Source organism: Agelaius phoeniceus, chromosome 2, assembly GCF_051311805.1.
Source record: "Agelaius phoeniceus isolate bAgePho1 chromosome 2, bAgePho1.hap1, whole genome shotgun sequence".
Lineage (NCBI taxonomy): Eukaryota > Metazoa > Chordata > Aves > Passeriformes > Icteridae > Agelaius > Agelaius phoeniceus.
The window spans coordinates 81,976,367-82,120,545 of NC_135266.1; the positions used below are offsets into that span (position 1 = coordinate 81,976,367).

General features: G+C 38.4%; 3 protein-coding genes across 7 annotated transcripts; 1 reads left to right on the plus strand and 2 right to left on the minus strand.

Moving 5' to 3' along the window:
- The first annotated feature begins 19,465 nt into the window (after positions 1-19,465).
- CHORDC1 (cysteine and histidine rich domain containing 1) lies at positions 19,466-35,802 on the plus strand. Its single transcript, XM_054654072.2, has 11 exons — positions 19,466-19,675; positions 23,012-23,061; positions 25,079-25,135; positions 25,624-25,784; positions 26,353-26,453; positions 27,383-27,441; positions 28,451-28,521; positions 28,797-28,902; positions 29,957-30,076; positions 30,718-30,780; positions 31,306-35,802. Exons 1-11 carry the CDS (start codon positions 19,612-19,614, stop codon positions 31,447-31,449), a joined length of 996 nt encoding a protein of 331 aa, XP_054510047.1. The 5' UTR covers positions 19,466-19,611; the 3' UTR covers positions 31,450-35,802.
- Positions 35,803-42,984: 7,182 nt separating this feature from the next.
- Positions 42,985-72,927, minus strand: LOC129135032 (N-acetylated-alpha-linked acidic dipeptidase 2). 4 transcript variants are annotated; one of them, XM_054654886.2, is made up of 19 exons: positions 72,803-72,927; positions 71,208-71,319; positions 68,087-68,273; positions 66,425-66,526; positions 65,498-65,623; positions 64,640-64,826; positions 63,480-63,573; positions 63,052-63,150; positions 61,285-61,370; positions 60,542-60,661; positions 60,052-60,134; positions 57,143-57,206; positions 55,151-55,218; positions 52,078-52,169; positions 50,575-50,665; positions 49,657-49,921; positions 46,363-46,444; positions 45,069-45,161; positions 42,985-43,741 (listed from the first exon to the last, which is right to left on the minus strand). In XM_054654886.2, the coding sequence occupies exons 1-19, from the start codon at positions 72,888-72,890 to the stop codon at positions 43,552-43,554; spliced, it is 2,229 nt and encodes a 742-aa protein (XP_054510861.2). In that variant the 5' UTR covers positions 72,891-72,927; the 3' UTR covers positions 42,985-43,551. The 4 variants fall into 4 exon arrangements, 3 of the variants coding, with proteins under 3 accessions (XP_054510861.2, XP_077030117.1, XP_077030118.1); XR_013180984.1 differs by lacking the exon at positions 46,363-46,444 and having other exon boundaries at positions 43,606-43,741; XM_077174003.1 differs by lacking the exons at positions 42,985-43,741; positions 45,069-45,161; positions 46,363-46,444 and adding an exon at positions 46,512-48,548.
- A 5,820-nt stretch (positions 72,928-78,747) lies between these two features.
- LOC129135031 (glutamate carboxypeptidase 2-like) lies at positions 78,748-104,498 on the minus strand. Of its 2 annotated transcripts, XM_054654885.2 has the most exons (19): positions 104,312-104,498; positions 102,862-102,970; positions 99,706-99,892; positions 98,808-98,909; positions 97,128-97,253; positions 95,048-95,234; positions 93,811-93,904; positions 92,388-92,486; positions 90,648-90,733; positions 89,529-89,648; positions 88,064-88,146; positions 87,722-87,785; positions 87,128-87,195; positions 85,063-85,154; positions 84,137-84,227; positions 83,064-83,328; positions 82,158-82,239; positions 80,787-80,879; positions 78,748-80,097 (listed from the first exon to the last, which is right to left on the minus strand). In XM_054654885.2, the coding sequence occupies exons 1-19, from the start codon at positions 104,427-104,429 to the stop codon at positions 79,908-79,910; spliced, it is 2,256 nt and encodes a 751-aa protein (XP_054510860.2). In that variant the 5' UTR covers positions 104,430-104,498; the 3' UTR covers positions 78,748-79,907. The 2 variants fall into 2 exon arrangements, with proteins under 2 accessions (XP_054510860.2, XP_077030119.1); XM_077174004.1 differs by lacking the exon at positions 102,862-102,970 and having other exon boundaries at positions 104,312-104,444.
- Positions 104,499-144,179: the final 39,681 nt, after the last annotated feature.

The following is a 144,179-nucleotide window of genomic DNA, read 5'->3' on the forward strand; positions in this document are numbered from 1 at the left end:
GAACAGAGGCCTAAATCAGCACCAAAAAAAGTCCATCAATTTTAGTGTAAATTAGAAGAAGAGAGTCAACATGATGGGAAGCATTATTGAGAATGTTGGTTCAAGGACCTTCTTCTTCCCCATTTTTGTTTCTCATTTTTTGTCCAGGCTTTCACTCAGCAGATACAGCAAATTTTTGCTGTAAAGAGAGATGAGTGAAGAGTGGCAGTAGGCCTTCCTGACAAGAAAGTTAAACCATGTTTTTTCATCTACACACAGAGATGTGTTACTCATTTGGAATGCTGGGTCATAAGAGGAGCAGTGCCATAGCATATGCTCATCCTTTTACAGAAAGGCTGTAAGCCATCATCAAACCTCTGTGATGCAGTGGCATTAGTAACTCTTCCTACAAACAGCTTTCCCCAGTAACTGAGTAGTCCTTGCTGGGCTTCCCTTTCAAATACACTGTTCACACTGCCACCAACTAAGGGCATTGCACTTGAACATCTGTTCTGTTGTCCATTGTCACTTCCTAGGGGTGGATTCTGCAGCAGAATTCTGTGACTGAGCCTGCTTCCAGCAGCTTCATCTTAGGGATAATCTTAACTCTTCTTACATGTTTTCTCTCCATTTCCAATAGCAAAATCCATTTCCACGGTACAGTCACTCCTTTTGCTGTCAACTCTTATTTTAAAAGAGCACTTGTTTCTGAACCTGTCTCTTATTTATCTGCTTTGACAGGACCTGTTAGAACAGAGGAAAGGCTCAAGGACTTATTGTAGTTCTGTGAAATACTCTGATTTTCATGTTGCTGTGCAACTGATCATTATTTAGCTTAGATTGTTATTATTTTACTATTATCTACAGTTGTAAGCCAGTAAATATAGCCAATGTTCCTGATCCTCCATGCTTTTTCAAAGAACTCAAGTCTTTCCTGTAGGAAAGCTCTTTGAACATCACAAGTGCATGACTTCCTAAGGTCTTTTGTACAAAGAAATTAACATTAAAAATATAAGAAATTAAAAAAAGAAAGAATCAGGCTTGGTTTGCTAATGTGGGCTGCAGTCAGAAACTGAAAAATGCTTCAGCACTTGCAATGCAGTGTTGGACACTTCACATTTGTGACCATCTTCCATTATGGAAATGTTTCCACTAGCTTTTAATAGCAGTTTGTTATTTCTTAACATCTGGATCAGATTTAATAGCAATTACACATATTGAAAAGAGCTTGGGGTTTGGGGCTTGAGAGGGCAGGAAAGGTGGCTTTCAGTAGAAGAACAAGCCTTGAGTCATTCAAAGGGAATCCCATTCAGGACAAATTATTTACTTTTTCCTTTACCTTACTGAAATGCGGCTCAAAAAACCCCCTGTCCAGCATTTTAGTCCAAGAATTTCAAAACCAGATGGAGCAGGGTTCAAATGCCTAAACCTAAGCATAAAGCACTGTTTTGGATCCACTGGGATATTCAAACATCAGTATGGAGCTGTCAGCCATGTCATCAGGAAGACCCATGCCACTCTGGCTGGATTCAAGTATTCCTGAGGGAGCGCTGAAAATTAGTAGCCACATTTGTAACCCTTGACTATAATGGTAGAACAGGAGTTGCACAGACATTGAACTTACCAGAAGTGATAACAGAGAGTCATTGGACATGTGGAAAAGTTGAAATCTGAGGCTTTAAACTAGCAAGAGCAGCAGTAGGTCAGAATCACTGAAAACCAAAATATTAAAGATACAGCAGCTTGAAGGCAGTTGCCTTGGATGGTTGTGTTGGGTGCTGATCTTTACCTACCAGAGGAGCTAAATAGGTTATCAACTCAATTATCAGTAAGAAGAAAATGGAATACAAAATGCTGTCATGTGCAGGAGACATTTGATTGACTTTTATCATGTGCCAGGTGAAAAACTGTGATTCTGGATCAGATTCTTCCCTTGTATAAAAACAGATTTTGTCCCCACTCAATAAATGAAAATACATTCAATTACATAACAAAAGAAGTCAATCCCTCCATTCTATACACATGGAAAAGATATTTTAATTCAAATTCTTTATATTCCAGAAGTATTTCCATCACTGATTTGATTCTTTGGAGGACAGCAGGCACATTTTATTTTGTCCACATGTGGTCACAATAATAGTTAAGGGGCCATTATTACAGAAAGTAGACATCTGGGGTGGTATTTACTAACTAAATGCAGATTTCTATATTTGAACTACTCTCTATAGGCTTCCTTCAAAATTGGGAAGAGAGGGGAAAATAAACATATGTAGCTGTTATTTTTGTTATGCTAAAGTAGGTATCTAAAACAAATCAAAAAAAAACTGCATCTTAGTTAGAAGTGTACATTTCTCTTCACCAGTAACCCAGAACTTAGGGTATCTGAGAAGTAAATGTCAGCACTGCAGATAGTTAGATGAGATTAATTCAGTTCCAAGAATAAAATATGCAGATTATGTTAACAACTCTTAACAGCAATTACCTGTATTATGAGGTATACTCAGCTGTGGATTAAACGAAAAACAAGCTTAATGTTCCTTTGCTTTCAAGCCTATAATACTCCTGCTACTGCAACATTCCTTCTAGTGGGAAGTAATACACCAGTGATGATATACTTCTATTTAATATGACAAGAGTTCACTATCAGTTCTGTAATGCACCTATTAACATATTTTTCAGCATCACAGTTCATCATGAATTTCTACATCAAATATTAGGAGAACAGCATCTGTCTTGCGTAGAGAATTGGAGCAGAGGTGTTTAAACTGGAATAGACAAAAATGTACAGGTGTGGAAGCACCACGACGGATCACGTGGCAGGAGGAGGGCTAGAAGAATGATGGCACTTAGATCAGGAGGTCATCAAGATCCCAGCACATCTCCATGTTTCTTCTCAGGATACCCAAACTGGGAAAGAAAAGACAGTGTAAAAATCGTGAGGGGCCACAGGTGGAACAGGATGCAGAGTAATCCCCAGTTTATATGTGGAACAAAAAAGCCATATCCAAAATCATCAACCTAAGCCGAATCCAAAAGACTTGAAGAGAACCTGGCCTATTTCTCTCATCCTCTGTGTCATAGAATTATAGAATCATTAAGGTTGGAAAAGACCTCTAAGATCAATGAGTCAAACCATTAACCCAGCACTGCTGAGTCCACCAATAAACCATGTCTATAAGCACCACATCTACATCTTTTTTTGAATACTTTTAGAGACTGTGACTCCAGCACTTCCTTGGGCAGCCTGTTACAATGCTTGACCACCCTTTCAGTGAAGGAATTTTTCCTAATGTTGAATCTAAACCTCCCCTAGCACAACTTGAGCCCATTTCTGTTTGTCCTTTTGTCTCTTACGTGAGGGAGTGATATACAACTCTGTCCCTGTAGCACCACTGGGAATCTCAGTCTGCCTGCCTGCACATGGTGCTGCAAGGGAAGACAGAATATTTGAACATACACGATTTGGTGCTGTGCGTGCTTGTGGAAATGTGTGAATTAATGAATGAAATCAGCTCTGTTTCAAAATTTAATCACTCTTGCCTCTCTAAAATCTCCTGCTGAGATCTCCTATGCTGTTGCTACAATGCTGCAGCATTGTTTCTGACAAAATACCTCTGCATCTCTGTCAAAAAACAGCTCCTCATCAGCCTAGACCCACTGTTTTCTTTCCTGTCAGTAAATATCCAAGAGCAGGAAATATTTGACACTACTGTAACACTGATGACTTCATGAGTATTACACCAGATTTTTGGAGACACAGTTAAGAAGAAATTACAGTCCTGTTCAACTTTTAATTTCAGACTAGAAGCATGACTAAACTCACAATTACATTATTTCACCTGGCTGACACTAAAGAGAAAAATGTACAGTGACAAACCCTATCCTCAAAAGCACTGAATTACGGGAGACAGGGTAGTTTACAACTGATTATGTTCCACAGCTTTGTGAATGAACAGGTTGATATCTGGCACTTAACTATAAGAAAGAAAAATTATTGCTTGGGTATATTATTCATTCAGAAGAAAAAGAGCCAAGCCCTTTGCTGGCATAAACTGCCACAGCTCAATATTTATTTCAAACAAGAGCTTATTTGCATCAGATGAACATCCAAGCCATATTTTATAATGTGCTCAATTTTGATTAATTATTACAGTCCTAAAAAGAATTTTTCACTCCTCAATTATTTTAACACTATACATAAAAAGAAAACAAAAAGCCCTGCCACTGAATATGCCAATAAATATTCTTTAGCCATAAGACAATTAATAATTCTTTTCATAATTTGAAGAACATTAGACTTGATGTTCACAGTTGACTTGTCTTGAAAAGTGAGTAGCTACATCTCCTACACTCATTCAGATGGACTCAACAATGTTGCTTGTGTTCAGTTTTCTGTTTTTCCTTCTACCAAGGAGTTAGGTCATCAGGAACACCTCCTGAACAGAAATCCCCAAATGGACGCTTTAAATGTCTGGACAAAACTGGATGTGGTTTTCTATGTAACCAGTGTAAAGGTGCCTGTATGAGCCATCTGAAAAACTCTTATCCTCATTGTTCAGAACTACAGAAGTATTATTCATGCAGCAGTCTGGGCCTTCCATTCTTCTGCCTTTAATTTACATATCATTACAATTCTTCCTTAGAAATAAAAACCCCCGCATTATTCTGAGTCCTGTGCTCCCATGTGATACAAACCAGATTTTTCCTTGATCTGCCAATGATTTTATGGTTCATTCCCTTTCCTTCTGTATTATTATAGTAGTAACATACTGGATATTTAGGAAAATGCCTATAGGCTGTAAGCCTCCAGATGTGTGAGACATGGGGAAAGGAAGGCGAACAGAGAGAGAAAAAGCAGGAGTGAAGTAAAAGAGAATTGAGAGGCAGAAGCAGGCAAGAGAGGGAGGAAGGGAGGAAAATGGGCAGCTACCCCATGGCTACAGGAATCAACATCTGATTGCATTGGGATATGCTGAGTGAATTCTTGATGTCAAAGAACAAGTCATGAGGTGTTTTCTTCAGTCAGATCTCTTTGGAAGCACTTGTGCAAAACAAGAATGTTTACATCTACTTTTTTTTTCTCTGATAAATCTGCCTTATTTGTGTTTATTTAATATGTTGTTTTTTTTTTCCCAGTGGCTTCATACTAAATACACCAATATCCTTCACCTCATTCAGCCATGGTGTAATACCCAATGCGGGTAAATACTTGACCTCTCCTTAATTTAAAGCACATTTAGAATTATGTCACAAACCTGACCTGTGCTGTCTAGTGTCATGATCTTCTCTGACTTCATATGCCAAGCAACCTTGGACTAAATTTATACTTAGATGTAAAACCTTCTGAAGAATATATCTATAAAAATAATAATAAAAATCCCCATTTTGGTAGTTCAGAACACAAGATTCTGTGAGCAGGCATTCTGAACATTTACAGAAAGATGCTATAAAAGGTTATAAATTATATAAGATGTTATCTATATATAGATTATAAAAGGTTATAAGACTTTAAAGCAGATTGGAAGATTCTTTAATTGGGAGTCTATATACAGTTAAATTTTAAGGTCCTGACCCTTTCACAGTGACAAATCATGATTGATTAAAATGGCCACATAAAAGGCTATTTGCTTCAGCAAACTGCTTATAAAATATACTGCGGTTCCAAAATCAGGGTCTATTGTCAAACATAAATATCTACAGATGTTTGTAAACTTGATTCTGCCACCTTGAAGATATGACCAGAAAATATTCTGTAGTGTGTATTTTGGGAGCAATTGGCTAATCCCAACTGTTAAAGAAATGAAAATATGTTCTTTCTTGAGGTTGTTCAAATCTAATATAGTAAGAACAATGGAAGGAAGATCAGTAAACACTGATTTACTCCTGTGGGTTGTTAATATTGTCTCATACATCATCATTCTTTTCCATGGGATCATAGGGAAATTCAGGTTGGAAGGAACTTTGGGAGGTCTCTAGTCCAATCTTCTGCCCAAAGGAGGGCCACATCTGAGATCACTCTCCACTGTGCCCAGCTTTATCCAGTCTGCTCTTGGAAACCTCCAGACACAGAAGCTGCACAATGCCTCTGTGCAGGTTGTGAATCTGCTGTATCCATGTATTCCCACTGTCCCTTATCCTCCAACCATGCATCACTTCCTTAGCTAAGGCTTTGGTTTGTTTTGTTGTCATAGCTATGTTTTAATCCCTAAACTGGATTTATATTGGTGTACCTTACTGCCTGTAGAAAGTCCTGGTGATACTAATTAGATCATGCCCAAGTGCAAAGGCATCCATTCCCAGGGCAGAACTGCAGACTCTGCAGACCTCCTGTGCAAGCAAAGGAGAACAAATATCATGTTCAAAAAATATTTCCTAGAATTTCAAGCTGCCTTTTAAACAAACACATTTACTGAAGATCTCATTTGCTGAACAAAACTAAACCCAAACACCAAAATCAACAACAAAACAATAAAACAAACAAACAAACAAGAAAACCCACAACAAAAACCCCCAACAACAACAAAGTTTAAACAACCCCCTAAAATCCCTTCCGTTAGATATAGTTTAACATCCCTAATTTATCAATTAAAGCTGGTATATAAAAGAAGCTGGAACAGTAGATATATTTAAGTCTAAGTCAATTCCTGAGAAGCTTTGTATAATGCAGTAATGATCTAACTACAATTATAAGAAATTTTCTATTCAGTATGCTAGCTTATCCCACATATTTAAGGATAGAAACAGGCAAATAAATGAAGACAAGATTTGAGACTGAGACGCAAAAATTAGAGAAAACAGGAGTCTAATATATACTGTCAGATAAAAGAAGCCTGAAGGGAGATGATAACACAGTTTAAATACCCTAAAGGAAGCAATATCAAGGAATGTAGAGAGTTATTCACACTGTGTAGTAGAGCTACACCAATTTGTGTTTAACAGGACCTGCAAATTAAAAAAAAAAAAAAAAATTAACTACTTCATCAAGAGAATATGAACATTTCAGGGGATCAGTACTGCATAACTAGGACTCCAGCAGGGAGACCGCCACATTCTTCAAGTTTCTTAAAACCTTTGTTCCCTTGCTGGTCAGCCAGGTAGGCCCTCTGGCCCAGACAGCTGTCCCCTCTCTCAGTGGGGTGCCCACCCTCCACCCACAAAAATCACCTTGGCCAGCCAGAGAAGGCTGCTTTGAAAGCATGAAGACTGTGGAGCATCTCCATGTGAAGACTGGCCCACAGCCTCACCGTGGTCAATGGTAGAATCCGACTGCACACCACCCAAGCACCAAGCTGCACCATCCTTAGCACTCAGCAGTGACCAGCATCAGCAGAACAAAAACCCTGTCATCAAGGGCTTTCATATGATTCTTATCATATGATGCCTGCACTACACAATTTCAGGAGGTTTCTTTCAGGTTACTGGACTAGACTACATCTAGTCTATTCCTGTCTCCTGAACGCTCATTGCCAACAACTAAAATGGACCAGGTGTGCTCCTGGAGTCCCTCTTCCATCCTGATTTCACCTGGGATGTTTCTAGTTTAGGCGTTCTGAGAACACTCTGAATGAAAGCAGAGAAAATGTGGACGGTGGGAGTTCAATTCAAAAGCCAACTCTTGATCCAGATTTAAATGCTAATGGAAATTAATCCAATTACTCAAAGTTTCCAGGCAATTTTCTTCTCAGTCCTCTTCACCTGGGTATGGAAAAATCCAGGCTTTATTCCCAGCACAAATCTCTTTTGTTTCTGCATTTTTGCTTTTGCATTCCTCACCCTCATGTGCCCAGTTTCTGCAGGGACCATCATTTATATTGATGACTTCAAAGTCTCCTACTTTGTCTTTTTCCTACTTTGTCCCTGTTATATTTATTTTTCTCATTGGAAATGGCAGTCCCTGTAGATCACATTTAAGAAATACGCTTGTGTTTTTCTCAAACCTTCTCTAAGACCAAGGACCTAAAGGAAGTGGCCCAAAGATTTCCAGAGATTCAAAGGCCACAAGAGGGAAACCACTGTTTTACAGAGGAAAGCACAGAGGCAATAATCAGCCTACAACAGTAGCACAGAACTTACAGAGGATGACCTACTTCTGGAGAGGCAACAATTCCTCTTCAAATGCTCTACTTCTCTATTCCACTGCATCTCTTCCTTACAGTTCATGATTAAATCAGAGTAATCATACAAGGGAAAGAAAATTCCACATATGTTACAATTAGATTTAAAAAATGCCCTTTCAAAGCTCAGCGTCACAGATCATCTCTGATTTTAGAGACATTTTATTAGTCATGATGACTCCATATAGGCCTGAATCCATTGTAATAATATTGAAGATGACAGCATAACCAAAAAATAAGAGAAAATGAAGGCAGGCATTTTATTTATTATTCCTTTATATTGCAATATCTTCTGCAGGATAAATCAAGTGGATTTTACAAGCTGGGTGTTAAAGCACAGATTCATTTTTCATAGCTTTCATACACATTTTTCTGCATTAAGCAAACAACTGCCAAATAAAGGCTAAACTGTGCTTTTGGAGTCAAGCCATCCCTCAAGCAGTTCTACATGAATCACACTGTGTTTATTGGTAGCCTCAGACAAACAAGCAGTAGCCCTGACTAATGACAACAAACGCAATAAAATAGCTATGCCTCATTGCTTCTAGAAAAGAGAAGCAGCATAACCACATTCCTGCTTGTTCTGATGTTACAGTGACTTTTCTGTCAGTGCCAGACATGACAGACATCCTTTCTCAAATTATTTCTTAAGGAAGGAGCAGCTGACCAACAGCAAATAAATTAGGTATGACACAAGTTACCTGGATTTTATTCCTTGTCATGATAAAGACTTCCCACATGACTCAGACAAGCCATTCTTAATATATCCCTCTCTGTTCCCAAGCATTGAATGAAATGTATGAAAATAATTACTTCAGTTTGTATTAAGAAAATGTTCATTGCATATTACTTGACACTATGGGCAAGCAGAGTCAGACAGCCCAAGATCTTGCACATGTGGGATGAGTCTAATTGTTTTGAGAGATGTTATATACAAGCACAATAACATGGTTACAATAAAAGAGCCTGATTCATTATTGTAATTATCTTCCCAGGAATACATAGAAAAGATTATACCTGAGTAATATTTCATAGTATTTTTCTTCAGAGCCTGAGAAATCACTGGAATGTTGAAACACAAGTGCCAGCATTCCTTTTTCAAGACAAGACTGAACAGAGAGGATTTAGAGCGGCAGCACCACCTATCGGTAAATTTGTCACCAAATTACCTAAAAAGCAAATAGAAAATTACCAAAGCAGATCATGAAATGAATTGCAAGTTATAACCTGCAAACTTTCAACTGTATCATCCTTACTGCCAAGATCCATGTGAAACTAGGATCCACATCAAGGGGTACCAGCATTATTAGTGCCACAGAACTCTTCTTCCACATGAGCCTGTTCTTTTATTATAGGCACTGTTTCCTTGAGCCACAACTTCACTTTTTTTACTCTGGATAATTTTGCAGGAGCAAAGGCTGCCTAATTTGTGCAGAGGCTTCAGATAAAAATCGAGGTGGTTTTTCAAAGTGAGTATACACAGGAAAGAATGTTCCTGGAAGAGGCAAAGCCATCCTAAGTGGCAAACAGTTTATCAAGCTGTCGGCAGTGTCAGCTCTGGCTGTGAAATCTGAAAGAGCAACAAATGCAAGGTTAGTGAGTGATTATTACTTGAGGAAGGGTGGGATTCACGTAACTGTGAAAACAGGGAAATCTCACAGTTCTTACTGATGAGAATGTTTTTTCCAATGTGGAACAGCAATGCAAATACCTAGAAGATCATAAGGAAAATACCAATCTCCTCACCTTAAGCTCTGAAACAGGCTCCAGTGTGCAGATAAATATTTTGCTTGCTAATAGCGTTTTTCTATGGAGATGTTAAGCAAAGATTATGGCCCCCTGTAATAATGGCAAAATTACATAGAAAGGAAATTGCTATCAACTGTAGAGATCTGAGCAACAATATGGGGGGGGAACCCAACAAAAAACCAAAGCAGACAATTTTGCCAAATAAGCTCAAAACTAGTAAAATCTGTGGTCAGTCTAGTATCACATAATGTCATACTTTTTTCATTGAGAGTGTCAGCCTTTCTAGACCAAGAACCCATCCTCTGGCAGGTGCTGTTGAGCTGAAACCACACTGTGTAGTTTACACATCCCCATTGCCCATACGCTTATCTGCCACTAGGTATTACTGCAAGGCACTGTTCCTGTGGAGGGCTTTGATCTAAGACAGACCTGGCCATCACATCCCTTGTTTTGCAGCTGAGCATCCTCTCAGAATGCTCCAAAGACTCAGTGCTCTTCTACTGCCAGCACAAGTTCAGCGTGCAAAGCACTTGCATCCACTGGGATCTAGTCTACAACCACAGAAGTCTGGATACAAGGACCTCCAGCTTCCCTTGCACAACTAATATGGATTTTTTTTTGTTAAGACCTCTAGTAACTAAGTGCCTGCTCACATATCTTTTGAAATAATTTAGTTTTACCATGGATTTAGGCTAAAATAGCTGATCACACAGCTATTTACATGCTACTTTGGAGAGTTCTGAGACCAGCCCAGCAGCTGAAGTGACAAATGCATACCCTGGTTTTGCTGGTTCTACTTCTAATTACTCATTCCTGAGAACATGATCAGTGTCAGCAGTTTCAGCATTTAAGTTTCTCCTAGTGGTTATGTATGATCAAATGCACAGTTTTCCTATTTTTGAAATTTCTCACTGACTGACAGTTCCATTTATTTACAGCTTAATAGACAGGCTGCAGGCTTCACTTACATCATTGCAATAGGATAAAGGGAAATACAAGCTGTGTGAAGAACATGTGGCAGTTGGGTGTCCTTATTCCTCACTTAGTCTCAATGGAAAATTTCAAAGGGGTCAACATAGGACACCCTACAGAATGTGAGCTTTTCCACTTTTTACTGCTATAGGGTTTTAATTTCAGTTCTAGGAAAGTGACTCTCCAGAAGTTTTGCAGAATTCAAGCTCTTTGCAAGAACTGTGGAGGCAATTGCTCTCCAGATGGAAGCATTACCCGCAAATAACTGCACTGACATTTTCTCCTTTGCTCTTTTCCTCTCCTGTCACAGCCACATTAATAAGTCACTAAGAGCAGGAAATGGAGACCAAGTTGTTTCAGATGACTAATAGAGTTCAGATAACCCAATTAATTTAGTGTCCAACCTAAGGCACCTTAAAAGAACCTCAATTTTTCAGCAGATAGTCATTCAGCATTATATGAAGTTAAAATAACATTCAATAATCTCAAAGGAGATGCAAAATACCAATTTAAAGTAAATGGGAACATCTTTGGGTTTCATTAAGGCTGCTCAGACTTTGAGATTAAAAAAATCATATATTATTTCTAAAAGATTCACTTATGCCTATCTAGAAATTACACTTTTTTTACCCTGCACATTTGAAATTGCAGTCACTGTGCACTTCAGAACTGTGCTGAACTCCATATCTGCAAATAATTTCTGAATAATGTGGTCCTTTTTCCCCCATTTTTCAACAAAACAGAAGGATAATGCATTTTTTTAAACAGTACTGACAAAATATCAAAGCTCTCCACTAAAAGCATCTTCTTCTTCATCAGCTCCCTTTGATTCATATCATTATTTTGGTTCCACAAAATAAACATTTTGTGTCCTTTTTTTTGAGATGAAACAGTTAAATACAGACAAAGAACTGGTAAGCATTACAGCACTGATCTCTAAATACAATTTTAGGAAATTTATTATATAAACATTTGAATTTTCATTGGATAAGTTCATTTTGAGTTAACCCTCTCCTAAAGAGAAAACAGGGCTGTTGGCAAAACTTGGGTTTTTCAAATGCCCAGCTGTTGAAAGGTATTCTACAATCTTACCTCTGGCATCTTTATTACATGTTTGCCTAAAAGAGACCTTTCCTATGAATATGCTTTCCCAGCATATGTGCAAAATGGATGTTTGAATTTTGTGATTATCTCAGTATCTTGGCATTTTTTTCACACAGTATATACTCCCTGGTTTTTGCCATGTTTTGTATACCTGTATTCTAATATTTATATATCTATTGATATCCATGCCTACTTATAATTTGTATTTCCTGCTATCTTTTGCTGTGTTCTAAACCAGCTCATTTCATATCTTCATCACTGTCATTGCTGAGGCTCCACTAGAAATTCTGCACACAATGTCCCAAACAACTTCATATTTGTACTGTAAAAACAGTGAAAGGGGAGAGAAGCACATATGATAAAATAGTCTGTAGTAATCTTCTAGGTGAATGTTTTTCTAAATCAAAACTTCAGTAAGAGGAGACTGCTGCAGTCACTGTAAAAAGCCAATTTTAAAAAGACCATCAGGTGCAAAATTGTAAGAGTGGCAGAGCTTGCTATGGGCTTTCTCTTTTTTTTTTTTTTTTCCTGCACAGCTCCAGCAGCTCCAGCCTGCTTGCTTATAAGCCAGGCAGCTTATAAGTAAGAGACTGATGCTCTTTTGAACTGCTGTTTCAGGTTACTGGTAGCTAGATCAAGCACAGAATGTTTATTTCTCTGGGTTATTTTATTGCGCTGACTCTTCCCAATGTCACACTAAAGCCTTGCTCCCTCTATTTCCAAACTATCCAGTAAGTTAAAAAAAAAATTAAAAAAACCAAAAACCCCAAGAAACCACAAAAATCATAGTTACCATAGAAACTATCTCTTAGGTACAGAACAATTTCTTAAAGAAGTCTGCAGAGGAGTACTGTGTATCATCGGAGCTGTGACACAATGATTAAGAAAAAATGAGGGACAGGCTGTGCTCCAGAGCCTGAATTTCTTGCAAGTTTCTTGCAGTGATGAAGAGTGTCTCTGTTGAAATAGGAATGGCTATGTGCACAGAGCCATTGTGATGGACAAAATCCATCACAAAACAATAAAACAGAGTAATAAAAACCAAACCCTTTGCATCTTCAAGTTGTTACACTTGATAAGAGTATGACTGGGGTGTTGCATCAGTCCCAGCCGATGGATATCACTCTTTGCATTTGTGTTTACATCTGTGAAAGAATGACAGAGTTCCTCTGGATGGAAAGACTGTGTTATCTGGGCTTCTCATGGTACTGACATCTTCTAGTCTTGTGATACTATGAGGAAAATAAATCTCTTGTCATTCCAGCCCATAAATGGCTCCCTTTGGCATTAAAAAGTCTGTAAAAGCCATGATTACAATTGCAAAAAAAAACAGAGACAAAACTCAAGTAACAGATCCTACATGCATTCCCAATGCGTGACATCTCAGGCATAAGTGCAGACACTTTTCTACTCAAAGATGCTGCCAAATGAAAAAAAAGTCAGTGCTATTTGTTCCTGCTACTAAAAAAAATATGTTTTCTGAACTGCATTTCAAAATCACTTTGTATTGAGAATGCCTTCTGGAACACAATCCAGAGCTGTTACAGGAGAATTCTGCTACCACCTTCTGGCTGACAGAAATACTTAGCACTTATTTAACCAGCACACACTGAGTTCATAATGCATTTGCTGTTTTTCAGTCTGCACTCTTCACATGTTACTGCCCCATCTTCTTTAATACATAAATAGGAGTTACACACAAAAACTCAAACTGTCATTTTGCAAACCCTTCTGTTTTGTATTTTTCATAACCAAAATTAAACTTCTTGGCATAAAACTAAGTGGGCTTTTTCCACGTCTTATCCCTCTCAAAAAAGGGTTGCGATTCAATCCAATTTATTTCATTATCAATGAACAGAGAAATCCATTGTTAACACCACTATGAAAAATATTTCACACAAAGTGATCTTGTAAATTCTTTTGCACACTTCTCCCACTGCATGTTCAATTAGTCCCACTAACTTCACAGCATCAGAAACAAATGTAATCAGTATGCTGAAAAGCTGTTTTTACTTGAATATACTTGTTTGCAGTAAATTGAATGAAAAAAAAAAAAAGAGCATAACCAGATCATAGCCTCCTTAGCTGTTATGACCTTTTCTACCGTTGCCACAATTTATTCTTAAAACTTCTGTAGCTCCCAAACAAAATTAGCACTTTTTTTCTTTTGCTCTTCAGTAAGTAGCCAGACATTAGCTCCAGAAAAGCCTGAAGCTGTCAGATTCAAGTTTCAGAATCCTTATGACAAACAAATTTACACTGTGTATTTAGGCATTTAAAATACCCTTCTTTTGAAAACAACATCAGATGTGGGGAACTGTCCAAGAGAGCACCTTGAATGAGTTTGGTAATACTGACCAAGTGAGAGTACTCATGAGGAAAGTGTAGAAGAGCAAAGTAAAGATCATCTTTATTTACCAGAACTAAGGCCAGGTCACTTCTAATGTAAGCCCTTTCTGTTGCTGAAACTGGTGCTCAGAACTTCAACCAGATTTCAACCACCTCCAAGGAAAAGAAGAAAAAACGACAAAAAGCTGGAAATAGAAGCTCAAACACTCCATGAAAATATCCACCAAGTTAAAGTGAACATGTTACTATACTGTAACTTTTATATATCTGATCAAGGGACTCACAGAACCATTAAGCTGCATGAGGGACTCCAAACATCTCCCAGTCCCGTGCCATGGGAAGCGATGCTACCCACTAGAAAAAGCTGCTCAAAGCCCCATCCAACCCGGCCTCTCACACTTCCATTCTCTGAGCAACCTGTTCCAGTGCCTCACCACCCTCACAGAAAAGAACTCCCTAATACCTAATCTAAACCTGACCTCTTTCCCTTTAAAGCTATTATCCCTTGTCCCATCACTACGTGTCTGTGTAGAAAGTCCCTCTCCAGCATGCAGCCCTGCTTGTGTACTGTAAAGATGCTCTAAGGTCTCCCCGCAGCTTTCTCTTCTCCAGGCTGAACAACCCCAGCTCTTTCAGCCTTTCTTCAAAAGAGAGGTGTTCCAGCCCTCTGGCATCTTCATGGCTCTCCTCTGGACTTGCTCCAACAGGCCAACATCTTTCTTGTGCTGGAGGCCCCAGAGCTGAACGCAGCAGGTGAGATCTCATCAGAGTAGAACAGAGGGACAGAATCCCCTTCCTCACCCTGCTGGCCACGCTGATTTGATGCAGCCCAGGACATGGCTGGCTTTCTGAGCTGTGAGTGCCAGGTTGTGTTGCACTTCTTAGCCCCCAACACACCCCAGTCCTCAGGGCTGCTCTTATTCCATTCTTGGCCCAGCCTGTGCTTGGGATTGTGTTGATCCATGTGCAGGACCTTGCACTTGGCCTTGTTGAACTTCATAAGGTTTATGCAGGCTCACCTCTCAAGTCTGCTAAAGTCCCTCTGGATGGCATATTTAGTTTCATTTCTTCTCCCACCAGTATTCCTGTAATCCATCAACTTTGTGTTTGAACTGCTTTGGGTCACAGCATTAGTGTGCTGTATGAGCTACACGAATTATCTTACTATTTTCTGTCTTCTAGGGAGTTGAATTCTTTAAATTTCAACATAGCATTTATGTTTAATAATTCACAGATTATGTAGCATTTCAATCTTGTTTCAGCTGCAGGAAGGATGAAAAAGGTCATTATAATACATGCATTGCTACAAGTTATGACAAAGCAGCACTCTGGAGAATGGCTGTACGTATTGCATCAAACGGGTTTTACTTTCTGCAGCGAGGTCAAAGGCATAGAAAAATTTAAATGAGGAAGCATCAACATATTATCCCATATCCTACTGAACTCAGTAATGAAATTTTCAGTCTCCTTTGCAGCACCTGACAGCAGACTTCTGAAAACTGCCTAAAACATTATAGTGTTTTCCAGATATTGCAGGCTCCTAGGTTACTTAGAAAATTACCTTTGAAAATTCTGCCTTAAATGAATTCCAACAATTGCACAGCAAGCCTGTGCTAAAGTCTGATATCAAAGGAGGTGGTGAGCCTTAATGAAGCATCTACTTAAATTCAGGTCGTGCTTTAGCAGCAAGCACTCTGGCAGATTATTAGAAGCGGATGCTGTTTAATCTCTCTTACCTCCTGGGAAAACCTGGCATTTAAAAAATTACAGAAGGGGGAGAAAAGTGTTCTCTCCCAAAAAAGTCAGTTGTTCTGCCTCGCCATGAAACGTGACATTTTAAGATGTTCTGCCCATCAAATCTGAACATATTCAGGTGAACAGGACAGTTTCTTGCAAACTCTGCAGGCTTTTGGCTTTTAGCTTTACAAGGATTTACATTTGTATTTTAAATGTCTGCTAAGCTTCCTAAAGAAAGGATTTGTTTAATTATTTCACATTTTGATATTTTCAGATCTGAAACAGAGCTACCTGCCTTGATTTTAAATGAGTCCTTAGAATCCATTTAAATTTCAAGGACTCACCCTCTGTTCCAAGGAAATTGAAGGAGCCCAAAATGCCCTCTGCCTCTGATTAGAAACAAAAATATTCTGGTGTGATGCAACAGAGCTCTCACCTGAAGCTTGAGTATTGAAAACCTTCTCTCCCTCCTTCAGATTTACTGAAAACTGGTTTAGTTTGGGGCTTTTTTGCAATCCCATATTCAGCAGTTCTGCACAAAATCAGGACATTTCCTGATTTGAAGACTCCAGGATGAAACACTCCTCACTCAACAAACTGGAAAGGAAATCCAATTTACAAAGATTCTGCATTTTGAGAAGCGAGCTGAAACATTCTGTTTCTTTACAGATTCCAGTTCTACAGGGAAGCTATGCCATTTCCAATGCATTGGAAATATACCTAAGTCCCATTAACCATGGATGAAATGGAATTAATTTTAACTGGTAGAAATTCAAGGTGGCTTTTTTCAGGGAAATCTTTGCACAGAATCTAGCTCAGGGAAAAAAAAAAAAAAAAAAAGGAAGAAAAGGGGGTTGGGGGGGTATTAATCCCTCTACTATCATACATACCTAAAATATAGAGTGTATGTTCTCCTGTGTTATGTCTGTTCAAGGTAGAACACCGCTCCCAAAATTTTTTAACTGTAACATTTCTGACACGAGAAAAATAGAGCAGATGTACTTAAAATAAAAAGCATGCACTCACAAATCTTTCACTATTTCTCAGGCAAGATGTCTTATAACACCTAATACAAGATCCAATCACTAAAGGCACAATAAAAGCTTGTCTAACACTCTGGAATCCAACACTTTGAAGACTTTGAAACTGAAACTAAAGGGCAAAACACATAAAAATTATCTATATACTTTTCATATTTTAAGTTCTACGGAACCAAAATCCAGTGATCATCCATTATACCATTATTCCTTATCACTCTGAATCTCAAATGAAAAGTTTCTACACAAAATATATAGGAATAAATTAAAGTCTGTCATGCCCACAAGATGATTATCTAAATCTTATTTGAACAAGTTACTTTCTACCTTTCTACCTTTCCAAAACTGTGTTGAAAGCCTCTCATGCCTTCCTATCAAGCACAAAAAATGCCTTTTTGAAGCTGTGCAGACTTCTGTGAGATAAGGATTACATACTGTCAATTAGTATTGTTTTGTGCTGAATACACACAATTTCAAGAGCTGATTACAAACCATTATTTGCTTCTATAGTGTTCTGGGAAACAAAACACCTCATTCTATTTAGTGTCACATACAAAGATGATGGATACAGCTCAGTGACTTTCAGAGATCTGACTGTGTGTGTTAAAATTACCAACAAACTGAGTTTTCAGGTGAATTTTCTTTAATGCCATATGCTGTAGAATTTTGAATTATGAAGCAAATGCATTCTTTTTTGATTTCTGTCTGGAAGATATAAAGGCAGGTCTCCATATCAGTGAGATAGCAATTAGATGGGGAATACACACATGATACTTTTTGGGAACACATGGATTGTATTTTTCTTTTCACAAGTCTCCTCTGAGTGTTAGAAGCAAACTCCATTACTAATGTCATAGGAATGCTACTGTTTAATCCAGTAAATACCACACTGCTAAAATAACTCCTCTTGAATTTTTAAAAAATATTCCTTGAACAGAAATTGAAGCTGCCTCTGCAGAAGCATAACTTTTTTGCATTTTTGCAAAATGTTGGCTCCTTCTAAAATGGATGTATGCTTGCACGCTATGGCTGAAATGCAACCACGGTCACAGAAATACCACAAAACTTATTTTATGGATATAAATCACATTTTATTTTCATGTGGCACTTTCACTGACAAGGAAACATGAATTTTATGTTTTAAGAACAATTCTTCAAAACATGAATTTTATGTTTTAGGAACAATTCTTCACCTTATGAAGAATTGATAATGTAATGATGTAATGATGCACATACACCTATATGCAACATTTCTGTCCATCTTCTACTTATTTTATAAGGCATCTAACAAAAAAGAAATAATTAAATGCTTTTATATAGAAAGAGAAGCATTCTTATGTATCCCCTTTCTTTCCAAACTCTTATTACCACCTGCATTTATACATTGAAATGCTTCTGGTAAATAGCAAGAGAATGGAGTTTTTTTCTTCTTTAAACTATAAGAAGCCTCAATAGGAGCTGCAGATCAGAGGGAAGCACTCAATATTCGATTGTTCAGACAAATGTGTATTTTTTTTATGTGCAACACACATAAAAAGATGCCAGCAGCCATCAGGCATCAACTCACAAGCGTGCAAAAGATCAGGGCTACATCAGAAGCAGTCTCCTGATGATCCTTTTGCATCCTGAAACTCCTTTTTAAGAAGCACTTTTTGGTTCATTCTGTGCACACATGCAGGATTTCTCATAGTCTGTACAAACAACCGGGGCAATTCTATTTTAAAAGCTGTGCTGTAGGTGTTTAACTAGGAGGAATCAGTTTGTAATTGTACACAATAATGTAGATGTCTGTACAGCATGTAGTGACAAGAGAAGGAATGGCTTCAAACTGAAAATTTTAGACTCAGTAGTAGGAAAACATTTTTTTGAGGGTGGTGAGGCAGTGGGACAGTGGATGCCTGATCCCTGGTGTTCCAGGCCAGGTTGGATGGAGCTTGGAGCACCGTGGTCTAGTGAAGTTCCCTTCCCTATCTTGGTGGGGTTGGAATTAGATGATCTTGAAGGTCCCTTCCACTGCAAACTATTCTATGATTTTAAATACAACCTCTATAATGTACACTACATAGAACATATGTAAGCTAGCCAGCTGTCAGGAGCAGCCGGACAAACTTTCGGGGAGCTAAGAGAACATAAATTAGTGTTTTTCCTAATAGGCTTCTGACGTTGGCATCAGTGCTTCAGTGCAGATGAGACAACCATTTAACACGTACACACAAGCATTCATTCCAAATCAAACTCACATGCAAGGAAAGGGAAAAAAAAATAAAATAAAAGCGGCAGGAACTCTCCGGAGGCCGAGCATTCCCCCAGAGCCGCGGCCCCACTCACGGCCGGGCCCAGCTCCGGCGGTTCCACGGCCCCGCAGCAGCGCCTGCGCGGCCGCCCGCCCGCTCTCGCCGGCCCCCGAAGCTTCGTGAAGATTCCGGAAGGCTCCGGCCGGCTCTTTCCGCCGCCGGAGCTGCCCCGCCCCCGGTGCTGCTGCCCGGCTTCCTTCCTTCCTTCCCTCTTCCTTCCGCCGTGTTCCAGCGGGCTCGGCTCTCCCGGGCGGCGGGGCAGGAGGTGCCGTGGCCATGTCGCTGCTCTGCTACAACCGGGGCTGCGGCCAGCGCTTCGACCCCGAGAACAACACGGAGGGTGAGGGCGGCGGAGGGGCCGGGGCGCGGTGCCTCCCTGGCTGCCAGCGCGGGGAGCGGGGGCGGCCCCGGGGCTCTGCGGGGCGATGTGAGCCCGTCCCGCCCGGGCCGGGCCCGGCGGCGCTGCGGGGCTCTCAGCCGGCCCCGGGTGCGGCTGCCCCGGGGACACGCGTGTGGGGCCAGGGCAGGCACGGCGCTGTCATGTGTGCCAAAGGCTCTCTAGGCCAGCGTAGGCTTCTCTGCTCAGGGCCTCTGTGGGTGTTGCATTTATCGCAGTTACCAGCGGGTTTTTGGTTTTTAGATTGGTTGGCTGGTTGGTTTGGTTTTTGTTTTGTTTTTTTTTTTTTTTTTTTAATTCAAGTGTGTGTATTTGCAGCAGGTAATTAAATGTGCCTGAATTGCACACGTGTGCCTGCTCTTCTAAGTGCCTTGAGCGCTTGCAGTGCTTCTGTGTTTGCTGGGAATGCTAGGGAAGTGTATTTAAAGCTCTGTCGTTTGGGGTTTCATAATTCCGCAGAGGTGCAGAAGGGTGAGTTGAGTTTCAGAAGGCTCGCCCTCACCTGGTTTATAGAGTAACTGTGTTGGTTGAATTTCTAGAATCCTCTCTTTGTGTTAATTTAATTTTTAGTGACCCCCCCCAGGGGTAGAAGTAGGCTGACATGTTCTAGCTTGTGCATTTTTCGTGGTTTAGAACCGTGGCAATAAAGAGTGTTTATTTTTCTGAGCTACGTTGTTTTGCATAGAGAGGGGCAACATATTGAGTAGGATTTGCTAATGTGAGTAACAGCAGAAGCGGGCACAGTTGTGGAATGCTTACATTTAGTGTTCTCTTCCACCACCATCCTCTACACCCCTTTTCCCCAAAAGGCAAACCAGATATTGTTTAAAAAAAAGAAATCCTATTAGGACTTTGTGACCTGCTGTGCTCCTTATAAAAGTAACACTTCTTTACAGTTTGTGATCAAGCTGTAGTAAACTAGGTCAGGTTGGCATGGCCATATGCTAGCTCTGTGGTGCTTGGGTTGGGGAAAACAATTTCATAGCATGCAGTTTGTTTCAGTAAGTGGCTAGAACATGTAGTGGAATCACTGTGTCCTAGATGAAGCATTTCTGAAGGTAAATGAAATTATTCACAGATCACTGCAGAGAACCCAGTTTTGCATATGGGTGACCCCTACAAATTTCTACTTTGACATTTAATGAAAGGACTAATGAAGTGCTTTAATAAGGATGCAGGCAGTAAGGTGATAGTAGTGCATGGTAGGATCAGTTTGACTATGAAATTGACATCAAAAAAGCTCCAAACAAACAAAAACCTGAAAAATTATGGTACTTGTGTCTCCAAAAATTATCTGAGGGTTAGAGAAAACAGCTTTGACATACTTTTGTCTTCCTGGTAAAGGAAAGGTATTAACAGCAGTGGAGAGGTAACTTGTTTGTTTGTTTGTTTTCAGTGAAAGTGTAGAATAGCAACCAAAAGCTGCAGCAATCTGATCTCATATGAATCAGAACTAGGATATGCTTTTATCTGCTTGTATCCTAATTTTCTGTTGGGCTCAGTGTGAGCACAGATGGGCTGGTGTTTTACTGTCCTCTGGCAGGCACAATGGTCAGACTGCTCAGTGGTCAGATCCCGCTGGCTCTGCTGAGGCACTGCAGGGCTCCTTCTCCTGGCATCTCCTCTCCTGGAGCATGCAGGGCTCTCAGGAGGCAGCAGCCAAGTGGGCTGTCATTTGCTCCACCTGGTACCTACTGCAGGGCAGGCTCCAGGGAGAGAGGAAAAAGGATTGCACTTGGCCAGATGGACCACCAGGCACTTGCCTGTGTCTTCCTTGAGGTAGAGCATAGCCACCCCTGAGTTAGTTGATTTTGTGATGGTTCTGGTCTCTAAAATGGTAGCTGTTACTTACAGCATCTCTAGTGAATAATTAGAAATACTCATTTAAGTCTTCTGACTCAGAAATAATCTTTGCTACAAAACAGAGCTTATTTTTACTCTCATGGTACTTATAATGATATGTTTTCATACTTTTGGAAAAGAATAACCTTTGCTTTTATTTTTATTTGATTTAACAGTGAAGTCCTGGTCTCTCTGCAAACTAACCACCTTTTTCTTTTTAATTTTCCTGTAAGGTTTACCAGCATTAGTTTTCATCCTGAAACTGAAGGAACTGATAGAGGTTTATGGATGTATTTGTAAGCCTTGCTGGAGGACTAATGTCCCAAAATATGTGCATTTTGAGTTAAAGTGGGAACTGATGTCCCTCAGACTCTATTAGTGCTTTAAACATAGGCCTGAATATAAAATCAAAGAAAATTATACTAAATGAGGTTTCTTTAAAAATCTACATATTTATAAAAAAGATAAAACCATTTGGGTTGGGGTTTTTGCCTATTAAATATCTGTAGGCATATTGTTCTTTATCACTTTTTTTTTTTTTGCTTCCTATTATGGGCATTGTTACTGTTTGTGTCACTTAATTTTAAGTGTTTCTAATTTTGCTTTAAAGGCTAAAAGATAGTGCTTAGAGTCAAGCCAGTAAAATACTGTCCATGCAGTAAATGGCAGTGCGAAGTTATATACTCAGAGCAGTTTTATTACATTTTAAAGGAATACAAGTAAAAGAGAACAGCTGTGTAATGTTGATAAACATTTGTGAATACAAACACTTTCATTAATGGAGGTTGTGTTCCAGTGTAGTGTTTGTACAGAATCTATTAGTAATAAATAGTATTGATGCATCAAAACTGCCTGTGTGTGGAAGACTAACCTTTGGGTTCAAATCCTTAGGTGGCTTAGGATACTACAAACATTGAAAAAAAACCAAGGTAATTACGGTTCAAATCATGAACTCAGGATTTGCATCAAGAGACTTTTTTAACAGAATACTTCTCAACAGAAAGCTCTGATCCAGTTCAAATAGATGTATTTGAAGTGATAAATCAGTGTTTTCTGTCCATCAGGTAGCCATAGGGTCACCTTCTTACTTCTGCAAAATTACCAGTAAGGCCTGATTGCTGATGGAGGCCAGGGATGATCCACAGAGAGTTTCCTTGTTCCACGTGGAAATAGTAGTTTGTCTTAGATACCTGCTTTCTAGTTTGTGTAGTATAATCCTTAAGAAGAAAGAAGACCTCATTATTTGTGTTTAATATATGCACTCAGATAGCTTTTTTGGAGGAATCTGGATTTTTCTGAGTAATGATGTGCCCTCAGGGAGGTGGGGCAGCTCATGGCATACATTAATTGTGAATGTGGCATTTTTGCTGGGTTTGTAATCATATGAATAAATATTCTTGGTGTGCCTCAATATTAACAATAATCATTGTCTTCTAGGTTCATGCACATACCATCCAGGTGTGCCTGTTTTTCATGATGCTCTCAAAGTAAGTATGCAACTGTCCTTTTAAGTATTATCTATTATCTGCTTGGTTTTTCTTCTTTTTAATTTCAGATCTTTCAGTGTTGAGAAACTGATGTTCAGCCTATCATGAATAACCCCATGAAATTAGAAAAGCACAGTTACTAATTCCTGAAAAAGAAATTAAAAACTCCACTCATATGGTCTAAATGCCGTGCAAGTCTAGATGACTGTTTCCTGTTGATTAACTGACTTTAGGTCTCTCAGCAGTTTAATTAGGTCCTCTAAATAGGACTGTGGAGCCATTGAGAGGTTTCATACTCTTTAAATTAATTAACCTGCTTGGAATTCAGAGCAGCTGCTTGTGGTCTAATGTGGCCAGGATACTAATGTGTATGTGACATTTGTCTGCTGTAAAAAACAGTCATGTTCATTTAATCAGCCAAATGAGGATGTTGGTTAAATTTGGATTGGTCACCCATGCCTCTTATGCACCTGCCCAGGATTCTTGGGCTCCATCTTCAGTGAAGAATTAAATATACCTGTGATGGTATATCACAGTGCTTAGGCTGATGGCACAGCCCATCCTTGGTTTTGTGCTAAACTGTTTTCCCTCTTCAAGGATCTACTGGATGCATACAAAGTGCTTACAGGGGATCATTTCTGACATAACTGCTGAAACAGTGCTGGAAATCATTCTAATAATTTAATTGTAGTCAAAAATCTGGTGTCCAAAAGTGGAGCCTGACACTTTATTGATACTGATGTAGCCTAAGTGACTTTTCTTAGAACACTTAACTGCTGTTTAGCTGAGCTTTGAGGGAGTGAGTGGGGTTTTTTTTCTTGGTACTTAAGAACTACTTCTACTGGAAGTGCATCTCATCTCAACAATGTGGTGTCTTTTGGCCTTGTGAAAGCTTCTGCATTTGTGCTGGGTAGTGTGTTTGTTGTGAGCTGTTGCTTATGTTGCAGTACCTGACTCTGGAATCAGCCATCGTGTTTCACTGGCAAATTGGGGCAAATACTCTTAGATCAAATACTTTACAGTTGCTTAGACAATGGTAAATTTTTTTGTACAAAATTACAGCTGTACTCAGAGCACAGTACAAAAATCTTCTACATAATTATGAAGGGAGAAGTTATTCAGTTAGCTCAAAAACTTATGTTTACTCCCTCTTTCTCTTACATACTCACTGTTTACAAACAAGTACCACTTTCCCCCTTCTCCTTATCCTGCCTCTTGCCTTTTAATTAAAAATTTATCATAATTGCAAATGAGCGGTTTTCTTCGTGCTATGAGTTCTAGATAATCTAGGTGGGCAGGATGAACCTTTTGTCTCCTCAATTGTGGAAATAGTTTATATTTTGAGGGTATTTTAGAACCACCTACCTAAAACCCATTGTGTTGCACCACTTAAGCTTTCAAAGCAGTGGTGCATTAGTCAGTCTGTTGCCTCTAATAAGCTTCTTTGAGTTCTAAGATATATTATTCACAGTGGCAAGGCAATTTGCTCTAAAGTTGAATTTCTGGTTTATATAATAAAAAGTGCTCTTGATTGATGTAGTTGGATAGCTGTGCAATGCACATATCCAATTCTGTTGGTGGGAAATAAGAAATTGAAAGATCTGAGTGGTGCTCAAGAAAAAGAAAAAAAAATCCCTCTCATTTTTGGAAGAAGGCCTTGAACATTGAGTCACAGATGAGCCTGGTCTCAGGTGTAGTCTTTGTTTTGCTTATGTGTTACTTAATAGATGAAGTAGCATTTCTGTTTTCCGTTGCACAGAGTTGGCTCCTAACTTGTCATGGAAGTATTGCCTCACATTTATTGAACTTTCTGATTAAGGCAGCACCAGCAAACTAGAAAACTTCTCTGACTTTTAAAAATGCAGATGATACTATTGTCCACAGTAGGGAAGGAAACAATTGCTAATTTTGATATGCCACATCTTTTAAAGAAATATAATAAATATTTTGCTTTTTTAAAGCTGTTGTCAAGTTCAGTAGTCATGCCTATGTTGTTTCTCTTCCAAAATGTTTATAGGGTTGGTCATGTTGTAAGAGGAGAACAACAGACTTTTCTGACTTCTTAAGCATTGTGGTATGTACTCATGATTATTTACAATTTCTATACTTGTCAAGTGATAGTGATTAATATTAAATGGTGCATGTGCTTACATGTTTTAAATTAATTCTGTTTTAAATTAATTCTGTTGAAACGGTCTTAATTCTTATATCCTCTTTTTTTTTCATATAATGCTGAAGTCAAAGCTCATTTTCAAGCTTTGTTAGAATTATCAAAATAGGTTTGGATAGAACTGCTTGCTAATAAAAAGGGTGGTCAGCATCTATTGCCTCTTTGCTTGACTACAGAAAGTATGCATTTTTCTTTTAACTTGTATCGAAAATGAGAATATTTTCCACTTTAGTGGTAGGGTTTCCTTTGCAGCCAGTGTTAAGAGTGGGCTACAGGAAAAGATGGAGCTGAAGAAAGAGTCAAGAAGACTTGTTGCAGTTTTTGTTAATTTTTCATGCGAATGAACTACGCTGCATTTATATATAAATAAAAACATATGCTTTCCACAATAGGGCTGTACAAAGGGTTTCCATAACAGCGAGAAACCTCCTGAGCCTGTTAAACCAGAAGTCAAAACTACCTCTGAGCGAAAGGAGCTAGCTGAACTGAAACCCAAATTTCAAGAACACATAATTCAGGCACCAAAACCATTGGAAACAATTAAGAGACCAAGGTACGGTATATGGAACTTTAAGGTTTTCCAAATTTGTAGTCAGTTGGCCAGGTTAAAGCTTGCTTGGTTATTCAGTGTTGTACATTTCATGAAATTCTGAAATTAACCTTAGAAGACCATGGTTTTGGTAGAAGTGATGTTGTTATCTTGAGCTTCAAAATACGAGAAAAGAATTCTGTTATGACAAAGAAGTACTTGATCTTTCAACACAAGAAGCAAAAATTGAAGTCTATAACCTCATAGCTTAAAATGCCACTAGAAACTGTGTTAAGTGTTTTAAACAGTAATAAAAATAGTTTTTGAATGCTTGTATTTCAATTCCTTAGTATCTCTGATTTATTTTTATTTTTGTAGAATATATAGGATTTCCAGTTGAAAGCCAAGACTGCCTTCTAAGTTTCTAGTCTGTTTTTTCATAAACAGTTCAGATTGGCATTTACAAGTGTAGTTTGTTTCTTGAAGGGAGGTTTGAAAGGAAGAGCTTGTAGGAAGATTAAAAGTTACTACTTTGTCTTCTTTAAATTCTTTCTTATGAAGTAAGTTGACACTAATACATGGATTTTTTTAGCCCAGATGAGCCAATGACAAATTTGCAGCTGAAAGTGTCAGCTTCCTTGAAACAAGCTCTCGATAAACTGAAACTGTCATCAGAAAATGAAGGGAGAAAAGGTAAGGAGACAGGGAGATTAAGTAGGTATGTGATGCTAAGTGTCACAAAAATAAATGCTGATCTTGTCATTTCTGAAGTGATAGTTTCCTGTAATTATGTTCTTTTTCTTAATAATCTGAAATACCTTCCAGTCCAGGAAATGATGATTGAAGTTCAGATGTGGGTAACATGGGAGACTTGGTTGTCAGGAGCAGTTCATTGTCGTTAGCATTATTTGAACTGTGTCTTTGCTAAGATTTTGTGGTTAGAATGGATGTAATGGGAACATCCATTTCTGAATGTGTGACTGACAGAGTTACCAAGAAATGAACTTTACTCCCTATTATTGCAGAGACAGTATAATATAAAGCCTTCATAAATTGGTGAAATTCCTTAGAAGACTAGTCGGTTCTCCCTTGTCTGTTTTTCCTCTTTCTTCTTCCCACATTTTATTTGGAATTTGGTTCCAGAACTACACTGCTCCTTAGGTAACTTTATAATTTCAACCTCTGCTTGTGGCTATTTTATGCTCTTTTGTTCTTGTGCCAAGCTAATTTAGCTCTTCTTTCTCCATGGTATCCAAATTATTTCCTTGTGTGTATTTATAGACAGCAGTTGAAGCCTTTTACATTCTTAGTTTTACAAAACTGAACTAGGTGAATGATTGTTCACTTCCCCTGTGATTGTAATGATCCTCTTAATATTTTTTTATTTACCCCACTTAAAATGTGTAAAGATACAGAGCCTAGAATTTGATGCATAGGTAATACAGCATTTGGAATTTTTCTCTCTGCCTCTCTAGCAGATTTTACTATCAGGCAGAAAATAGAATCTTGAAGAGGAAGATTTTTCAAATCTCCTCCTTGGCTCATTTTAGTCCATAATAAAAGCAAAGTGTTCAGTCAATTATTCAATTCATTTGCTATTTTCTCTAATAATCTGTTTACAGAGGAAGATAGTGATGAAATCAAGATTGGGACGGCATGTAAAAATGCAGGCTGTTCAAAAGTAAGTGGTTCAGTTGTACTCTAAATGCCACTGCTCAGCTATTAAGTGAGCAGTTTTGGTTTTTTGTGTGCTACAAGTTAATTTGGAAAAGGCACAAAGTCCATTGGGTTTAACAAATGCATATTTGATAACATACTTTAGTATGAACAAATGTGAGTTGTTCACAGAAAGTCAAAGATTTTTTTTCTTAAACCTTTCATGAACTTCTTATTAGTAAGCTTGTCAAATCCATGGTACTGAGGTGTTTCAACTTAACATAATAAATATAGTGTTGGTGAGAGGTGGCTTACTGATAACACTTGGGTTGCTCTTGATAATGTGTATAGATAAGAAGTATCTACAGATCTTAACAGTTAATGCTTCCTGCAAGAAGAATTAAAAAGTCAGTGTTTTAACACTTCTAGTACCAAAATTAGTCATTATATTATGTAGTCATTTTAAGTGAAAGTTACACTGACAGGCTTGTTTTGTGCAAAATGGGACAGTAAAATTTAAATAGCTATTTTACCTGGCAGATTTTGCATTATCTACTGAAGCGCTGGTGGGAGAACTTTGGCAGTCTTTGTGTTGGGAAGAACTGATCTGATATTCTGTGGCTAAGTTGTATATTGTTTATTTTACTTTCTATAGAGAATCCATGTGTTTTATGAATGACAAATTTAATTTATTTTCAAGTTAAGTTCTTGTTTTCTCTGAATGCTCAGAGTATTTTAAAGACAAAAATCTCTATGAGGATCTGCAGTAACCTTTGTGAGCATAGGTGGTGTCACCACTGATGTGTGCCATTGAATTAATACAAAGTACAGCTTCTTAGCAGTGCCAGAGAACCTTCTGTGAAGGAAGGTTGAACACTTACTTTGAAAAGCTAGAACAAGCCATTAAATCTAGAGTATTTACCCAAAAGCTTTGTCATACTTTGGTGATTATTTCTGGTTTTTGTTGTGTTTTATTTTATTCCTTGCTCCAAATCCTGTAGCAGTAATACACTTTAAATGCTTTGTCCCACCAGACATACGAAGGACCACACAGCACAGAAGAAGTATGTATATACCATTCTGGTGTACCTATTTTCCATGAAGGGTTAGTATTCAGCTAACTTCCATTTTTGTACCTGTGTTCTGTGAAGGGTTAGTATTCAGTTAACTTCAGGTTTTTTTAACTAGTTTATTGTGTATTCTTGCTTTCTTTGTAAATGTTGTCTTGATTTATTCTCTATTCCCTCTTCTGTCAAAAATGACAATGCTTGAAAAGAGTATATGGAAGTAACAGTAATACTGCATAAAGGAAAGAGCTTAAATGTTCACTGTAAATAGTGTCCTAAATATTGTTTGTTAATTACTTTGCAAACTTTCAAGGATGAAGTATTGGAGCTGTTGTAAAAGAAAAACTTCTGACTTCAATACATTTTTAGCTCAAGAAGGCTGCACAAGAGGAACACACATATGGACTAAAAAGGATGCAGTAAGTAGCATTAGGATTGCATTCTGTAACTGGCTATTCTGAATTTTGAATACTAAAATGTAGTTTGTAGCTTGATTGAATTATTATTGTAGCTGAGCTATTACAGATCACCACCTTTGACATAAGGTGGAGGATACATAATGTACATAGCAGGAAAACTGAGACATGGAGTGTGAAGTAGTCTGTGGTACAGGAGTACTTGACTCTTTAAGAATATTGTATTTGGTCACATGATGGATGCAGGTGAACAAAAAGTTCTTGTTATGAATATGTTGTCTGTTGCTGAGGCAAAAAGGGTTTGACACTGCAAACATCAGGAATGTTTAACGACAGAAAATAAAGATACGTTATAAGGAGTGTAGTTTCATTACTTCATTCCAGAGCAATTACTTCATGAATCCTTTACTTCTTTTAAATCTTACAATTGCTGTTTGCTTTGAATATTTATATTTTTCTTCAACAATTATTTGCAAGGGCAGAAAGTAGGGACTAAAAAAAGTTGAAATGGTGAGTCTAAAGCAGGAGACTGTAGAAAAAGACTAAAGAATTTATCCACATTTAAAGAATCCATGAGTATATTAATTGTATGTGTATTGAGATAATGGGCTTCTATCCAACAAGGGGTTTTTCTACATTAGCTTTTTGTTTTTATTTTGAGGGCTTTTTTCACAGTTTACTTACTTTTTCTGCATCAGAGAACAGAGAGTAATACTTTTTTTTGCAGGACTATGAAGCATTCTTGGAGTCATGGCATTCTTTTCTGTGTTCAGTTCCTTTTTATAACCTGCTGGTTAACTGTAGTCTTGGAGAGGAAGTTGATCCACCAAGTAACATTTTTTTGTTGTAGTTTGTTTGAGAGGGAGATACTGAAATTCTTAGTAAAAAGAATTGCAAGTGGAGTCTTGAGTCTCCTGTGAAGATGGAATACAGTCCTTTATTAGCTATGCTAATTAGCTATTAAAAAAGTTCTGGGTGTTTATGCTGTTAATCTTGTAAAAAATATTCAAATGTAATTCCAAGTCTTTTTTTTTCCTGTACTTTTTTCCTTATATAGGGTACTAAAGTAGTTCCATGCAGGCATGATTGGCACCAGACTGGAGGAGAAGTGACTGTTTCTGTATATGCTAAAAACTCTGTCCCTGATCTGAGCTATGTAGAAGCTAATAGCACAATGGTAAGCCTCTACCAAGTTCAGCAACTTGAACCTAGGAAAATCTGCTCAGTTTTATTTACAAGGCAGAGATAGCATAAGACTTTTTTGAGTAACTGCTTTTTCTTGGCATTTGTGTTTGCTCAAGTATGTATAGCTTTTTTCTCCCTTCTGTTTGGACATCTGCACTTTAATGTGTGGGGTTTTTTTAAAGCTGCAATAAAGTATGCAAAAAAAATCTTTGATTTGACTTCCATAATTAAAATTCAAGCATGATGGGTTTGCATCACCATATGTATAAATATAGAGTCATCATTTACTTGTATTTGACTTAATGTAATTTGATACCATTCTTCATTGTTGTTTCACATTGTTGTCTTCATGCTGTCTCACAGCTACTAATATTAAACAGGTGTTAAAATGTCTCTCTGATTTCTTAATCTAAAATGATAAGATATCAGTGGTCACTGTTGATTGCAACTGTATCATAATCTATTAAAATAGATACCCATCTCTATTTCAGAGCGACAATTTTATCACTTTGGTCATTGTAGGATCCAAGTCCTAAAGTGGTATATTCTGTTAAAGCATTCTCAAGGTGTCAGATGTTTTACTGCCATGATAAACTTTTCTTTTGTTTTGGTTTTTTTTTTTTTCCTGTTTAGGTAAATATCCATATTGTATTTGAAGGAGAAAAGGAGTTTCATCGTAGTGTGAAGTTATGGGGAGTAAGTATAAAAATATTTTTTCTATTAAAAAGAAGCAAACAAAAAAATCTAACAAAAAACCCCAGAAGGAAACCTAAGCATAAGCCATTAGCTTCTTCTCTTTCAAGATGGTTTGGTTTTCCTCATTACTCTGTTTTTCGAAAGAATTTCTGTTGCATGACATTGAGTAATTACATTTAAATTCTGAATAAAATGACCCTGGAGATCCAGTGTGACATCATAATGGGCACTGCTTTGTACAGAAAGTGGCCTTCCAAGGTCCTTTCTGATCTCAACGCCATGGTAGTGGTATTGCAGAAAATCCTTGGTTATGTATGTTAGCCAATGTATATTAGATATGCATCAGCATATGTTTATGCCATAAACATTCCAAAGCTTGGGAATGGGAAACAGTCTTGATTTTTCAAGATATTAGAGGGATCTTCATCTACCTAAACATCTACTGAAATTTAGTGATGAGGTACTCCCTAACTTAAATCCCCGGTGTCTGTTAAATTAAAGCATGAAATACCTTTACTGTTCTAGGTGATCGATGTAAAGAGGAGTTACGTGAACATGACTGCTACAAAGATTGAGCTCACTATGAGAAAAGCAGAGCCCCTGCTATGGGCCAGTCTGGAGTTACCAGTATCCAACACACAACCAAAACAGGAGAGTTCGGATCAATAACAGTTCCAAGAGACGAGTTATTTCCCATAATGAAGTGGTGACTTGCTACTGTAATCAAATATTTAACTTTTATATAGATTTCTTTTTTTTAATGCTAGTTCATCTGTTCCCTTCTAGAAAGAAATTGACGCACAGCAAATGGGGGTGTAAACTTGAAAGGGTAACAGTTATTTCTGCTCTTGCTCCCATGGATATGTTTATGCTAGATGCGATGTCTCCATGGGAATTTAGCGTAAAACAGCTATTGCCCTTTGCTTGCAACCTTCCCTTCCATGCACTGACTATCCCAGTAGATGTGCTCTCTGTTCACAGTGAGTGTCTTTGTTTTTCAGCTGTTCTGTTTAGACTGGATGCGTTTGGTAGCCTGTGTTAAATTCAACACTGTTACGAAGCTTACAGTAATGCAGATACAAAAATCTGAGATTGAACTGATTGGCATGTAATTCTACATCTAGAGTAAAAGGTTACATAAACAGAAATAGGAAGTTGTACTCTTGGAGAGTTTTGTGTTCTGAAACGAAGATTTCTTTCAATACCTGTTGGCTTATGTAGGAATGAAATGAATGGTGTTATTCCAAGGATTTCAGTACTTGCTGGCTCCTGCTGTCTTTCATGTATCAAAGCAGATCAGGTTAAAATTTTAAAAAAGGTGGCAAAAAGGGATTTTTTTTTTTACTCTTTTACGTTTGCTATTTCAGTAGTTAAATATAAAAGCAAATGGACAGTGAAATGGCTGTATAACTTAGCATTTCAGCTGTGAAGAGTATGCAAGCAGCAAACTATTGTGAAATTACCAAAGTGCTGTATATATTTGGCAGCCTTTAGAATGTATAGTCTGTCCTATTTTACAACATTGAAAATCTCAAGACTCTTCTCAAAGTAGATGGATATGTGTAGTAGGAGAAGCCAGGACACACTGTAGGTGTCTTGGTAAAACAATTTCCATATAGATATGTGTATCTCTTGACTCTGAGGATGGTCATCTAAGAACTGCAGTTATATACAGGGCAAAACTTAGGAGAAACAACATGCTTTACAATCTCTGTCTCATATTGTAATTGTACCTTTGACTCAAAATACTTTGAAAGAATACTGTATCTTTTGAGCAGGCTGTAATTAGAAGTCAAGACCTTAGTTTTGTTTTCAGTTCATCAGTAAAGGTGTGTGGCTGAAAACAGGATAGCTGTAAAAATGTGATTTTTTTTTTTTTTTTAATATAGGCAGCAACACACACAGTAACATTACTTTCTATTTCTGGTTGGAATAGTTTCTTAAATTTGGCTCACAGCTGAAATAAAAATGTTTTCCTATTAAAGTAATTAAAAATGCACACCATTTATTGTGCCTACTCCCGTATACATAAACAAAAGGGTTTGTGGATTGTTAAATACGTGGATGCTCATCTATCAGCCTTGGCAGACCTGGAATAGTGTCAGGAGAAACACAGGGTGTAGTAAAGGCATTATGAAGTGAAATACAGATTTCTGAGAATCTTGCTGTTTTCCAGTAGTTATGATTTGACTCAGATTTTTGTCTCTAACAATACTTGAAATCCTACTTCATGCTTAAAGTAGTAGGAAATACATTACCAAAGAAACCATCCCTGAACACCAAGAAGGTAACACTGGTGATACAGATATATATATGTATGTACACATACATAAAATTGTTTTGGTGCTTTACTACCTTAATTTCAAGATCCTTTGTCTTCAATTACTTAGTTTGAGCATGGTTGTATGGTCCTTTGGGCCCTTTTAAAAAATTTCAGCTCTAAGTTCTGCTGTATAGATTCTTTTAACCTCTAATAATGCCTTTTTTTTCCTCTTTTTTTTTGAAATCTGAAAATGTCAGGTACTGCAAAGTGATAGGGTACAAGCTTATAAAATACATGCCTGCCAGGTGGTCCTCTGAAAATTGAACAGATGTTGCTTGATGTGTTCGGAACCAACAAGTGGAGCACTTATTAGTGTGACACTGAGAACATCAGTGGATGAAAAATTCTAGATAGCTGTAGCTACTAGCATGTCATCTGTGTTTGTGGGTGCAGAACTCTGAACTTGGACAGCAAAATTAGTAGTGCTTAAATGCCAGGATAAAGTTCTTGTTTAACAAGCAAGTTCAAATGTGTCTATCCATATGGATATATAAATATCCTAAATATGTTAAAAAAATATGGGAAACATATTTTCTCTTAATTTGCATCCTCATGTGCATTAGGTTTTTGTAATGTAAAACCTATTTTAAAGAACTACATGGAAAATGGAATTCCTTGGGAAAACAATTTCTGTTTTTCAGTAAGTCGTATTCTGCCTTAGCGCACTAACAAATGGAGAGAAATGTGGATGAATGGGCCATCACATGTGAATGCTGCAGGCTTTGGGATCCTGTAACTACTAGTTACATTCTTTCAAACTGTGTTCTGCTGGTAGCTTAGTCACCTTGGCCATAAGTGGGAGAAAGCTCCTGTGAACACAGTCCCTAAGTTTTGCTTTTGCTTTTTGTTTATTCCTCCCACTCTTCTCCTGTTGTTCATACTTTCAGAACAAAGCTAAAGATACTTCAGGTGTTCTATAATGACTCCTCCCATCAGTGGCAAAACAACCACTTTTAAAGCTTACCTGTTTAAAAAAGCAAGCAAACAAATTAAAGAACCTGTGAAAACCCCACCAGCTTTGGTCAGGCAAGAAGGTATAGATTGTACAATAACAGCATACTTTCAGTGGCCTGGGATGCTTTTCAAAATAAAAGTATAAACCTTCAGATGGCCTTGACTGCCATAAGCTGTCTATTTAACTGCAGCAATTCTTAGCAGTTTTTTATAACCATATGTCTGCATCTATTCTGAAGCTGCAAGAACTGTATCACTCACTGAATTTGTGTGTTTTGAGGATTTGTTCAAAACAAGCTTCAACATACCAAGGGTTGTTCGTGGTGTTTCATGCAATGACATCTTGACATGCATAGTGGTAGCAGACACTTTGATGGAATATTGGCTTGGCTGTAACTTTCATGAGTTTGGAGAGAAGGTAAGGCCAACTGTCATGTGCTAAACCAATCATGATGGATACTTTCCCAAAAGCAAGATTTGTCAAGTAAGCAAAGTGATATTTGATCACAGGCATTCACCTGTCTAATGATATGATACTATATTGCAAACCAGTATGAACAGGAATACTCAGTGTCAAATTCATCCTTTTTTCATGCTCTTGGATGTTGTGCTGTATTTATCAAATTAAGTTGATACAATCTAACTATATTTTTATAAATAAGTGTTTAAGAGCTGTAGTGTGTTTCAGTATGGGTTGTTTATGTGTTACACAAGCATGTTACCTGAGTCAGAGCTTACTGTCCAGGTGCATGTATAATTTCACCTTCACAATCTCTTTATAATACAAAAAATTGCATGGGTATAAAAGTTTATGACAGAAATCTTTATCTTTTCCCTCGTGTATAAGCCCATTTTCCTATTTAACATATTTCCTATCTAACATTGCATCCCAGGTAAAAAGTGAGAGAGGATGAGAGGAAACAGCCTCAAGTTGTGCTGGGGGGATTTAGATTGGATTTTAGGAAAAACAGTTTTCATGGAAGGGGTTGTCAGGCATTAGAACAAGCTGCCCAGGGAAGCAGTGCAGTCACCATGCCTGCAGGTGGTTAAAAAAACATGGGTGTGGCGCTTAAGGACATGAGTTAATGAACATAGTGGTGGTGCTACCTTGTGGTTGGTGATCTTAGAGGTTTTTCCAATCTTAACAATTCTGTGGTCATGTATCTGTAACAACATTTCTTGGAGGAATTGAAATTTATGTGAAATGTTAATACATTGCTAAGCACAGAGCTGGTCAGCTACTTTGACTCTTAGGTGCTGATACAACTTGACAGAAAAATCTTCCATTGGATGGTATTCTGGATTGTGTACATTATCAAGTCACCATTTCAGTAGTTTAGGAATTAGTTTTACTAGGAATTTTTTCCTTGGGAAAAAAATATACCTATTCTACAAATGATCCATTTTTGGCTTGCATTCTTTAAACATGGCATGAGTATTGATTAAATACTGTATCTGTTAATGATTGGTCTTTCCCGATTTGCTACTAATTTTTTTTTACTTCTGTTTAGGAAGGAGATCCTTTTTTAAGTAATGAGTTATGTGTCTGGAACACTGTTTAAGGGTGGTAATAATTTTGCCATTATAAGAGTCTTGAATTACAGTTGAAGAGGAGATGACTTTTCGCATGGCTGTTTGATTCTGCACATTCACAAAACTTACAGGCAGAAATTAATCTCGTGTCTTCATGCTCTAGTTTTTTTTCTAAATGTATCCAATAAAATTCTTATTACATGCTGGCTGCATTTGGGGTTTGTGTTTGACTGCTTTTGTTATGGGTGTGAACTTCCCTGTTAGTTTGCAGCATGGTTGTTGAAGTAAAATGTAAGTGGACATTTTCCACATGTAAGTCTAAATAGGAGGGAAATTGCATTGCCAAGGGGTTTTTCCCACCTGTTGTTTCTTTCTTTGCTTGTTGCTTTCTAAAGCTACAGCCCAGTCAGGATATGAGTTTTGCAGAAATCTGAGAGTGGGTATTGAGATGGGGGCCTGTCTCATTCACAGAAATAGTTCAGGTCCAAGACTTTTGAGCTGTCACAAACTTAACGGAAGTGGAATAATTCCAGATACGGTGGCTGTTTCTAAAGTTGCTGAGGGTACTGTTGCTTTGATTTTTTTTTTCTGGTTTCTTAGGAGAAGAAGATTAACTTTCCAAAACCTCTGGCATTCATTCAGTGTAGAAAAGGGTTCACCTCTTGAAGCCTGATATCTTCTGTGGTAATAAATACTTGCGCTTTTCCCAAAGTTTGTGTAGATGTTTTGACCAGAGAGTAACCAAAGTATTGTCACAGACATTACAAACTAATCCACAGTCAAATGAGTGTTAAGCAAAAAATTAAGCATCCTTTTGAATAAAATATTTTTGTTACCTGCTAGAAACAAGTATTTGAAGAATTAGTTCCTTGTTAAATTTTAAAGCTGCATTGCAACAAAATTCATTTAGAGCTACCTAGAGGCAGATCTTTTACATTACAATGATCTATGAAATATTTTTAGTCCAGAAACCTTGTTCTCTGAAATGTGATTTAAACCTATGATAAATACTGATACTGCAATATTATTACTGAATTCCATGCTTGGGACAAGACTAACCTAATATACTTCTAGCCTAATGTGTTTAACCTAATTTGTTCCTCCTTAATTGGAAATCAGGCTTGTGTATAACAAGGCGGAGTTAATGCAGTGTGCTTCTATACCCCAAGGGGCTTAATTTAGGGGTTTTTTTAAGGGAATGCCTGGTAATCAGGTTATATCATTATGTACATAACCCAAATTTTAAACGTTCTGCTCATAGTGAAAGCAGTTAACATTTCGAGTGTCAACTCATGTTCAAAGCCTACAGTAAAGAGGTAGTTTAAGTTCTTTAACTGCAGCTTTGTGAACTGGAAGCTTGTTGGCTCTGCTGTTACCAGAGTTTTACTTTACTGGATAACTTAAGTGGGATGCTTGTGCTTTCCAAGAGCAATTAACAGCTGTAAAGAAGAGAAGGTTGGTACAATGAATGGAGGATATTGAAATGTAGTTGAAAATAAGTTTTAAAGAAAAAGATTGTCACATGTTTGTTATTGAAAAATAATTCAGAGAAGACATGCTAAGGATGATGCAAATGAAAACTCCCAACAGCTGAACTTAACAGTGTTTTATACTTTTCTCACATACCTTTGTAAGGGTTCACCTACTTGCTGTGAGATCACAGTGACATTGGTCAGTGCTTGTTTTGCTCAACAACAAGCTCAACATGTGTATTTATAATTAAACAGCTGTGTTGGCTCACATTGCCTGAAGACTTGGGTACAGTTGGGACTTGCACGGTGAAAAGTGCCCAAAGGTTCAGTGTGGTTTAGTGGTAATACCCAAATGCTGAGCACATAATTCTTAAGCTAAACCATGTGTAATTTTAGTGAGTTTCTGCTTTTCACAATTGTATTATATAATGCACATATGTTTTACCTTAAACTGCCCCATAAGGGTACTTCAGTAAGCGTAATAACTATTCAGGAGTGTATTGCAACCTGTGGTGTTGTACATCCTCCCTTTTCCTCCATGCATTGCAGATGTTCTTCACTGAAGTTTGAAGTATAGTTTTGTGCAGACTGAGCAGTAGCTTTTAGAGAGCTGAAAGATTTTGCCAGAGGTTCTCCATATTCTAGTAATTGTGTTTTAGTACAAAACAGTGTAATGCTGCCTGAGAGGCAAGTGCCAAGTCCTGCAGTCGCACTCTGAATCCTATACAAATATCTGGTCCTCAGGCAGGTTGTTTTTTATCAGACTACAGATAACAAGAATGGTGTTTGCAAAACCAAACTCCTGTCAGGCTGAATTGGGTGAGCAGAGGTGGTTTGAAAATACAGAAAGAAAAGCTGGGTTAATTTCATCCATTTCTCAGGTTTACCAGGACTGGACACTTAAGTGTGCATATGACTATGGATAAATAGCTGTGCTTAATGATTTTTCTTAAAAAAACTTGGGACCCTCCCCCACGTAGTCCCCAGCTGCCAATCTCTGCTGACAGTCCAATGAACACGGGATTCCTGTGGCTGGTAGTGTGGCAGAAGCTTCATTCCAGCTCTGCAGGGTTCCAGAACCTGCCAGGCTTGCTTTGTCTGATCTTCTTTTAACCTGCCTGCAGCTTTGTTCTGGCTTGTTTGGCTGTTAAAACTTTTCCCATGTCCAGGTGGCTCTTGTCTTACTTGGTTTACCTTGTTTCTCATTCTGTAGTTGCTTGTTACAGACACTTTTTTTTAAAATAACTACTAGAACAGTAGTTTTACTATGTTTTACTTTTAAAAGTAGTTTTACTTTTAAAAGCAGGTTTACTGTGTAGAGCAACATACTGCTGACTCTAGTGCCCTGTTGCAGAGGGATACATGCAGGGGCCTTGAAAACTGAGACATGGGGTGTGGTGTAGAGGACTACTGATATGGGATGATTGGAGAAGAGGCACTGCTGGGTAATGGAGATCCCAGGAAGAAAAACCACTTATAAATATAACTGCTTTTCCATTGAAAGGTTTGTATTATAATTTCTTTTTTTTCCTTTAATAATAGAAATTAATTCTTCAATCACACAGTTAAGATTTCCAGCATTCCAACAACGAACCTGTCTTTAGTTAAAGTGTATTTCTTTCTGCTTGTAATAAGATTGGCAGGATGCTTATGTGTGACTTTTCTGCCATGGCAATGGACAGCACTATCACTGCTGTCAGTACCCACACTGCTGTAAGGGTAGTGCCAGGATAATATGGTGTGTGCTGTAAACTGAAGAGAGCTTTAGTGCAGGCAGGTGCTGTCCAGGCATGCAGGCTCTGGTGGAGAATATGGAAATATGGTTTAGGAGACAGAGCTGAGAAAACAAAAGCAATGCTTCAGTAGGGGGGTGGTGGTTGCAGAAATATCTGAAGGGATGAGTGACCTCAGATCTAAATCTTTCAGTGCTCAGTGTTCACAGCTGGCCATGTTTCCTCTGCCTGGACTCCTGCTTCTTAGGGGTTACATAAGGGTGTGTTGTCACAACCGTCACTGTGTCCAGCAACTGTGACTTGGGTTTCCTTCTAAGAGTACAGCCATGTTTGGAAGTAGTATGGATGGCAGCATCAGGAACATGTCAGCTGCACTGTCAGCAGGCTAGCAAAGCACATCTGGGGAAGGTGCCATGTAAACTTAGCAAGTCTATTCTTATCCGATACCCTGCTGTGAAATGTTTTTCTATTATTGCCTCTCCTGTTCTTTCCCTTAATGAAAGGTTGGAACATGTTTGGAGTTTAATTGAACCAGGTCCAGCTCCTCCTGCATGAGGTGCCTAACAAAGCACTCTTACTCCTCCTAGATTCCTTGAGCTCCCTGAGCTGAAGATGATGTTTAAGGGTGCAGCATCCATCAGGAGAAGCACTGTTGATGCTGACAGGAGCATCCTTGACCTTATAGATTCTAACTGGCACAAGTCTCAGTGGTGTAATGGGAGCAATCTTTTACCTTAACAAAGACTACTTGCTAAATTCAGCTCCTGCTGGTTTCTCTAAGGACACTTTATATGAGCAGGTGCTGTTCTTTGAGGAACAGAACACTTTGGTTCTGCTCTGAACAGCAGAAGCAAGATTTCTGCATTTCATTTAATTAGTGTTATCTTCTCTGCTCTGCCATAGGGAAGTTCCTGATGTTCACCATAAGTCAGCTTTTTCAGTAGCACTGTTAACTGTACACTGAAATCCTATGAATAAAACTAGGGGAATTTAGAGAGGAAAAAACAGGTCATGCATGTCCAATTTCTGCCAGCTGCAGAGAGGGATCCCCAGAGGAGTCTGACAGAGTGTCACCTGAAGATTCCAGCACCTAAGGTTACAGATTTCTTTCCAAAGTCAAGGCAAAGGTATTTCAACCATAAGAGAATCTCAATCATAGGATCAAAGGTTTGGGTTGAAAGGGATCTTTAAAGGCTCTCCAGTCCAATCCCATTGCCATCTTCAGCTAGATCAGGTTATTCAGAGCTCTGATCCTGCATGTTTCCAGGGATGGGGTGTCTACCATCAATCTGGGCGACTTGTTCTGGTATTTCCACACCTGCATTGTAAAAATCCAACTTATATCTAATCTAAATTGACTCTTCTCCAGTTTAAGATTATTACCTCATGGACTAATGCAACAGGTCCTGCTAAAAAGTTTGTTTCCAAGCAGAAATAAACTTCCAGGCACTGTCCCTTTGGAACTGATTTTATAAAGAGGAAATTGACAACCCAGATATCCAAGCGATACTTGATCCATCCAAGTTTAATTTTGCCCGATTGTTTTGCAGCTCCAGTCTACTAGGCTGAAGGGTCAGTTTCTCCCCTTCATAGGATTCACTGATTGTTTCAGCCAGGCTGAGTGAAGCAACTGGGCAACTGGAACTGGGGAAGGATAGTGTTACCCATGTGTAAAGATTATGAAAAATTCCCTTCTCATACTTTAAAATTATGGGAAAGCAGAGCTACTCTTTGCACTGGGGGAGAGCAACAGAGTCCTGTTTGCTTATCTATAAAACTTAAGATTCTACACATTGAGGAAGGAAAGACAATTGGAGGTCTGAGTAACTGATCCTTAAAATACCAAGAATAAGGGATTTTGTGGAATTTAGTTAGTATAAGCAATTTATAAGTGGTTTGGTTTCCTTATTTTAAGGGTTTGGATATCACTGCCTCAGTAGAACTTTATAGACAGGAATGGAAATAGATTTAATATATTTTGTGTACTTCTCAGGATGTAGCTGGTCATGATGAATCTCGCATTCACACAGTTATCAATTAAGTTGACAAGAGGAACAAAGCAATCAATGCCAGCTGTGCATTCAGCCTGCTGTGAGCTGTAATTTATTCTTACAGCTTCAAACTGCACAGGGAAGCAAGGAGAGAGTGTATGCTCTTTTGCAGCGGCAAGGTAATAGTACAGAACCTCAAAGGCTAGCTACCACTGAAAGAGTTATGTTTGCTGGTGAAACATTTGTTCACTGGTTTATACATTTCTGTAAATGAAGGAAGAAGTTTCAACAAATATTTCCTTACAATGTGGAAGCTCCTTGTTTGCCTTATACTCTGATGATCCTTCAGCAGCAACCAGTGGCAGATCCAAAGTTGGCTGCTGCTCATGAGGAAGAGGCACTCATGGCTTTTTTCTACCGTCTAGATATCCTAACCCTCCCTTGGGGGCACACTCAGTACTGCCAATTGCAGTTAATGTAGAGTTATGATGGAGCAGAAAGGGCACACGATTCAAAGAAAGGGAAGAAAAACCCAGTGAAGTTATGTACCAGTCACATCTTTGCAAGATATTCTTAAGCAGTAGGTTCAGCTACAGATGAGATGAAAACTGTGAGTGTCCCCAGTTAGGTAAAAGTAAAGAGAACAACAAAAATGTATCCACTGTTCATAGGATCATAGAATGATTTAGGTTGGAAGGGACCCTAAAGGTCCTCTAGTTCCAGCACCTCTGCCATGGGCAGAGGTGCCTTCCACTGGACCTCAGGTTGCTCAGAGCTCCTTCCAGCCTGGTCTTGAACACCTCCAGGGATGGGGCGTCCACACCTTTGGGCAACCTGTGTCAGTGCCTCATCACCCTCACAGTAAAGAATTTCTTCTACTCTAAACCCACCTTCTTCCAGTTTGAAGCCATCCCCCCTTGTCCTATCACTACACAACCCTGTAAATAATCCCTCTTCAGCCTTCTTTAGCTACTCAAAGGCTGTAAATAATGTCTTTCCAGAGCCTGCCATTTCGGAGCCTGAACAACCGTAGCCATCTCAATCTTGTGCTCATGAGAGAGATACTCCAGCCCTTTGATCATCTTCATAGCCTCCTCTGGACTTGCTCCAATAGGCCCACATGGCTGTTATGCTGGGGCCTCAGGGCTGGAAGCAGCACTCCAGGTGGAGCCTTGCCAGAGGAGAGGGAAAGAATCACCTGTTCTGTGCCCCAGCATCAGCTACTCCTGTCTCTTATGTGTGTGCTAGCAAGGTCAGTTTTGCACTCCATTTCCCAACAGAAGTGGTAAAGCATGGACTGTGGAAGTGTAATTTCCTCCTCATGTGCCTAAGGTTTGATCTGTGAAAAGCAATTGAGCAGTAAAGTATGAGAAAAACATCCACAAGCACACAATCCTTCATCTTTCACAGAGGCATATTGGAGGCGATGCCAGTGAAAGCCTCTCTTCTTGGTGGCATATATCCCCCAAAACAACTTCCCACAAGTTATTTCTTGTTCTCGTGTTTGAATTCAAGGCATCTGAGATGACAACAGCAACTCTGGCCTGCTTTTCTAATTCTCTCCTTTTTAGAGCCACATCTGTTCTATTCCCCATAAAACTAGGATTTTATTCCTACAACATGGTGCAATTTATGGTAGTGAGAAAAAGTGTAGTATATTTTACATAAGAGATGAAATTGGCTAATGTCAGTTTCCACAAGCTGGAATTTAATTCAGTAAAATTCTAGCAATTTTATTAGTTTTAAAGCATGTAGATGAAAATTACACCTAAAGGGCAAATGAAGCAAGAAATCTTATTTTTTTTTTTTCTTTTTATACAAACTAAACAGTTTTGTATAACTGGCCTTCTCAAGCATTTCAGTGCCTCTTTGAATGTAAAATCAGCTCCTACTGGGAAATGTCATTCAGGTCTCAAGCTCCATGCTAATAGTAAGTGCCCTCCAGCTCCTTCAGATGAAAAAATATGAAGTAGATTGCCTGGGAGAAAATAGGAACAAAAGCTGCCATGGGTTCAGAACTAGAGAAGGTGCCAAAAAGAGCAGGGAGAGAGATTTGCACTTTTCCAAAGGAGGGAGATGCACAGAGACTTTCAGAGGGATGGATGTGCACTCCACTGAAAGCGTGCTTTTGGATTTCTGCACATAAGCAGCTGTTTTCCTTGATTATCAAGAATGGCCAGTACTGCTTTGGCAACCAGTAGGAGAGTCACTTATTTATTTTTTTCAAGAAAAAGAAAGCAAATCAGTGTAAAGAGCATTCACCGGTTCTGCAGAATAGATTCTTATATGCAGAGATGCCTTTTAATTTTAAAAGTATCAGAACAAGACATACAGGCTGAGTATTATATTTTTTCCATCAAAATGTGTGCTGTTGATCACTGCTGTGGACAAAATTTGCAGGTAGCTTGGCAAATAATTGTTTTCACAACTTTACATCCAAAACATTGGGTCCTCAAAGCTGGTAGATCTCTCAGAAAATTCTAATCAGAAACTGATTGTTCCTGCTTCCCCCCCTTCCCACTTCTCCCCACACCCAAATTTGCTTCCACCCAGGGTTGTTCATGAAGCTACAGTTCTGTGAGTAGCAGAGATGCAGCAACTCCTAGCTCAGGAGTTCTCTGACGCACAGAGCTCTGCTCACCTGCCATGTGGTTTGGGAGGCTGGAGACTCAGGCAGGGCAGGCAGTCAGGGACACTGGGACACTGCAGCAGCCTGACAGCTCTGTGTGCCACACTCTGCTGTGGGAGTTTTCAAAGCCTTCATCTTATGCTACTTCCTTCAGTGTGTCTGCTGCTGCCTGCACAGTGAAGGCTGCAATGGAAATCTGCCTCTTCACTTCTTCCCAGGCTTCACGTTGATCAGCTTTGCTTTCAATATCAAACATGGCATCATAGATTCCTGGGAAGGATTCTCCTGCATATTTGTTGTGGCTGCTTGGAGCAAAGATAACATGTCTGTGGGAAAAGAAGAAAAAGGCAATTATCCTGAATAAAAGAAACTATTAATGGGGTGTGTGTTCATTGTATGTGTACTATATGAATAAAACTAGTTATAGGTGTGTTGTGAGAAATGGAGTAGAAACCTCAAAAACAGCTAAGTAGCTGCATGATGGTCAGCAGATTACTTACCTGGGAAAGGAATGTAAAAGGAGGGAGAAAAAAATCTGTGGGCAAATTCTTGAGAAAAGCATGAATTATTGAGAAGTGGTCATAATGGATCAGAACTGCACAAGATATCAATCTTATTTTTTGGTATAGTTTTTTTTTCCTAATAATACCTGTCGATCTGCAATTAAATTTATTTTAACTATGAAGTATCAAAGCACATTTACACCATGTGAAAAAGTCCTTCCAAATGAAAAGAAACATTAAAATTACATTAATAAATGCAAACCAGTAAGAGCTAATAAAAAAAACCAAAAACCCCATACAGCTCCAAATGATACCCAACACCCAATAGAAAATTCCTTGAAAGAAATTACTTAATTCTTCTCAAAGTGTGAATGACAGTTTATCCAAGGAGTATGGAAGTGTGATTCCAGTTCTACCTGCCTGAAAGACTTCTGGCATGGCATGAAAGCCATCCATCAGTGAGTCAGACATATCCAGTTGTTAGGAAAAGGGGGATACTGAAAGCAAAGTGAGGTACTTACACCCCTGACACTGAAAGCTGGCATCTTGTCAGGTATTCCTAATAAAACCCCTGGGTTTCTAGAAAGGATATAGCAGTTAGTGGTTTAACCTTTTGGAGCACCTACAGAAGCAGCCAAAACTGGGACAGATGGGGCTCTCCAGCACAGTTCACAGGCCTTTATCCTGTGCTGAAAGGTCCCTCCCTCTCCAAACTCTCCTTTCTTGGCTTCTCTCTTCAACTGACCCTTATTACATATCTGTTCTCATTTACTCTACCCTCTTTTCACTTTTTTTTTTTCAATACAGTTCATTCATTCTTCACTCAATCCTCACTTTGCAGACGATCACAAGAGCAAGCTGTAACAGCAGTAGTACTGCACATCTACAAGTAAAGGTCAGAGTACAATGCTGTTGTAGTTTAACCACAGCTGATAAATAGATCCAAAAGAGATGAATTTGGCTCCACAAGACTGAAGTAGCAAAGTAGTTCTCCTTAAGGATTATAAACAAAGTCCACTACTCGCTGAATTGTACTTAAAGCAAAGTGTTGAACTGTAATTGCTGCGAGACCCATACAGCAATTCAACTGACCGGTCAGCTGCAAAAATAGGGTGCCTTGGACAGCAGGTCAAGAAACTTTCAGCCTCACCTGTAAAACTTCCTTCCTGGCAAGCCCAGAGGATCAGTGAAAGCTCTTTCTACCAGCATCAGCTGATCATTCACAATGCGCACTGCAACTGAACTGCAGGAGAGGGAAACAGAGAAACGTCACACAGCAGGGAAACAGGACCTCCCAATTTCATTTAAAATACTTTTCTTCTCTTTTTTTTTTTTTTGATAGAAAAAAAAAGACCAGCAGGGTCTACAGTTTACAGAAAAAGGTGAGGTTTTGCAAATGGAGATTCTGAATCCACATTTTATTAATGAATTGATATTTCTGTGTTAGAAAACAACATTTCACACTATGCAAAAGAAATATGGGAAACTTTCTGAGAGTGTCAGATACTTGCTTAGTATTAAATGGCACTGGAAAGATAGCACTTAAGAGAATGGAGAAGACCAAGATTTACACAGATGAAGACAGCTAAAGTTTAGTGTCTACTCATAAGCCAAATGTCCATAGTCCTGTTCCAATCTATGCAGTAACATAGTAAGGATGGGATTCAGCTGTCTAAATACAACTGGTACCATACATGGCCTGCAGTGACTGCACTCAGAGGGCACAGGAGTCCTGCAAGGGGCCTTAGGCTGTCAAGCATCATATGGATATCTCAGATATTCTGAATCATCATCCTCTGTCTTTGAAGTGTGCTGAAAGTAAAAGTTCTGGCATTGTTGTCATCATATTGCAAAAGTCCCATACCTTCTCAGTGATTTCTCATGGGCATCTCCTTGCAGCACTGACTCCTTCTTCACAGCACAACCAACAAGCTCCAACTCTCCTCACCCAGCTAACCCACTCTTTTGTGGCACTCTTCTTCTTATTGGACACAGCTGTGGCCTATTAAGGGCAGGCCTGTTCTTAATCTTAGGTGATCAGTACAGCTGCAATTCCTCAGGTGTGAGACTACCTTCTGCACTATTCTCTTACAGTCTATCCCTCCACATGGCATCACCTACAACACTCAAGTGTAGTCTAAACAGATCTCAGTCCAAATCTAATTTTCATTGCTACCTGCCTTTCCACATATTACAGTAATTTTAATGACAACCCGATACTAGTAATAAGCTCTACAGCTCATATTATCAATCACAGCAAATATTCCTGTATCTGCTAATTCATCTTAAAAGATACTGCCTGTCTCAGGGCTCAGAGCTTTGTTCTACACTCATCAGAGAGAATCCTTGTGTAGTAGAAAAAATAAAGAACTGCCACTCTGGCTACCTAAGGCAAACCAGGACATAAATATATACATATATAAAATTCTTTTTTTCTGACTTACTCTTTCTTGTCAACTTGTTCAAGTCTCCTGTGAAATTCAGAAGCAGCCTTTGAGAAGTTCACCACAGCAGAAAAAAGAGGATCTAGGAATGGAAGGACTACATGAACAACTTCATAGTATCCACTAAGCCAAATATACCTCTCAGTTGCCCAGAGGGAGAACTACATTTGTTTTGCTGATATAAGAGCATTAATTTTATAATTTTTACATAATGATTAGTTTCCCTAGTGCAGACTTTAAAGAGCTGCACTACTAGCAAATACCTTTTGCAATAAGACTAGCAGTAAAGCAGAGTGCTTGGGAAAGCTTTCACAACCATACATCTTCCCTTTGCCTTGCAAGCAAAAAACTGGCTGTTGTTGCAAACTGAGAGCTCTGCAGCTTCCTGTTAAACGAATGCACTGCAGTGTTCAGGTATAAAAAGCCTGACTTCCATCAGAAACACCAGCTGTTCCAGAAGGCTGTGGAAGAACAGCAGGATGTTGCTGAGGAGAAAGATGTGCCATTCACAGCACAACAGGAGAGTGTGATACATGCTCTGAGCAGTGTGAGGTGAGGCACAGAAGGCACAGCTGTCGTGGCACACAGGGACAGACACAGCAGGTTTCAGCAGCCAGGTCCTGTGCTTGCTGCACGCTGGAATTGCAGCACAGGAGGTGCCTGTGCCACATTCCCCCATGCTGTCCCCCAGCACTGCCACTCAGACCCCAGGGGATTGCCTGACTGTGTGCAGGCAGGTGGGCAGGAATGGCTGCTGCTTTTTCCTGCCCAGTACATCCAAGACATGTGGAATAACTTTGAGAAGCAGCAGGCCTTCCTTTTAATGGCAGTAGCAGCTGTGATGTGGAAGGCTCTATTTAATACAGACCTGGGAAAAGTATTGATTTATGCAAGTTATTTTTGTAGAATAAATCACAGGTGGAGGTTATGACACCAAATTCTGGCCCCATCAACACTCAACTCAATTAGAAAGAAAGACAGTTTAAAACTTGTAAATTTTGCCCACAAGTTTCAGAAAACTTTGGCTAAACCAGAGTATTCTCTCTTCAACTGTGCAGGAAGATGGGACATAGGATTAGATCATCCCCTAAATCCAGTCCTCTGTTGGCAACTATTATCCCTTCACTGTTTATAGCTTTATCATCCAATTTCACGTGACAGGCTTTGTGTTCCCAGGACTGCTATTGAAAGCTGTTCCTCAGACTCATTTGCTCTCCTGTTTCTAGCAAACTTATTTATTCATCACAAGCCTACACTTGCTTTATTTTTGTCTTATTGCTGTTGTTTAGTTGGTGCAATTGGAGGCACAGATTTTATGCATGCAAGCTGTTTACAGACTGCAGCTCAGAGGGACACGTCACCTTGTAAGGGTGAGAATTCACACTTGTCCACAACCCTGTGGCAAGAGCTCTAAGTCTGCCTGGGGCAGAGTCCTGCTCTGCTGACATCATGGCCATATCACAGCAACAGATTATATTTCAGAAGCAGTAGGAGGGGATTTAAGAGAGGGAAAAAAAATAAAAAGACCATCTGAAAAATAATGTAAGAAACTTTGTGTTCATGTTCCCTAGCTCTTCAGTGTTGTCAATGTTGGTTATTTTAGAAAACATCACGTTTCTTTTTTCTCCACTTGAAAACATTATTTCCTGATAGCATATGACTACATGCACAAATTTTACAAAAAAAAAAAGTACAGCCTTCATTGTTGCAGATAAACAACCAAAATGTGAATCCAAATGCAAATAAGAACCTTAATCTATTATTTTGAAGGACAATTATATGATTTAGTTAGGATTAATCAACAATTTTCTGACATTCAGCGTTGACAATAAGCAATTCTATGAAAATGCTGAGTGAAATAAACTTTAATTTTCACAGTATTGTAAAACCTACCTATGTTATTTAATGTACTCTGGTGCAATACAATAAATAAAAAATTAGAAAATTTAGCTTCATTCAAGAAAAAATTTAAAATTCATCAGGCATCAGAGAAGAGCCATGAAAATAATGATGAGACTGAAAAACATGCCTTGTAAAAAATAGTCAAAATAACAGATTTATAAAGTTATTAAGGAGTGGTCTCAGTGTTATTTGGGTGGAAAAAAAAGCTAAAAGTAGAATTGCTTCTAAATTCTAGGAACGAGAATAGATGCATTGGTCAGGAGGTAGTTTGTGCAACTTTTAATCTGAAAATAGATAAAAAAACAATGAAAATAAATATTTTCACAGATATTTTGATAGATGCTCTACTACTGCAAAAAAAAGAAAAGATTTGATCTTACAAGACATGCTGCAGTGAACACTAGAACATATTGAAGTAACTCTTGGTGTTTTACAGAATCTCAGACCAGATGATCCATCAAACAAGATGCTTCCTCTGTCTCAAGAGGCCTTTTTACAAAAAAGGATGTCTTCTCAAAATAGTCAACAATTTTTCACCTAAACCATTAATGACATTTCAAGCATAATTTTTAACTTCCCCCAAATGTGGGTTCAATTTGAGTTTCTTACAATATTTCACATGCCCCAAACGAGGACTGCATCTCCAAAAGGTGATTTATCTCTAAATCATGGGTTCATCAGATAGCAAGTGAATTAGGACTGACTGAAATATCTCCTTGGTGCAGAAACACAAGGAGTGATCAAGGCAAGAAGGAAAAAAGAAGAAAAAAAGAGGAGACTGAAAATGATTGTGGAAGCTATCCCAGCCTGGGATCCTGAGCACTGTGCTGCTTTAGACCTGTTTTATGGGCTCCAGAGCTATGTGCTCAGCAAATAGATGTATTCATGTAGGAGAGCTGGAAAGGTGCTCCTGTGGCTTAAAAATGGCAGCCAGGCACTAAGGGAGATGGTGGAGCTCCCCAGGGTCAGCTGAAGTTTTGGATGAAGAGGAATGGACACCTATGTCCCTCAATTTCAAACAGTTGCCATAAGCACTTGACTTGTCTTCTTTTTTAAAAGTAAGGACCAGGCTGAGATACCACTTTGTCCTACATTTGACGTCCTTGACTGCCTGTCAGCACTGTAATAAGGCCTGTAATTAATAATATGCATGAAAATTCTTATAACCCTTAGTAATTGACCAGCACTGAACCCACCACACCCTCTTATCGAGACAATAATGAGCCAAACCTGTGTTGTGTTTAGAAAAAAAAAAAAATTGAGGCTCTTTACCGTGAGGGCAAATTTCAAACAGGAAAGAAAGGAGTTAATTTGCAGAGCTATGACAGATGTAACATGTCCCTGCACGATTCTAATTAATGCACATAATGCAGACCTGTGGCTGTTACTCACCAAATGATACTTTGTGAAGTTTCAGCTGTTCCTCATGCTTCTTGGCTAATTTATAAATTCTGTTGCTGTATCCTTTTAAGGCTTCTCCATAGTCTCTAGAGTCGAATGGAATGACCTGGGAATCTGCCAGTTCATAAACCAGTTTTCCTCGTAACTGGGCAATTGTTAGCTGTTTCTTGAAGGTGGGGTCATAAAATTTTTCCACTAGCTCAAATGTCTCGTACACAGTGTGATAAACAGGATAATTGCTGAATTTGTCTGCTTTCTGGAAAAGAGCAAGCAAATTTGTCAATGCCCTGTATTCTGACCGCAGTTAAAAGATGTATTGATCCCTTTATGACCCTGATGCTTTATTTGGTTTCCAAATCAAAAAAGCTATCTGCTACAAAACACAATTTAATTTCCTTGATTTGTATGTGTTTGTATTAAAAAATTAAACCAGTCTGAATCCATGGACTGTTGCACAGGATTGAGCACGCTTCCTTCTCTCTATCCACACAGACCTGCCTTCAGTTCCATTGCACAGAGGTTGCCTTCTCCAAGAGTGAAAACAGTTTGGAGTTTGGATAGCAAAAGTCATCAATCATTGCCTTTTTACCTTGTGTAGCTGTTTCTGAACACAGCTATGGAAGATTTGTATATTAAGGGGACTATTAATAGCACGGTGGAACAAACTGTCCACCTTCAATCAGGCTCTATAAATACCTCTCTGTGAACTTGACATCCTATAGAATATACACATCACTGTAACATGTTTTATTCTCCAAACGTTTAGGTTTCTTGTTAAATTAAGAAACATCACTGTATACAAACCAGTCAAAGATGCTTTGAAGCTTTTTTATTAATTATGAATAAATGCTTTTAACAGGATGACTGCTCAGCACTATCAAACTTCTTCAAGCAGTCTGTCAGACTTACCCTGTTCTTGGTGTAACGAGCTCTGCCTGATGCAATTCCCAGTCGCTGGAAGTAAGCTTCAAAATCACTGCCTGACCCCAGTTTGTTTATTCTGCAAGCAGAAAAGACAACATCTTAGGGCACTTACTGAACAGTATGGTAGTAATTTATGCAAAATGCAGATTTTTCAGAGAAATTGAGGTCAGTTCTTCTGAAGGGCACATCAGGGACACTAGCAAGATCAAAGGCTAGATGAATGGCAAGCTTAATTACTTAACTGATTTTATTCCAACACTCTGATTCAGTATCCAATATTGCTAGGAAGATCTTTTAATTGTAGCAATCCTAATTACGGCAAAGCTGACATTAAAAATACAAACAATTTATGCGCAGGAGCCATAAAATTGTATCAGCCATGTCTCTGCCGTCTTAAAACATCAATCATCTATTTCCAAACTAATACGAATTGGGCAGCAGTATGTGTAAAGACAGATGTGTTTGTGTACTTGGCGCATTCCGCAGCAGAATCCAAGACCGATAAATAATTCCCGCTGCGAAAGGCACGGGCGGCATTCGGCACCCGCGGGCCGCCGCTGCCATCTGATGGGGAGCTGCGGCGTGGCAGGGGCAAGGAGACGGCAGAAGACAGACACAGCACCCGAAGTGTTTTCAAATATTTATATTTGAAGTTAAGTTTCAGGTTTATGTGTCTGGCCGGATGAATAATTAGTGTTTATCAGCTAAAAAAAAAAAAAAGTTTTTTCTGTTTCCAGCTGAAGTTAGTGTACATAAGGAATGATGTGCATCAACTAAGAAAGATCAAATGTGGCTGCTTTTTCAAAAGGAAGAAATCTCAGTGGGTCTAATGAATCCAGAAACTCAGCAGAGCCAGAAACATGCAGAAGATTTCTGTCAAATCACAAAAGGGGGCAGTTCTGTCTACCTTATGTCAGTAGCGCCACACTGGGAATGAGATTTAGCCTTTCTGAGTCACAGGTGGAAAGAGTGTTTTGGACTTGCAATACCTTGAAATATGAAGTGCTACTACACTCATATATAGATTTGTAATGTAATACATTTACATTCATTGAATAAACAAGAAATAATTATCTCAAGATTTTTAATTACTGCTTTTTAATTACTGCTCTAGGCAGCTTCTTTCAACTGTTTGCTTATCCTAAAAATTTTGATTTTATCTTATCTAGTAGGTGACTAAACTATGTTTTAAACCCTTTCCCCACCCTGCTTTTTTTTGAATGCCTTTCAAATTGCTTTTCTACTAATATAAAGGTCTTTAGAAAGTGTGAGGTTTCATTTCATCACATGAATAATGTCACCATCATTAAATAAAAATAATACTATTTTATTTTACTATTAAAAATATTATTGCTAGAGGGTCACCTTGCACTAAAAGGTTTTTTATTGCTGCCATAAATAGCACATCTCAAAAAAATTCTAGTGAGTAGCCATGCCATGATATGATTAAAATATTGGGGTAATAAACCCCGAAACATATTAACTTACCTGGGAAAGTTATTATTTTCAGATGAGGGATCTTTCTCCAGCCAGCTCTCATAAAGAGATTTATTTTCATAACCCTCATCAGGGCTTAAAATCTGGAGAGGGAAATATGATAATCTCATTGGAAATACCTCTAACTCGATTCATTATCAAAGGAGATCTTTGCAGCTCCCTGCTTCATTCTTAACCAGCAGTGCTGCTGCATGCAGGGAAGTGAATATTGACATTTGTTACTCACATTCATGCATTCCCAAAGAAGGAAAGCATCTCACAGGCACTTGGAACCAACCACAGATAGCAGGAAAGAACAGGTTAAAAGGATGCTACCTGGAGCTCATCTACTACAGGGGAAATGTGCATGTACACACACAACAGCAAATATAATACTGTGGGACTCCTCAGTTTACTGGAAGCTGCTTTCCTTTCAGCAGGCATGGGGAGATGACAATCACAAGCCTGTTTGTCCTGAGGTTTGCCCTGCACAGCAGCAATATTCTCTCAACAAGGCTAAACCTAAAATTCGACTTCGTGTTCTGCAGGAAAGGTACAAAATAATTATAGCAGTTCCAAGGGAACTCAACAAAGCCTGGAGAATCATTGTGCAAGACACCGTATGTACAAATGTAGGTCTCACCCTCACCTCAAAAAAAGCCCCAAAAGCTCTGTAACCAGGTAAGTATTAGTGTTGTCATAATGCTGCCAGCAGAACTATGAAAGAGTATAAAATAAGTTGACGAAAGCTCTTAGAAAATCTGTGGCAGACTAGAAATAAGTCAAGACTCCAACCCTGGTCTCCACCTACACTTAAACAACCTTTAATAGACATGGTCCTTTAAGTATAAGATTGGCTATTATGTGCAGAGGATTGGATTTTTTTTTCCAAAATACAAAGCATAAATGTTCATGGACACTTACATGGTCCTACCATGTTGTTGAGACTTAAATTCGACCTTGAAAAACATTCAGACTCCAAACTGAAATTGTAAAGAGTTCTGACCTCTGAGATTCTGTCAGCAGCTAGCAGGAAAATATCAACTTTGTGAAATAACTGCTTGGCTGCTGTCATTTTCTGGGTACTCTGGTCAAGTCCTAGGGCTAAAGTGAAAAATGCACATTAATAAGAGCAAGCTGAACTCTGGCATGTGGGAGGAAAAGCACTCTATGCTCTGGCAAAGATGTTATTCTAACAGCTTTGGTCACGTAAAAACATTGGTCAGCTTTTCCATACAACACTGAGAGCATAGTAAAACATATTTGCCCGGACTTAGATCCAAATCTAGGATCAGCATAAGCTTCCTGCTAACTCAAGAGAAGATGAAGAGTTCTCTAAGAATAAATGCAAAAGAAGCAGTGATAATCACAGGAGGATTGGAGTTGAACTATTGCAGACACCATTTGGTGGTGACCAAATGTCTAAACCCTGGCAGTAAAGCAGGGCCAAGAAGACAGTCAACAGCTCAATGTCCCATCTGTATGCTGGACCACACTTAAATGCAGAACTCCCTGAAAGAAAACACTTCAAGTGTACACTACACTTCTTTCTGGTGAGGATTGGCCCACTCAAAAACAAGAAGAGCAAAGAGATCTTTGGATGTTAGATAACTGGGTGTTGGACACCTTAAAATGAACAGAAATAACTTTCCTTAGGACAGGCATAGTCAGGCTGCCAGGTTTTCTATTGTTTACATCATGCTTCTAACTGTTAAAAGCTAAAATAACAGTGAATATGACATTTATTTTTACAAGTCAGTCTCAAGTACTTTGCATGGTACTTTAATGGAAGTTTTCTACTCAAACCAGCAATAGCTGGATAGTTGACTTAAGATCAGATCTAGGTACTAATTTTAGCATCGAGCACTTTTTTGTAACTTTGTTTATCTTTTACAGTGAACTGTCTTCCTGAGTTAGTGGCTTGCTGCAGACAAAAAGTAAATTATTTTATCAACGGCCCTGCAGCACTAAGGACACAAAAAGTTTTTTAGACAAAAGAGAATGCTCTTCAGTGTGCCAAGTGTCAGAGCTAATATTTGAACAGCACAGCTTCTTCCCTCTGCAAGGATGAAAGATTAAGACAGAATTGACAGGAAAATAAAATGTAGAAAGAAAAGAAAATCATGGGAATAGCACAGATAAACTTTCCCAGATCTAAACCATGGCATTTCAGGTGGTAGAAGTGTGCTGTGTTTGAAAATAACTTGTGATGAATGCATCTAGCAGGATGGGAGATTGGTAGCTGGAGTCATCCTACTAAGTGCCATTACAGGGCAGATTTTTACATTGGACCAAGTGACCTGAGTTCCCTTAAGATTAGGGGGGGAATAGTTTGAGTTCAGTACATACAAAGGTAGACAACCACATTTGGTCAAACAAATCTCATCCTAAAGGCACCAATTTCTACCCAATGCCTTTACAGGGAGCCTGTGCTGCTCTTGTTCTGTCTTTTGTTAGCTGAGATGAATCCTCATCTGAGGGTAGTGGCAATGGCTCATGACAGGAGACTAATCTGGTTAACTCATATGGAAAATAAAGTTCCATGCTTTAGTGGATCACAACCTTTCAGCATTATGATAACGTATCCCGAGAGGTGAAAGTAAAGGAGTCATGGTTAGACCACTTGAAACAAAGCAAATCCACACATCAGACCTGTTAAAAAACCTTCTTAATCCTTCAATATTTATCACATATTTCAGGGGCTGAGTGAGATATGGAGGAGATTCAGGGGAACAGACAGTGAGAAAATGGCAGCCAGCCAATGTCAAAAATATTTCCTTTCAATGTTTATAACTTTAGAGAATTGATCTTGCTCAAGCATTTTGCTTTTATTATTATTATTTTTACTGTATAATGCAAATAAGATTCCACTTATGTCAGTGACACATTTCCATCCTTTTAAGAATAGTGAGGAACTGTGAGCATGGACTGTGTACTGCTGATGGGATGTTTTGCTATTGATTTTGGTGGAATCTTCTAGTACAGCAATAAAACAGTCTGGTATTATTCGATAGTCCAATTTTATCAAATAAACTTGGAGTCTTACTTATTCTTAGAAAGGCAGAAAAGTAGATGGATTCTGTACCTCTTTTGTCAGATTATACACCAGTTTGTAGAGAAGAGGGGTACAGTCAACTCTTAATGTGTAGTTACCTGAAAATAAAACAAAAATATGGAAATTTTCCCTTCATGTACTAGTGGCTTTATCTTCTTAATGGATTAAACCCTGCAGTCCTTTCTTAGATAAACTTTTTGACTAAGGCAAAAATTTTGATCTTGCCTCAGAGATATATAGCAATAGACTGCATGGTCTCACTTTGTAAGCTACTGCCACTACAAGGCAATAAAATATTGGTTATAGTACATCCACAGTAATGTAATTAAGCCTTCCCATAGCTCTAAAGTATGCCTAATTATCCCTCATTAGCTACAAGCCCTTGTCACTCATACACTTCCCAAAGCTTTTGTTGAACAGAAGGCAGACAGTGAGATGATGGAAAAAATACCAGATAATGTTAATGATGTTTCCAAGGAGAGTCTGTATGTGAAAACTGGAAATTCAAGCCACAAAAGTGCTTAAAACAATGACTTGCTTTTCTTCTTTTCATTGCTATAGGACAATAAATAGAAATAATTCAAAAAGCGGTATAAGAAGTGTTGTGGAGAACATATGATGATAAACAAAATAATTTTCAGAGTAGATGAATGCTATGAGTCCACAGGGGATTTTACTGCTCAGGTGAGAGATGTCCAAGGTACTTAGGCCAGTGCACTGAACATGGTGTTCTTTTCCTTATTACACACTTCTTTTCCAGTTGTTTTGCTTTCACATTTCCTTTAATGCATAAAGCAAGAGACATGTTTGAATAATCAAGATTTAGAAGAAAATTGTTAAGGCAGCAGGATGTTGGCTGCAAACCAACTAAAAAATATGCGTTACAATCCATGGTGAGAATATGAAGCAGTTGTAAACTATTATTTCATTTGTGAGATTTTCTAGGTGTGAAATTCTGCTCTACTTTTTACACAGCATCTAGGCAGCATAAATGAAGGAACAGCTCTAACCCTCCTCATTTCCCAGCTCCAACTGAGCATTTAGAAACTGGGCTTTGGCTTTTCTTTCTTTCCAATCCTCTTGTGATAGACAAAATTTTTAGCTGACAGGAATAAAAAGAGTTCCTAAATATGCCTGTAGATATCAATTTTATTCACACACAGGAAGCCCAAATAAGTTGGATTTGACGTGGGAAGAGTAATGCCCTGAGTAACAGAGGTTATGATGCAGAGCAGCTTCACAGGACCCTTCTGACTATTATTTCAGCACAGGAAACAGTAAGAAAGGTCTTTCTGTAATAAAGTCCAGCACAATTTCAGAAGGATTTTGTAATATAGATCATACAGTTGGGCCCTCTCAAAAAAACAAAGGCCGGTTTCTAAGCAGCATTCCTGAATGGCATATTCTTCTCATAATCTGAAGGACGCAGTAAATTGGATAATGGTGGATAAGGTTTTTTTGTGAAACGCTTTTCAGGGTCTATTTTTTAAAAAAGTCCTGCTGTAATAAATATATAACCCCCTGCTCCTGGCAATCAACAAAGGTGAGCACACTGGCTCAAAGCGCCAAAGTATCTCTCACCCCCACAAAGTCTAAGCCTGAGGTCTTACCATCATAATAATTTACTGTCTCAAAATATTATAATTCCAGAGGGAAAGGAGCTGGAGCTATGACCAGAACAAGGAGCAGACTGTCATATATTAAAACTACAATTGTAAATTAAAGTTAATGCAGCTAAGAGACAGTTTAACATACAGAATGCTCAGTTCATTAGCGCAGAATAATAAACTCCTCCAGAGGAGATATTCTGGACTCAGACACGTGGACTGCAGCTCATGGATGGCACTACTTGCAAAAGAAAGCAACATGAAAACTTAAATTGTTCTCTCTCTCCTCTTAACTCCATCTTTGCTACACTTATTCTGTACACCATAATACCTATCTCATGCAGTAAATAATTCACAGAGAACTAATAAAAATTATAGCTGTAAAGTCACGTAAAGTTTAAAATAAAAGACCCACCTTCTATAGAAGAATCCGCGTTGATGTAAGCAACTGCCCGTTCCTGAAGGACTTTGGCATTTTCCTAGGGTTGTAAAAGTAAAATTCTTACTTCCAGTTAGTGGCATTTAGTCAAGAGCATGTCAAGTGCATTGTTTTTTAGAGCATTACCATTAAGATCTCAGTCAGGATAATTACTACTGCGTACCTTACTAATTATATTGTTTGAGGATGGGTAAATGTTCTGGGCATATGAAATTCATTACTCTTTCTGGGACTTAATTTAATTTGTTGTGGAAAACATCCAAAAGTGTAGGTGCTGCCTGCTGCATCACACACAAGCAAAATGGAGCAGGAAAATTACTGGATAGAATTGTAGCACAGTAAAATTAGGTTATTACATGCATTTTAGCTCTGCACTTCTGGACTTTCTGAACATGCAACATGTGACTGTGAGGTCAGCCAGAATTCCTCCATGCTTTTAATCCCTAGTTTTCCATTATGTGCTCCCAGCACCGAACTCAATTTTAACACTGATAAACCAAGCACTCCTGACATATCTACAATCTTCCTTTTCAAAAGGGAAAGCCAAAGCACTGAAATTTTCTTCTTAAATGCAGTTGGACTGACTATTTTGAGTTCACTAAGCATTGCTTTCATGCTAAATATATGCAGACATGTTGTTTATTTTTTTTTTCCAAACTGGTAATTATGTTTGAAATTGATACTCTAATTAGCAAGTGGTATTTCACGAGATTTTTGCTTTGTGACAGATATTTTAATTAGGTTAGCAATTGTTACTTGATTCATTCAATTTATAACCCAACTAATAATTTGTAAGTCACGTGAACTAAAAATTTAATTGGTAATTAATAACTACATCATGTAAAAAAAAAAAACAAAAAACACACAGGAGAGGAGATCCTGCAAAAGAATATGATGGGAGGGAGCAAGACTGTACTTGCCTATATGGAGCCTTGCATATATGCAAAATCATATTTGCAGCATAAATAAATATCTTTGTTTATGAGCTATGGAGATCATCTGTGTATCAAAAGAGTGTTGCCACAGCTGAATTCTTTCTGTTACACAGAAGATGGTGAATATAATGGGTTAATTTTCCTCGAGATTTAATACATGACAGATCTGGCAGCTGCAGAGAAGAGGAATGTAAGCTGTGAGGAATGTCTCTAGAGAAACTGAATCTAATTTAGGTCTAAAAAAGTAGTAATGCACACCACCAAGATGAAGTAAGGAAAAATAAAATTAAAAGACACGTTCAAATATGAACTGTGCTTACAGTTTTCTAACCTTATACAGCTGCCATTTCATGAAATAATGAATGATAGATTACTAGATACCAAATTATTACACAAAACCCATTGTATTGCTACCCAGAACAGCAGTAGCAATATTTAACAAATAGAACATAAGAAAACTCCCTAATTTATTAATGACTTGTTCAAGAGAAATTGGTTCCTTTAGTATCATTGTTTCATATTCCTCATAATGAAAACAATTGTGTGGTTTTTTTCTGGACAGCACCTCTGTGTATGCAGAGATACACAGACAAAGAAATCACAAAGTTTACATATAGCATATTTTTGCCACCAGTGGAGTTCAGGTGGGATGAAAATTTAATGCCAACTCTTTAAAATATCTCAGTAAATTATTTAAAATAATTTAAATTACTTTTTCTTCATGTTTCATAAACCAACAGTAAGATTAAGACATTGTTAAAGCTGGAAGCCAGTTTATGAGTAAAAAAAATAGTGCAAATCTGAAGGAATAGAAGTCTCAGCTTTGTTAACAGAAGAGTGATGGAATCCTCCTGGTGTTTGGAAGCATTTTTCTGGGTTTGTTATCTCCTCTGACATGTGCCATTTTACTATGTAATTTTGTGATTTGCTGAAATACATGGCAATAAACTAAACTGAAAGATTTTTTTATTTTATAGATTCTGAAAGCTCTATCCACACAGCTAAATATTAACTTGTAAATAAAATTCTAATAGAAGAATAAGACAACACATTTCTGTTAAACTATTCAGTACTAATAAATTGACATAGTTCAGCAGAAATGTGTTTTATCAGGCAATTTTCTTCCTGCTCTATTTCTAATTTAGATTTTACAGACAAAGCAATGAAAACTCTTGTAAGACCTATATTTCTTATTGGGGTTGAACAAATCTACTAAGAACTGAATATGCCCAATAGGAAAAGGAAGATACAAGTATTCAGAACCTCACTTCTGAATTTCCCAACATTCCTCCCTCAGGCAGGAAAAGGAAGACAAAAATAGCCTGCCCAATAGGAAAAGGAAGATAGAAATACCCAGAACCTCATTTCTGAATTTGCCAACATTCTTCTTTCAGACAGGTATATAGTCAGGGATCCTCCTACAGAATTAATTGACTGTCCTGCCCCTGAGCCTCTACAATGCTGGAATTCACAGGAATTTTGATTCTATTCACTCATAAATGATCTATTCTTTCATTTGCACAGTAGGATTGATTTTTATACAAAGGCTTGGCATGCTTACAGATCAGAAGTTCAGGATCTGGACTTGAATTTATAGAAATTAAGGAATTTCTCAAATAGAAAGTTCGACCAATCTGGATTAAATAAAATGGTATAATTCTGTTAAATTATGAGATATATTTCCACATAGAGACCACTGTGGGATATTAGCTTTGAGTCAAAGTATATTTTTAAATCTTAAAAGAGTTAGTGCATTTATGTTGTAAGAAGCTAGGTAGGTAGGTAATTTATATAAATACATGAGTGCCTCACAACACCTGAAGGAGTCTGTTGTACTCCAATTTTACCACAGAGTTTTTGAATGCAGTTTAGGAATAGATCCTGGGTACTGTAGTCACCTGCAACACATTTTCAAGTTTTGCTTTACTTTACACAGGTTTTTTTATTTACCTCAGCCCACTCTGTGGAACCCAATAATCCAAATTCTTCTGCATCCCAGCTAGCAAAAATAATAGTTCGCCTAGGTCTCCAACCTGCAATTACATCATTAAACTTGAAAATTCAACTTGTACTTTAAAAGTCTACTGACCACAGTGTATTGAAATTGCTTTAAAAACAGCACTTAACTGATATAACAGCAAAAAAATCCTCTCTAAAATCCTTAGAGGAACATATTACTGCAGAGGCATTTCTTCTTAATGCAATATTTTCAATCTGCACAGCTAAGAGGGTACCATTACCCTCACGAGGGGATAAATTCAGCCAACTACCACACAATGCCACATATGCATCTCTTCAATGAATCTACAACTTTCATAATGAGAAGAAAAATTTCTGTAGAGGTGAAAAGTTAAATCAATAGAACAACTTATGGAAGCACTGATCCTCAAAGCTGCTGTTTTCCATATCCATCATTTTACATCTGTAGTAAGTAAGTTACCTTCCATCTTCATTTTACCGAAACTCTGTACGATTTCTTGCAGAACTGCAGCACCAGTAGTTGGATCAATACCACCAAACACCCAAGAGTCTCTATGACCACCTAAAATAATATATCTGTCTGGAAACAAACACACAGTATCAATTAATAATTAAAAATGCACTAGGATTACCTGTGATTTCCTTTGACTGCATCTTGTATGAAATCAAATATGAAGTTCAATACCAGTGCTACAAGTTTATTTCTTAAGGGAAACTGCAATCATTCACTTATTCTACTAAGGTCTGCAACTAAAGACAATAAATATTTAATAAATATTTTTCCATCTAAAAGTCTTTGCTCTGTATGACCTGCTACAAGAGCATAATGTATCAATATATAATATATCAATAGTATCAATAGTATAATGTTAATGCTCCAAATCATCACTAGGTTTCTGTAATTTGAATTATGTTAATTTTTGCAAAGGCAAAATGTTTGAATGATGTAAGGTGAAGCCTACTGTAAAGTGACAAGCATTAGAAAAAAAATATTCTCTGATGTCTATCACTGTATTTTATAGGGAATGCTATTCTTGGGAATGTCAATGAAAAACTACTCAGAATTTCTCAAGACTCTGTATTGTATGGTTATCTAAAACACTTTAATTTTCTTACAGCACAAGTACAATAGAAATATAAAGTAAGTACAACACAAATACAAAAGAGAGAAGGAATTAAAATCATCAAGCACCTGATGCTCACCTGGTTCCAGAGCTCCTCTGAGGATGCCAATGACGTTGTAAATTCGTGTTATTTTATTGCTTGTATGAATGTGCATTCTGATTTTTCTGAAATGGAAGGTGGAGTAACCATTTCTGATTGATTAGCCAATAAATAGCCAATGCTAATAACATGTAAACCAGAGAGTTTGTGCTTCTGTCCTGCCTTGTGTTTTCAGCACTGATCCAATGTGTGTTCAGCATTGTCATGCTGTCTCAGAGACCCATTTTTTATTTCAGTTAAGCCTACTGCTGATGCCTTAGAAAAAAGCCTATGAGCTGTTCTAGTCTATACATTTGCAAAGATTTACAGAATTTATAGACCTTTTTTTAATGGGAACCCATCAGATAATTGTGTATTAGATGAATAAACTGAAAAACATGCACAGTAATTAAAAAAAAATCTACATTTGACCAAAATTATAATTGTGGATATGCAGATGTTTATAAATAATACACTTTGGTTTCCTAGCACAGGCCCATACAACAATACAGTACTTGAAGAAAAGATGATTAGGAATATTCATCCAGGAATAAACTGAAATCTGTGTTTAGGACAGTAGATCTAAGTGATTAAGATTTGTCAGTCACAGAATCACAGAATGGTTTGGGTTGGCAGGGACCTTAAAGGTCATCCAGTTCCAACCTCCCTGTCATGGGCAAGGAATCCTCCATTAGAGACAGAAAACCTTCTACTAAAAGCACAGTTTTTTCTTCCCTGTTCCCTACCAGTAAAATCCACTTGTGAAATTTTATAACAACCAAGGGAATCCAGATATTTGGAGAGATAAAACTAACACATGTTGAGCCCCCTTAAGCTGTGGAAGAAACAAAGCACCAAACAATGGGGAGGGGTTGCATGTCTGGCAAAACCTCAGGAGATCCACATTTGAAGTTATCTTTTCAGCAGCAAATCTGCATAGCTGTCAAAATCAAAACCTACTTCAGGACACCCACTGGATCTTTGCCCAGAAAGTAACAGACACCAGTGCCTTGAACGTGCATATATGTGCACACTTCCCATGTGCAAGTGACTTTCTACCTAGAATCAAAAGGTTCATTTTGATATGGAACTGATCTGAGAAAGAACTATCTGTAGAACTAATCCATATTTACAACAAAAATGTTACTCTATCAAGTAGGAAGATGTTAAAAAGCCTACTCAAAAATACAAGTTTTGTGGATGAATCATATTGTTTTCCCACTGTTGCTCTTCAAGATACTCCATACAGCACTGTAATTATGTCAAATATGCTTTCTTATTTAGTCATTCCTACTTTATTCATTTTCAGCTACCTAAAAGCAGAGCAGAAAAGAATAATGATAAATGAAGTCTTTATAAAATTATATATATATATTCAGACATACTCTTGTTTTCCAGGAGATAGAGTAGTGATAATGATACACCATTTTTATACGCTGTTTTTTGGGGTCCACTAACAGTCCTCACTGAATAATAACTTCTGTTATTAAACTTAAACTATATTTATGTGGAAAAGTCAGAGAAAAGTGAGCTGTAGCTTTATTGCAATTTATTGTCAAATGTCAGTGTCATGTGGCTTGATCTGCTAATTTATTATCTTTTTCTAATGGAATTTATTTTCAAATTCTAATAATTATCTCCAAATGTATCCTAGCAGAAGGAAGTAAATATCTCCAGAGTATCTCTAGATGTATTGATTGAGAGTCTTTTCCTCAGAGGGATTTTTTTTTTGCAAAATTGTATGAACAGAAAAGTATTAAAACAGACCTTGCAGAAGAGTTGCCTGTGAATCCTGGCCCTATATTATAAGACACATTGAGACTTCCCTTCCAGCTGCTGTCTGGAGCTGCAGGTCCTCCCATTGCACTGTGAAATGAAAACCAAGACAAATGCAGTTGACCATTAGGCTGAAACCTTTAATTCTCTTAATAATTACTGCAGCAAAACCTAGGTGGTTTTACAAAATTCTTAAAAGCATTATTGCAAAAATAGAATACTTTAAATTTTCCACATTTTCTGGAATGACTACATTACTACTACATTAATTACTACATTATTACTTCTGAATTACTTTCATTACTACAAAAGAGTAGCAAATGCAAGTAACAACATAGACTTTGCCATTTTAATATGACAAATTTGTCTGCACATTTTTCAACCCTGACTTCTGAAGAGGAGGGCTGATGTATACTCACCGCAGTAATACTTCTGCATCATGATATCCAATGGGATGAACCGGGATTTTGGGAATCCCTACACCTTCATTAACCTTGTACCTGAAAGTGTACTCTGAGAAACCAGAAGAAAATGTAAAGTTTATGGCATTCTTAGCAACTTTAACCAAACTGGAAACACTTCTGAGCAGAGCAGCCACCAGCATACATGATTCTTTTTAATTCTTACATCATTTCTCACACACTGCTTCTAAAAAACCCAACTGTAATGACAGAACCATCTGCACAGCAGTGCAGAAGATGTCCCCATGCTTGATGCATGATTTGCTGGCTAGATTTGCTGTCCAACCATGTTATAACATTTCCTCCAAGCTGGCATGTGAGGTGAAAGTGGCACCTGTGCAGCTGCTTGACAAGCTGCAGGGGACATCCACAGATGCATTTACCTGGGTCGAAGGCTGCCAGTGTCTCTCTGAGTCTGCTGGGCCTGGCACACACAACCTCTCCTGGTTTAGGTTGTCCTATGTCCCCAGCAGTGACCACACAAGCCCATGAGCTTTCCAGAAGCATCCCTGTACAGCCATCCCACCAGCACCCAGCACTGGCAGGTGTCTTAGTTCAGACCAAGTTTAGGATGCCAACAAGGACAAGAGAAGCACGTGGTGCCAACTTTTGAAAGACTCCAGGCTGCTCTTATTTTTGCTACAGGAATTTTATTCCCCTTAAAAAGGATTTTAAACTGTTTTTTTTTCCTGGAACTTTTGATTAACAAGGACACATACCTCCAAGTAAAGCTATTAGTCCTCTTTGATGGCAAAGTATAACCTTTTTTAAAAGTGGCCCTCTTGAGAAACACAGACATTTTAAAATGGCTATAATTCTCAGTCATTTTCTGCTGCTTCACAGTCTGTAAACTTACACATCCTGCTTTTTTAAGTGTCACAAAGGTGGTACCATATAAAGAGTTTCCTAGAAACTTTATTCCCCTGCCTAACTGAATGCAGTTAGAATGACACAGACAGAACTTAGTGTGCAATAGAAAATTAACTATTGTCAATAAGAATTTCAAGCAGCTTTTTTTTCTGTGCATCTGCACTGAAAATTAATTAACCTCTAGTGCCACACTTTCAGCAGCAGTTTATGAAGTACTTGATGGCCCATGCTAGAGAACTTTCACTCACCTTTTGCAGGATAACCTGGGGTCAGAGGATCCCCAGCTCCATTCAGATTTAAAACATTCCCACGCTGGACTCCTCCACCTGGAAGGTTCCAGCCGTTTGGATAAGGATCTACTCCAGGTGCACAGTAGTCAGCAGGGTCTGAGTAAAGTATGATCCCTTTGGCTCCTGCTAATATGGCATTTTTAACCTGTGAAATTATTTGGCTTTAAGATGCAGCTTTTTTTTTTTTAATGCAGCAATAAATCTGAACGTTGAGATTTGCTTCCATGCAGGCATGTTTTTAGAAGACAAGTATGTGAAAGAGTTGAAAATTACCCCAGATTTAGCAGAAGAACCAAGCATGGTGAAATGCAGTATGTTCATTATTTGTGTCAAACCTTTTGTCATAGCTCAAGGCTATGAAATGCAGAACAGAACATAAAAATGAGGCCCAAAACCTGACTACCATCCCCACTGCCCCACTATCACCAGTTTTGCCAGATTTGTTGTCTAAAATCAGAAGAGATAGTTACTCAGTTTCTGTGCATCAGACTCCTCGTCAAAGTGCTATTGTTTCAAAGTAGTGCAGTTCTAAAGATGGCATGTGTCAATAGACTTGGCTCTACAAAATACTCCATTCCCTGAACTATTCTCTTGCAAGAACTGTCTAGGGAGTTTGCAGTCATCTCTGTCTTAGGACTTTAATACATTCATCTGGTTTTATTATTTTGGAAGTTTTTCTTAGACTGCAGTCACAATGGATATATTCCAGGCTTCCTTCTGCTCATATGCTCCAATGAACAGCCCTTATTAATTCCCTCAAGCTCTACCATCAACAGTGTCTGACCCACAGAAGAAAAATTAAAACTCAACCCTTACTTTGTTTCCTCTGAAGATCTTCCCATATCTGGCAATGACAATCTTTCCTGTACAGTTAATTCCCATTTCACGCTCCAGCTTAAAAAAATCTTCTGTACGCCCATAATTCACATACACCAGATCTGCCTGGGCAGAAAAGAAAAGCAGTGTCCTGGCAACTGGTCAGTCAAAAAACAAAATACTCTTATCAGAAATAATGTTTCGTTCACTATGTAGGACAGAGGATTTTTAACTATTTTTTCATTCCTACAACTGAGACCCAGTGCCCATAAAAACAATAGCAAAAGATATCCACAATATTCCATAGGAAGCTTTGGCTCAAAATTCTGATTGGCTATTATCCTGCACTTAACAGGCCTAAAAACAGGCTGAAAAATAAACCAGGTACTTTGGTAAACTGACAAACTTCTCTGGCTGTGATAAAGCAGTGGTATGACTTACATACACAAACACTCACTATTATAAAATTTCATTCATTCATGCAATGCAATGTTGTCCCTGACCTGTTCCATAAGGAATTAGCAGATTAAGTGAGGACCTTTTGTGGCCTTTGAAGGCATTCATTTAATCCAAAATGTCTTCCAACTTGATATAAATATTCTAGTGTTATTCTACTAAATGCTACTTCTACCTGTGTCTTAATCAAGTCCTCTACATATGACTAAATAATATGGAACAATCTGAGATGTATCCAAAATTTTCCATCAAGATAAAAATTTTTCACTTATTACGTGATTCAGACTTCTAACGATTTGAGAAAGCTCAACCTTTGCAGAATATGACGTCTATCCATGCCTAAGTGTTCTTTAATTAAGATAAATGGTAATTAAAACTACTGCAACAAATTTTTGAGAAGCTGGAGCAATCTGTCCCAGAAAGTGTTTCAAAAAATAGGTAATAGTACCATTACATAATTTCTTTTCTTACCTCTGGCACTCCTTGTGCTGAAAACGCATTATAGGGTGGTAGTATGTCAGTAACGTTTTCATACCCCGGTGGAGGTGGTTCAAACAATGATGTATTGAAAATCTATAAAATAAAATAACAGTAGTTTTTGATCAAACATTCTAGGCACAAATTCACACACTAAAAAATGTTAATTATAGTTTAAACTAAAGTCAAACTCATAACAGTTATTCAGTTTCTGTGCATCAGACTCCTTGTCAAATAATTACTATTTCAAAATATTGCAGTCCTATAGATGAAAAGTATCAAAAGCTTTGGCTTTGGCCAAGTTAGTTAGCTTTGTCAGCAGCTTAAATTATAGTTTCCATGAATTGATAGCAAAAAATACAGTTCTAACTAGTACACATAAGTTCAAACAAAAACACAGGTAGGGATCCAGAGCTGAAATTTTGTAACAGAATGCAGATATGAATACAAAGAGACACATCACATGTCAGAAGTTGCTCATCAGTCACTCCCTGAACTTAAGGAAAGAAGTAGCTTAAAATTGCCAAGAGGTAGTGACAGAAAAAGACATCTGGTTCATCCATGCCATCCCAGGTGTCTTTTTGTGCTTTCTCCCACCTGCATTATTATTCTCTTTATCTCTTATCTAGTGATGCTCCAGTTAAACGTGCTGCCCTTCATCACTATGCATTGTAACACTCATGTTGCTTTAAGGTGCACGTCCACCTTCTGTCACCTTGTGAGACTGTAGCTGAGACATTGTTACAGGGTTTCTGGAAGAACTTCATTCTTTCACCTCTAAGCTCGTGTCATCCTTGAGCACACATTCCTTACTTTCTACCCTGGCTCTTCATCCTTATTTATGCGCTATGATGCTTCTCTAGCAGTCCCACCTTCTCTCCTTGCTCAGGATCCTTGTCAGAATTTACATCTACTTCCTTATTTCCCCAGGTTTTCAAAAGAGAGAAAATGTCTCTAGGCTGACTAGTTCATTAGTACTTCCAACACTAACTTATGAGACACCATAGGAAGCCAGTGAGATCAGGTTCAGAGCAAGGGAAACAAGGCAATACTACATAAAATTGATAGTATCTCCACAATTCCTTACCTCAGCATGTAGTGGAAGCAAATATTGTACAGATGTTCAAGCAGGGTTTGGATAGGTACTTGGAAGAGGGTCACTGACTGGATAAATACTTGGAAAAGGTCTAATGAGAATTTTTCAAGAGACTAATTTCAGCATATTCAGAGAAGCCCTGAGATGAAAACAGCTAGACACTGGAAGAACTGCATGCCTGAAATACATTTCTTTGTCCTTAAACATCCCTGTGCATTCACTTAAAGCTGTTTATGGAAACAGGATATTAGCCTAGATGTATCCTTAAGCTGAACCCTTCTAACACCTTATAGTCTATGGGTGTTAACTGCAGCTTCTCCACACATCCTCATTCTTCCATATGAGGCACTGAGATCTCAGGCCATTTGCTGTGTTTTCTGCATAGCCTGGAAAACCATTTCTAAACACGAGCTCCCTTTGCACTGGATTATTTTTTAATAGCATAAAGCACATGCTGAGCTGAGTGCGTGAGAATACAGAAGATGACACTTTTTTAACAGGAAATCACTGGAGGTTTTTTAGGTTTTACATTAACAACGTTTTGTCATTGAAAAGATCACCTCATTCCCTTGATCATCAATTAGTGAAATGTAGTTTGGCTGCTCTTCATTTGGGTATGAAAGAAGCACATCATAATTAACAAGTTCTGCTGAATCCAATCCAAATTCCTTCCACTGGCCTTGAATTTTTTTGGCAAGAAGAAGATTCTGTTCAGTTCCTGCGAGGTGAGGCAACTTGGTAAATGAACTAGAACAAAACAGAAAACCACTGGTAAGCAAATGCAGAGATACCCAATAGTGAAATAGGATCAGTGTTTATAAAGCTAATCTTCAAGACACATTGCATGGACAGTAAGGTCTTAAAGTGTGAGCTGTAAAATATGATTGCTTATCAGAGTCTGCATCAGGACATGTACAAAATATACTCAAAGCAGAGGATCTTTCCTGAGGCCTTAAGATAAGTCAACTGAACTTTCTTCTTTGCATAACAACGGGATAGCCACATCTACACACAAGCAATGAAAATCAATGTCAAAGATTCAGCAAAAGAATATTAGCAGTAGGAAAAACAGGAATAAATATAGGAAAGATAAGTATTCAGAAAGGAGCCTTCCAGATAATTCTGGTATCTGATCATGATTTGTACCATTGTCACAGCGTGCCCTAATGTCCTAATAAGTTTAACTTGAAAATCATTACATTAAATTATCTGCACAGATTTGCTCTTTTTTCTTAATCAAAAGCCTGAATAGCAAAACCTTCTTAACAACATTTACTTCCATATCAGATGTAACACAAAATGTTGATAAACAGTCACAAACAGAATCCATCCATCCCTCTGGGCTGCCCTACAGCAATCTATGCACAATTTGTTTGGCCCAGTGAACAAGTAAGGAATGGTGAAAGCTCATCAGTCAGCCAGGTACTTTGCATCAGCTTCCAATTCCCAACAGGCTACTTATCAATGGCTGCCCCACAGATGTCAGATACCAGCAATTACCATTAATTAGTGGTAGCAAATACTATGATTAATATCACTTCAGCCTGTCACTTCAGACTGTTTTCAACCCTTGTTCTACAGTGTGCAGTCCCTCAGCTTCCAAAGAGAATGATGTCCAAAGCCTTGTTAAAGTCAAGGCTGTTACAGCCACTGTAATGTCTCCCCTTATGCACGTAGCCAGTCATTTCCTTACAGGAGGCAATATGCTGACCATACAAACAAACAGGAAATAAATGCTGACTCTTCAAAACTATATTTCTGTCCTTCGTGTGCTTGAAAACAGATTCCAGAAGGATGTTTTGTCACCCTTCCAGACCTGAAGCTGACCAGCTCAGAGTCCTCCAGGTTGTCCTTATTAAGATGGGCACGCTATCAGCCCTTTTCAGCCACCTGGGACCTCTTGCGATCATCAGAAATTCTCACCTACAGCAACATTGCAATCATAACATAAAGGTCTTTCACATGAGTCCCCCTGGCCCCAGGATTTGAATGCATTCCAGATTCTCTAAGTAGACCACAATCTTTTGCTCTTTGCTGTTATCACTCCTTCTCTTTAAACTGTGAAGGTAGGCACCAAAGTCTGGAAGCAACCTTTGCCCAACTCTGTTGTTTGTTTGCCTCTTGCACTTTAATTCCCACTAGTATTTTAAGTACCTTTTAATTCTTTAAGTATTCTAAATGCTACATATGCCATCAGGAAAAACACGTGTGTTTTGTTTTTTTTTTCAAATTTTCCCTTCTAAACAGTTTAACCCTTTCCAGAGCTATGATACAATGCTAAGACCAAATCTGCACTTAATGAGACTCTTGTTTTTTTCCTATGTGATAAAAGCAGATGTAGTAGTCTGAAAAATAAAGAATATGGATCAAAATTTTCAAGTTCTCTTTTTTTAATACTTTTGACTAACTTTTTGAATAGTGTGTTAATACAATCTCTCTGCATTTCCTGATTTTTATTTGAATTTAGGCAAAAAAAACCCCAACGAGCATGAAGCATTTGGCCCATCATCAAAGCAAGCAGACAAATGAGAAACCATTAATATCCCACGGCCAAGAGACTTTGGCATAATTACAGAGCTATGCCGTGCTATGTTGCCTAGATGCTCACACAAAAATAATTTTCAGGAACTCTCCAATCTACTGAAAGCAACATATACAAAGTAAGATTGGGCCTGTAGACTTGAAAAGCTTATTGATATTAGGTAAGAAACCTTTTGGGTTTAGAATAAATGTACAGGAATCAAATTTGCCAGTAATCCTTTGATGTTCTTGATGCAGCTGCTGACTTACATGCTGAATACAAACATTTTACTAGCCAGAGTGAGTATTTATTTACCTTTCATGTGAATATATTTGTTCCTCTATAGAAAATATAAATATAGCGAATAAGGTGGGTTTTTAATTTTCGTAGAATGAAAAAAAAGGATATTTTTATATCCCCAGTATTTTAGATGTTTTTAAAGAACTGCATGGGTGCACTACAATGCAAAAAAGTATATTTACTAACATCATGCAAGCCTTAACCAACCATACATGCACACTGACCATGGACAGAGCCCTTTATCTGAGAAGACAGGGTATAATGGGATGTCAGAGCTCCCAATTAACAGCACATTATCCAATATGGTCACACTAAAGGAATTATAAATTGTAAGTATGCATGCAACTCAGTGCTATGCAAATTTGTAGCATTAGTTTTTAATCCATTAGTTTTCTGATCAGACTGAAAGTTTAAATAGACACTAAACAGATGATCAGTCAGATGTAATTCATGTCAATCATTGTATTCAAAACAGAGTAAAATCATCTCAGTCTGAAAGGAAGCAGTTATCTGAGGTTCGAGCTTCAGATATTTGTATTTGTGAAGATAAAAAAAAGGCACACTTCATTAAATCATGATGATGGGAAATCATGAAGACTGGTAAGCACTGGCAGTAATGCAGCTGAGGGAAGCACACTTGACTGCACAACCACTTCAAAAACACAACTTCAAAAATGGGGAGGGGGGAACAGAAGAGTTGTAAGCCTTTCCCTTCTTCCCTCAGACATTTCATACCAACTAAACCATTCTAAAGCATCTTAAAAGCTCTGCTTTCAGAGGCCCTTCCTTGGAGCTGATGTTATCACTTTCTGGCTTTTTTGACTGATAAAATTGTTCAAAAAACAATGCACAAAGCTTACCGAAGAAATTTCCTGATGTTCTCTGCTTTCATTTCAGCCACAAGTTTCTGTCTCACATTTTGATGCACTTCTGAAGAGTTGGGGTTTTTGTCAGTCAGTTTTGTAAACCACCCTGAAACACATTTGAAAAGTTTCCCACTTAGCAAGAATTTTCTCACATGTTTGAGCATGTTTGAGCCTGTGGTACTAATCAGTTAAAACAACAAGGATGAAGAGGGCTTAGAGCACCCTCTGCCAGTGTCTGAGGGCTCAAGCAGAAAAGTAAAATATATTTCATTGACTGAAATTCCTAAAAGTGACACAATGAAAAGAGTAAAACCTAAATCCCTGGTAAATCCCCTTTTTAAGGTAGATTCATCTCTCATTAATTTTAAACTATAGTTTAAATTCTCAATTAACTGTTTGTAGTGTGAGGTTCAAACTCCTGACACTCATGATGAAATTAGTTTATTTAATTTATGCATATATTTTAAAATAGATGTGTAAGCAGATAAAGTGAAGGTCTAGGACTTAACCGCCACCTTGCCAACACTGTAATAGTTACAGACTTGGGGAAGGCTGGGGTTAGTCTATTTAATAATTAAAAGAATAAAGTTAACTGTTGCCCAAGCCAGTTTTAAAATGTTTATTCAGTGGCCATAAATAGTAGTAGGAGAGGGTATATCAACTGTATGAGTTTGTCTTAAGAAAAAAAAACAGCAACAACAAAAATATCCTTTTATTATTATACTTAGACAACCCCAAAGTGGGAAAATTTTCATAAGAAAGATAAAACCATGTGCTGTTACATGCACAGTATATATGACCTGTTACACTTAAATACAGTTGTAGTAACACTCTGAACTGAACAGTGATGCTTGATCAGACTAAAAGTACATCTTGCCCAGTATCCTGCTTTGGAGCTGGGCCAAAAGATGATGTTCAGGGAAATGTATAAACATAGCACAAGCACCAGAAATTAGCAGCTCAAGGATCTCCAAAATGAAACTAATATTTTACATACTTAATAGCTCTCATGGATTTTTCTTTCAAGCTTTAGTGTTGGGTTTGTGTTACAACACAAGTTTAAAAAGGACATGCAATTTCAATTTGAAATCAAATGCTGCAAGTGACTTCAGAAAAGAATCCCAGTAAAGTTCATTGTGCATAATGAAAACTTCAGTAACTTGGCTGTCAGTCAAACTCCTCCTCTTCATTCATTAAAATAGCAACAGAATAGTAGCATTTAAAAATATCTTCAGTAAAAAACAGGAAATGAAAATTAAAAATAAAAAATCTGGGAGATTTTGCAATCGCTGAAGTCTCAAACTCTTGTACTACTTTCTTCTCTTTGAATGCCTGGCAGCCTCTTTTGGGAAGCTGTCAGCTCACCAGGGCTTGTCCTGAGCTGAAGCACAGAGCTCTTCTGTTCCTCACTCCCTGAAGACTGAAAGTGCTGGACAGAAAAGCTTAGAAAAGCAGTGGGACAATACTTTATCACGCCTCTGAAGAGCAGCATAAGCTCCCTGCTGGTGAGTCAATCCCAACAGGGGCTGCACACAGGTGTGTGCAGGGGAGGGAAGCTGGGGGCTGAGCCCCTGGCTCTCTGCACTCACCTGTAAGAAAGCCCAGCAAGAAACAGCCGGGCAGCCCAGGGCACACGAGCCACGCACGGAGGGAAGCCTTGCTCCTGCTCCCGGCCATGCTGTCACACTGGCCGGCACTTGGCAGGCTCTGGGGGCTGGCAAGCAGCTGCCTTCCTCCTCCTCCTCCTCCTCCTCCTCCTCCTCCTCCTCCTCCTTCCACCCGCAGCCCCAGGGCTGTCCCTGCCTTCTTTGCTTCTCAGTTCTCATGCTGCCTAAGCAGCCTCAGTCCCTGGGTGCTGGTGATAAAACAGTTTTCCAAATGCAATTAAACTCTTCCATTTCTTAGTCTCACCCCACCAGACAGCCCCTGTGTAGCTGGGTGTGTATCTCTGTAACAAATATGTATCCAGGCTGTGCACCAAGCAATGTAGTATTTAAGATCCTAATTTCTACTAATTATCAGGACTTTGTAGTTTTGAAAGTTCCTGATTTAGGCTTATTCACAACCTGTTCCAGTGGAAGTGGCCAAGAGATGAAATTAAAGTGGCCATCAAGAGATGAAATTAAAGGAAAACTTATTTCCTCTTTACCAACAAAACACTGAATTGCTTCCCTTTTTAATCCATGGCAACATTAATCCTTAGCAAGGAATGTATACTTAGAGCACCTGAGAATATAATTTAGATTGGCCAGACATAATTCAATTTGCAACTAGGAAAAGTTGCAAATTTATTTCCTATATTCTCTAGCTACTTGCACTTAAGATTACAAGGTTCTTAAGATCAAGTTTTCCTCGTCTAATTTAGTTGAATCCATCAGTATCTCATGGGGAAGGAAACAACTGCAGCCCAGGGAATAGTCAAAAGATATGTTCCCAGAATCATCACATTTTGCATAAACTTACTCTGACCTGCTTACATCACTCCCTGCTGCCGAGTTCCTTCATGGGTACATGGAAGCTAAGACTGATCTTTCTGGAGCTGAGGACCTGCCCATTTGAGACCAGTTATATGGCTGAAGGCAGGAAAGCTTTTTTGGGAACCTGGGCATGCTCCAAATTCCTACCACTCATTCCCAAAGCCCAAAGTACTGTTTGTGAAAGAAATGTCAGTACTCTGAGTATCAAAACTTTCTTAAATACATTATGACGAGCTGAAAATATTCAGAAAAAGCAGGAAAGACTGGTTAATGTCCTAATTACTTAAACTAGGGCTTTTCAGAGAAAAATTAAACCACTTGGGTATTCCACACCCAATAAAATCACAGCCACTGTCTTAAGCACAGAGCTGGATGTCTTTGTTCAAATGATAAGCAGGTCCAGTCCTGTGATTTCTTTTCTGTCATTTCCCAACTGCTCATAAACCATCACAAATTCTGAACAGCAATGACATTTCACACCAGCATCTGAATTGACATATACAAACCAGATGGAATTCCACCTACAGAACTCACAAAGAATGAACATATTGATGTATTATTAGCATTTATATAGCACCACAGGTGTAGGACTGGCACATAATAGACAGTAAACTGACAGGGGCTTTTGGAGATTGCTATCAAAATTAGACCTCACATGATAATAACATCAGTGGAGGAAGAAGGCAAGATTAGTAACAGTGAGAATGTATGAAATACATTTATTTCTATGTGAACGTCTTTTTAAAGTGACAAGGGCATTAGCAATGCTGAGGTTGAACAACAAGCAGCAGCCAAATGGTTTCTATAATTTAAAATACAGCCCTATTGCTATTAGTTATTAGTTGTGACATGTTCTTACATGCCATGGATCAGCCACAAGTGGAGTATATTGTGCTACAATTAAATGCAAGTGTAAAGTACAGTGTAAATCTGTTTTCAATCACATGCCCTCCCAACAAGACTGAGGCAGAAAATAAGATGAAAAACTCAAGGGTTGAAATGAACACAAATCACTTGCTCATTACCATCATTAGCAAAACAGATTCCACTCAGGGAAAAGTAATTTATTACAAATTAAAACAGACTTGGATAGTGAGAAACACAGCCAAAAAATAAGATATCTTCTCCCACAATGCAACTATTTTTTTCAGTTTAACCTTCTTTATTCCCAACTCCTTTGTGCCATAGGGTTTCCCCATGTAACACAAGGGCCATCCTGGGATCAGGTCAGACATCCTAGGGTACCTAAAGTGTGATAAGCACCTAACTATAGGCACTTGAATTATTCTGCATTGAGACTGTTCACTTCCTAACAGAAAAACAGCCAGTGTCATCTGTGAGCTCACAGAGTCTCCTAAACTTCTAGACAAAGCAAACCTATACAGGGCAGCATTTGTGTCCTGCTCTGGGGTAATAGCTACAGGCCAGGTGAGACTTCTGAATACTGCTCTGTGCAGCCAGGGTGCTCACCATGGCCTGCACCATGGGCTCCAGGGGAATCTCTGCTCTGACACTTGGAGCACCTCCTTCCCCTCCTTCTGCACTAACCTTTGGGTCTGCAGGGCTGCTCCTCTCACACATTTTTCACACCTCTCTAGTCTGGTTCTAATTGCTTCTGCACAGTAAGTTTTCTCCTCTTCTAAAATCTGTTATCCCAGAGGTACTGCCACTATCACTGATGGGCTCAGCCTTGCCCAGCAGCCATCTCAGATCTGGTTTGAATTGGCTCTGTCAGACACAGGGGAAGCTCCCAGGGCTCCTCACAGAAGCCACCACTGTAGCCCCTCACTATGAAAACATTGCCACACAAACCCAATACAGATAGGGACAGACTTTTTAGTAGGGCCTTGTGATAGGTCAAGTCACGGTTTTAAACTAAAAGAGGGTAGATTCAGACTAGATATAAAGAAGAATCTGTTTTACAGTGAGGGTGGTGAGTAACTAGCACAAGTTTCCCAGGGAGGTGGTGGATATCCCATCCCTGGAAACATTCACAGCCATGTTGGACAGGGCTCTGAGCCACCTGGTCCAGTTGAAAATATCCCTGCTCACTGCAGGGGGGAGAGGACTAGATGGTATTTGGAGGACCCTTCCAACCCAAACTGTTGTATTGTATTCTATGAATCAGCTTGGTGTGCTGTGGAGGCCGGTGAAAAGAATAACATTACTACACAAGAATTTTTGTTGTCCCCCTGGGATCATACCTGCTTTATATGCAAACATTTTGTATTGGCTTGCTGGCAGGTTGCAAAAGGATCCCTGAGTTATTACTTACAAACTCCTTGGAAGAAAATCAGCATGTGAAGGCTGAGTAACTACCATTCACCCAGGTGAAACAGAAGAGAGATGAGGTTTTGCCAAAGGTGTAGTACGAAGTCTTACAAATGCTCCTCAGAATAACTCGAGTCAGAGAAAAATGATCCTGACATGTGAGATCCAAAATGAAGCATGTCAGGAATGCAAAGTCACATATGTGAGAAGGTGGAAGAAGCTGCTCCAACCCAAACCTCATCTCGCTCTTACTTGTTACTGATCATCTCATTTCATACCCAATGAGAGACCTCAGAGCTCTTGAGATGATCAGCAGCCCAAAAGACTCATCTTCCTTTGAGTCCTTTCCTGGCAATATCAAGGCCACATTCATCACACTGTTATTTTACATGGGGCTTTTCCAGCTAGAACTAAGATATTACCAATGTGAGATACCTCTACAAGTGCATTGCTGATAATAGCTGAGCATTTTGCTTAACCCACTTCAGTCTAAGTTTAATCAAAAGTTTGAGGCTAAAAGGAGATAAGACCAACCCAAAGCAGACAGAGAAATTATGCAAAACAAGCTGTGAAAAGATTACAAGGTAAAAGGACTCCTTTTCTTAGCGCAGATGAGAAAAAGGGTCCAAACCATAATCTCCTGAACAAACAGTTCTTCTTTTAATTAGTATCACTTTTAGAATTATCATGAAATTAGTTACTGCATATGCCTCATGCTGAGTTCAGGACTAGTGAGAATTGCTCATTCTGACAGTGAAAACAAGAGTGAGGTTCAGCTGAAGCTAGGACCACTTGCAGGTAGCTATGTATACTCTACTCACTTAAAACACATAAATCCCCGGTTACCAGAAAGCTTAAAAAATATTTGGCAAGGATACACATGCCAAATGCAAAACTAGCATGCATTTGTGTATTGAATGCATAATTCTGCTATTCAGCCAATTCGTAAAGCCAGTCATGGTACATGAAACAGAATGAATGCCAGGGCTTGTAAACTGTAGGTGGTAGCTGCTCAGTAACTGGGCCCTAAAGGTTAATATCTGCAGCAACAAAGACACACTGCTGTTGTTATGTTTGACCTACTGCCTGACTAAAGGTTGAACTTGTGGCTTGAGAGATCAAGAGACTCTGATCTGTGGGAAAGACGGCTCTGGCAGGAAAAATGGCAACAGGGGAACGCCCAACTGAAACTTCACATCAGTAGTTTCCTCCTGACTCTGCCAGTTGCACAGTCCCCTGAACTCTCTCACGGCCTCTGCAGTCTTTCTATCAGATTACAACGGTAGTAGATGTTGATTCTTTGAGTCTGAGTCTTTCTTATCTGGAGCTTCAGGGGACCATTATCAGATGCCAAATAAAAGTTTACATTGCTGGCAGCTGACAAGTGCAGCTTGCAAACTTTGACCCTTTTTTCCACAAGCGAATGCACCCAGTGAGGCCGAGAGAGTAAAGGACTGTGCACTGAACAGAGGGACTGTGCACTTCACCTTAAAGCCATTCCTCCTTGTCCTGTTGCACACATCCTTATAAAAAGCCCCCCTCCAGCCTTCTTTAGGTGCTTTAGGTACTGGGAGGTGCTGTGAGGAGCTTTCTTTTCTCCAGGCTGAACAGCTCCTGCTCTCTCAGCCTGTCTCCTCAGCAGAGGTGCTCCAGGCCTGTGATTTAATGGTCCTTCTCTAGATTCCTTACACAGGCCTTCCTTACACTGGGGCCCCAGAGCTGGACACAGCCCTGCAGGTGGAGCAGACCAGAGGGGTAGAATCCCCTCCTTCAAGCTGATGGCCACACTTCTCTTGGTGAAGCCCAGGATGCAGCTGGCTTTCTGGACCACAAGTGCACTTTGCCAGGTCACGATGCTCTCATCCATGAACACCTCCAAGTCTCTCCTTAGGGCTAGTCTCCATCTATTCTCTGCCCAGCCTGGATTTGTGCTTGCAATTTCCCTGACCCAGGGGCAGCACCTGGCACTCAGCCCTGTTGAACTTCATGAGGTTCACAGAAGCCTGTCTCTTCACAAGGCATCTCCTAGTCATTAGGAGAGAAAATTTCTGTTCCTGTATTCTGTTCCCTGCAGTGACTAGGGAACAGGCAACAGATTTTTTTTTAATGGATGTTGCTGTAGTTTAAGAGAGTAACTACTTCTGTATTTTGTGGGATCCGGGGCCAGGATATTGTATATTATTTGTTAACTATTTCTAAAAAGGGCCCTAATTAAACTTAAATGAAATAATGCTATGGCCAGAGACTAAAAAATTATGTCTTCTGGACTGAAAGAAAAAGTTGCTGAAGCAGCATACAGGTCACATAGGGAAAGATCTCCACAATTTTGGAGTTTGGCACTTCAGTTCATCCTCTTCAGCAAGAGAAAAATACTGTTACTGGATCCACCTGCTCAACAGGAGCTGTTTATTGCTGCCCCTCTCTGCATGGTGGATTTGGCTTATCATTGTCCTGATGGCTGCAGACAAAATCGTCTAGGGTAAGATAACTAAACTAACCTGGCTAATTTTTTCAGAGGTGGGTTATAGACAGTCATAATGAATTCTCCACTGGTAAAAGTGGGGCAGTGGAGCAGCCAGAAGTGACAAAACAGAGTCAGCAATGTCTCCCATCAGCACTGATTTGTGGGAAGACATCTCCATCATTTTATTCCAGTCAGTTTCATGAAAAAATGTGAAAATAACTGGGCAATAACTATGGGTATAAGAGCATTTCCCATTATCTGGTAAACTAGATTATTTTATCAGAAGGACCAACAGTTAAGCAAAATAATAACTTAATTACAGTAACTTGTCTAAAAGATTTTAATGTGAAGTGCAGAAATATTTATGATTAAATGAAGCCTCATGGAAAAGAAAACAATATGCCATAGTATTGAAAACCATCAGATCACAGCACAGTAGTTTAAGACAAGGTCTCAGCTAACATGACACATGAAATCACACAAAATATTAGCTGTATAAGAGGTTAGTAAAAGTCCAGTGGCAAAATTTCAGATGAAGGGATCTGATTTTCTGAGTCTTCTCTGTCTGATCTTGGTCATCCCATGGTCCATCATAAGGGTAAGCAGCACATGATCATCAGATATACAGACTCTACAAAAATGGTAATAATTTGGTATCCTTTCAAACTAAGGACATGATGAGTTTGCTTTGATTCTGTCTTCATATTAAAAACACCTCTACAGAGACAAGGCATAGCAAGGGTAGATTTTGGTTAAAAGAAAAACAATAGGGTCTTCATCTTGAAAGACATTTTGTGAAATGACTGTATGTCTGACAAGATGTACTGCCTTGTTTTTATTCAAGTAACTAAAATCTTCTTGCTTAAATTTATTTGCAAACAGCTGCAAGGTTCAGCATGTGTGAAAAGAATGTCATGGATGAGTATTCTGGGCTGCCTGCCCAAAACTTCTTATGATTATTATAGATCGTGCACATGGTATGTGACAGCTTTCCCATCTCCATGTCCATCTCACTCTTTGTGGAAAAGGAGGGCTGAGAGGTCTGTCTTGAGGTATAATTATGCAATCCCAGGGTAAGTAACAAAAAGGCAACAACAAAATTAGTAATTGATAGAAACATGAAATGAATTCTGCTTTCCTGAAGAATTATGGAGATCACTGTAATAATCAAGCTAGAAAAATTCAAAACTGAGAAAATAAATCCAGTGGTTAGCAATTCTTACAATACAAAGCTGGGAGAAAACCTGAAACATTATCAGTCTCAATTCAGAAGACATCTAAATCCTGACCTCTCAGAATGGAGTACATTATCTAGTTAACATTACTAAATGCATTCAACTTGGGTATATTATTTGCAAAGACCAAGATTTTTTTTATTTTTTGTTCTTTGTCATAATTGTCCTAGTGTTTTCAAATGCTCCATTTTCAAGGTTTCTGCAAACTGTCACATTTAGTCTTCACTGATGACTGTATTGTTCATATTTATGCTACTTCCTTCAGTGTGTCTGCTGCTGCCTGCACAGTGAAGGCTGCAATGGAAATCTGCCTCTTCACTTCTTCCCAGGCTTCACGTTGATCAGCTTTGCTTTCAATATCAAACATGGCATCATAGATTCCTGGGAAGGATTCTCCTGTATATTTGTTGTGGCTGCTTGGAGCAAAGATAATATGTCTGTAGGGAAGTTGAGGGAAAAAATAAAAATATTATGCATTAGGAAAATAAAACATACTTTTTATGTTTTATAAACCAGCTGTAAACACTTAACACTGAAGATGTAAATAAATAAGATTATTGCAGCAATAGTAGCTAAAGTCCAAGCAAATAACATAAGCTACATTATAAAACTAGACTTGATTCACTGCCTCTTAAGTAAGATTTACTTCTTTACCTGGATGAGAGAACCACTGAATTCCTTCCCTGCTGTTTCAGTACTGCCCTCCACACTACATTTGCTTGCATGGCTGTGCTCTTAAAATTGATCAAATTGTAGGTTCTTCACACTATTTCACTTTCAAATAATAAGAACAGCTTCCTGAATTTCCTACAATTAAAATTATTTTAAATTGTTCCAGGGCTAAACTTTTACATCTGTTTAGAAGCCAAATCAAACCAAGATAAATTATCTAAACAGGCTTCCAACAAGAATCTTAGGCTTCCAACAAGAATCTTTCTCATTCTGTATAGTGTATCACACTGAAGTTTTCCCCAATGTCATTTCCCCTTTTTATCTTATTCCTCCTGTCTCATGTACTTTTGCTGTGTTGAATAAAATTATTGTAACTCCATTTAAAGACTTGTAAATCTTAAAGGAATTTTCATAGCGTACTCCATGAGGAAAGTAAAAAGTAAGCTTTTCTCACCTATAGAATGGCCTGCCAGGTAATCCAAGAGGGTCGATGAAAGCCCTTTCTAGAAACATGAGCTGATCATTTAGTGATCTGATGGCAAGCAAACTAAAGGAAAACAAAAAAAAAAGGAATACATTGAATATGTTAGCAGTGTATTCGACCTTCTCTTATCCCAGCATACACATCTGGGTTTGTAAAGGACAGTAGATCTGGGATGTTGAAGTGTAGGCCACAAAAGACAGCCCATGCTATCAGCTAACCTGCATAACTGAATTATGCTGATCTGTGCTGTGACAGAGTCTGGCTCATAAATGGAAAGTCTCTTAAAGCTGTTTTTAAAGTCCAAGTGATAGCATCAACACACAGTGTTTCGGATGTTTTCTCTCATGTTTTCTCTCATTCCTTTATTTCCTTTTCATGAGGATGCTTAGACCATTTTATTCTATTGTACAACAGTTTTCTAAGGACCCTCTTTTCCAGAAAGCCAGCCAGCCACAAATTACTTCAATAAAATTGCATTTGTTTTTATGTAAAATCACAACATATCAGAAAAAGGAACTCTGTGATGTTAAAATCCTCTTTTAAGCCTTCTAAGAATTGTGTATTTCTGATGGTAGATTTTAAATTCCCTAGAGCAGAGACCATCTGTGTCTGTGTGCTTTTAATAGCCCTGCACATACTATTGATGCTTAGTAAACAAAAGAACTGTGATGAGGTTATACAGAATATATGTGGGCTTGGTGGTTTACATCCAAAGTAACTTGTAGACCTTCAAAGGCATTCATCAAAAAAAAAAGTTAAAATTTATATCACAGTAAAACTGGATTAACTCTACTACCATTAAGGATTTTTTTTTCAAGTTTACAGTGGTGTAAACAGAAACTGAAACTGGTTGGTTGAGATAAAGCATAGATTTAGGCCATCCATCAATAAAGCCATTTTGAAAATGTCACATACATGTCATATGTCATAAATGTCATCTTTTGCATAAGAGATTACTGTTAGCTCCTTTATCTGAAAGTTGCTGCCATTAAAAAGATGGCTTTTATTCTCAGTTAGTGTTCCATAAGGGTAAGCATATGGCTAAATTAGATTCTTCCCAAGAAATGGAACATACATATATGTATATACAAAAGGAAGTTTGGCTTGTCATTCTGGGCATGGCCTACAGAGAATAAATTAAGAATTAAGTCAAGTGCAACCTAGGCCTTTTGGCATAGGTGGTGCATAGAATTTCTTGAAAGTTCATCATAAAGCACACCACAAATACATCTTGTTTATTTCTTTTTTTCAATTAAGTGGCAGCAAATGAAGACTAAGTCCTCTTGAGCTCAGAGAACTACATGGAGTACTTGACAGGAAGAAAAAAAGAGTTGAACTTACTTATTGAGATTTATTTGTTGCAGTCTCTCGTGAAAGCTAGCAGCAACTTCTGTAAAATTCTTCACAGCTGAAAACAGAGCATCTGGAGGGAGCAGGAGCAAACTATTTAACTTCAAATTCTGAGGATGTCATTTACCAAATCAAATTCTTCAATTAAAGCTTTATCTTTCACTGTGATCATGATCCTGAATTATTAAAAGTCTCACTGAAGGAAGATGACCCCATATTCCTACATTAAAGAGTATGTAATTCTGTGTGCAAACCTCTCTTAGACACAATAGCAGTAAGTATTGTTGTGAATACTGTTTAGTATTTGTTGCTTGAAGAATGTACAGAAATATCAAAAACTGGATCATGGAACCAGAATCAGACTGTTTGGGTAGGTCTGAGATTTTATAAATCCCAGCAACCTGCATTTTACTGTTATGTCCCTCCACACAGAGTTTTGAGAAAGACTGACAATGTTTGTGTGTGTGTGTGTGTGTACACACATACACGTGTACCTGATACTGCCCATTAGAAGACAAATCCTAAACTGAATCTTTTATAATGTTGCTAATTAAAAAAAGTTTCTCAGGCACAGCATTGTCCAACACAAGCTGCAAAACAGTGTGATTTTTTTTTTAAGGAAACATGACAATGATACATTGTTGTCAATATTGGTGAATCATACATAGGTCAAAGCAAGGCAACTGCAAGTGTTAGCTCTATTTGGCAGTGGCATAGTCCCCACACAGGCATGCTAGTAACAAAATATTCCCATTTCAAATAATGGAGGGTATTGCTCTTGTTTTATTTACTGTTCATACAGCACAAGGTAAATACCAGGTCATGACTAAGACATCCATTAATATAAGGCACTGTTAGCATTAACAGAGGAGGAATGTGAAGAAAGACTGTACGTACCAAAGGATACATTGTATGTTGCCAGCTCCTCTTCATGATTCCTTGACAAATTATAGATGGTGTGAGCATAGTTGCTCACAGCTGATGCATAATCTCTACAGTCAAAGGGAAGCACAACAGAGTTGGCCAATTCGAACACCAGCCCTCCCCGTACCTGAGCTACTGTCAGATGATTCTTGAAAGTGGGATCATAAAACTGTTCCACAATTTCATAGGTTTCATAGACACTGTGGTAAACTGGATAGCTGCTGTATTTTTCCACGTTCTGAAACAAAGAAAACCAAGCCAAAACAGAAGCATTATTCAGCTATGTCTATTTCAGTGTGGCTTGAAAACCTTTGCTGTGGGATTCAAGACATGGTAAAGTTAAAGTGTTCAGGTCATACTAATCCTATGCAGCTACTATAAACAGTCTAAGTAGAAGAACTGGTCAGTAATGGCTCCCTTAGAGAGAGCCATGAACCTATGCTGAGATGAATGGTCATTTGGAGGAATCTCTCTCCACTGACCATGTACACAGCCCAAAGAAGGTACCTAAGTACAGACACATAACTTTCAGTTGGCTAAATCCGGGTGAGATTTGACTTCTTCTCTTGCTTGGATTCAATAATCATTTGTTTGTGTCCTTGGATATTCCTTCCTTTTCAGAGGAAACAACCACAGTCAATAATTTGCTCCTTGAACATCTCTCAGTTCATCTTCTCTCACAGTATACTCCAGAGCCCAACCCATATTTTCAATAAAACACAAACCATTTTGAATTCAAATCTTCATAAAGTCTTAAAAATAATTCGAAAGTCACCATAAGCTACTCAGAAGCCCTCATCAGCCATAGGTAATTTTGAGCACATCCATTTACCCTGAGCAAAAGTCCTTTTGTCTAAGTGACAAGTTGATCATTCTTATTTATTACATATTTGTTTTGAGGGAGCATATAAAGCTGTAGGAATTAGACACCACTCTGACAGATTGAACTGTCCTATTCTAAAAAGCTGGAAGTCTAAATGGCTCCTTATACATGATGTTATTCAGGCAGTTACAAGGAAGACCAAACTACAAAGACACAGACTTACCCAATTTTTACTGTAACGTGCTCTGCCTGAAGCAATGCCAAGACGTTGAAAAAATGCTTCAAAGTCATTGCCAGAACCCAGTTTATTTATTCTTTAAACAAGAAAGAGGGAAATGCCTTGAGTGACAATACTTAAGGTATAATTTTAGTTTGCTTCCAAGTATACCATGGCAGGTATTTATTTATTCAGCAGTCAGTCACTACACACCCCATAGTCTTTCCCCAGTGTGCTCTTTGTCAACACACCATGAACTGCCTTTGACCCCTGAATTACCTGTACCTCATCAATTCCATTCTCTGAGGATCAAAGTCACCCTTTTTAGGGTGAGAGATATCCAGTTCTCAAGAGCAGAATGTACCCCACTGTCTTTTTATCACTGACAAGAACCAGTGACCTTCCTCCTTCCAATGAACTTCCACTATCCCAAACTCTCAACTCAGAGAAGAAATCACAGTAGTACACGAAGCATGGCTTAATGGAATAAAATCAGTTTTTGAGATCCTGAGGAAACCCCCTGGTAGGACAATGTTGTAAAATCCTGCCTGGTGTGCTCCCCAGCCACCCAAACTCAGAGCCTTCCAGAAGACTGGAAAAAATCCAAGGGAAAGATGTTGAGTTAACATCTTGTGTAATTGCCACTGGCTTATACATACTACCCTTATTTGTCTAAACCTCTATAAGCTAAAAGAACACGTTTAATATATTGCTTATCTACAAAGACAGGTTCACAAACCTGTTGTACAGTAGTGTATCAGCTGCAATCAGTTACAGTAGTGTAACAACTCTGGAATTTATATCAGCTGAGAATCACACCATTTCTCTTCAGGACTCAGCTTTTCATGAGTATTTCTTTAAAACCCACTCTCTACAAGTTTGGGTTTGTGATTTAATGTTTGGTGTGTAATTAATTTTCTTTTGTCACTGACCTGGGGACCTCTTTATATTCACTTGATGGATTTTTTTCATACCAGCTCTCATAAAGAGATTTTCCTTCAAACCCCTCATCAGGACTTGGTATCTAGAAAAAAAGACAAAGGGTACAATTTTAAATGTTAAATGTTTAAATGTTACCAAACAACAAGTCAACAACCTGTCATCACACCAAGCCTATGGCTTAGGGTTATGAGTGAGACATCTTAAGCCCCTCAACCTTTTTGCATTTCCATTTTAACACTTCAAATGCATAGCATTTTCCAGAATAATAGTTTATTTGCTAAAAAATAGGTAAATTTAGATGGAAGAAAAAACAAAGAAAGCAAAACACTTCAAGCCAATATTTAAATTATGATATTTCTTTATGAGATTTTCAGCCATTTAATTTGAATATTCAAAAGACAAATCCCTCACAAACCAAAATATTTTGCTTTACTTTGGCAGAAAATTTCAATTTCTTCTTAGTTTAATTTAAAACTGTATCTACCTTCTTTCAGTTCACAAAAAATATGTTTATGGATGCAGAAGAAACCTTAGAAGGGAAGAGAGAACAGTACTTGGTGCTTATGTCATCATAGCTACTAGAGAGGTATACAAATTACAATCATTCTAAAGTTCAGTCCTACTACTGACTAATTTGCAGGTAACTGAGCAGCTTTAACACTGTGGATGTTTCTTCATCTTTCCTTTATATCGGTGGACTGCTGAGGTTTTATTATTTTGAATCCATTAAAGATTATTAATATATATTCTATTATTAATCTAACTATCTTCTATCTATGAATTACTCTACAATAGGAATCAAATTAAAACTAATTTATTTGGGGTTTTGTCTGTGATGGAAATTGCCCATAGAACAGAACTATCAGCATGAAAACTTTTTACCACAGATTAACTATGGATGGGATCACATGGGACATGCTTCCTCATCAGCATTCTCTTCAGACATCAGCTACCAACAAGCCGTGCTTACATGCATTCATCAGCCTTTGCTTCTGAACTTGAGGAATAGTTACACAAGCATTTTTACTGGTATTTAGGTCAAGATTTTCATGATGGCTCTTGGTGTCTAAACTGACACTCTGCTGACCTGATTTCCTGACAGTTCTGAACACCTTCACTTAGCACAAGTTACCATGGGAACTGCAGGTGATCAACCCTTCCTGAATTTGGGACAGAAGTCTCTTTATCTGGGCATCCACTTTTAACAGAGCTACATTTTATTTGCTGTCTTTTACTCGCCAGAAAATTATTATACTGATTTACTACTTTTCCTTTACTTTTGCACCAGTCTAATGCCAGCTTCGAAGAGATAATAAATTATCAGATGACTGAATACGCAAAGCAGATAAAGGCAGATAAAGTAAATTCACAGGATATACACAGTAGTTGAATGTACATCACATCAGCATCTAAAACTAATTAAATGTTCACTGATTAATATAGTTAACAGAAAAAAACATAGAAATAAAATGCCAGGCTTTAAGATCACCTCTCAAAGCAAGATCTTACATTCAAGATGGTGTGGCTATTTCCTGAGAAAGGTCCCTATCTCTCAGTTTTGTGTGCCACACAAATGTGTGACAGCATCATGGTCAGAGACAAAGAATAACTAACAGGGTACACAGAAACTGAGCACATTGACCAAACCTGTCACATCACACAAAAACAACATGGTAGCCACCCTAATTTCTTCCCCTGCCTAAAAGGAGTCAGAATCTCCTACTACGATGGGCATTCTAGAAGTTGATCTGTGCAGCCAGGCATATGCTTGTTTCTGTCCTCTGGTTCACAGCATGATTTTATGCTTTTGTTCTTAGAATGAATGCTTTCACAGGAGGAGTGGAAAAATCCCCTAATTCCAAATAGTAACGAATTTAATGGCATATGCTTGGAATCCCCTTTTCTATCCTGGGAAAAACTCCAGTTCCTTAGCTATTGACCCAGAAGGGGTACTGCAATCAGAAAAGAAAGATCTAACACCGTATTTTTACAGACAGAGCCCCATCAAGTAAGTGAGCACTGAACATACCAGCTAAAAATTTCAAGTGGTATTACCTTTTTAGTCAGACTGTAAACCAGGCTGTACATCAGTGGTGTGCAATCCACTCGCAGTGTGTAGTTTCCTGAAAAAACATGAAAAACTATTTGAAGAAGGAAGTTCCCTCAGCTGAAATTTCATGCTGTTATTTATTTATTAGGAAAAAGATCAGGGAGCTACACTCTTTTTGAGGAGCAAGCTGAGAAGAGTTTTCCTATGATCTTCCTGGTGCACTTTATTGGTTAGGTTGAATTAGAGCCCAGCTCTTGAAGCAAGTCTTAAAAGCTTCTCTTATGTCCCCATGGTTAATATGCACATTATAAGGGAAGAAGCTGACTCTAAAGAGTTGCCATAGAATGCAGAGCACAATACTTCTTGTCTCTCTTATGACCTCCCAAACACTAGGTCACTACTGTAAAGGACTTTTTCCCTGAAAAAACATGAATATCTGAAGGATACTTTATGATTCTAAACCACAGTTTCTCCCCATATTGATTTCTGAATTAATACAACAAAACTTATCACATTGAAGGTCTCATGGATCTCCAAGACAAAATCCCTCCCAGTCATACCATCACTATTCCTGTAAAACCCAAGTTATATCCATGTACCTTCAACAGAAGAATCTGCATTGATATAAGCCACTGCCCGTGCTTGCAATACTTTGGCATTTTCCTACAAGAAAGAAAAAAAAGGGGAAGAAAATGCTGATAAACTTTTTGTCCCTCAGAACTATCTTCCCATTCACAAAAGAAACAGCAGTTTCACAAAAGGATATCATAAAGTGCAAGGAGCTAGAGATTCTTGGTAGTTTAAAAGGAAACTCAAGGGAGAGAGAGATTGTGTGTGTAAGGAAAAGGGGGCAGGGGGGAGGGAAGAAGTGCTTCTTTCTAGTGCAGACTTCTCAAAGAGCAGCCACCATGCAAATCTCTTTTTGAACACTCTTGGTTTACCTCAGCCCACTCTGTAGATCCTAACAAGCCAAATTCCTCTGCGTCCCAGCTCGCAAATATCACTGTTCTCCTTGGTCTCCATCCTGAAATGAAAGACAATGAAAATTTATTTCAATAATAAAGGCTGCTTGTTACATGACTAATGTAAAAACACATGGCATTTTTAGGGGGCTGATCTTTTACCATGATCTGTGGGGAAAGAGATATCCATAAGGAACTTTAACACCAACTTCAGTAACCTTATCTAATAATGATTTGCTATTGTAGCAATCTGTCCTCTACTTCAATATTGGGCAAAATAATGTATTTCGTCTCTCACCTTTAAATGCAAGAAAATTTTCTAGAATCTAAAACTCTGATTAAGGAAAAATAATGTGCTGTGCACAAATTCTTGAAAGAAGGCTTTTCTAATCCTCTTGCTCTGTTCAGCCTAGTATATGTTGTATATCAGTCTACACTGACAGAAAGATGACATATTTTCATATCTATTATAGAACTTCTTTGACCTGTCTTTCAAATGCCAGATTTCAAAACCTAAGAGATTCCCTGTAACTTTGACAGATCACCTTCAAAAGAAAAATCTTTCACTTGAAGTCCTCCATTCAATTTAAAAGCAGGCCAAATAGAACAGGCTCTATCACCCTGACGCTGTACCTCAGCCCAAAGTTTCCTTTGAAGCTACTGGAACCTTTTCATCTTTTACTCCCTTTTTTTTAACTTAATTTTTTTTCCCCATTTGCATTTCAGAGGCAGCTTCCCCTGATATTCAGTTACTGGGAAGAAACGGAAATAAAACTAAATGTCAATAGGTTTTATGTGTAATAGGCAGGCAAAGAACACTTCTCCAGCACAGTATTTATGTCACAGCTTCTCTCCATGGGATGTCAGATAGGGAGACAGGATTTGCTCTGACAGCAACAGAAACCTGGTGCAGCTGACATTTGTTCCTATTCTAATGCAAGTAGGCATGAGGTATTTTTAACCATTACCTCCTACTATGCTTGCACAGCTCATTCTCAGCATTACACTGACATCCTTCACTTATTTTTGAATATGCCTCCAGGCCACAGTCAAGTGCTGAGAAGGCTCTCAGTGTGGCCCTGAAGAAGCCTTTATGAGTTCACCACTGTGTCAGTATTATAACACCACTGACATATCCAGTCTGACCTACCTCAAATACAGAATAGTCAATTGTACCTAAATGTTGTGTTTATTTCAGCATCCCCCATTTTGTTTTGTTTCCCTCTAGGTGTACTTTCTCTTGAGCAGAAGTGCTTCACATACACCATGGTGCACAACAGCATGCTTATTCAAGACATCAGTCTTGGATAAACATCTTGAATCAACATCTCTTGCATCAGAGATACACGTTTTTAATTTCAAGCATATGTTTAAATCTCACAGAAATCAATGGGCACTGCTGAGAGTAGCTACTTTGATGTGCTTTATTCTTTTATTACATTACCTTCGTTTTTCAGTTTTCCAAAGCTCCTCACAATTTCATGAACCACAGCTGCCCCACTCAGAGGATCAATGCCACCAAACACCCATGAGTCACGGTGGCCTCCCAGGATGACATATCTGTCTGGAGAAATTAATTTTGGAGGTTTACTTAGGAATATTTTTTTCCCTGAGATAGAGACATTAACTTGAAGTAATTTCTAATTTTCCAGGTACGTATCAAGCAATAGAGATTAATAGTTTATAATATACATGATAGAAAGGAAAAAAGTGTTTTAAATTTCTGAAGACACTTTTCTGTATTTCCAGTCAGTGTTGAAGAATTTGTCAAACACAGTAACTGGATACCACAAGACTTAAAACTTCAAACTCCACGCTGTTAGTTCTATTATTGAATATATTACAGGTTTCCTCTAAAGATAGAAGCATTTTTCCATACTTCACAATAGTGTACTTCATGGTGAAGCTCATCCACTAGTTTTATCTGTACAGCACAGAAATTCACAACATTGTGAATTCATGTGCTGAATGCAGTATTTCTCTGGATATATATAATCAATCACAAAAAGAGTTGTCTAAATCATGACAGAGATATGATTACTGAGATAAAATTCAGACTAGGTCTCTGTGCTACTATAATATGGTTAACAGTTGTGTTTTAGGCAAAAGGAAAGTGCTGCAGTCAGAAGATAAATGATGTTATCATCATTCTAGGAATGTCTATATATCTGGTTTTTTTAGGTTATAAAACCACACTGGTTACAAGAGACTGTAAGATAGACAAAAAGTCAATAATGGTGGATATAGTGTCTTCCAATGGAACGCAAAATCCATTCCCATGTTTCTTAGGGGAGAGTATCCACTTCAAAATATTCTTTCAATCGCAGCTACTTGCCTGAAGACAAATATTTCCATCCTGGTTATGACTCTCTCTTGAAAATCAGCATTTAAAGTGGAAGTGCTGACAAACCCTGAACCATATGAAAGCCAGTGCAAACACCATTTCAAAGATAATGCAATACAATATTTCAGAGAAAAGTATATTCCTCATCTCCCCCGTGTAACCATGAAGTACATGTAGAGGTCACTGCTCTCAGATTATGCTGAAGGCAAATGATTTTACCTGGTTCCACTGTGCCTCTGATGGTACCGATTACATTGTAAATCCTTCTTACTTCATTGTTGCTATGAATGTGCATTTTCACCTTTCTTGTGTATTAGGAAGAAAACACAAAGAGAAAATCCACCAGATTAGATAACCAAACATCTTGACACCTTCACCTTTCAAAAGTGTACAATATAAATGACAAAGAAAGCATTTTGATCAAATTTATCTCCTATGAAAGCAAAGTAAATCTGAAAATATTACAGTGTATTTTTTTCTGCATTCATACTTGCACAAATGAGAACAGCATTTATCCCTTTACAGCTATGTAATATTTCTGATGTCAATAAGATTTATACAGATAGCCAGCAGCTAGTTTTTTAATTTGAAATATTGAAAGAAAAATGGAAAGCATCTAATGTTTAAAAGGTAAATAGTTCTAATGTTCTGCAGTTTGGTACAAATCAGAACTGACTCCATGTCACAGTTTAATCCCAGCCAGCAACCATGCCCCAGCCAGCAGCCATGCCCCACACAGCCACTCACTCACTCACTCTCCCACTAGCAGCGAGAGAATCTATAGGGTAAAAGGTAGAAAACTCATGGGCTGAGATAAAAAAGATTTTATACACAAAGCAAAATCCATGGAAACATGCAGAGCAAAACTGTTCAACCATCTCCAAGAGAGCAGAGCCCTATCATAAGTAATGGTGACTTAGGAAAACAAACACCATCACTCCAGACGTCTCCCCCTTCCTCCTTCATCCCCCCCTTTATGTACTGAGCATGATGCCACATGGTCTGGAATATCTCTTTGGTCAGCTGGGGTCACCTGTCCTGGCTGTGCCTCCTCCCAGCCTCCCATGTACCCCCCACTCTCTCACCAGTGTGGCAGCACAAAGAGCAGAAAAGGCCTTGGCTCTGTGTGAGCCCTGCTCAGCAATAACAAAAACATTTCTATATTATCAACCCTGTGTTCATGAGAAATGAAAAACAGCCTCATACCAGCCACTGTGAAGAAAATTAACTCTACCCAAGCCAAAACAAGAACATTCCAGCACAGTCCATATTACTGCAGCATCTCAGGCAGCAGAAAACAAGACAACTTGAGTTGCATCAAGAGATTTTTTTTCTACAACATCAAGAGTTCTTTATCTGTACCACAGCTGAAGGTGCAACAACTCAGCCCCAAGTTAAACAGTTCATATGAGGTAAGTACATTGTACCCAGACAACATTAAAACGCATAGACTTAAGTCCAAAACTGTAATTACTAATTCAGTTAAAAGCAATCTGAAGCAATAAAATTGACATCAGAGTTTAAGGTTCTCTTTTTCTGGAAAAGCTGAGTAGAAAAACTGCTTATAAGAAGCAGTTTAATACTGCTTTATATAAGTAAAAAGTAAGACCAAAAGCTGGACTCACATGAACTTAAAAGGAAACAAAAGTACTCAAAAAAACCCCCAAAAAACACCAAAAAAAAAACCCCCAAAACCTCTCAACAAATAGTTTATCAAAGACTAGATGCTTTTCAAATGAAACTGGTTCAAGACTAGCTGGAAACTAAAGCAAGGTAGTCATGTCCATCCAATCAAGACATAATGTACTGATGCTTTGCACTGAGCATGTTCAGCCAAGGAAATAGCCAGAATCAAAGGAATGATGTAAATAAACCCAGCTACCCTATGGTCAAACTCTACTGCTCTACCTGTTTTTTTCCCTGATTCCAAGAACACTCTCCTTAGGAAACAAAACTGACCTTGAAGAATAATCTTCTGTAAATCCAGGACCAACGTTGTAAGATACATTCAAATTTCCCTTCCAGCTACTATGAGGTGGCCCATGTCCTCCCATATTACTGTTATGGAAAAAAAAAATCATTATCAGTTACAGAGCTCTTACAACAGCACCATACAAATGAGGACCCAGAAACCACACTATGCTAGGTCCCATATGCATGTAAGCCAGAGTTGGTCATTGTTTTAGACAATTTATACTACAAGCTTTGGCAGGAGAATAATCTGGACTTTTAGCTACAGCTACACTAATACTAGTAAATTAACATAGAACAATAATCCTCAGCATAGAGACCAGCTTGGAATGGCCTACAGCTATCCTGGAAGAAAGTGTTGGCCAAAAGTCTTTGCATATAAACAGCCTCTTGTAAATGGTCCCTGGAACATTCTCCTACCTTCAACTACATTTGCATTTGAATGTGCAAAGAGCAATTTGGGCCATTCCTTAACTTAACAGCACAGGCAGTAGTTTTATGGTGCCTGTACCTGCACACTGTTTAGTCTTGTAGCATAGGCAGTTGATGCGTGTCAAAGATGGCTAAATTAGAGAAATATGATCAGTCCAAGTCACCCATTCTTGTTCCATTGTCAGAAGTGCCATGCTTTTCTGGTTAACACAACTGGAAATGCAGTAATTCAGTGGATCACAATCACTCTGACTTATTCCCTTGAAGGACTTTTATTTTTGACATGAACTTCTGAGATACAAAGAAAGTATGCTGAATGTTCTGGTTCTTGGGAAGCAAAATACATTTATTGTAAATGAAAGCATGTCTTTTACTGTAAATACATACTTCAGTCCACAGAACAACTTCAACATGTGTTCGGGCCCTGAGTAAATTGTTTATATAAAAGATATGATAGCAGAAATAACAAGATGCTATGACTTCTCAAGACAAAAGTGAAAACAAGGACCCAGTATTTTTATAGGATTTGGGTTTCATTCATAATTATTAAAACCAAGTTCTAGTATTATTTAATACTTATTGAACAGAAATGTCTGGCTACATCAAATTTATACATAGTAATCTGCTCCATCACTACTAGTTGGCAGTGGATAAAAGAGGTTTTTTAATCGATACTTTTATCATTATGAGCAGTTATCCTGATAACAGAGATAACGATAAAGTTTAAAAGAAAAGAAAACTTGGAGACATATTAGTCCATATTACAAATGATCATTTCCAGATAACTCTGCACATACCTCATATATAACAACACATACCACACTTACCTCCTACAGACATCCTAATAAGAAACAAACATATTATTTCAACAGCTACAGCAGAAGCAGAGTGCAAAAGTCATTTTACTCTCTTTTCAAATGCTCTCCTAACTTCCAAAAAACAATCTGCTTAAAATACCTCATGTCTCCCATGCACTTACCGCAGTAATGACTCTGCATCATGATAGCCAATAGGATGAACTGGAATTTTTGGAAGACCTACACCACTGGTTTTGTTTAATCGGTACATGTATTCTGAAAGCAAAAGACAGATATTTTCATATTTACAAGTCTCAGAAGGAAGCTGTACAATTCTTAGCACAGTCTTAACACTGGAGTCAGGAATAATCATTTCACTTTCCCAGAAGCTGAGCTGACATATTCCCAATAATTTCATTCTTTGTGCTTTACCAACATACTTTCAGAGACACTAATCAAGGTTCTCCCATAGTGTCTGCAGGCATGCATATGAAGATGGCTGGAAATTTTTAAATTATTTGTTCTTTTTTTTTTTTGAACTTTTTTTTGAGTTGAAATACTTTTACATAGAAATATTTCTTCTTCATGGGAAAGAAGTTCAGACTAAGCCACACATGAGGAATAACAGCAAAGAAGGAGCCCACAGTGTCATGCTTGGAACATACAGCTGGGAAATAAAAAACTCTTCCAGTTGATAAAGAGATGCAGATAAGATCTTATACACTGGACTACTGAATATTCTGGATTGTTGCTTATGTGTACAAAAAAAATATCTAGGTTTTGTTCTGACAAAGCTCAAATATAAATATTTTTTTTGCAAATCTTAATCTTCATGGACAAAAGCATATACAGAATAGTTTCCTCCTTAATACAATATTCACGGGAACCCTTTGTGATTGAGGGAGAGAGGGATTCATCTGTGTGATCACTGACTCTAGGCATGAGGAACCAGAAATTTTCTTCATGGTCTGCTCTGCCATGCTGCTGTTTTAAACATGTATCCCCTTCTAGCTCAAGTTCTGCTGCCTAGAGACAACACTGCCCATCTCTTAGGGACTACCTTTCTTGAGGTGATTGCCTCTCTCAGATATGCTGGCCCAAGTGCTGGCATAAATAGTCCTTAATGAGTTTCCATGAAAATGATCTGGTTTAGCTGCTAAATGAAACAGGCACAATTCAAGCAGCTGAAGAAGCCTAGGGTGAAGATGATTAATACAGATCAGTACTCTAGGGCTCCCCTAATATCCTCTCACTTTCTCTCATGTGCCATTTACAGAAGTGGCCTACTGCAGTGAAACCCAAAGCTGCCTTTTAGCAACAAAGACTAAGAAAGAAAGTGTGCTGTTATAAGGGAGAAAACATCCTCTGCCCTTTCTCGGTACCAGACCCTCAGAGAATGCCTTCTCTAGAGTCACTCACCTTTTGCAGGATAACCTGGAGTCAGAGGATCCCCTGCTCCATTCAGGTTTAATACATTCCCACGCTGGGCTCCTCCACCTGGAAGGTTCCAGCCATTTGGATAAGGATCTACTCCAGGTGCACAGTAGTCAGCAGGATCAGAGTACAGAATAATTCCCTTGGCACCTGCCAATTCAGCATTCTTCACCTGTAAAGCACAACTCCAGTCCCTATCCAGTCCTTTATAGCTTGACTCCAGAGTTCAAGGGGCAAAACAAAGTATAAATTACAGTGATTTTTCCTCAGGATCTTTTACAGTGCTTGGGATAAGTCAAGGGCCCATAACTGTCTCATAATTTTCTGAAACATATATATACAGATATCAGGTTTCATATGAAAGTAAAAAGTTTGCTCTTGCTTTTACTTTTAGTTAGCAGATAACACCAGCAACATGGAAAACATCCTCCACAGTACTGCTACATAACCTGAGTTTGCATTCTGTCCTCCAGATCAATACTATCAGCTGACTATTGAAATGTACACAGCATGAACAGAAAATACTGTATCACATTAATGCAACAGTATCTTTCAGGTAGTCCTGTACTTACCTTATTTACCTAAATGATCTCTGAATGGATCTCAGGGTCTGGTCTATACAGGAAAATTATAATTGGAGAGCTTGAAACTGCCTTTGGCTGTGAACAACACTAACTCCAGGGAGCCCACATTTTAGGCTCATTACGGCAGAAGGACTGACCTGCATGCTGTTTTAAAAGTCTTCTTGTGTGACTTTATTATTGCATAATATATATCATTCTGACATCCCAATCTGGTTTGCTACTAGATATGACAGTGATGGATAGTGACAGAGTGACAACTAATCCTCAACAGTTTCAAATTTGGGCATTTTAACTCAGAAATATCATAGCTTTTTTTTCCATTTCTTTTTTTTTTTTTAGGAAATACAGTACTTCCCTTCATCCTCTACCCTATTTTTGCATACCATTAGGAAGTTTAAAAAGTTTCAGTACAGTTCTCCAGATTTTATATAGGCTACCAAATTCTTCAGTATATAAGCAGTCATTAGAAATAATACTGTAAGACTAAGGATATTCCTTTGTGTAAATGAGGGGAGGGCATATAATTTCCAAACCACAGGAAAACTGTGGAAAACTGCCTCTCTAGATATTAGTAACTCTAAGATATTTGTGTTTCATTTTAAGGAAAGATTCACACACAGTAATACTTTCTTCAATTTTTAAGTCTTTTCCATTCAGATAGTATCTTGAGGAGTGGTAAACAATTTAGTGAAAATATTATCTGACCCAGAATATGAGTTATATACCATTTCTCACTGGTGAAAATTATATGTATGTAAACCAGTGAGTTATCTATTTAAAAGCTTCACACAAGATTAATCAACAGCGTATAATAAAAACTGGCATCCAGTGAATTCAGTGCTTGACACCCTTAGGTAACTGACAAATACAAATTACAGTCCTGCTCAAATTAGGGTCAAAATAGTTGTTGAACAAGAGCGGAACACTCTTAAAATAGACTGTCTTCTTGCATCTCTTTTGAGAAAATAACTTAAGAGTATGCCTGAAGTATGTACAAGATTATGTCCTTTCCTGTTAGGTCATGGAAATCTGTGAAAACTGTAGTTTAAAACTAAATTTATATGACGGAGACATTGAATAACCAAATACAGAATTTGAAATAACTTTCATATAGCTATAGACTCTCTCTGGTGTACAGAAACCATTAAAAAGAAACACAATATACACATGGTAAAGAACAACTGAACCAAGAGGGAAGAACAATCTAGTTCAGAATTAGAGTGCATGACACTGATATTTTGGAACAATTTATAGAATGCAAATGTATATTAAAATATGGAACATTTTCCAACTGATTTACTTTTATCCTAGAAATACTAAATAATCATCTTTGAACAAAGGTCTATGGAAACTCCGTTACTCTAAAATCTCCAGAACACCTTAGGGAACTGTTTCAGTCTCCTGAAAGCACTGAAGGGCAGAACAGTTGAAGTGGGAGTAACACTGAGAAGGGCAGCAATGCTTTTATGCACAGGGATTACCTTATTTCCTCTGAAGATCTTCCCATATCTGGCAATAACAATCTTTCCTGTACAGCTAATCCCCATGTCACGTTCTAATGTAAAGAAGTCCTCGGTGCGGCCATAATTCACATACACCAACTCACCCTGAGAGAAAGAGGCAGGATTTGAAACAATAATGTCAAAGAGCATGTTGAAAGGAGTTTGTGATCTAGTAAGATAATAATGGCTTTTACATAAAATTCTTGGCCAGCAAGAACTCAGAAGAGCTTTGGTCCCACTAAGTATTCCCACTGAGGAGACTCATACATGCTCCCTTCCTGTGCTTTTTGCAGGACAGATGCAGAAAATAGCTTGCTGGAGAATGCTACTGCTAAAAGCAATAGATAAGTATCTGGAGGTCTTGTGAAACTGTTATGTAATAAGGTGAAAATAAGCATCAGATTTTGAAATTACAATGTTGTCTTTAGGTATTGTTTTTATTGGAAACAAAGTTTTTATATTTAATTAAAATAAAACAATTTCCTAAAGAAGGAAGATGAAGCTTTTTAAACCTTTCATCATTTCTCACATCTCATCAAACCAAACAAAGCAGTGATGTTATTCTATCTTTCTTGGGTGATATGCCAGGATAAAAAGTCAAAAACCCATTAATTTTATCTTACACTATGTTCCAAAATTCCCACTTCAATTCTTGGAACACTCAAAGCTCTTATGTCCTAGGGTACAGATTATTTGCCTGGTTCTCCAGCTTTCTTTGAGTGTCGGAGGCAAATAAACACAGTATTCCTTTTGTTTTCTGGATTTGAACAGCTTATTAACAAACATCACAAAGTACTTGACTGATATAATACTGAGCTGTGTAAGTAGAAGCATTAGCATCTTTCTAGATGGAACTTTAAAGCAGAGCCTGGACCAGGGTTCTGTCAACCTAAATTATTCTACATATAGTAAGGAAAGATATTGAGAACAACACCAAGAAATTCTAATCTTACAAACTACTAATTGAAACCCCTAATGCTCATAGAACAGAAAACTCCTGCTACACAAGCCAGCTTTATCAAAGAAAGCCCATCAGCTGATACCATCTGTGTAACAAGACAGGAAGGATTAGTGTAAAATTCAGATCACAGCAACATCTTTATCTCCAGCTAGAAATGTCAGTAAAAGCTTTTCAAGCATACTCAACACTGTGCAGCTATACCTGTCAGTGTGAGACTTGGACAAGTAGCATTTTGAAAAGTGAGATTGTTCATTTGGCCAGGTAAATACAACAGTCTATTTGTTCACCAAGATGGGAAACAACAGCGCAGAGTTACAGAAATGTCTGGGGTGGTTTACAGCAGCAGCTGATAATAAAGATTTATTACCACAGTTTTTAAGGAAAAGAAAAAAAAATCCAGCTCTGACTCAAACTAGAGGAAAATATTAAACATATATATGACTGTTCAATTTGAATGCTGCTCCATCACAATAATCCCAAGAACATCGGAGCTAGGTCACCTTTCCTACTAGTGATAAGGAGGGTTTTGAACTAAAGCCTAAGGAATTTCAAATTATTCTATATTGCTCTCTGATATTCTCTGCTATGCTACAGTACACTGTGGTATTCCACCTTTTCCATTTCTATTATTTCTATTTCTGTCTCTGCTTCTTTTCCTACCTTGTTTTCTTTTACTATGTAGCATTCTACTGTCTTACCTCAGGCACTCCTTGGGCTGAAAATGCATTGTAGGGTGGCACCACATCTCTAACAGCCTCATATCCTGGAGGAGGAGGCTCAGACAATGATGTGTTGAAAACCTAATAGGAAAAGAGAAAAGGAATAAGATAAACAAGGCAATATGAAAAAGGAATACTTTCTATTCACAAGAACATTTCACAAGCATTTGCGATCTAAAGGACTCTGGTTTGAGAATTCTACCTAAGTGGCCAAAATTTTAGCAGGCACTGGGCATCCTTTTCAGTAGGCATACTCAAGGTGAGAACTTACAAATCCCATCTCCACTCTTCAGAGAATCCTGCATAAATGAATACAGGGTTCCCTGAAGTGGTCTGGGTACAGCAGATAAGAACAGGTTAGATCACAGTGGTAAAAATGATTGCATTCTGTTCATTCCTGAAGCTTCAATGTGCACTTCAGCCAGTATGTAATGAACACATTCCCTTTGTGATACCACATCTTGAGACCTAAATTCTAATATTCTAGAAACTGAATTTAGCTGAATCATTGGTACTGTATAATGAATCAATGCAAAGAATGGTGCTGAGCAGGGTTTCTTTCCTCGTTTTAAATAATACAGTAATTTTCAAACAATTGACTAACATCAAGTAATTCTCTTACCTAATTGTTTTTTAATCCATATGTCAGGATGCTGTATGAATCAGGGGAAATATTAGTATTCGTAACACATGAAATTCACTTATTATGAAATGAAGATGCAAAATATAAAAGCAAATAAAGGAATCCCTGATTTCCATGAGCTTTGTACCAGGCCCAATACCATTAAGTGAACAGAGGACAGTTTTCCCTCACAGCCTTCCCAGGTGTATGAAAGTGATTTTGTTCCCTGGTTGGAAAAACTGGTTGTCTATGTACCTCATTGCCATGCTCATCAATTATTGAGATGTAGTTGGGCTTAGTGTCATCAGGGTAAGACAGTAAGACATCATAATGAACCAACTGAACCGAATCCAAACCAAATTTCTTCCACTCAGCTTGGACTTGCTGTGCCAGGTGCATATTTTCCTTTGTTCCTGCTAGGTGAGGAAGCCGTGTAAAATTGCTAGAGAAAAGGGAGAAATAAGCAGGGTCAGGCAATGAAGGTCATAATCAGAACTCCTCTTAGCCTAGCTGGAAATCAACCTCATAGGGATAATCAGATATACTCAGGCTAAATTAGGACCAAGACTTCTCTGCATCTATGTACTGTTATGTTGTACACATAAACTGTGATGAAGGGTTTCAGGCTGTCCTGATTTAGCATAGGTATTTAGATCTTGCTTGCAGCATGGTTTGGCAAGAATGGTGTGATGACACCAGCTCTGGGGTCTTGTCCTTTCTTTACTCCTTGTCTTCTAAGCTACAGTAAGACCATGCACTCCTATGCACAGTAAGACCCTATCATTGTGAAGTGACAAAGAACTGAGTACAAGCATTTTTGTGTATTCAATTTAGAAACTTGCATAATTTCTCTGGTCCTTACTTGTAATTAATTAGATGTTCTCCTTGAATAACACAATTTTAATTAATTTTGGCACAAATACTGGTTTATCTAAAAGTTCACTCCTAGTGTGTCTTGTTGGCAAGTAAAAGAGAGTGAGTTTTGAGTACTGTATAAACAAGAAACAGAAAAACTCAATAGTTTGTGACTTAAAAGTCATGCCAGCATGAATAACAAACAGTGAAAGAGAGCATAAATAATGAACAGCCCATTGTCTGGGAAAAAAAAAATTGTCCAGTCCAGACCATTGTGAAAGTCCAGTTGTGAAGCCAGCTGAAAAAACCCTCAGTTGAATGAGGCTGTCATCATGATGTCCTCATTCTATCATATGACCATGCCACTAACATGCCAAAGAAACATGTGTGGCACCAGCTGGTGTTAATGAAGGAAATCGTATCATTGATTATGAAGGGGTGTGAGATTAGGAAAAACTTAAATTCTGGAGTTCAAATAAGACCAAAGCCATCAAAGAAATCTACTTTGAAAGAACTATACATATAGAATAGAAAGAAATAGAAATAGAAATAGGTTTGCTTGTAAGGGATCTACAACAATCATCTAGCCCCACTGCCTGACCAATTCAGGGCTGACCAAGCATGTTAAAGGGCAAGTTATTAAGGGCATTGTCCAAATGTCACTTGAAGACTGACAAGCTTGTGTCACTGACGACTGCTCTAGAATGTCTGTTTCAAGTCTGAACATCCTCTTGGTAAAAAAATTCTTCCTCATGTCCAGTCTGAACTTTCTCTGGTGCAGCTTTGAACTATTCCTATGCATCTTATCACTGGATACTAGGGAGAAAATATGCTCACCTCTTTTGCCACGTCTCCTCCTTAGGAAGCTGTAGGGAGCAATGGGGCTGCCCCTCAACCTCCTTTTCTCCAAACTAGACAAAATCCTTAGCAGCCAAATGCTGCTGGATAAAACCATGTTCCTCTGATCATGCCAAAATCTTAATACTGTACTAAAAGTCACTGTTATAGTGACAGTATCATCTTCTGGATGACATATACTGAACCAAGAGCACACTTACATGCAATTGTGAGTGAGAAGGGTTGTTTTCTAAAGGAGTCACAAGTGTTTCAGTATCACATTTTCACTAAAAGTTGATTTATGCAATAATACTTTCCTGTATTACACTCCCATTTAACTAAACATTGTGGTTTTCTTCATTTTCTATTCTCATCTGTCTGCCTGTACTGGTAGTTCTGAGCAGTGACTAAGAATCTGCTGTATTTCACTGCAGGACTGGCCACTTGACAGTAAATGAGGTACAACGCTTTCTGCTTACATAGAGACAGGGAGTTTAAAGGGCAGGAAAGTCCTTTCACAGAGCTGTTTAACAACAGCTGACTTTGCAAAAGCCAAAACACAGGTTAAGACTCTAAAAACTCCTAAATCTTTGGTTTTGAATGGGTATGTTATAGTACAGTATATGACTGGTACATAGTAGAGACCATACTTTTGAGCTAATTTATCTGCAATTATTTGTTCATGGCAAATACACCTAAAATGGAAGCAGTGGGATTGCTACAGTCCTATAAACTGAAAGTAGTGTTTTAGTAATTTAGTTTTGCACAACTCCATGCTATGTAATTAGACTGGGAGTATGAGGCAAATCCAAATTTGTTGATTATTCCTACAATAGCTATGCTATTCTTTACACTGAAAGTAAATTCCTATCAATAAACTATGACTTGTGGCCTATTACTGACTGGAATAAATATAAGATTTTAACAAATACTACACTCTCTAAAGAGAAAAATAATCCATTTACAAGATCTCTGAAACAAATCAGGTGCAAGTACTTGCAGTTAAAGCTTCTAAGTTACTAAAACAGAAATAGTTATTACACAGATTAAATTTTAATAACTTTAAAATACTGATACTGTAATGTTCCATTGTTTTGAATTGTTTTAAGCATGACCAACAAGTCAGAGAGGTGATTCTGTCCCTCTACTCTGCTTCATGAGACCCCAGCTGCAGTGCTGTGCTCAGCTCTGAGATGCAACACAAGAAGGACAAGGACTTGATGGAACAAGTCCCAGAGGAGGCCATGAAAATGATCAGAGGGCTGGAGCATCTCTCCTGAGAAGAAAGGCTGAGAGACTTGGGGCCATGCAGCCTGGAGAAGGCTCTGAGACCCCATTGCATTTTCCAGTATCTGAAGGGGGCTTACAAGAAGGCTGGAGAAGGACCTTTTTCAAGGGCATGTTGTGACGTAAGAAAGGATAATGGCTTTAAACTGAAAGAGGTCAGCTTTAGATTGGATATTAGGGAGTAATTCTTTACTGTGAGGGTGATGAGGCACTGACACAGGTTGCCCAGAGAAGCTGTGGATGCCTCATCCCTGGAAGTGCTCAAGGCCAGGTCGGATAGAGCTCTGAGCAACCTGGTCTAGTGGAAGGTGTTTAGAACCAGAGGAGCTTTAATGTCCCTTCCAACCAATTCTATGATTCTGTGATCACTGGGCTGGCTCCCACTTGATTTTTTTTTTCTTGTCTGAACTGATTAGTCTACACACTGCTTACTAAAGAAACTGCTTGATGTTTTCCGCTTTCATTTCAGCCATAAATGCTGTCCTCATGTCCTCATGAGTACTCAGAGATGTCTTCTTATCTGTAGGTTTTGCAAACCAGCCTGTACAACACATGAAAATACCAAAGTAAAAACATCAGAGCAATATTCCCATGACACACACCACTTCTCTTTGGTGTCACCACAAGATTTTCACTGTTTTACATTGCAGAACTGTTTTCATTTCAGCGCATACAAGCAGCTACAACCTAATGCAGACTAAAAAGTGATGGCAGTGTTAGTCCCACAAATGGTAAGAGAACTTATTTGTCTAGGTAGATGTTGAGTGATATAAAATACTATCTTACATTTATTCATCAGTTATTTTCCTGTAGATGCTAAGGAGACTTATCTATCATCCTTGAGCACCAGAATGTCAGTCATATAGTTACCTCAATAATAAGGCAGCAGCTTTACAAAAAATGCACAGAAACACAGGCCCACTTTGTAAGGAACAGTAAGGAACAGATGTCTTGTAACTCCTTTCTCACTCTCTGGTCTGTCTGGCTTCTTTCTGGAATCCTTCCCTTTCTGAGCAAGCACTACCAGAGTAAGTGATGAGAGGAACAGCTGGCTAGAAAGAGAAGTGTTCCTGACATCTGTTTTAGTCAGACTGGACACATTCAGTGCATGTGCAGCAGCAGCCACATGGGTACTGTGAATGACAGAACCAGTGGGTTCAAGAGGGTAACACGTTGGCACCAGTAAGGCACTGGTTACTGGCACAGTGAAAGGCTCCACATGAGAGAGGAATTCAGTCGGGGCTTCCCAATGGCAGCAATCCCAAGTACATACCAAATGGCATTGCAAAATACAAGTGGCTCCTTTGTTTTCTTTCTTTTTTGTAAGCTCATCATGATTCATATGTGAACCAAAAGGAAGGTAGGGATGGGGAATCTCTTGCAGCAGCAACCCTCAGTCCTGCCTGCTTGGGACGAGGAGCAGGTGAGACACTGAGAAACTATTTTTCCCTTCCTGTCCGTGCCCCTCCAGCCCCATGTTTACCTTCCTGCCTCTCTGGCTGAAGCCGGCGCTGTTTCAAAGCAGCAGGGTCGAGGGGTACGTCTTTTGTCCCCTCCTCACAAACCCAGCGCCCCTTTTTCTTGCCCACAGCACTATTTTACTCCTATTTACTTGAACAAAAAGTAAACAGAAAAACAAGCCAAAGACACAAAAACCCTTCTCCTGCGGCGGAGCTGGACATCCCGGAGAGGCTCAGGGACTGCACCTGCCCGCTGTGAAGGGAGGCTGGCATCGCCCGGCTGAGCACGGACTCACCTCGGCCACCCTTGGCACAAACCCCGGGGCGCTGCAAACCCGCCCGCTCCTCCCCCACCCCGGCTCCGAGCCACGTCCCCGGCTGGACGAGCCCCCGGTGCGAAGGAGGGTTAGTCTGCACTGTACCGATGAGGAACCCGAGGAGGAAGAAGCCCGCCGCCGCTCCCAGGACGACAGCCCAGAGGCGGCAGCTGGCTGCCCTGGGGCCGGCCGACTCCGAGCGGGCACCGAGCGACGTCCACATGGCTGCCGGCCCGGCCGCCTCACCGCCCGCAGTGCCCCCGCCTGAGCCCGGCCGGGAAGGCCCCGCTCTGCTCTCCCCGCCCCGCCCGGGGTAGGGCACTCCCGCCGGCACGCCCGGCCCGCTGGGCGGCCGCGGGGTGAGCTGTGCCTGAGCTCTGGCGGCCGCTCCGGGCTGCCCGCCTCCCCTCTGCCAGACCCCTGCGACATCCTGCTGCCCCGTGTTTCACAGAACCACAGAATCAAATTGGTTGGAAAAGACCTCTGAGGTCATCGAGTCCAACCTACGATCAAACACCAGCACATCAACAAGACCATGACACCAAGTGTCATATCCAGTCCTTTTTAACACCTCCAAGGATGGTGACTGCACCACCTCCTTGGGCCCATTCCAGTGTCTAATCACCCTTTCTGTAAAGAAACTTTTTTAATGTCCTCACTGAACCTCCCCAGGCACAGCTTGAGGTTATGTCCTCTTGTTCTCTTCTTGGTAGCCTAGTAGAAGAGGCTGATCCCCACCTGGCTGCAGCCTCCCTTCAGGCAGTTGTAGAGAGTGATAAGGTCACCCCTGAGCCTCCTTTTCTCCAGGCTGAACGCCCAGCTCCCTCAGCTGCTCCTCATGGGACATGCACTCCACAGCCTTCACCAACTTCATTGCCCTGCTCTGGATACTAGAATGTCCTTCTTGAATTGAGTGGCACAGAAGTGGACACAGGATTCAAGGTTTGATCTTCAAGGTTTGAGTACAGGGAGATGATCACTTCCCTTTCCTGCTGGCCACGCTATTACTGATACAGGCCAGGATGCCATTGGCTTTTTTAGCCACCTGGGCACATAGTTCTTTTAATTTACTACAAAGGGCAGTGAGAACACAGAGCAATGGCTTCCACACTCGGTTTGCCATGGATTTCTCACACTATGCCGTACCATGCCATCCTCCACAACCCACACACCAGAGCTGACAACACCAGCAGGGCAAAACTGAGGGGGAAGAAATGTAAAAGCCAATGTTTTAAAAGATACATTTTAAGAAACATTTTACTCCAATCCTAACACACTCTAACAGGCTATAAAGACTCTTCAGAGAGATATGTGCCCCTGTGAAGGTGGGTTGATTACCACGTATCTCCATGCCCTGTGTTTCCTTCCATTTTAGGGAGTCACAGCCCCAAAGAGAGTGGGTGAACCCTGCTGCCATTTTGAGAACAAGGCTGAAACTTTGTCTACTTTTGATTTTGCTGATGTCTTTTCTTCCACCTCTTAAAATTACCACTGTATGATTTTGGAAAAACCTCTTCATTCAGCTCAGTCATCACATTTGAGATGAGAGTGGACCTTTAGGGCTGTGAACAGAGCGGAACTTTGTCTGCAGAGGTGACCTCACCACCTCTGCATGGATTTTCATCCTCAGAGCCCTTTCTTGGATGCCTGCTAGGGAGACAGCTGATATTTAACACAAGAAGTCTGAAGTTGTGTTGCACCCATGTCCAGATACAGTACAGGCAGTCTGTACTCAGCAGCAGCACAAGGACTGTGCACTCTACACAGGAGTGCTCCTATTGAGCCATGCTACTTGCTGATGCAGATAAAACCTGAACCTAGGATGAATTCCAGACATTGGACTGTGTCTTGCCTCATCTGCAGAACCTATCCTGCCAGGAAATCTTGATACAAGAACACTAGAGGGCTACTGTGGAAAGCAGAAGTGTTGCCTTCAAAAAGCAATACACCAATACTACAACTTTGACATTTTCTAAGAGACAAAAAAACCCTGCAAATCACCAGCCAGAAGAAAAAAAATAAAAAAGCCTATATTTGTGATATTGGTCCTGTCTCCTACTTTATATTACTGTATGCAGTCTGACCCTGCTGTGCAGAAGCCCTGCTTATGATACTCTGAGCAATGTGACTCCATCACATTGTCAAGTCAAACTCAGATGCATGACAAGTTGCCATCAGCTTATTGACAGTTGTATAAACCATTCTGGAATCCCCAGCTTTCCTCTATAATATATAGGGAACATAAATTTGGAAATGCATATGGTAGAAGGTTTTACTTCTGCCCTGCAGTTTGCTTCCCTTCCCCATCTTGTACCTGTGCATTGTGCATGTGTTTGTTACTCCTCCACTATTCACTGGTGGATGATGAAACCAAAGCAGCGTTAAGTAGGCTGAAGAATGAGTATGTCTTCTGGTATTCTTAGAAAGATTAATTTGGCCAAGGCACCTTTGGGCATAAGGCATCTTTGGGAGAGCCCCTGTATCAGTTAATTGGTTTTTGAAGCACTTGGAAATTAGGTTAATGAAGCACCATGGGACTAGGCACTGAACAAAAACATACCTTAACTCTTGATTAATATTCTAGAGGGATTTAATCAATCCCAGTGGTTTATGGCCACACTTTTTCAAGTGAAACAAGACGGAAAGAAGCAGTGAGGAAATTTGACATGAGAATATTGTTGAAAGTTTGGTGATGTTTAGTACTCTAAAATTAACTGACCTGCCCACACCACTTAGAAGTTCTGAATTACTGCTTTGACATGTTTTATATATAGTTTTTTCAGTGTGCCTGCAGCTTGGGCAGCACATAATGGACTTTGAATAGACAATAGCAGCAGCCAAAGGTCATAGAAAAAAATATTCAAGAGGAAATGGCAATTGTGATGTTATGCTTGTTCTATACAGGATCATATAGGTCACTTTCTAGGCAAAGCCATTTCACTAAACCCAAATTAGGAAAATTTAATGTTTCTCCTGTTTCTGTGAAAAATCTTCTACTAATGAAAGTACTATAAATAATTTTTCTTATCTCTGAGATTCAAGGAATGTATGAAAATTTTTCGTGTTTCAATGCATCTGCCTGAAGAAATGGGTTTTGTGATAAAAATTTTAGGCAATGTTTTGGTTAGGATTATCCACTTCTTTATCATGACACTGTTTTCTTTAGGACCAGTTGCAACCAATGGTAAAATCTTTACTTGAAGGTGTTAAGGAGCCTACTTGAATGAGAGGTATTGTTCAAACACAGATACAGTAAGTTACTTTCCTTTTATATTCCTACCAAATAATTATTCTTTGCTAGCCCTTCAGCATATGAAAATGTTGTCACAGTAATTTACTGCACATAACACTTGGAAATATTTGTAGGGAGGGTTCTTCATATACCTACTAAATGTATGCTCTGAGTTCACTCAGATTTGGGACTTAGGAAAGGGTGGGGACAAGTTGTCCCTATAACAGTTTTTGCAGTAGCCTTTCATTACTTTGAGTCACAAAGATATTTTGACAGATGATTGAGTTAGGAGGTTCCAAATTCTTTTGTTTAGGGCAGAAAACAAAAAAGGTGGAAGTGGCAGTGTCATTTACAACCCACTGGAGAAAGAGCCAGTTTAGTGTGGTGGTAACACTACCGTGGTGTCTGAGGCCAGCCTTTATAGCTTGCCAAATAAAGGTGTGTTTGCTTGTTGCTGCCAGTCTTTGTTACAGTTTTAACTGTGAGAGAGAGGATGAAAAGAAGATGCTTAAATGCATGGAGTTCTTCTGTGGAATTACATTGGGGCTCAAGAGGAGGCCAGCAAGGAGACATCATGGGGGTCACCTGCTACTGACTGCTCTATAAAGCTGAGAAATGGGTCAAGACTTTTTTAAACAGCTAGAAGAAGTTTCATGATTACAGGGCCTTCAGCATGGGAGCTCTCAAACAGGCTGCCTGTGGGATCTCAGCACATCGTTCCCGATGTCCAGAGATGCCAGGAGAACCCTTGGGGGTCTCGAAAACCCTGGAATGTTGCCAAGAGTGTTTGGTGGCTTGATTTTGATCCATCCACAGAAGTAACAAGAGTCTGAGGACAAGAGAATCACTTTAGAGTAAAAGGTGTAAAGGAGACACATTTAGAGGGTGAGATATAGACTTTAAGGTTTTTGGTACAGGGGGGTTATGGAGACAAGATGGAGGGATCAGGGCGTGTCTTGTCCTTCTTCTTTCTTCTTCTTGTCCTCCATCTCCTGTGATGATGTTGGCACTTAGAGATTGGTTTATGGTGAAGGTGCACTTGCTAACATGGGCGAAAAGCATTGGGAAATAAAGGTAAATATTGTATACGTAGGTTTTAGTATAAAAAGATATGACCGCCCCGTGGGTGGTCAGAGAGTGCCTGTGACTGCTTGCAGATCAGACCTCTGTTGGGCAGACAGAAAAATTTTGTAGATAAGAAACAATAAACAACCTGAAGACCGAAAAACTGAAGAGTCCAGACTCGTCCTTTGCATCGCGTGCCACCCAAGAACCACTCTACCCGTGTCGGGGCAGAGACAGACAGCCGGACCCGACAGCTGCCCAAAAATGTGGCATAAAAAAATCTTGGAACTTCTCCAAACACCTGAACAAAGCCCTGTGCCACCTGATCTAACTTGGATCATCGCTCTGTTTTGACCAGGAGTTGGTCTGAATTGACCTTCTGGGGTCCCTTCTAATATTTTCCTATGACTCTGTAATTCTAATAGAGAGTTGCTTGTAAATTAATATGTGGTCTTCTTTGTAAATGTTAAATTCTGTGTTCCTCTGTTTGTTTCTCTGTTAAAAATTTGAGGAACAGATAGTAAAACACTTGCCTCTTTCCCAGGGGTTATATAGGATTAAATAATTTCCTTTTAAAAAAAAAAGAAAGAAAGAAAAACAAAAAACCTGAATTAATGAATTTCAAGACTCTGTAGGAACAATTACTAATTAAATTTCAAGTGGTTTGGATCGAAGTTATTGTTATATACTTCATGAGTGAAATAAATTGCATATATTGTTGTAAAATGTCAATAGAAGAGCATGAAATGAAACCTAGAGGACTTTTCACCTAGAAACCTTTTCTTACACTTTATTCTAGCTTCATATTTTCAAACAATTCGAAATATTAGTTTCACACTTTTTATTCACATAGGGCATGCAAATAATAAGTAGGTTTATAACTCATGTTTTCCTTTCCCATACTATATACTCTTCTCATTGTATTTGTGTTGCAAAGTACATAGATAAAACTTTGAAAGTTCCTAGAAACCATGCTGCTCTTGATTTTCACAAGTCACTGCAGTGCTTCTGAAACATCCCATTCTGCAAGATGCCACATATGGCTGTGTACTAGAAAGAAAATGTAAGATTGTATAATATTTTTCTCCCTACAGGTCCCTGTATAAAGAAGTCAGAATGCTGCTTCTGTGCCTACTTAAAGCACTAAGTAATCCTATAATCATAGGTTCACAGAATAGTCTGGACTGGAGGAGACCTTTGAATTGTACCTCATCCAACCCCCCCTGCCATGGGCAGTGACATCTTCAACTAGACCAGGTTGCTCAGAGCACTTTCCAACCTGTCTTTAATCTATTCAGGCATGGGAGATCCACAACATTTCTTAAACAACCTGTTTCAGTGTTTTACCATCCTCATTATAAGTAAATTCTTCCTTATATCTAGTCTCAATCTACCCTCATTTAGTTTAAAATAATTTCCTTTTGTCCTATCAAAACAGACCCTACTAAAAAGTCTATCCTTATTTCTCTTACCTCCTTGATTTGAATTCAAGTAGTAGTAGTCACCTTTATTACCTGATGTGTTGGGTTTGTACCTTGACCCTATGCTATGAGCTTGGAGATCGATGGAGTATTTCTGTGATAAGATTCCTTCTGCTGTGACTCTAGTGACTGTCAAAAAAAGCAGCAGAGCAGGGCTGCTTTTCTACTGTAATGGCTCACTAATTTTTTCCTCCTTTCCTCTTCTGGGTTCCCTTTGTATCCTCTTTCCTCCTCTCCCAACTCTTAAAGGTCTACAAGGGAATCAGTTTTTACAACCTATGGGAAAGGGTAATGAATTTGCCATAGTAACTAAATGTCCAGGTGCACGCTTTTGTTGACTCCCTTCTGTCTTGAATGGTGATACTTGTTACTGTGTCTGAAATAATTGTGCTCCATCTTCTGGGGCTTCCTAATGAAATGCTGGAACACTAACTTCTACGAGGTCATAGAAGTAAATATCCATCTATTTGCGGAAGGGAGTTTGGTTTTTCAAATAGTACAACATTTTGGGGTAGTACACTGTGAAAGGAGGATGAGGAAGGTACTGTGAGCTAGGGTAAAGGCCCATAAGGATCTGTGACACACACGGAAAGAGGAGAGGAAATTCACAATTGTAACCAGTTGTAACAGGAACCCCAGTGCTGCAAGATGCAGGGATATAAAGCTAAGGGAAGGTGCTGTGCTGATTCAAAAGCTTTTCATATTGAATTAAGAGCTTTTGCTGTTACTACTGCTCTTGGCTTCACAACTCAGTTCTCTTCCAATTATTGCACTCACTGGACTGCTTTTGAATGAACTCTTTAGGTTTCATCACTATGGCAGAGAAGAGTATTTATTGCTATCAACTTCCTTTTACTGCTGGATTTTGGTGTTGATTTGGTATGTGGACAAGTCAGACAGAATGTGAACCAGGGAGTATCTGCCCCTTTTCTGGCATCAGAATGTTAAATCAGTTCAAGGTGCCCGGTGTTAATGGCGTCATGAGAACAGAAATGGCCTGTTGTTACTGCAGAGTTGACTCCACCATGGCTGAATTGCCTTGAATAATTTTACAGCTTCAGAACAAGTTTTTTACAGAAATCTACAGAAATTCTTCTGTGTCTGTGTTCCGCTTTTGCCTTCCCAGGATCTTTCCCATATTGGAAGTACAGCAAGTACATTTTCTTGCTGTTCTTGTGCTGAAGACTGGGGTGCCAATGTGGAAAACAAGGAGGATGAAGCAGAATAATGTATGTATGGAAATTCTCTCAGATGTTAGAGCATAGCTAATATCTAAATATGTGCCTCTCAGAGAAATCAATAAACTGCAGTTTAGTCATGTTTCAGCTGCTTAAGATGAACATCCTGACCATTTTTGCTTTCCTCAAAGCTGCACTGGAATGCTCTGAAGCCTACAAATACTCCAGCTTTTTCATGCTACAGGAGCAAAAGAAAAGAGGGCTTTTTCCTGTTTTTTTCTGTTTCTGCTTATTTGCACAGACTTAAATCATAGTGCCTGTTAAATAACCCTCCTTACTGATGGTGAGCCACAGTTAGCCAGTATGTATTCTTGGAATTTTACAGAATAGTTTTGTTGCTGTGATTATCACTGTTGTATGCATTTTGGCTATTTGTCCGCTTCTAGCTGCTTATTCTTTAAGATTTTCTATTGCAGCTGGAAGAGATTTAGTATATGTAGACAGAAGCAGGAAACCATTTCAGTTCTGTTGGTGAACAAGACATAGTGACTTCAACTTTAAAAAACAAGTTAAAAATAGGCACTGCTGTTATGGACATTTGTGTTTGTTGTGTGATTACATCGTAATGCAAAATATGAAGCTTATTTTTTTAACAGTTTCCTGTTGTGAATTTTATTTTCTCAGAAATGAGAGGCTAATAATTCTCAGTGGGATTTTTGTGGCCAGATGTAAGAAATAAGTACTTGCTCAAGAAGTTTACAGGGTCTATTTCAATTTTTGTCCTATTTGGGATAATTCTGTGGTTTAAGGTTTCATGCTCCTTTATTTCTTTTTACTCCTTTTATTATACAGAGAAATTAGAATTCTTGGCCTTAGTACCATTTTTCCTGGATTGTCTGAAAAACTTTATGCGCGATACTTCTTTTAATCATTACAGAGCCTGAAGTGCACAGTCTTTCTGACTTATCTGAGGTCATTGTAGTAGATACAAAGTTCTCTGATTTCTCAGCCCTGTGTCCTGGCCACAAGACTGCAATATTCCAAATCCAGACTGTAGTATTCCTAATGTCTACATTCTTCTTTCAGATGATGAGTTAACTAATTTCTTGTATGGGCAACTGCTCCTATTGCAAAGGCAAATTGTTTTGACAAAGATAGTCATTCACTGTGTGCATGTAGAAAAATTAAATGCTACCAGAGAAAGGTCCGCTAACTGTATCATAATTTCCACTGTCAGTAAAAATTGGGGAGGACTTCCTTCCCCTCCATTTGCCAGCATATTTCAAGCAACGTCTTTCCTTGAGGAAAATCCCAGCGGCCTGGGAACTGTCCCCCAAACAGACACCTAGATACTTGAATGATTTTTAGCACTGCATACAAATCTGTAGTGTTGGCCTGAACCACAGCAATTTTACTCGCTAGTATTTTTAAAAAGAAACTGCACTGGCATGAAATTGGAATGATACTCAAGTAAGTCAGACTCCTGAACTTTTTGTGATCACCATGCAAAGGACAAATTGAAGTGCACTCAACCTCCTGATAAAAAAAGCAATTGGGAGAGCAATAAAAGGATATGCAGCTGTAGAAAAAAATGTGAACAAAGGACAGAGTTCAGATTAAAGACAGAAGCTGAAGAAAGGCAAGGGAAGAAATAAACAACTTTTTAAAAATCCTCTTGTGAAAGTCCTGCAGTGTAAGGGGAAAAATGCATTCTCTTGCCCTGACCTCTAAAGAGAAGTCATCAGTTCTCTGAAACTCTATGTGAAAAGGAAGTGCTAACATCTGTTTTTCCATGTTCAGTCAGTGAATTTGATATTGTTTGAAGAAAGAAATTCACTTTAAGGATTCAGTCACGATGGCTGTCCTACACAGCAGTGTAAGGAAAACCCTCTTCTGCTCAGCCTTTTTATGTTGAAAATGCATTCAGTAGAGCTTGAAACAAGAATTAAACTAAATTGACTGAAATGAGATTTTGGCAGCTTTCAGGGTGAATGAAATTGGTTCTATGGGATCCACTCCATCCCTCACTCACTATAAGATTACTTACTTCAGTTATAAATACCTTTTCTTCTTGTCTTGTTAAGAGATAACATAATAATTCCTACACCTTTGTGGTTCAGTTAAAATTAGATCTACCTCTAAACCTGCAAGTATGAGGTAAATGAAAACAGTGACTCTGAGGAGACCTGCCATGTCTATCTTTTTGTTTCTTTCTGTCTGAATGGCAGGCACTAGAGATCAGGTCCCGTTATGTCTTAGTCTGTTTTAGTTGCTGCATATCATTATCATGAAAAAAGATCTCTTCACAGATGTGAGAAATACAAACCAAGAACATTTCCTGCACCTCCATGGAAGACTGAAGTGAAAAGACGTATGGCAGTAGGTACATATGGTGATCAGTTCAGTATGTCCCATCAGAAGCTGATTATGGTCAGTGAAATTGATGGAGACTTTAGGTTTTGTTGCTAAAAAACTACTAAAATATGCAAGTTGATGAGAACTTACTGGATATTTCTGATTGCTGAGAAGGAGCTGTGAAGGTTCGCTACATTTAGCATCCCATTCTATAAATGTGATCATTGGAATAAAATTGCATTAGTTTTCCTATGTGGAACATATGGAACACATGAAATGTGCTGTATTATTCATTTGTATTATAGGGGGACACCTGCATCCTCAGGTGGGACTGGGGCTATGCATATGTAGGGATGCCTGTGAAATATGGCACTGTAACCATACATATTTGACTGAAGGCTTTACATGAGTATTTTATCAAAATGTGTAACCATTTCTCCTTCACCTGAAGAGTTTAAATAAAGACAGTCAGACTTACAATATTTCACTGATTCCTTGGAGAAATTATGTTCTACATTCTGAATCCCAGGGTGAGTCCTTCAGACAGTCCTACAGAAGGGGGTTAAAAAGAAATGTTTCCAATAGCAACTTATTCTTCTGTTGGAACAAGCCAAAGTTATTGAAAAGACAGTATAGAAATAGGGAAGCTGGGGAGAATGAATGCTATTTTGAAAATGTAAATGGAGCAGCCCTAAATTGAAAGGGTTTTGATGGGGAATTGAAAGCAAGCAATCTATCCTACATAAGATTTATAGAATTGCATCCTGAGTTTTATAGAATTGCATCCTCACAATGTGCATATCTTCCCCTCTTCTGGTGCTCTTGGCCTCCTCAATATGAGCCTCCTGGACATCACAACTAATCTACACCTTCTGTTATTATCTGACAATACTGTTTAGATTCTATAGTATCTAGGGATGTGCCTGCAGAGCTGGTGTTCTGCTAGACAAAGGATGAGGACCATATGAGAATCTCTTGCTCTTCTATATGCAACTACTTTTTAGAGCTTTTTATAGCAAGTCTTTTTAGAGCTAGACTTCAGAGCATAAGTTATATGAGGGATAGGGAGGGAGAACTCTATAATTGATGATTTCTGGAAGCAAAAGGTAAAATACGAGAATTAAACTCCTGACAACTTGCATATGTAAGTAATGACTCTTTGAATATCTCGTACTAACCCCTAATGTTACTAAGCCCTAAATAAAAGAAACTGATAATACACACATATTCTTTAAAAATGCAGTTTTTAAAAGCATGGTCGAGAGATGGAACTATTTTCCTTATGTAATTTTACATTTACCCACCAGATGGCAGCCACAGACTGCCCACTGATTGGTGCATACTCGCCTGCTGTTCATATAACATCACTGATCCGAGACCGTAGTCTGACAAGAACTGCTTTGCTTTCAAGAAAGTCAGCAAAAATAAATACAACTCTAAATTGAGCAGTTGACTTCTTCAGATTTTCAGTTATTCTTGCTTTATATAATTGCAGCTACAGCATTTACCATTTGGGAAAGTGAGGAATCTGGCCTTATATGTGTGCAAAGATGTGCCTATATAATGCATTTAAATCAATGGAATAAATTAATTCTTTGAGGATTACATTCTCCTTACGGCTCTTTTTCTGGTCTGGTCAGGTCAGGTCAGGTCCTCAGCTTGTGGAGAGAGACAATGATACACATTCAATCCATTTACACTGCCCGAAGCTCATGAAAACAATAGCCCCAGTTTGACAGCATCTGGTGACATGCAGCCCACTGCACTGACACTTGATAAAACTCATGCATGTAATATGAGAGGCTCTGGTCAGACTTTTTGATACTCATGCATTCTTTCCTGCTTTTTATGCCTTCTTTCATTCCCTGTCATGCCTAATGTGTGGGAGATACGGCAGTACACTGGAGCTTGCTTGGAGTATTCCTCCTGTGAGGAACCTGCTAGGATTTCATCTCCTTGTTTCAGTCCAGTCATCCATTCCCTTATACCACTGTTAAAAAAATGCCTTAGTTTTCCCACTCTCAAAAAAGTTGAAGTCTGACTTAGGTGCTTTGAAAGCAGATGCCTAATTTTTTCAGAGATCATTGCGAGCATTTTGCAGAGATGTAACTCTGCTGGACTGGACCCTGTGCAAACTTGTCATCGGATGGGACTTTGTTAGAAGGATGTCTGGCTAAATAGTGTGGAAGAGCTATCACCAGAATGAGTAGGGACGTGTCCAAGCTCACAGAGTTGATCTAGAGAGAGAGGTCCCTAGCACTATAGCATTCACTCTATAAGCAATATCACTTAAGCCTGTTGTTTTCTGTAGCTCTTAGAAGTGTTTTTAATTTTATGTAGTGGCTACTTAATTAGAAATTACTGTCCAAGGAGGACACAAGAATAGCAACAAGGGAAACTGATTTTTCCTGAGAGCTGACAGATGTGTGCTTTGTATTTGGCTTTTATTTTGCCTGTGTGCAGAGAGGTTTTCTGAGCTGGCAGGGCTTGGGGGACATAGAAAACCCCAGAATTTTAATACTCTTCCTGCTCCACTGGATAAGCTGCTCTACTGGATAATTTAAGTGAGCAACCAGGGAGGGATCATATAGAACAGAGATGAGCACTAAATAAAATGAGGCCTGGTGACTAAATGACATGTGTGTCTTTCCAGAGAAAATCTCTCCATATTAGTATAGTTTCTCTGGATTCAAGGAAGGGCAGTAAATGGCTCTCTATCTAATTGGACTTTAGCCAGCCTTGACAGTTGTTTTCCAAGAGGATTTTTGTATTTTTATTTATCTTTGAACGCCTTTTATCCTTAAAAGAAAAAAAAGAAGACAACCCTCAAATGAAGCTTAAATCCAAAAGGAAAAATTGCATAGCTGAGTGTATGACAATAAATAATGTTAGAACTTCCCCAAAACTGCCTTTTAATCTAGAATGGTGCAGGGTAGGAGGTGTATCTCTTTTATCTATGGAAAAGAATAAATTAAACTTTTTGCATGGTTGGGATGTGATAATAACTGGGGAATCTTGCACTTGTGTAGGCTGAGGAAGTAAGAAGCCAAGTAAAATAATTTTTGTTTCTTCAGTCCCCAAGTTATGTGGATGAATAAAGGGAAGGTTTCCTCCCTTCTGCAGAACTACTTTTTCACAGAAAAACCTAATCACTCTCCAGCATCACATCCTGGTCCCCAGCAAGCTCCTGGCTCAGTGGGCTCTAGTGCAACTCCAGGCTGATGGAAATCAGGGCATGTACAAGCTCAAACAGAAAAGTGTATTAGAATATTGAGATCAAAATGTCTCATAGTAGGCCAGTGTGCTTTTTAACAGGATCCTGTTGGACTGTAAATCTGTGGGTGAAGTGCAATGCCACAGGCTCTTCTCTTGCTCTGTTGACCAGATAGAGAGGAGCAGCACCGTGGTGGGATGCAGCTCAGGCCAGCCAGCTGCAGCCAACACATTCAGTCAGTGAGCAGGAAGGAAGCTGTGATGCCACACCTTGATGTACCTGGGAGGAAGCACAAAGTGAGGGCCACCAGCATGTGTCCCTTGTGCCCTCTCTCTTTCATGGTGACTGAAAGACAAAAGGCTGAGGCAAGGTGTGTCTTGGTTCTGTGAGTAGCTATTACAGTTTTCTTATCCTTTGTTTTGATCTGAGAGCTGGTCTTCAAAACGAACATAGCTATGAAGTTGATCTCTAACTTGCTGTTTGTCTCAGTTCTACCTTAAACAGCAGCCTACACATTTGAAAGGCTGAAAGGATGAGAAATCACAAGCCCCCTCCTTTTCTTCCCACACATTTCATTTGCTGGTAGCTTTTCTGAAAGGCTTTGCCATTGACTGCTTCCTGACCCACTTTATTTCACACGTGTAGACCGGGAAGGTTTTCAGCAGTTACTGATCATCCTCTTCTAGAAAGTAAAGCTGGGAATACTATTTTTATTTTCATCTTAGGAAAAAAGAATGTTACTCATGCCCTAAGGCAAGGTCATCATTTGCCTTCAGTTTAGCTAATGAAAGAACGTGCCTTTAAGAGCTTTTGCTTTGGATATTAACTGCCAGTTCTTCACTAAAACAAAAGATGACACATCCATCTTCAGGGTGTTTTGAGACCAGCAGGGACACCCCAACCTGTTGGTGCCTTTTTGTTTCCAGTCTTGGAGGTGAGGTAATGGGTCTTGCATAGCTAAGCTACTGTACATTTCTCTTAGAGGTTTTGAGACTTCCTTTAAAAAAAAAAAGCAGAAATCAACAAACAAACACAAAATCAATTTCATTCAGCTAAAAATATAAAACTGATACTTGTTGCTGTGAAACAATATAATTATTCTTAATTAAAAATCGGTTTTATTTAACTTAGTGTTGGACTAGAGTAATGGCAAAATCTGCCATCCTAGAATATATATTGTATAATTTATAGATCTCTAATAGCTGCTATATTACAGATTTCTTCACTTTCAGAACACAGATACACAGAAAAAAACCAAACACATTATATTCCTATAACTTATGAACAACACAGACTGTAAAGCACTGAAGAATCTTTAAATTACTTGCCAGTAAGTCCTCTTGCTGCAAAATCAGAGTAACGTTATTTTTTAAAATGTATTTGAAATTATGGAATACTGTGGAATACTTACATTATAAAAATCCTTGAAGTTGCCGACTGCTTTGGCTGGGGGTGTGTGAGAGTCTGTCCGAATTTTCCCTCATCTACCTCACGATTGTCATTGGGGGACCACTGAAGAGAAGACCCTCCCTGTCTAGAATCTCTGGCTCTGAAGGAGAAAGTCACATGCCAAAGGCCCTGAGACCTGAAAAACACAGTGTTAAGCTATTTGTTTTCACAGGTGTTGTTTGCTGTATGCTAAGAAGCGGGCACCGTGCCCTGTTTGCAACAATAGCCTTGGAAGCTGTCCTACCTCTTGGCCTGGCTGGACTTCTCCTGAGTTTCGGGGGGTCTCCCACAGAAGACCCTCACCTGTTTTACAACCACTGTGACAGACAGACTGAGATGAAAGAAGCCTCTCCATCAAGGACTGAGACATGAAACTCCCATGTGAAAAGGCCCCTCTCCTCCTTCCAAGGACTGGGACTGAAACCCCCAACCCAGGGGAGGTGTGTGGGGGGAGGCAAGCTGACGAAAGCGAGATGTTTGCCTGCAGGTTGTGACCACTGGACCAAGAAAACAATGACTCTCATTTACTACTGAGAACATGGACTACCTGTTCATCTATTCCCTATTGTATCTGTTCCCCGCCCCCCCCCCCCCTTACAAGTTTCAATAATAAAAACCTCTGAGTTAGCTAGAGATTTTTAGATCTCCCCAGCGTAACAGGCAGATCCTCGACTGGACTGGACCAAAGGACTTCGTCTCTACGTTGGTAGCTATATCCCCCTCTCTGTCTCTTCTCTCTCTTTCTCTATATTTTTATCTCCCTTAATCCCTCTATCGTATTTTGCTGTAGTCATTCAATAAAGGTGCATTTGTTTTGATTATTACATCAAACCCCCTTGTACCATGTCGGTTCTTTTGCACCCTGAGATCACCCCTACAAACCACCACGAAACCCGTTTGTAAGGACAGATCGTGACAGGGTGGAAGATTTGTTTTGTTTTGTTTTGTTTTGTTTTGTTTTGTTTTGTTTTGTTTTGTTTTGTTTTGTTTTGTTTTGCTTTGTTAGATAAAGTGCCCTTACAAACTTCTTTATCTGTATTTTACTGGGATGTTGGGATACTTCCTCCATTTGTAAATGGAGTCATCAGTAAAGAATTATGCTATGGTGCTTTGCCAGTCACTTTTAACAGCAAAAATGTTTGTGAAGCTCAGTTTGGCTGTTGGCCCTTGTCTTGATCCTGCTGCTTCAGGAACTGGTTGTGCAGGAGACTCAGCTCTTGGACCTTTTTGACGAGTTCATGCTGCATGGCTACAGAAGAGCTGGGTGATTATTTCTAACAGACGTTACACATGAGGAAATTCCATCTTGCATATTTGGTTTTTTTTAGAATAGAAACATCTTGAAATTTTATTATTATTACAGAAGTTATCTGTTTATACTGCAGAGAGCAATGTTGGTACTGCTCCTGAGATGGAATGAAAATACCTGAGTCTTTACAGCCCCATCCACTGTATCTGTTAGAATATATGCCCTCGTCTTTGCCTGTTACTTGTATGCCACACTGGAATGCATGTTGAGGAAGGGTGTTATTTAACAACTGCAATAGAAACCTATGTTAAGACCTTTAAAAATGCCCAATTATTGCAATATTTTAATTTGAGGGAAATCAAATCACCTTACCTTGCTGTTGTTCATTTGATTTTGCAGACAGGCATTGGAGTCTACTTTTGAAAAATCATTCTTTCTGAAATGTGTGAAGGTCCACATCTGAGAGCCTGAGATCTCTGGCTCTGACTTGCTATGTCAACTGGAAAATGATCCTTTCTGTTATTTTTATTTTCTATAAAATAAACAGAACACACTCAATTTTATTCAGATTTCAATTTCGTTCACATAAACATATAAAGCAGTCCTTAAATGAAAAATATTACAGTGAAACAGGTCTTGTTTTTCCTTCATTTGTACTCCTACTATTGTGTAGGAGACAGTAAAGCAAATAGAGAAAGTGATCAAGCTGGAAAAAAACAGACTGCTTGGAACAAATGGAGGAGGCAGCAAATGAGATGGGCATAGCTGAAAGAATTGAAAGTTGTTGAACAGCCTAGATCAACATGAGGTTAGGTAGTCAATTCACTGCTTTGAATTTCTCCCAAAAAGAATTTGGAAGGTATTTTTGATAAAATACTGCAGTATTTTCTCTGTATGATATCTCAAAGAAAGCATTGCAGTGTTTCAGACCAATGGTCTCTGTGCCATTCTGTATGTCCCTGTTGAGTACCTGGCATGGACCTAAATACTCATGATGCTCAGAAACCCTAAACAGACCAATGGTCTAGACGAAAGGTGTGAATAGGGCTATGAAGGTAAAGATCAGCGCTTTAGGGATGTCATGCTGTTGTGTATGTCTGTCTTCTACTTACTCATGATAACATTTTTGAACATACCCTAGGGTACTATGACCCAGACATTCCTCTGGGAATGAAATAAAAGAGAATTAAGTGGAAGAAAAAGAGTTCTCAAACCAGAATATCATCTACTATGCTGTGGCATTGCATCTTTTCCTTCTAGTGCACCATGGGCCACCATATCCCATCTCCATCCCTGCCTCAGGCAACAAAGCTCCCCCTACCTACACCCTATTTATTCTCCTTCTAGTCATCATTCAGCAACACACATCAGTGTGACTTAGTTGTCTCTGCAGATTGCTGACAGCTACTCAGACAGCATTTTATTTTATAAATGACATCCCTTTCTATTTTAGGTCAGCAGATCTGCCTAGGTTGTGACAATTGCGTTTGATTGCTCTGTGCTCCTGTAAAAGTCACTGCCATAAAACTGTATCAGGAGATGAGAAATTACTTCCTTCCTGGCCAAAATTTGTGTCATAAAACTTATGAAAGCTTTGAAAAGTCTTATTCATTTTTCAAATTATTCAGGAAAAATCTCAACAACAATTGGGTTTTTATTCCCTGTATATTCTCGTGCCATCCTTGTCCTGATAGTGTGAATTCCTTTGCGAGTCAACAAAACTCCATTTTCTCTCCATGCAGGAATTTCCAGTTTTGTATCCTACCCTCTGAACCATTAGGGCTGTAATACTATTGCTGAATTTAATCTTTCTTTGCACACTGCCTTGTTAATGTGTAGCAATATTGTAGTATTGTTGCATTTTTTTTTTAATTTTTGGGATTTTTGCTAGCATTCTGGTCTGTATTCCTTTATGTTTAATAGACAGCTATTAAATGTTAAGCCTGTCCTTAAACCTGCTGCTCAGTATATCTTCCAGAGAAAATTTCTGTGGACTTTCAGACATGCTGATGTCATGCTTTCAGAATATTTTTCATTATGATTTCTAGAGTAGTGATATTTGGATAAAACTCCTTCAAACTGCATTATTTTCAAGAAGGGTGTGAAGACAGATGATGATTACTTTCTAAATCATATACCATTTATTTGAGATGAGTCAGCTGCATGGTTAGATGTCTGCCTTCTCTCATTGTGTTTGAATACTGTTTATAGATTTGAGTCCTGCTTTTATTAAAGTCATTGACAAATCTCAAACTGTATTGAAAGTAAAGCTACTTCTCTTTGTTTAGGACTTATTTTAAGGTAGCTGCAAAATCCCTTAGATGATATGAAGAAATTTTAAGATGGTTTATTCAGGTTTTAAATTTTGTTATGTATATGACATGCATACATTTTCTTGGGAAATTTTTTAAGTAATAATGGCTTATTTCAGTTAGAATTTAAACTTCCCACAGCACTTTATGTAACTTGCAAATTGCAATTCCGTGTTAGGATGAGGGCCAAAAGGTGAAACCACTAAGGAAGAAATAAGTAATTTGTAAAGCGATACTGCTTCAAATGTAGAATTGTATAATAGGAGTGAAATCACTGCTCTTGACAGAGAAACTGGAAATTTTTTGTGGGATAAGAACTCTACATTAGGAAATTCATGTTTTCCTGTAAATCATGGTCTGAGTTATCCTTCCCATTGTTAGGGTTCACTAGGATGCTTTTTTCTAAGCTAGATAAGATTTTGGTCAGATTTGAAAGCTTTTTTGAAAAGCAGGACTAATAGCCTTTATTCTCCAGGATTAATGTGTGTGTCTCATGAGCAGTTAAAGTTTGAAGACACTGTCACAAAGTCTCCATTATGATTAAAGCTGTCACTAACTGAAAGCCAGGTCAATTTCAAAAAGATTTTCAAATATAATATTTCGGGTTGCCATCCTTTTCTCACAGGACATTTGTACTTGTCATTACAGTAGCTGTCTGAAATTAATAGCAGTAGTGATACCAGTTCTATGTGAAATTTGCAAAATGTGGTATATCCCTCTCTTTACAAAGGGTGGCAGAAGCAGAAAGAAATTGTTATTGCCCTGACTTAGATTTTTAATTAATATGTTTTCTCCTCTGGGCAGTCAGGCATACTAACCAGTAAGAAATTAGGGACAGTGGAGTGCCAGTGTTGCCCTGCATAATGACAGAAATGTTTTCTTGCCAAATTAAGGGCGAAAAATATCCATGAGATTCCCTAAGAGGGCCAGACTTTGGATTTACCTATTGTCTGTATTTCTGCTTTCTTCTGTTATTTTCCTTTCTTTTTATGTCTCTTTGAAGTAATTTCACCATTAAGCAAAATTTCCATTAAAATTAAATAGAAATGAAGTGTTGACTCAGTGTTTTAATCTTAGGAATTTCTACCAATGTCTTTACTCTGTAGGTTTTCATTCTGAGTGGTCTAATTAAATGCATTATTTTCTGGTTACAACTTTTTAAAGCCTGCCTTGGTATTAGATGGTTGGGTTACATTTCTCTAACCCTGATCAAGTGCCATAGTCTGTCCTTGTGCATCTCTAGCACTCAGCTAAGCACATTGACTCAGCTGTGCCAGGGGACTATAAATGATGATGATTTTGTTCATGAGAGACCAAGTATCTGAAATCTGTTTTCACTCACAGTTTGAAACGGGCGCAGTCCTTTCTGCAGCAATGTCTGTCGCTGAAGGGCATGTTCAGAACTTTACTGCCAGCTTATTTGAAGTAAACTGTATAATTTGAAGCAGAATCCTGAGGCCTGGCTGTCCCTTGCTGGGTTTAAAATGAGTGTAAAGGAAAGACTTGTCTCTGTTGTCTGTTTGATGGATGGCATCAGACAGAGTGGATAGAAAAACAGTGCCAGTACAAAGTGACGAGCTTATAGAAGTGCAGAGAGCAGAACTGCTGATTAACTTAGATAAACCCAAGAAAGATATGCTTATTGGACTTGAGTGTCAGAGTGATGCACTGTGTTCTCTTTCTGTTGCTGGAATGCCAAGGATGCTGTCTTGGTCTCTATTCTTGGGGGAGAGATAAGCCACCATTGACATTGCCCCTTCTTTTCTCTCAATGTGGCAAAAGTAGCAGATATCATATCCTTAGTGCATATGTATCTGAATGAATCTACCTCAGCAATGACAAACTGGTGGTGGGGCCAAGAGTGTCAGGGAGGATCGTGGTGCTTTTGGAGCCCGGTGCAGAAATCTTGCATGCACAGAAAGTCATCAGACTTGCTGCACATTCACTGTCCCCTCAGAAGTGTTTTCACAACTGCTGTTAGGGCTATTTTGTACTGGACCCCATCCACATGATTGGTCTTGGATTGACATGATCCATAATTTAAAACAGCACTGAAAATTTTCCTAATTCTTGTACCCGAAAGCCTTCAGGCTGACTCAAACAGCTCCACAGTCACTGAGGCTTGCAGGTTCTCATCCCAGGTATCTGCTGCAAAATGGCAAACTTGTAAAAAACACATAAAGTAGATGTTTTTCTAGTTACATTTCTCTTAGAATCTCTTAGAAACCTTTCATACTCTTCCAAGCTGTCTTTGGAGGAGGATCTCAGTTTTCCCTTTAGTGTACCCATAAAATGAGCACACCACTGTCATTAGACTGTCTTTTTCTTCTCTAAGGTTTGTATGGTGTTTTTACAGGGTTTTAGGCATCTTGTGAATGCACAACTTAAATGCTTTTTGGTTTAGCTGACAGTGCTTCCACAAACTGTGTGTGTGCAAACTGTGTATTTCCTTATCTGGTTTTCAAAATAGATCTTGGATTTGTCAGCATATCCTTCTGCATTTTTGCAGAAAGCCAATTAACCCGTCTGCACCCCTTTAAAAGCAGCCAGAAACCATGTGCCAAAGCTCACCGAGGTGCAACTGCTTTATTTCTGTATCTTAAAATAGAATTTTAAAATCCTGTAGTTAATAGCTTCCTTAGAAAGAAACCTTCCTCTAATCAAAGCAGCTGAAGCTTTGCAAAGACATGTGACTTTTATTTCCTCTCTGGTGCCCTAAAAATGTACATTTTTTTTCCTCTTGACATACCACCTTAAAGTCAAATAAGTTCTTGGGTATTCCAGGACTGGAAAATGAAGAAGGTTTGTATTCTAAAGCTGCTCCTTATAGCTCTAGGTAAACATAGTATTTCAGTCCTTTTTAAGCAACTAAAATTAAAATTTCCTTATTCTTTGATATTTTATCTTTTTTTCCTGAAAGTGTAAAATCACAGCTTGTTAACTGAAGCCATCCAAGGGGAGCCATGCTAGGAGAGGAAGAAACAGAAGACACCGAATAACTGCTGAAACAGCCTCATAACTTGGCTTGGTTACCAGCTCTCAGCCTAGAGCATTTCAAAATTTGCTCAGGTGCTTCATTCACTTGGATATTTTACAAAGTGGGCAACTTTAGTACTTTTTTTTTTTAATTTGTCTTTTGGCAGTCTAAGTAAACTGGTAATTTATGCAGTGGCCTCTCTGAACTATGTCTCCATTCAGATGTCTTCAGACATCCTAAATGCATATCTGAAAATGAATGAATATCTGTGTTATCTCCACTGTCTCTAAATTTTTTTGCATTGAGGAAATACGTCAAATACATTAACAACAGACCACTTGTACTAAATAGATTATTCCATGTTAATGTCTCCTTAGTTGCTTCAGCTCTCTGTCCACTAGCTAACAAGCAAAACTCTGTGATATCATTTTAATATCTTCAGAGATGCTAGGTCTAGAGATGCTCCAAAATCTTTATATTGAAGGTAAAGAAAGTATTAGTCTGCTGCATCATCTAATCCATTGGATATATTCCTAGCTTCTTATTCATGGCAGAACACAGCCTTCTAATGTGGTTAATTTTTACATGAGGCAGAGACTAATCAGGCAAATCAAAATAAAGAAGGAAATGGCGAATGTACATCTGCAAAATGAAGGGGTTAGGTCAATGTTAATTAAAGAATGATTTTTTAGAAGCAGACAAGCAATAATTTTAAAAAGTATAATATGTTTTTTTCTTACTTTTAACACCTGTTATATTTGTGTATAATTATTTCATTAAAAATTCTTGTCATCTTACCTATGGAAAGCAATGTTGGCTTTTTATCTTTGCATATTGTTTGAATTAGAAAGCAATATATGAAAGAAAGCTGGACAGGAAGAAGAAAATATTTTAAAATGCTTTTCTTTCAAGAGATAGGAAAAGAACACATAATTTTTGCAAGAGTTTGCTTTTTGGAATAATGATTTTCCAATTTTTATTTTTTTTACAAAATAGTTTTTGTCCAATTGAAAATGAAAATATACTAAAGCAAAGTGACCAATTTTAGACAAGCATTTTGGAAAAGAGAAGAATGCATGCTTTTTTAAGTAGTGGAAGGAAGGAAATCCTACTCTAAAATACTCTTAATTAATCTTTGATTTACTCCTGGCAGCAATTCCCAAAAGTTACAACTTGAATGTTTTCCTGAGCCCAATTCAGAGCATACTGAAGTTTATTATGAGCCACAGCAGCAAAGTGATAGTAGTGGAGATGGGTGCAATGGGATACAAAATCTGAACCTTAATTGAACACCTTTGAAGCATTTCAAGTGATAATCATTACAACATAAACTGCAACACTGAATCTTGAATTAGCTCTGAGGCTGTTTCAATAACTTCAATGGACTTTTGGTTTTTTGCACAAAATCTACACTCATGCAACTGACTCTAAGGTTGTATATGACCAAAAAAAACTCCAAACCATTAAGCAGCTCTGGCTCAGTCATTTCCTAAGCCAAAATTCTTTACAGCCAGTGAGTGTAGCCTAAAGTACTTTAGTACTAGAATGTGTTTGTCTTGTTATTACACTCTAGTGTTTATAGCTGTTGGAGATAAAATTCTGGACTAAAATGGAGATAAAATTCTGGACTAAAGGGACCTTTGAGTTGACCTAAAATAGTTGTTCTTAGGCTAATTAGTTCACTCCTACATGAAAAACAGGAATAGACTCCTCACACTCTAAGCATCATCTCCTTCTTTGTGGGCTTTTAAAGGCAGCCAACCTAACTTTATGTGGCTTCTGAGTGGAAAGAAAATTACTAGGTAGAGACATGAGCTTTTCTTTAAGTTCTGCTTCATGATTGCAATGTCAGAAGTCAGGGAAATGTGCAAGGAAAAGGGAAGAAGAGAGTGCTCTTAGTAAAGAGCATATCCTGAAGTATCTTTTCAGTACCTTGTGACAGTGACATATAGGAATATTCCAGCCACCAGGGAGAATATGATAATGCCACTGTGGATTGCATTTGGGTCACAAATATCCACTGCCCATGGCCCTTCTCTGTAGTAGGAAGCAGGGAAGACAATGCTCTATGAAGCAGCCAAGGTTCATCACTTACTGAATAAGCAATAATATATTGATCATTCAGGAAACATGTCCTGTAGAGCTGCTTGCCCTGGAAAATCAATCCTTGGCTAATCTAAGCATTCTTTTAGCAGAAGAATATACGATAACTCTTAAATTACTTGCATATAATGTTATGTACTTGGAGCTGGGTATCATGTGGGGTTTTTTATCATGGGGACACTTAGTTGTTTGCTCCAAGTTCACTGTTTAGTGTTAAAAATTGTGTTAATGCCCTTTTCTTACATCTTTTAAGTTTCTCAAATATTCTGAAGAGTTGGGAAAAAACTGAGGTTAAATAGGTACAATTTCTCTGTACCTCCACCATACCATGAAGAACAGAGAATTGTTCATGTCTTCCAGTGGTAAAAAAGAGGCTAAGCATAAGGAAAAATTTTGAAAGGTATAGAGACTGAAGGATTTCAAAAAGTTATGTAAGGTACTGCAGAAAACTTTCTCTTCTGAAATGGAGCATTCTTCTCCCCTTCAGCAAAATTACAGTTTAACTTAAATTAGTGAAGAGTGACAGAGCTGGTGGTTGTGCTGGTTTTAGCTGGGATAGGGTTGATTTTCTTCATAGTAGTTGGTATGAAGCTTGTGTTTTGGATTTGTGCTGGAAACAGCATTGATGACACTGGAGTGTTTTAGTTTTAGTTTGCAGAGCATCACTTTAAAGGCTTTTCTGCTCCTCAGCCCACCCCACATGATGTACACAAGGAGCCAGCTGGGACAGGTGACTCCAACTGACCCAATGGATGTTCCATATCAGAAGGTGTCATGCTCACAGATAAAGCTGGGGAGAGAAGAAGAAAGAGGGGGATGTTTGGAATGATGGTGTTTGTCTTCCCAAGTTGCGGTTACTGTGATGGAGCCCTGCTGTCCTGGAGATGGCTGAACACCTGCCTGCCCATGGGAAGTGGGCAATGAATTCTTGTTTTGCTTTGCTTTTGTGTGCTTTTACTTCACCTGTCTTTATCTCAACCCATGAGTTTTCTTACTTTGTCTCTCTGGATTTTCTCCTCCATCTCACATGGGGCAGGTGAAGGAGCAGTGTGGGAGTTGGTTGCTGACTGGTGTTAAACCATGACAGTGGCTGATTGTACTTTGCAATCATCATTCCAGGGTCTAGAGCAAATTGTTTTGTTAATGAGATAAATCATCAAGTGAACTAGAAAAATATTATATTATTGCAGCCTTGCCCTTTTCCCAGAACTGATTCAAATGAATCATGGCAGCTTGGGATTTTCATATCAGAAAAGTCCATGAACTGTTATTTAATTTTCTATCAGCATTCTCTCTCATAAGACTTTCAGTAGAGATATATTTGAATCCTGTGCAGCAAAAAATCTGGCAGGAAAGATAAGAAATAAAACAGGCATAATCAAAACTCTGTGGCCTGACACTAATAAAGAGTGCTAAAATCCACTTATCACATAATCCCTCCTAGATTTTGTATCTATGTAGCAAAATAGAGTCATTAGCTGCAACTCCAAAGCTATCTTTCTCTCCACAATCAATGGAAATGTTGAGAGAGAATAAATGGCATGTATTGAAGAGGCTGCAATTGCATTTCAGAGCCATAGAAAAATCCATAACTTAAACATCAAACAATGAATCTTCAACTGAAATGCTTCTTTGCATTATCTGAAAATTTTAAAGTTGGAAGTACATCAAAAGTCATAGACAGATATCTAAGTGCCTTCTGGAGTAGATTGGGCTGCCTGAAAAAATTCTCAGAACCTGACTTACAGGGAGGGTTTGATCATAGACAATATGGTGCAACAGAATGCAGATCAAGGACAGTATACGTGAATATGTACATGAAAACATAAAGTAGGTGTACATGAAATGGATTTCATTACTGAAAGGTACCTATCCAACAAATGCTTAAAATCTTCTCAGATGGAGGTTCTGACTTTGGTTGACAACACTCCTGTTCTTCATTGTTCTTGTTACAAGAAAGCTTTTATTTTCCAATGCTGGACAATGTTCTTAGTAGAGGTAACAAAGCTCTACTGCTATAATTGAAAACACTAATATTGTTGTCACTCACGATAGGCATAGAAGGTGTTTATCTGCTTCATCATCACATGGCTACCTCTTAAATATTTGAAAAGATCAATAAACATCTCACAAGTCCTCATTCTCTAAAGAAAACAATTCCATTTTTTCTTTCTCCTAATAAATGTTGATTGTCTTTTACTAGCCCTCTTCTCTTAACCTTCTCCAGCTAATCCACATCCTTTCTAGATTGCCATGTGGAAAATTCAGTGACTGTACATACTAGATATATAAAGAGGTATATTCCAAGAGATACAGAGGATAGATGATAGTTTTTATTCCAAGAATGGAATGTTCCCAGATTCATGCATATGAAAAGCTGAAATGCAGGCATAGCTGAAGCTGAGCTTGCTCAGTCAAACCAACTGGCATTGAACTTCATCAAAATCTGAAGCTCCAGATAAAGCTGGCAGACACTCTCAGATGATATATCAATCACACTATGAATTCAATCTATTCAGAGTCAGGTTCTGCTGCACCACACCCTTGTGAAGCTGAGACTTCTGTGCTTTAGAAGGTATGAAGTGTGAAGTAGCTGTCATTTCTTTTGAACAGGCTGTTAGCATCAATCAACTGGATTATTGCACTTTGGGCTGCTTCATTGAAGTAGTCATTCTAACAGACAAATACCCTAGGTGGAATGACTGATAATATGCCAATTTTATCACTGGGCTCCTTACAGTCATCACTTCTCTCATATTTGATATTTTGTGTGAAGTACAACACCCATTTCCTTCAACAGCATAGGCTTCTGCTGAGAAGTGAAAGCTTCGTTTGATACCTCCTGGGAACACCTGGCATTTTGCTTGTAAGTTTATGGGATAAAATGGATTTCAGATTATAATTTTGTGCTTGAGAAATATCATTCAATCAATAAACAATGCTTATTTGAAAAGACAAAGGAATTAGAACTGTGTCTGTTAAATTTTCTGCATTAGTGTTTTGCTGTATGAAAAATGAGGAGCATAAGATAATAGGACTAAGACACACATTACTAAATCTTTGCTTTTCATGTAAAATTACTATAGAAGAAAGTTTACCACATACTTTGCCAAAAAGAGTAGAAGGTGTAATGGCATTCAGTAGTTAGCATAATTATTGTGAAGGATATTTGGTGTGTGTGATACACACCAAGTGGGAAAAGGACAGATTGGAGCTGAGGCTGGAGAATAGAATTAGTCTAAATTTAGAAATATGGAGAATGAGTTAGAAGACTGGAAAGATGCTTGCTGTAGGCCAGGAAGCCATCTTCTTCTCTTATGTTCAGTAAGAGTAATGTAATGTTCAGTAATTTGGATGCTTATGAACCATCAGCAGCATCAAACATATACCGTCTCCTAGCTTCTTCAAAATTTGATTCTACATGATTTTAAAAAGGCAATTTAGCTTTTCTTTCTGGTCAGAATAGTAACCTGAAAAATCAAGAAGATATACTGTGAGCTGGTACCCATCTATAATAATGCAGAACAAATAGTGGAAGAACTTCATACAATCCAAACATTCCTTTATTTTTTATTACCATAAAGAGAAGTAAAAAAAACCTGGCATATAGTTGAATAATTTTGTTAGAACAATAAATGCGAAAGGTCTGGGCAGGCTGAAATGCAGTGTTACAAAAGTATTTTCTGTAATATTAAGAAAGCTTAGATAGATTTTCATTTGGCCAGATGTCAGAACATCCCAATTTACATAAAAATGCATAAGGACAGCTTATTTTCTTAGTTCATAATTGTAGCACAAATAAATGACAAGGTGTGAAGGCATATATTAATGACCAAAGAAAGTCATCCAAGCCTAATAAAGCTGAAGAAATTGCTCTTAGATTGGTCTAGAAATGGTCTAGAAATTATGCAAGTCCTGGGATGCAGTAGAAAGTGGACTAGCTCAGGTCACCTAGACAGTGAACTTGCAGTGTCACCTAGACCTGGTTACCCAGGACCAAGACCAAGGAGTTCTTGAATGCCTCCAAGGAGACTCCATAACTTCAGTGGGCAACCTGTTTCAGTGCTGAGTCCCCCTCACAGTAAAAATGTGGCTCCTGATGTTCAGAGGGAACCTCCTATATTTTAGTTTGTATCCAGATCTCTTGGACCAGATGATCTCCAGAGGTCCCTTCCAACTTCACTCAGTCTGTGATTCATGGCACTCGTAAAGTACATAATTTACTATGGTGCCAAACATGAGAAGGACAGAAAGTAAAAGTAAAAAAAAAAAAGATCAGTGTATGATCCATGTATAGCATTATGTCCAGGGAAGAATAGATTTTATCCCAGGTCATACCATTATTGAACTACTCAAATGTGAAGGAAATTGGCAATAATGTCAATAGTTCTGGTTAAAGAAAAAAGGACAGAAGCACCAGACTCTGCAGACAATTAGATGAAGTAATTTTAAACACTTCTTGACAGTAAAATAGATGATACCCTGAAAGATGTAGCAGGCTGTGGTGTCTGACAGTCACAGCTAAAATTGAACATGAGCAAATATAAGAAGTTGTCAAATTTGTTGAACAATTGTTTGCACAGCAGACAATCTCAGGATCAGTTTGAAGCTGTACTTCTGTTGCAGCTGAGGTTTAGTTGGATCATCCTGCAGTGGGCTGTTGGCCTCTTCCAGATCTTCCAATGCTGGCAGGTCTGACTTAATCTCCTGTGCATTCACAATTTTATTGCAAGCCCTTCAGAAGACAGTGGAATGCCCTTTGACTCAACACAGTAGAGATCACTGAAGCTGGTACTTCACTAGCAAAAGTGGAAAGGTTAATCCATGTGCCATGTTCTCCAAGACATTTATCCTAGAAGTGTCAGATTTTGGGAACAACAACAACAACAACAACAACAACAAAAAGAAAAAAAATAATAAGAACTGAGCTGGAACTAGAATCCAAAAAAAACCTACAATGGGGTCCAGAGCTAGGAGGAAGAAGGAAGATACTTTTGCTAACAAAGAGCTTTAAGGCTGCATGGTGCGCAGCTTTCCGTAAGCTTACAGTATTGGAATTCCACAACTCTCCTATCAAGGACATTTAGACATTTTCATGCTTTGTTTTTGGGGTTGAGGTTTTTTTTGGCAGTTTTCATTTTTCCTACCAGCACATGGAATAGACAAATCACTGCAGCAACTGACATGATGTTATGTAGCATTTTCAGGTTTGAGGTCTGTGCCCACTGTTTCTGTTCTGGGCTATCTGTGTTTTAAAAACATTTTCTTGTTAGTCAGTGCAAGTGCTGTTAATTTGGGGGGCAAGTCTTGATGAAGGAATATAAATTACTTGCAGCGTTGAAAGTCTAAATTCCTTTGAGAGGAAAAATTGGACCAGAGTGATGAATTCCTGGAGAGAATTTACAATTAGAAATTAACTCTTCAGTCTTCAGTTGTATGGGAAGAGCCTTGTGAGTGAGGTCCCTGTAGCAAAGCCTTAAAATTTTGCAGAGCAGTGTCCCAAATGATTGAAGAAACTGTAAAGCTTCTCTTTCAGTGAAAAGCAAGTGTAGGCACAAATGTGGCAACTATTATGCCTTTAAAGATTAAGTAGAAAAGAAAGGAATTAATTGTTCAAACACATGATCATACTCTACTTGAGATTTGTCTCCTGTTTTTTGCCCATACTTTGCAGAGGTGGAAGAGGGCTGGCCTAATTGCAAGGGCGTCAGAAGAGACTGCAGTAATAAAGTACATGCATATCCCAAATCTGTGATAATATAGATGCTTCTATATTGCTGTTTGTGGAACTTTATTTGCCAAAATATATATAATATTATAGATATATAATGACTTTGCATATTTTCATATCAGTTCACAGTTGATGTTAAAATTCATTAAATTTATGGTTTTACCTGCCTCTTCCCTGTTTCCAACAATTGTTTTCCATTTACTTGTTTGTTTATGTTTGTTTTATGTTGTTCACATCCATGTCTTATTTCTCCTCATTTATATTCTGCTTACACATTGTGATTTCCCTGGAATCTAAGGAAATATGATCAGCATTCACAGTCACCCTTAGACCAGTCTGTTAGAAAGCATATTGGTGAGGAGTAGCTGCTGAATTCCCAGCACCAGATGTTCTGTCAGACTGCTCACGGTTAAATGAGAACTGTGCAAAAGTGTACTGCTCAGCCATCTTCATGATCTAACAACATCTGGTTCATTTGCAGGTGACCTCTGTCCCAGCAGCATTATATTAAATTCTGTGTACTGCATTGTAAAGGGAACTGATTTATTTTGCATCAGGCTGTGAGGAAAAATAGCTAATTCTGTCAGTAAATCAGTCTACTACTAGCTGTTGAAGGAAAAGGACTATAAATAAATGAGTTTATTTGCTACTGTTGGAATTCCTAACTTTCAGATAATCCAGAAATTTTAATGGCTGTTTTCTGTTTAACCAAAGTATTTCCCCTGCACAAATGTTAAAAAAACAAAGGCAAGCAAGTTAACCAAAAAAAAAAAAACCACGCCCTACAAAAATTAAAAAAAAAATAAACAAATCCCCCCAGAAATTAGATGCACGAGTTTGCTTTCATTAATTTATTACTTCTGGAAATATAGTTACAAGCTGTTAATCTCTTGATTGTAAAATTTCATAGTGCAGGAATTTAGAAGGTTATGTTTTTGGAAGATCAGATAGCAGAATGCCAAGCTGGGACAAAATTTATCTGCAGTGCAGTACTTTGATTGAGTGATATGATACTGCCTTGTCCTACACAATATTGTTAAAGACAAAACAACATTGCTGCTAAATCCATGCTTCACTGGGATATGCACAGATGATTTCCACTGCTGGCAATCTGAGGCACCCTAAAATTCCAAACTTTGTGGTGCAGAATGGAGAGTGGAGTGAAGATCCCCAGGTCAGTCCTGTTCTCAGCGTGATGTCTTCTCAAATATGAATTCTGTTCATTAGTTAATTGCTTCTTAACTCCCTAGGTCCCATAACTGATTTTCTCTCTCATGTATCATTAAAGAAGGGAGCTCTCTTGCCATTGTTCATGTGGCTGCCACCTCAGACCCAGGCAGTGCAATTTCTTCTTGGTCTGCAAATCGGTGGGTAGAGCAGTGGGAGCTGTAAGGCCCTGGAATTGTCATGAGGAAGCTGTCTGGCTCTGGTGGGATGTGCATTCCTGCAAGTGTGGAAAAAAAAAGCTGCTGTGAGGTCTAATAGAAGATGTTATAAACTCAACATCTACTGAGAATGGAGACAACTAAAACATCCTGTGGCAGGCAATCTAAAAAATCATCCAAATCCATATAACTTTACATTGTCCTTTCTTTGACAACAGCTGAAAAAATCTAAAATTTGCATACAAGATTGATTTTTTTAATCGGGGATATGTGGCTCATCCAATTTTTTTCTTTCCTTGCCTTCTCTTGTGTTTATCATGATGTAAAGGCTTTATCCAGAGATCTGGAGATACAGATCCAGGGATTTGATAGGAACACAATGAAATTCAATTTTTGCTTGTTCATCTGTAGACTGACTCTGATTTAATTTGATTTGCCTAATCAAAATCTACTAATCTGCTAGATTAGTATAACACAAAGTAGCTGTATGAAGGGACATGCTGCTGCTGGATATTGAAACAAAATTTTAGCAGTCTGTTTATTATAGAGCTTACTCTGGTATCCTTCCTATTTATTTTAATTGGTCTGTTCAAACATACAGAGCTACCAGAGGTACCACAGTCTTATCAACTAAGCACTGCCAAAACAATCCAATGAAATCTTGCATTGGAAATCAAATTCTGTAATTGATTACATTGGTGGAATTATACAGATGAGGTTTCCATTAACTGCAGTGAGAGCTGCATCCGAGAGACCAGTTCCAACTTGGGGGCTGTGGATATTACTTGGATATATAAGCCCTATCGAAATACAAGTCCTATGGAAATACAAGCTATAATATCCTCTTTTGCTGGCAGAAATCTGGTGTAAATATAGATATATATGCACTTAGCCAGCAGGTTAGTCACTGTTGACACAGATATCTCCTTGTTGGTCATCTGGGTTAACAGGGAAAAAAATCCTCAGCCTAGTCCTGCTCCTCATTGTGCATCTGTAAGAACATTTTGTTGATACTGTCTTTCTATTAGCCCAGTCTGTAATGGTGTGGTTGGAACAACTCTGATATATGTTTTTTCTTCAGTTCAAACACAAAATACAATCGGCTTCTGTGTAATTAAGCCTTTCAGCTCCGCAGTGAATATTGACTGCAGAGCAGTGCTTGACATTGTTGCTTCACATACAGAACCTAATATGAGAGGCATCGTTTCTGCCTCATTTAAGGCACTCTCAGGTCAGTGTTGTTAAAGATGTTCCTCCCAAACGATCAATGTAAAATACTCTCAAAGTCCTTATGGACATCTTCACAGTAACATGATGCACCTACTGCAAATGAATTCACAAACACAATGAAAACATTGTTTTTCTTCTCTGCTTCCTAGAATTGGTATCAATTATATCAAAAGCCCTTTTTACATGAAAAGAGAGAGAAGAATTTGGATGTCTGTAGTGCTGAATGCCTGTTAATACCTTTAGAAAAAGCTGAGGTATCTATATACATATGCCAGCATTGACCTTGACAAAAGAGTAGGCTTTAATTCTTAATAGTGACAAAGGGCACACTGAAACAATGTGTTAGAAAAATCGCCAAGCTATTATTTGGCATATTTTAGACAAATAACTTGATTTAAGTCAAGACCAAGTCTAGAAATGCTCTCCAGTGGATATAATGTATGTCCCCATTTAGGTACTTTTTTTTTTCCTATAATCTCCAGTTGTTTTGGCATGGTTAGGGCCATAGATGGGATTTTTTTGTTAGTGATGGTGTGTCTGAGTCCTGTAATCTGTTTCCAGGCTGAGTTTCACATTCTGCAATAAAATAGTCTGTCAATCAGACTGTCCCTCAGCCAGGGCTATCACTTATTCCCCTCAGCCACCAAGCCCTTAAAATAGGATGTTATGTGCAGGATTCCTGCGATATCCTACTCCCCTGAGAAAGAAGCTTCACAGAAAGCATAGAGATGTATTTGTGTTCAGCACAGTTAAATTCCCATCTAGAGACATGTCTTTGGTGAAATTGGGCAGTATTCTTTTCTGCCTTCCACCCCATGCACCTCACTTTCTAGCAGAGAAGAGGTGGGCAGCTTGTATGCGGGAAGATAAATATGAGCACTATTGACTTATGGAGCAGATGAATTGCACTGTTGTTGGTAGTGCTTTTTCTGTCTTGAGTAAGACCAGCTGTGGATAAGCATGCCTTTGTTTTGAGGCTGTTCGTAACTCTGGTTCCTGTGTACTTCAATTGCTCTGAAGAAATTTGCTCTACTGGGTTATATATCTAAGCTGGGATACTTGACTTGTGTTTGTCTCTTCACAATGGAATATTAGCAGGAGAGTTGTCCTGTGAATTTTGCTGAGAGCAATGCATGTGCATATGTAAAGGCATCCTTGTAAGACTGTTTTCATCTCTTTCCTCTAGGTTCATTTTTATATTTTTAGTTCATTCCCAAGAAGTGTGTTTGTTCAATTTCTGCTTGATTTCTTTTTATCTTTATCCTTTCTGATATTACTATGTTCTTTGATAAGGATAGGCCACTCATCTGCCTTTTGCATGAGAGCATTCCTTCTAAATTTTTTTCCCAACAAAATAGTTTTTATCCCCAAGAAGCTGCTAGTGACTGCAACTAGATTTCTTTTAGCCAAAATTTGTCTGACTTTTTTTTTTTAGTTTTCTTTTAACATTGCCCTATTTTTTGTCTAATATTAGACTTTATGGTTCATTGAAATATATTACTATCATTGAATTTCTTCTTTGTTTTCCTGAGGATTTAATAATTCTTGGAACTCATGGTTTTTCACTAGTTCTTCTGGCTATATTCCTTTCTCTTTAAAAACTCTGCTGTTGTGTTCTTTTTAAGTGGCTCCTCAGTCAAGAATAATCTAGATATATTTCCTCATTACTGACCTATCTGTTTTGAAAAGCAAGAGATTTATATTAATTACTCCTTTTTCTTAAGTAGTTATTCATAATTTCTTTGCATTTCTTTGGGACAACCCAATCACTATCTCCTCTACTGTCCTGAAATACTTTTTCCTATGTAGGTTTGTTATTTCAGTGGCAAGGAAGGTTGCAGAACAGAAAACAATACTTTAGAGTTCTCCAGTCCTCTGCTGAGGTTTATATTTCTTTTACATAAAATACTGCTGCAGTCATTAATTCATTTTTACTTTGCTGTTCTGCTTTTCTTCTCTATTTGATAATGTGCTTAGTGATTCAGTGTAAGGGAATGGATACTCAAGTTTTAAAACAAAACCTAAAGACACACACTAAGCACAGTGTTTCTTCAGTCTTAACTCTCTTCCCCAGAGGTCAAAACATCTGATTTGAGATGCTACAGTCTTTCTGAACTGAAGAAAACACATATTAATAGTTCATCAAAGCCAATAGTTCCTAGCATTGTGTAGGTGTTTCTGAGGGGAAAGCACACAGACAATCATGGAATGCTCTGGTTCAGCAGAAGCTGGGGACACATTCCCTGCACATCTCTTCTGAACACACATATGCTTTGAAATCTGGGCAGCAGTCTGGGGCTACCTCTGCTTTGGTTCTTGTGTGTGTGTCTGAGTTATTGAAGTGGACATGAAAGGATTTCAAGGTGTGTAGGTGCGATTTGGAAGTTCTCTTACTGATAAATTTGATACCTTGCTCTTGAAAAGCAGCTGCTTTCATTGAAACTTTTTTTTTTGGCTTTTGCTTTTGAAGTACAGCTCTAAATAATCTACTTAAATATTCTCAGAAAAATGGTTGTTAAAAAACTGCTTCAGAATGGAATCAAACCCTTCCAGCTGTCTTTGACTGCTTTGAGTATTATTGTTAGTACTGTCTTACTTAAGGCAATAAGTACTTTACTTATTGGTATCTGCCTGAGTGGCCTTCTCAGAATAGCCATTTTCCCTTGTCATTGTTAGAAATTGCTCTCTTGCTCTTGCTATAGAATGGGGTAAGGTTTGTTGGGATTTCTTTACTTGTTTTGAGTAAGGTAGGTAAAGGTAAGGAAAGAGTAAAAAAGGCACTGAGTGAAAAATACTTGTTTTCTGAAACCAGTATCTTTCCTGAAATAATAGTTTCAATGAAACTCACTTCACCAATTTCTAGAATTAAATTTAAATAATAATACTATGAGAAAAGCTGTTCATCTGGAGATTAGACAAGTTGTCTGAGTTGTGTGGAAATCTAGGACTGTATAAGTGCATTGTCTGATTTAAAATATGTATTTCCCATCTACAAAGAGAGTGCATTTATTTCTTGGAAATGCTTCCTAACTGAAAACATTGGTCTTATTTGTATGACATTTTTTAATTTCAGCTTCCAAAGAACTTCAATGCCAGACAAGTTTCACAATTCCTGTTGTTTTGGGAGAGACAATTGAAATACCAAGCAGACAGCATGCCTTGCTACACAGTACAGAACATAGGACTGAAGCCAATATCTCTTAGATATCCACTCATCTCCCTAAATATCCTCAATTCTCATAGTTCTTGCTATACATAGTAATGTTAAAAGGTTCTTCAGCTGGAAATCAACTCATTATTTAGTGATATTATTCATGAGCAGGCATGTCAGTAGGGCATGTCTTGCTTTGGATGATTTCTGTTACATCTCACGGCAAACAGGATGCTTGAGTTGAAAATAAAATGTATGTATGGAAGGCAAGATTCCTGGGATGTAGTTCTGACTGCTGTACTGCTTCAGTTTTGTGTGAACCTTGGTGTCTTGGTTTCAACAGTTCTGATGAATAAACTGTAAACAAGGTCTGGCTCAGTCGGTGCTGTGGGGCTGAAAGCAAAATAGCTGTCTAATGTGAAAAACTGTTCTTGCAAAAATATTACTATGACAGAGCAAACAATGCCAGAGTTCTGTTCCTAGACTTGTTGTGAGACATTGGGAAACTCAGATTTAATCACTGCCCTGCCTCAAAGGGATAACTATGTGAGGATAAATATATTAAGACTTAAATGGTCTGTGATGGTAGAAATGGTTAGCCATGGAAAGTCTACATGGAATTTGATACTAACCCTTTTGTGAGCTGTTGAATTAGATTAAACAAATATAGTTTTGCTCAGGGTAAAAAAATCCCAATTCTAATGTATCTTTCCATTAAAAAAAAAAAGTGACTGTACCTCATGTTTATAGATTAAATCTCAAAAACATGCTCAAAGTAGCTTAGATGTTTAAATGTAAATATATGCAGTTTTTAATCACTTTCCCCGCCCCTACTGCATTCTTTGGAGCTAACTCACAGATATACTTTACTGCTTGAGTTTGGCAATCTTCTACTAGCTGTGTTGTCATCCAAAGGTAAAATCAAAATATTTTTATAACCCTTAAACCAGGAAAAGAATGTTTTATACAACAAAGCAAGGTTAAAACTGATCTGTTGCTAAATAAGATAGAAATAATTGAATTTCTGAAATTTCTTGGCAGAGTTTGAGAACACTTTTGGCATGGTAGTATGTTAACTACTGTGGAATTAGTCCCTGGTGCAAACCTAGACTCTTCCAATACTCTGAGAAAAGAGAGAGAATTAGTTTTATTTACCTCATTTATCTCAACAGTTCCCCAGCCTGAAAAGCATCCCAAGGATAGCTCTTAGATTTAAATATTTACTTATTAGAAAGCTTGAATTAACAAGAAAAACTGGAGAGCTACTGAATTTCTGGATGCTAGATTTAGCTCTGAAGTTCAGGTTATAGCATATGCTCTTGAAGGCCAGATTTTCTCTTTTGGGAGCTGATTTTACTATTTGGGATATTTAGACTCTTATTCTCCTTGGTTGGGTGATATTCTTGGAAAAATGATACAAGAAACCATCTGTGTGCAACAAAGGACAAGACATGGCAAAGTTCCCTGCTTTCTCCTCTAGCAGCCACACTTCCATTGCTAGATGTGCTACTGATGGCTGAGGTTTTGTATGAAGCACCTCCTCACCCTCAGAGCTGTCCCCTCTTCAGAGGGTAACAGCTGCCAGGGGTGACTGTGCTTAGGACAGAGCCTAAGTGGAAGTAAAATTAGGTTAAAGAGGAGCTAAAGGGATAGGTGAAGTTTCTTTTCCTTCTAAGACAGCTAAACTGGAAACTGAGGAATTATTGGTTTGCAATGAATGCTCATTAAAAGAAATGGAGCCATAGCTTTCCTCCAACTTTCTGGTTTCTGAAGATACCTATGGATTACTCTTCTCATAAATTTTTGGAATGTGAGGGCAATGAACTAGAGGAAAACAAACTAATAACTTTGTACTTGAAAGTGGCTGAGATTGTGGATCTTGGACTACTGGAAGGCATTCACTGGATCTCCCTCACTCGCATTAAGGGAGTCCAGCAATAAAAATAAAACACAGAACATCATCTCTTGGTATTTGCCTTCATTGTAGTTATTTCGACTCCATGTTGTGGACATGCAAACAGTTCCAAGGTGAATTTTTATAATAAAAAGTAGTATTTACCAAATTATAATTTTAAGAAGCTAGGCATAATAGAGATAGCTGGATGACTGTTCAATTTAAAGACAATAGATGCAGCTACATGAACTTGGTAATGCTGACTGTAGGTGATGTCCCCTGATCTTACAGCTGGGTCTTATAATAGAAGACATCTGTTTTCTATTATGTTGAGTGTATTTTAGCTACCTAACTCTTTCTACTGTTTCCAGTGGTAAAAGTGTTGCTTTTATAAACAAACCAGTTTCGATAGGCATGTCTCTACTGAGCAGTGAATGTTGATCTCCAGGGAACTGGAAACAAGCTTTACCAACACTGTAACAGTGCTTTGTCTGTCTGTTGAGTGCTGAAGATAATTGCCTCCTTTCTCTGGACAAGGACAGCTTTCTTTAGTCGCGGATCACTTTTTTGCTGTCTTCTGCACCTGCTGTGTTTTCCTCTGATTTACCCCTTAAACTGTGTCCTTGATTTATGGCAGTGTAACATAGTGATCCTTCTGCAAAAGGCAGGGGAGTGTATAATAGTCCAGTCATTATTATATTTCATAACGAGAGAATTTTGTAAGGAAGTCAAATCAGGACCACATCATATTATTGGATAATATATAGAGTTCTTGCACATTCAGCCCAATTATTACACACTAATGGTATCTTTTCAGGTTGTCCTGTCTCATGTCCTCAGGTGAGTTCTGATCCATAGGGAACAGTGACAGTTTTCTTATTTTTATAATTTTTTGACAGGATGTTTTTATGAAGAGATCTTATGGAGCACTTTGAAAATGCTTAACACATCCCATGTGTGGTATTAATTTTTGCACCATGTGTATAAAGCAAACAAGCATGCTTCCCAGTATTTCTAGATTTCTAACCTGTCTGTGTATGGGTAAACATTGCAGAAATTATCTGTCTGTATAAATGTATTTGTATATAGGGAGAGAAGAATAAGGCTCTTGAGTAAACTTAGATAAGGTAATAGAAATCCATTTAAATTAGAATGTACCCTCTGTTGCCAGTAGTCTGCTGAACATTCTGGTATCATTTCTCAGTCATTAAGTCATATTTAAGCAAGGTGCTAAATGAATTTGATGTCACTGCTTTTTTTTGGCAGCTTAACTAACTGAGAAAACCAAATAAGTTAATTGTAAGTTCTTCCACAGTAGAGATGGAACAAAAGGGAACATCACAAACCTCATAACTCTTTCTAGTATCCCTTGTGCCTCCACACTGTAATTGCTGAGCTAAGGCTCTGTGTCCCCTATCAGAAAGAGACTGTGTAAGATCAGTCTAACACATTTCTACTTATTTTTAAATGATAAAACCTTAAAGTATGTTTTTTTGGAATCTTTATTTGTACAGTGTGAAGAGGGCTGAACTCTGCACATCCCACACAGTACTCAACATAAATTCTACCAATTTAAAACTCATAATAAAGGAAAAAAGCTTACAACTGCTGACCAAAATGCTTATAGTTGCCTCAAAAATTCCTGGTTTTTCCCCACTATACCATCTTGGGGTTACAGAGGAGGAAAGACAGATGTGAACAGTTTATCTGCCACAGATTGCTTTAACACTGTGGGTTCTTTCCAGCAGAGACATGTTTGCCATGCAAAGGCACATACCACAATGGGAAACCTGCTCTGTTTGAGGGCTCTCAGAACCTTCACAATCCACTTAAATTCTCACATCCCCTCCAGAGCCTTCTAGACTGAGGGGCTGGCCTCCTCTGTCTGAGCCAAGCTGGGCATGATCCTTTTTCCCATGGCATGGAAAGTGAGTTTCTCACTTGCAAGTGTGTGAGGAATTCAAGGATGAAAGAGATACCACTTATGTTGTGTTTGACCCTTGTCTGTTGTCAGTGCTGAGCATCTTCCTATTTTAAAGCAGCAGAGAAGACTGTAGAAACAAGAGAAGCTGTCTAAAAGAAGGTGAGGAGGTGATGTAGCTAAGTATGTGTGTCTTAATCTGTGTTTTATTTTGCTATAGAATTCACATCTGTGATGGAACATAGTGGAATGCAACTACTGGACAGGCTTGTTTTCTTTATGTCTTCTTAACATGTGGCCTGAGGCAGTATTGCTGTTACTTGCTAGGCAAGAATCACAGCCATAAATCACTGTCAAAACAAAAATGAATAAGCAGACGTGCTTAGAGAGGTTAGCTGTTAACACTTGGGCCCTCCTTAACTTGTCTTCTCTGAGTTAATTAAACAGCTACTAGAGGCCTATTCTCTTTGGCCCTAACTTCATTCTCCATGACACTGATTGCCATGATACGCATTGACATTCCCAATGACTGAACCAAGGATATTCTATTCAAAAACATTAAATAATTGCAGCTAGAACTAAGGAACCAGTGTTACCAAGTTTCTGCTAGAAATAATGTCTGTGTTTAGTGATTCTGGTCCCACACAGAGTGATCTGCAGTATGCTCAAGAGGTGAAATTATAATTCTATGCAAATTTAAGGGAAAGCATGGATTTTTGCAGGCTAAATACTTCCATGAATTAAGCTGCACTACTTAGTTCCTATTTGGTTTTAGATCTTAGATATTTTGTTTGGATCCATCTCATTGAAACTGGAACTGTATCAGCAACTATCCTTTTTTTTTGCACATTTGAGTAGTTAAAAAAGATTGTTTCACTAGGTCGTGTCCAGCAGAGTTTATGAAAGCCTAATGAATCAAAATTTTTGTTGTGAATCTGTCAGAAAGCTCCATGGTGCTCTGAGTGGCAACAAAGAATGACTTTGATCAATTTAAAAAAAAGGACAAATAGATAATTGATCATTATTTTTGTATATGATCTTTTCCATTAATTCAAGGTTCAGTGCCAATACCATGTCTCCAAGGAAGCTGAAATTACTTATATGATTATGTGTTGGATTTATTCTTTCTGATATGCTTAGGAAGCTATCCATTAAAAGACATTTTCAAAATAAAAAGTTTAAAAGGCTGAGTGAGTGCCTGTCCACAGGATATGATCGCACCCTGTTATTATACTTAGAAATATTTTTAGTCCATATAAAAACCTTTTTTGACTTATATATATAAATATATATTTATATTTTATGTCCCAAGTTAAAAGTCATTTATATATTTGACATATATAAATTATATAATAATATATGTTTTCTAATATATCATATGTAATATATAATATAATCTATATAGTTTATAGTGTGCATATATATATGTATATATATATTTATATATTTGACATTTATATATTTAATTTCTAACATTTACTTTATCCAAAGTTGATACCCTAACAAAAGCAGCAAGATAGTCTCTGTGTCTTAAATTCTACTTCTTTGTAATCATTATATCTTTTTTATGAAACAGCCCAGAAAAGACTGGACAAATCTGACGAGCTCATGTCATCGGTCACACAGATGGGCTAAGAATATTTTGCAGACAAATTACATGCTGTCTGCTTAGGTCGGGCACCAGATTGCACATTAAGGATAGACAATCTGATAATGATTTAGGATGCATTTATGGGCAGACAGGAGCAGAAGTTCTGGCCAAAGTTGTTCACATTGAGTTGAAATAGTACCAGTGGATGGTAATTTATTACCTAAAACACAAAACTGAGCTGCAGCTGGACAGGCTACCCAGCCTACCATGCCAGAAGTGGGCAGCTGTATAAAAGCCATATAAAAATGCTGAAATATACTCCGAGGATGCTTTGTGTTGGCTCTTCTCCATAGTGAGAAGAGGCATGTATTTGTGAAGGACATGCAGTAAGTGTGACACATCACCCTAGAGTTTATATTTGTACTTCTTGTCACTTTTCACTTTTATCTCTATTT

Bases quoted from the DNA above. Each gene is read 5' to 3' on its own strand.
- CHORDC1 (XM_054654072.2), top strand. From the start codon at position 19,612: ATGTCGCTGCTCTGCTACAACCGGGGCTGCGGCCAGCGCTTCGACCCC. The intron at 19,676-23,011 runs GTGAGGGCGGCG...ATTGTCTTCTAG, and splicing joins CCCCGAGAACAACACGGAGG to GTTCATGCACATACCATCCA. The intron at 30,077-30,717 runs GTAAGCCTCTAC...TTTCCTGTTTAG, and splicing joins TAGAAGCTAATAGCACAATG to GTAAATATCCATATTGTATT.
- LOC129135032 (XM_054654886.2), bottom strand. From the start codon at position 72,890: ATGGCCGGGAGCAGGAGCAAGGCTTCCCTCCGTGCGTGGCTCGTGTGC. The intron at 60,662-61,284 runs GTGAGCATCAGG...GTTTGTTTCCAG, and splicing joins CAGAGGAGCTCTGGAACCAG to ACAGATATATTATTTTAGGT. The intron at 49,922-50,574 runs GTAAGTCTGACA...GCTCTTTTCCAG, and splicing joins CTCGTTACACCAAGAACAGG to AAAGCAGACAAATTCAGCAA.
- LOC129135031 (XM_054654885.2), bottom strand. From the start codon at position 104,429: ATGTGGACGTCGCTCGGTGCCCGCTCGGAGTCGGCCGGCCCCAGGGCA. The intron at 102,971-104,311 runs GTACAGTGCAGA...TGTGTTGTACAG, and splicing joins CCTCCTCGGGTTCCTCATCG to GCTGGTTTGCAAAACCTACA. The intron at 83,329-84,136 runs GTAAGTCTGTGT...TCTTTGTTTCAG, and splicing joins CACGTTACAGTAAAAATTGG to AACGTGGAAAAATACAGCAG.